This window comes from Micromys minutus, assembly GCF_963924665.1.
Source record: "Micromys minutus genome assembly, chromosome: 9".
NCBI classification, from domain to species: Eukaryota; Metazoa; Chordata; class Mammalia; order Rodentia; family Muridae; genus Micromys; species Micromys minutus.
The window spans coordinates 29,228,387-29,372,565 of record NC_137978.1 but is presented as its reverse complement, the minus strand read 5'-3'; the positions used below and the strand labels follow the sequence as shown (position 1 = coordinate 29,372,565).

Here is a 144,179-nt window from a genome sequence, read left to right as displayed (position 1 = left end):
CCTTTTCTCCCTAAGTTACACACCTCTCATTTTTACCAATTTAGCCAACGAACTTTTATTTGATTGTGTGGTTATGGAGACTTGGAGTAAAAATCAGGTCTACTCTGAATACTAGGAATTATCTATATAGTAATTGTTAGACGCAAGCTTATTGCCTTGAGAAAAGTAGCAAAAGTTAAAATAAAATAGGAGTGGAATCTGAGTATACCAAGAGATCAACAAGAGCTTTGTCTGGAACCTCATGACCTCTATAACCAAACTAGAAAAACAAAGAGTACCAAATGGCCTGTTATTAAAGTGGCTGACTGAGTTCCTCTTCTATGCTTCAGATTGCTTGTTTGCAGAACATGGTCCATAAATGGAAAAGGGTTATGAGGAAGGAATTGCTTTCCACATTAGGGAATTAGTTTGCATCAAGTAGCATTCACATAAATTTATATAAATGCATAGAAGTGTTTGGTACCCAGTAAACAGTCAACAAATGGTACCTATTTATATTAACACTATTAAATCATTTGGAAATTATTTGAAACACCTGTAAAATTTGGGTGTCTTGGTGGTGATGTTGATGATTAATTTTCCTTGCCTTCTGCTCCTCTTTTTCCATTTATAAGCATGAGAAGGCCCTTGAGTGTAGTGATTAAGAATCTAGACTCTATAGTGAGACAGAAATGAGCTGATGTCCTGAAGTGAATGAATAAATGAATAAGCAAGTGGACTAAAGACAAAACCTAATCTTAGCCCAAGCAAGCTTCAGTTTCCTTTTTCCATCACTGTGGCAGAAAAGGCCAGCGGTGAGAGGAAGAACCTGTGGTTTGCACAGGCAAATACTTCTTACACTCTCCCTGTGGATGTGAGCCTCCTTGTGCGTCTTCTGCAGCAGACATGAGCACACTTGCTCCATACAGCCTCTCTGCATGTTCCATCACCTTATGAAACAAAGATGCCCGTCTTTCTTGAAGCCCCTCAAAATCCTTATTATTACTGATTGACAAGTGGCCTGGAAAGGCACATCTGTCTCCGAACCACCTCTTTGTCTCAGTGGTCAGACTGATGTATCTTGAAGGCCCTTCACATCTGAGGCACACCTGTCGACAATGATGGAATTAGTAATATTTTGACAAAAGTTGATTCTTTGCTAAACGCCAAGCATTATGCTCAGTCCTTCCTCAATTCTAGCAGGCCTGGGTACTATGCTTATCTCTACTTTGTAAACAAGGAAACTGAGGGTTTGAGAGAGAATGTTCCCAAAATACCACAGCTAGAGAGTTGAGGAGCTGGGACATTAACTGAAGTCATCTAACTCTAGAGGCGGTGCTACAGTATCCTCACTCTAAATCGTTCTCTTTTTTTGTTGTTGTTTTGTTTGATATTTTATGTGTTTACACTTCAAATGTTATCCCCTTTCCCAGTTTCCCCTCTGGAACATCCCTATCACATTTCCCTCCCCCTGCTTTTATGAGGGTGCTCCCACTCCCACATACCCACTCCCTCCTCACCACCCTGCCATTCCCCTACACTGAGGAATCCAGCCTTCACAGGACCAAGGGCTTCTCCTCCTATTGATGCCAGACAATGCCATCCTCTGATACATATGCGGCTGGAGCACAGGTCTGTCCGTCTAAATTTTTCTATTTCCTCAGCCAGACTCTGACTTCCTTGGGAGGGGAAAAAGTGAGTCTAGCTCACCTTTGTGCAGCTCAATACCTGTTCAGTCAGTGCAGTGATGTCATTTTTAAATCTACCCTGAGTAGTTGGTGCTCTAACCTGTTTCTTGAGTTGTGAGATAAGAAAATGTTTTTACTGGGGCTGGAGAGATGGCTCAGTGGTTAAAAGCAGACTGCTCTTCCAGAGGTCTTGAGTTCAATTCCCAGCAACCACATGGTGACTCACAACCATCTGTAATGGGATCAGACGCCCTCTTATGGTGTGTCTGAAGACAGTGACAGTGTACTCATATACATAAAATGAATCGTTTAAAAATAAAAGAAAATGTTCTTACCTGTGCATTCTGCTTACCTTGTGCCCAGACACACAGTCTCCCATGGGTCTCACAGCACGTCACAATGCCTAACAATGGTATTGAGAACTTACCTTCTGAGTCAGGGACATGCTGCCAGTAGGTAGTCTAATTAGGATATAATTCAGATCTTCAACTAGACTTTTGGCCATTGTTCTTCCTATGTATGTTTAAGCTTAAATATATATATATATATATATATATATATATATATATATATATATATATATATATATATATATATATATATTAGGAGTTAACATTCTCCTTTATTATTAAAAAGGACGCCTTAATTAAGAAGCAAGAGCTATTTTATTCTTTAACATGGCACAAGTGCACTATTGATTTTTTTTAAAAACAAAGTAACAAAAAAAAAATAAAAAACCTCTATGTTCCCCTTTTTGTCAAAAATCATTATCACTGGATGTTGTGGTCTGCAAGATGCTAAATAAGGATTCTACCTAAAATGCTTTGCAGAACCATTTCAGTACGAAGTCAATAATATACATAAAATATTTATAAAAAATAAATTAAGGACAAAGCAACTCCGTTCCTTTCAGTGGCCATATATACATAAAAATACACACATAGAAAACATTAACATGAAATGTTAACTTACAGTCATCCACTAGTTTGAGATCTAGGGACTATGGACCAGGGGTTCCAAGGAATGCAAAGGACCTAGTCTGTTACTGTGAGGAGCATTTCCAAAAGATAAAAGGCATTAAGGTGAGCTCAGTGCTACTTGATCTGTGGGAGATCAAGTGGAATGACTTGAAAACCTTGGAAAAAGAGGAGCATGATGCAACTAACTCTTAAAAATAAAATAGAGATTTTGTGGATAATAACATTGGGGGTGTAGGAAAGTGGATCAGTGTAGGCACAAGAGGCAGCCAAAGCAGAGAGAAAAAGATTCTTCACTGTGCAATGGGTATACAATGAGCACCTCATGTGCTGGGCACTGGGTTGATGAAAGCTAGGGACAGGGCTGGGATTCAATGGTGGCAGCCTGGAAGAAGGGATAAGATCACTTTAATGGTTAAATAAGGTACAGTTAGTGAAATGACAGTGACACCCAGAGAACAGCAAGTTCTGGATGTGCTAAGCTGTTATCATCAAGGAATAACCTTCAAATCAATTTGCACAGCGTTTTACAACTCGTTAGCTCTTCTGTGGCAACAACATGGCAGGCATGATGGTTAATTTACATGTCAACTTTCCTGGGTCGCTGAGTGTCCAGATATATGGTCAAACATTACCTTGTGTACATCTTGGGGAGATGTCTTGGGTAAAAATTACATTTGAATCCAAGAACAAAGTAAAATTAAGGAGACTTGGGAAGGCTGCAGCCAATCATTTGAAAACCTGAGAGTAAAAGTCAACTTTTTTTGCCTACTTGTTTTATGTGAGGGTTTTGGTCCTTTCCTTCCTTCGGGCTCTAACTAAAACATAAGCTCCTACTGGGTGCCAAGTCTGCTAACATTAGAAAAGAAACAAACCACCAGTCCTCCTGGGTCTCCGTCTCACTGACTGTGAGTCTGGGGATTTGTCAGTCTCTATAACCTGTACCCTCAAGGTAACCCTATCCCTTCTTCCAGGTGCTACCATTGAATTCTAGCCCCAACCTAGCTTTCATCAACATAGAAGTGAATTACTGATTCAATTTTTTTGGTATCTAGTCCTCAGTTTCTCCTTCTATGAAATGGAGTTATAACTGCTAAGTACTTAAAACCTTGGGTGACTATAAATGTAATGTCTTAGTTACTTCCTTTTACTATGATATGATACCTTGACCAAGCTGACTTACAGAAGAAAGACTTTTTATTCGGGGCTTATAGTTTCAGAGAGTTAAAGTCCATGACTATCATTCAGGGAACATGAAAGTAGGCAGGTAGGCATGATCCTGGAGCAAAGAGCCTGAGATGCAACCTTGAGAAACAGAGTGCTAATGTAATGGTGAGGACTTTTGAAACCTCGAAGCCTACCGTGAGTGACACATCTCTTTCCAAAGAGTTCCCCAAGCTGGAACCAAATATTCAAACATACGAGCCTATGGAAGCTAGTCTTATTCAGATAACCCACATTGCACTTCCAAGACCCCCAAAGTAATTAGAACACTGACTGACATAATACACATACATATGTATCACATATATAATTTGTATATGTACATATGTCTGTTGGAATGGTGACGGTAGTAGTCATAATAATAATAATTTCACAGACAGCACACACATGTTCTTGAGCACCAGTTACACGTGCAAAACAGCTCTGAATAATAGAGTGGAGTAGCAACATTCTCTTAGTGTCAAGACATTGTAAGCTAGAATTTACAAAGCATTGCTTGGACCACAGAATCGTGTCCGTTTTTTCAACCCCTGAACTGCCATATGCAAAACTATGTAATAGGTATAAGTACTTCTCTTAACAAGCATTCACCATTTATACATGTCAAAGTCTAAGATCTCTTACCGAGTAAGGTCTCCAAGGAGATCTGAGACTGAACAAAGAGGGTAGAGAACTTAACCTACAACCAGGGTACCCCTTTGATCTTTCAAACAGCCTGAAGATTTCTTGGAGAATGTAACTGTCTACCTCAAAGCCCATTCACAACCCCTTGTGGATAAAATTGCTCACTTATCTGTAGTAGAGGTCAAGCGAGGAAAGGGGACAGGTTCTGGTTGTTCCTTGAAGTCTCCAGGAATATCTCCTTCAAGGTCCTCCATATGCAAGTCACACATCCTAGTGGCATCATCATCCCCTCCCTCCTTCCTCTTCATACCTCTCACCTGGACCTCTGAAGGTGACCATCCCAGTTATGGCTTTGTTTCTGTGTCTGTGTTGCTCACTCTAGTGTGAGCACAGACCTCATTTCTTTTTCCATTGCCTGCTACTCGACAATACTAATTTCCACTGAGCAACGTTTTTCAGCTCAGCTCTAGTCATTGATCATCTAACATCAAATAAACAATCCTGGTCGGTTAATTTACTGTTTAAGATGGTTAGTATCCCACCTTCAAAAGTGAGGTAAAGATCAGGAGATGAAGCACAGGGTCAAGCACTTACCTAGCTTGTGCAAGGCTCTGGGTCCAATCATCAACATCAAAAATACAAGTGAGAATGGGGCTGGAGAGATGGCTCAGTGGTTAAGAACACTGGTTGCTCTTCCATTGGTCCCTGGCTTACTTCCCAGTATCCAGAGCTGCTTATAACTCCAGTTCTAGGTGACTGGACACCCTCATATGCACACGTGGTGCAGACAAAACCCTGATGCACATGAAATGAGAAAAATACAGTAATGTCACTGGTTGCATTGCATTTCTTGGTAAGCAGATTCTTTGGTGTAGATCATCAGGAGAAAGAAATGGGCAAAAGAGTTCAAAGAGAAAGAATGAAGCAGAGGCAAAAATGGAGCTGCAGTCCACCCTCAATGAACACTCAGCAGACCCTGAATGCTGAGGCTGCCATACCTTTACAGAATGGTCCTGATTCCGATACTCTGTATTGACTAGTCACTGGATGTGAGGACCTCGCAGGAGCCCAGGACCTTGAAAGAGACCACTCTTTGTCAAAGCAATTCCACAAAGCAGGTTGACTACGGAGGGATAAGTCCTTCAGCTTTGAATGATAACCGGGGAACATTTCAACAGCCACCCCTGAGATGACTTTAGGGTTTCATGTCATAATACACACAAGAGCATAACATTCTATGCCAAACAAGTCTAAGGTTTTCATACATGTTCGTTGTTACTCATATTAGCAGCAGTATCATTAGGCTCAGTAAACATGTCTTCCACTGAGTCCGATCTGTTTGGTGGAGCAACTCCTCGGTGAGAAGCAGGAAGTCAGTATATTCCCTTGTTCTTATTCAGCTCACTCCCCTTCCAGACACCCTCTCTCCTTTGTTATTAATCTCATCTTAAAAGTGCTTATGCCATCCCATTTTAAAACCTCTAGGGTTGGTTTGATTTGATTTCCTTTCCACTGAAATGACTGTTCTGAACTCTGACCTTAATCCGGGCTGGTTAGAGCAGCTGGAAGCACTTTCTTGACTATCTATCTATCTTCACACTTTATATTCTATAGAAGCTCGGAGAAATTCTGAGTCCAAATGCAGTCTTTAAACACTGCTAACATTACCAGCTCCTGTCCATGGGGTTAATGAGATGTAAATGAGTACTGGCCCTAGCATTCCGAACTCTGTAATGACCCTGGGTCAGGGCTGTGAGCTTGCAGAGCACAGACATCAAAATACCTTGGCAAAAGCTGTCAATGGAAAAGATAAATGTCCTAGAGATCAAGAATATTGAGCAAGTCAGAGTCAATTCCAGTAACCAGCTGCTTAAAGACAAGAGTTATGTGTGGGAGTTCAAAGGTATTATATGTTGTTGATTTCACACACACACACAGAGCGGGGAGCGCTAAGCTGGTTCTTTTTTAAATTATGGAGTCATATGATTTATCTCAAATGTATGTATATGTGCATACATATTTCTAACTCATAAATCTTTTTGTGTCACTTCTCTGCAGAGCCAAGAGGCTTAGCGGAGCCCTTCTATGTCCATAAATATTCCAGGAATTGTATGTTCTTGTCTGTTTCCTTTTCAGCATTGGAGATCAAACCCAGGGCTTATGCATGCTAGATAAACACTCTGCCACTGAACCACGTCCCCAGCTGTTCCTGTCTTTGTGCATGCCATTTCTGTTCTCCAGAAAAACTGCCTATTGCTAAAGCATCCTTCACATTTCAGTTCAGATGCCACCTGCTCGAGATAGCCTTCCCTGGCTTACCCACACTTGCTGCTATGAACTGCCTGCTCTTCTCCCAGAAAGTGAACCATGGGTGGGAAATAAATTTGGGGGCCTTATGGAAAAGGTCCAGGTATAGAAGAAAGGGAAAAGTTGTCTATAAAACCTTCATAGTTAAAACTTATGTGTGTATATTTCTGTGTATATGTATGTATGTGTATGTGTGTGTGTGTGTGTGTGTGTGTGTGTGAGAGAGAGAGAGAGAGAGAGAGAGAGAGAGAGAGAGAGAGAGAGAGAGAGAGAGAGAGATTATCTTTGATTTTAGGAACCAAAGGTCATTGTTTGATTCCAGGATTAGAAGCTCCTAAAATAGCATTCTGACAAAAGGAAAATTTCTCCTTAGTGCCCTCTTGTGGAAGTGCTGAGAGAGCTGAAAGATATCATGTATAAAACAAACCTTTGCAGCCTGAGAGTGGTGTTCTGGATTATCCTGTATCTTGGTTGGTTGAGCAGACATATGCAGCAAGACATGACCCAGAGTGAATCTGTAGTTGGTAGATCATATGTTTCTTTAAGAATGCAGAGCGCCCAAAGTGAAGACTATGATAAGCAGGCACATGGAGAAACGGTGTGTATGTAAGAGGTAGAGAAGTGGTGCATGCTCACTAGCTTTTTCTAGCACATCATCAAAGTCGGAAGAACACATTATCAAGCAAGAGTTCTGTAAGTTCTGCTTCTCGTAGGCCATTAGCTCTTGACATGCCCCACACTACCTGCTGAGCTGTGTTAAACTACTGATCTAAGAACCCATGACACTATAATTTAGAAATCGTACCAAGGCGGTTCTAACGGATGGTCTTCATACATCTTGTAGTGGGTTGGGTTTTGTAGAGCCATTTATATACTATCCTACAACTAAGGTAGCCGTGATGGTTCAAACATAAATGGCCCTCATAGGTTTATATAGTTATATTTTGGGTCCACAGTTGGTGAAACTATTTGAGAAAGACAGAGGTGTGGCCTTTTTGGAGAGGGATGTCGCTGGGAGTGAACTTTGAGTTTTCCAAAGTCTATGCCAGACCCAGTCTTGCTCTCATTCTGTTTGTGGATCAGGGGCTAAGCTCTCAGTTACCTCTCCAGCACCACGTCTGCCTGCCTACCCGCTGTCATGCTGCCCACCATGATGGTCATGAACTAACCCTTTAAAACTATAAGGGAGACCAGTTAAATGGTTTCCCCTAAAAGTTACCTTGGTCATGGTGTTTCATCAGAGCAATAGTAACTGTATCTAAGACCATGACTTTTTATAGAAGTCATGACTTCAGATATTATAATTTACTGTCCCCGTGAGAATACCCTTTTAAGACCTCAATCCCTAGTTTTTGTCTAGAAGACATGCTCTTTATCTTCATACATGGAAATGGCTGGCTAGAACTATTTGAACCCTAATTATGGAACAGACTTTTTCTTTCTCCTTTTCTCCAGCCTTTCATGTATTTTTGAATCAGTTAACTTTGTGCTCTATGGATTTCTCTGGAATCCATGGCTTCCTGTGCTTGCCTGTATGCAAACACATGATCTCGTGCCTGTGCAGGGGTGTGTGCACTTTTGTGTACATACATAGCAGACGTTGACATTGTGTGTCTTCCTCAACTACTCCCCACTTAACATTTTTTATTTTTTAGTCAAGGTCTCTCAGTGAACTGGGAGCTTGCCGAGTTGAATGCACTACCTGGCCAATAAGCCTCAGGGAGTGTGTCTGTCTCTGCATCCCCCAGTGCCAGAATTATAGGAACACGCCATTCTGCCTGCATTTTTAAAATTTGAGTGGTAGAGATCTAACTCAGGTACTTCTGCTTGCATGCCAAGTACTTTTCAAGCTGAGCCATCTCCCCAGCCCTTGGGCTATTTTTTGAGAAGGAAAGAAGGATGGCATTAGCCATGAAATAATTCCTGGGGCATAGTACTGACAGTCCTAGAACAAATATCAGACTGCAGGAGGTCTATGGGCTTCTTAGGGACATCTACTAACAGAATACTACAAATACAAAGAGGTGACGAATTGGAGCTTGAAGAGGTTATATGCCATTAATTCATCTCCAAACCTGAACCCAAGTCTGTGTAGCTTCAGTGCTCCTCACTACCTTCCACAAGCTGAGCAAAATTAACTACCTGCTGGTAGGCCCCAGAGCTCATCTAAGTCCCTGAGTCAGTTTTGTTGTCAATAAACAGAACAATTTAGGAGAAAATTCCATGCTTCAGAAAGTAGCAATCAAAAATTTCTACATAGCATTAACTCCTACCTGGGTTCTGGGAAATATGAAACAAATACTGAATGAAATAGGAAGTTTGCTGGGGTTTTTTTGTTTGGTTGGTTGGTTATTGTTTGGTTTTATTTTAGAAGTTCCTGGAAGTTGTTTGAGGACTAAACTGGGTGACCATATAGCTTCCTTTTGGATTTTATAGATAACCTGAAGCATTGTTTATATTCTTTTAAAGTCAGTAACAACTTATTGAGTGTTTCAAGCCAATTGTGAGTCTCTGGGTGTTTGCCTAGTTTCATATCCATTGTTAAAGTTCTCTTAGAAATGTTGTATCACGCCCTGTGTTTGAGGCTACCTCAAATGTCTTGTGTGATAATGGCAGTGTATTTGCCATGATGGAAAGGCAGTCTAAATAAAACAATTCATTTTCTTTTACCCAGGAGAATGTTTTTAAAACAAAGCTTGTTTTTGACTGATTATGAAAGAAACACATGTTCATTGTTAAAATTAGGAAAATTAAAGACAGTATAAATACAATTCATCGTTTATGGTCCTCATCCAAAAATAACAGTCATGATAATAATAAAAAAAAAAACTCTGGAAAGATGGCATGCTTGTGTGTCTGTCACTGTTATCAAATATAATTTTATAGACTTTTTGTAACTAAGGCTTGGGAAGGTCAAATGAAGTCTCGATAGAACATTCTGGGTTTTCCTTGCTCCAAAGCCTGAGGTATCCCATATGATCACTGTTACCAATGAAGTATGTTTCTCCCTGGTATCTTTGGGTGCGTACTTGTACATGGCGGGGATCATGCTGCACACACGATCTCCAGCCTTCTCACTTTACTTCACAGAATGGCTAAGCATATTCTTGTCTACGCTGGCTCTACCTCAGTCACTGCCTCTATACCATACCTTCTTCTAACTGCATGCCACACTCCAGCCACACTAGCCATCTGTCCCTGGAGCAAGCCATGAACTTTCTTGTACTAGACACACCTTTGCACGAGCTGTTTCCTTTCGTTGGACTGCTCTTAGTTCTCAAATGCTAAGAGTTTTCTTTTTTTGTTTTGTTTTTCCTCTCTTATTCTTTAGGTTCCACCTCAAATGTATAGGTTTCCTCTGAACATTCCAAAAATGCCATCCCAGCCTCCTGAGGAATATATGACTATGACGCCAAATAGGTGTGAGGGTGCCAAACTTACTCGATCCTTGCCAGCATGGTCTGATGTAAAAAGCCTTTGCTATTTCAATAAATGATTCAAATGACGTTTCAGCACTACGGGTGATCTGGGATGCATATGCTTGCACAGTGCACAAACTCTCATTTGTTTCATGGAGGAATGATGGCACCAAGTTGATGGCTAACTAGTGTTCCAGTCAAACCCGTGACTTTTCCTAGACTGGCAAAATAATCTAAGATCACAGAGAACCTACAAAATGGCAAAGAGAGGTACAGACTGACTCCATCTATAGCTGTCAGAATCTGGGCTACAGCTTGTGAAGAATTCATTTTGCTGAGCCTCACAAGTAGCAAGAGTCGAGAGAGAGAGAGAGAGAGAGAGAGAGAGAGAGAGAGAGAGAGAGAGAGAGAGAGAGAGAGAGAGAGAGAAGAAGAAGAAGAAGAAGAAGAAGAAGAAGAAGAAGAAGAAGAAGAAGAAGAAGAAGAAGAAGAAGAAGAAGAAGAAGAAGAAGAAGAAAACTAGAATTGTTCCTTAACCCCTCCCCGCTATATCGGCTTGTAAGAATGGGGGAAGACCATTTCAGAACAAAATGAGGTTACTGGGTCATAACTGATGCATGCATGTTGAAAGGCCATTTCAGTATTCTCTCCTAGGTTTGGAGAGATGACGCAGCAGTTAAGAACATTTATTACTCTTGCAGAGGACCCAGACTTGATTCCCAGACCACATGGTAGCTTACAACCATCCAATCACTCCATTTTCAACAAACTCTTAATACCTCTGTGGGTACCAGACAGGCAAATGGTACACAGTCATTCATGTGAGCAAAATACCTATACATGTAAAATAAATCTGTTTTTTAAAAACAATTTCTTTATAGGTAAAGTACCATTTTGTTTACATATCAAGTTAAAAGGTACCTTAAATATAGGTAACATTTAATGCATAGAATGGTAAAACCTTTACCTTTGAGGCTAAGACCCAATAGAAAGCTGTTGGATCTAACCTTACTTAAGAGGTGCAGGCCTCCTCCTGACACAGGTGATGGTGCTCTTTCTTTACCCTTTATTGGCATTATTTAACTAGTTGTGAGAGATGTTTGCATGTGCTTTGTTAAGTAGAGTCTTTTTTGTGGTAAGAATGCATTTTATCTTAGTCAACACATGTTGATGTCTTTTGTAACATATCTATGATAAAAAAGCCCTTTCGATCTTGTTTCCCTTTTTATATGTTACTGTTTTGATCTTACCAGAAACTTCAGTTTACATGTGGTCAATATTTTTCTTTTTTTAACTTGCATTTAAGCTTCTAAAAGTCTACAATTAGATAGTTACTTTTTTGCAAAATTGTTTTATGGTTTATTTTTGAAAAAGGGCCTGCTAATTTCATAAAAGAACATCAAACTCATGAACTTAAATATGTAACTCTCTAGTATCTTATTCAAAATTGGCATGCAGATTTTCCCAATTTGGCTTTGAAAAGCAAGTTTTAAAACAAGGTGTATAGGTTTCTCTTTGTTTAGCTTTCTGAAACCATTCAATCTTTTTCACTTTTCTTTTTTCTTATTCCCACCTTCATTCATACTCCCCCTGCTCTCTTCTGGAAGAATACACTAAGAGGAATACTACCTTTAACATACAAATATAATAAAGATGCTTTTGGTGGCTTCGAGGATCGTGGGAATTCTGGGGAAATGGTTTAGTGACTCTGCAGTGGTTAATGTTTTAAAGTCAGAAGCATGCATCCTACATAAGATGTATTTCTCTGACCACTGCTTCCTGCTATCCTGGGAGTGTCGCATCCCCACCCCCAGATAACTGGAGTGTAGCCATTGTTCCTTTGTTGTTTGCTTTTCAGAGAAGGAAAGCTGAATGTTCTGTGCTGAAAAGGAAGGGGGCTGCTACAGTGTGTGTCCATTGTCTCAGGGGCTCTGCAGATCCAAGGCCAGGCCTTCCTTCACTCTGGGCTTTCAAGCCACTCTTTGGCCTCTGCTGTTTCTCAACAAAAGGGAGAAAAGGAGAGAGCCCTTTCACCCCCCTCATTCCCATTTATTTTTCCAAGAAAGAATGCCAGCATCAAGGAAGAGAATGGGCTTAGAGGGTCAATCAGTTATCTTCTGGGATGAAAATTAAAGAAAAGAAGCCCAGAGTTTAAAGATATTTATCATATATCCTTGCATATTTAATATATATATATATATAACCACACACATATATAACATACATATGTGTGTGTGTATAACTTATGTAAATTCTCTAAGAAGACCCTTCTAGAACAAGTAATTCTCTTCCTAATCACTGTACTGATTTGGATCTTCCAAACAGCCAACCAGAAGTGTAATTCTAAAGCATGGCTTATTTTAAATGAATGTGTTTTCTCATTTAAACCAGCTTAGTGCAATGGAGAAACAGAGATACAGAAATGCTAACACCTTGGCCGGGGTAATGAACTAGTTAGTCAAAGGCACCTCCAGCTCATGCTTTCTACTCTGCGGCTTCACCTCTCCTCCCATGGTCTCCAGCATCATATGTTTTATTGCTTGACCTATAAACAGCAGGTCACACCCCTATTCTAGCTTTTAAATCTTGGCTAAAATAATCCATTGAGAATAAAGATCTTTTTTATTTTTAGAATTCCATCTTACTGGTATGACTTAAAATGTAACCACATGGAGTAGACACTGAACTTTCTTTATAAAAGGTTGATGTGGCTAAAATTGCGCACTCAAAACTCACTGTGTTAAACTTCTAACTCCTAGTGTGACTGTATTTACAACATAGAGCTTCAAAGGGCAAACTTAAATGGGATCATAGGATGGGGTGCTCTCTAATAGGATGTGGCCTTAGAAACAGAGTTGGATTTTTTTTTTTTTCTCTATCCTGTGTGGATACCGGAAGTAGACAGACATCTGCAAACCAGGAAGAGACTCCTCACACAGCATCTGGCCATGCTGAATTCTAGTCTCTACTTCCAGCTTTCACAGTTGCAAGGAAATAAATTTCTCTTGTTTAAACCACCCAGTCTATGGCATTTTTACAGTGGCAACCCAAGTTAACTAACATAAAAGGGTTTTTGGCTTATTAAAGATTTTTTGTCATTTTGTTGTTTTGTTTTTGTTTTTTGTTTGTTTTTTTTAACTAGACAGGCATTGTGGTGCAGTCCAATTATCTCAACATGGGAGGTGGGTGGAAGCAGTCAGATTATGGGTTTGAACCACCCCCCCTCAGCCTTGCTCAAATCAACAAGAAAAAAAAAAAAAAAAAAAGGTTCTTAGACCCAGTAGACATGCAAACTGAAAGTGCCATTGGCTTAAGAGAAACATTGTTGCGGGCAGGTGTGGTGATGCACACCTGCAGTCCTGGTACTTGGAGGCAAAGTCAGGAGCATCAGAGGTCCAAAACCAGCCTCAGCTACATGGCTAGATCCTGTCCTAAAATACCAAATAAAACAAAGAATTACTTGTTATTCCCTTACTACACCTTGCACTTGCTTTCATTGTAAGAAGTACCTTATGCTTGCCTAGAACTCTGACGTATGAACAGACATAATGGATGGGAGCTGACCTGTCACTAGTGAAACAGGAATGAAGGTTATATTAGCATCATGATGTCACTGTGGCCAGAGACTTTGCTGAACTGGGAACTCGTTCCTGAATTCCAGAAATCACTTAATTATACACTCACACACATTAACATTTGTACAAGACATATGAGTCATCCATTAAGAGGTCTTCTAACTCCTGCTTTCTAACCATAAACCAACTCTTCCCCAGGAAATTTACAAAAAACTTCCCAGTCTCTCATCTTCTCCCACCCCGGCCTGCAGCATTGGTGCCCTTGCTCTAATGGATTCAGCTGATGTCAAAATTGGAAACAAATATTTAACAATGCAACCTTGAACCAAGTAAAAGATCTAAAAATGTGCAGCCTCGAGCCTCATAAAATATCTTTTAAAAAGAAAAAGAAAGAACTGCTGACCTGTGGGTCTCAGTAGAGGGGTTATGATACCATAATGTTAGCCACCAAATGCCCTCCACATTCAAGGATGGACCAGTGCCTTCAAACACTCAGGGTACTAGAAATCAAGAAAGAAGAAAGGGCCAGCTCTGTGAACCCCTCACATTTTCCCACAGACCCTACTTCCCCACATCCTAGACAGCAGAATAACTCATTAAACTTTGGCAAGTGGCCACACTCTTCAGATTGTTCTTGTAACTATTAGATTCTACTTGTGGTTAGAAGTTATTCTGTGAAGCAGGCAGAAGACAGCCATAGCTCCATCTCACAACCAATGATGCTGACTCTAAGCAAGTACTGGAATCTCCATGACAAAGAAATTGAGCATCTTCATGAGAATGAACCGCCCTGAAAATGAACGAACTCCTCAAGTAATATCTGGCATAAAGCTAAGTAAGCAGAACTGGACATGGTCTCCAGCTTTGCAGAATTCCCAGTGTACCAGACGGCAAACGCATGCAAACCAGTTATACTGTGAAAGTATTGGTAACATGGGGAAGCAGTGGAACGGGGGAGATGGGGAGCCTAAGTTAGAGTCTTAAGAACTAGAGTTTGGTGGAAGAGATAAAACATTGTTAACTTACAGAGTTTTTGTTTATGATTCCAAGATAATTTTTATAGTTTCAGCAACCTTTATATAATAGTTTTATTAATTCTTAGAGAATTCCAAGCATATATACAGTGTATTCAGATCATAGTTACTCTCTACCATTCCTCCTAACTCATCCAAGATCCATCACCTCCAACCTTTTCTATCCATTGTAAAACTACCAGGGATCACACCCTTAAAGGAAACTGGCTTGCCCTCCCCCAAGAAGCCATTAGCTATTCATAGAACCTCAATTTGGGGTGACTGCCTTGATCCTGTGCATGTGTTTTGCAGGCAATCATGCCTTCATGAGTACAGAGGCCTGTTAGATCTAGAAGACACTGGTTCTCTCTGGTCTTCCCAACCTCTGCCTTTTTCTTCTTCTTCTGTCTGCCCCGTCTTCTTCAATGGTCTCTAAGGATGGGGAGAGAAGAGTGATATAAATATCTCCTCTGTGCTTAAGCACTCCACAGTTACTTATTCTCTACACTTTAACTAGTTGTAAGCATCTGCACAAAGAAACTTCTCTGATAAGGTCTGCAAGGTGTACTGTGGGTATAGAGATATGAATTTAGAAGGCACTTTTGTTCACCCATGGGACTTATAAACTCACCATCCATACGTTCTTGCCAGATTTACAGTACCAAGCATGTGTTCCTTCTATACAGCAGGCTTTAAATTATATGAGAAAATGGATTGTTAGCCCCATAACATTCATGCAACAATGGCATTATTAGCCTCTCTTACCTTGCTGGACTCATTGGACTTTACGTGGTTCCCAAATGGGTAACACTATTGATGACTGGTTCTCCCAGAAGCCTGGATAGCACCTTCTAGCATTATGAACGCTAACCGGCAAGGAGGAAGCTACCTGGTCAGTACCAACTTGTTTTTTTAATGTCCTGTGGGCAAAGTGTGTAGTGTCTTCAGTAATAAGACCTTATTAACAATTTCTCACAGACAACCAAAAGCAATAGCAATAGTCTGTATTGGTTTGGGGGTTTATTATTGTTATTTGGTTTGGTTTGGTTTTCTTGGCATAGTGGATCTCCAGAAAACCTCTGACCAATGACTTAAGAAGAGTTTCTGCACACTTGGCACTGGACTTACTAGTTGACAAACAGTGGCTTCTGAATGAAGCATTGTTCTCCCAATAGAATGGGGTAACAATAATTTGACTCTTTTTATATTAAAAAAAAATTTACTTTTTCCTCCCTACTCCCTCCTCTGCCCTACCCACCCATCCCTTTCCTTACTTAAACCTCTCTCCCAGCCTTACCTTTATCCCCCCACCCCCACCCCCACCCCAACTCTTTCCCTTTACATCACCTGATTTCTACTACCCTCTCCCACTTTACGATCAACCACTCCGTAAATTGTTAGGTACACTTTTTAAACTTCTGTTTAATTTCAGCATTCCCTCAAGTGTTGGCTTTTTAAAAGCATCTCATCTTTTCACTTGTTAGAATGGCTGGGAAAGGGCATTACCTCAAATTATGCTACAAGACCGTCGAGAAGAGAGCCAAGTTCAAGGAGAATGGAGCTGTTTGCTGAAGCCATCTGCAGAGGAGTAGCCTGATGGGAAAACTCAATATTCAAGGGATTTGTATGTGTAGGGGTCACACAGACTCTGGCCTCTGGAATCATGTGAATGACAGCAATCCTAACTTTATGTTAGGGTATGAGAGAGGCAGGTAAGGATTGTGAAAACTCTCCACAAGAGGGAGATAGAAGGGTGTGTCACCAAATGAGTACTGAATGACAAAGGCTAAACAGCTTCAACCAGGGTTATGCACCTCGTTCTGGGTGTGTTGGCTCTTCCTTTTAATAAACATGGCACCGACGTGTCTCTGTTGAAATTGTCATAAGGCTTAAGTGATCTTCTCGAGAATAAGAAGCCTGATCTTTTACAGCCTATGGCCTTCTCTGCCACTCCTCCCTTCCCGTGCCCCCCTCCCTACTTTTCCACACCAGTATATTTTACTTTTCAGGAGCCAGAAGACCATAAAGAAAAGAGTTGTTAAACAAATTTGTGTTCCTATGGCTTCTTCAACACAAGGTGGCAGGGAAACTCCAAATGCATTTAGTGTAGTGTTGCTGTAATTTAATTGGATTAACATCATTAGTCAAGGTGGGCTAATAACTATAACAAATCTTGAGGTGTAGCACAGTCAAGGTCATTTCTCAACATGTGTCCATAGGAGACAATGCTCCACACAGTCTTTCAGGACCCTGGGTCTTTCCCAGCTAATGAATTCCTCGGCATTCTCCCTTATATATTTTCATCTATTCAGGAGGCAGAGAGAAAGAAAAGGTGGCGCGCGTTGTACACATGGTTAGGAACCAGGTTTAAGAACAATGTATCTTACTTCCAGCTCCATTCCATTCTGGTGAGTACTCAGATTTTCTGTAGTCTAGCTGGGTTTCCAGGAAGAAAAGCAAACTGGATTTAGTGGTAGTATCTACTCCATGCTAAGAGCTAGCTCCAAAATGGCCAAACTATTGGAAAGGGGTGATTGAGCTCACTATCAGTGAAAACAGATGTGAGAAGCATTTCCTGGCCCTCTTGTTTGAAAGTCTTTTTGAAGTAGGGTGTGAGGGTAGGAGGGACTCATATTGGAAGAAGGCAATAGCTTTCTTGGTCTCTGAGACGCTCTGATTCAATGAAGTAGCAGAGTCTCGGAGCCGAATTTCTGGTGCCTTAAATTGAGTTCCTGGAGTAGAAATAGAACGTTGAATTTCATTTTTTTTTAAATTGTTCTTCCAGCTTGCTGTATTGAAGATTTTTAGCACGCACGCTCACACCTGGCTGCCCGCCACCTTCTGCCATTGCAGATATGCTTACAGGAAACCGTAAGTGGATCTGCTTCTGATGCTGGCAGCATCTTACTAAAATGCTTTTGCTGGCATCATGGAACAGGAGCAGAATTCAGCTGAGACCAATAATGAGGCTATTTAGAAAGTTCTCCCTTCCACCCCCTGACAAGGCAGATGTGATGGGGATTTTTCCACTCCCATTCTGTCGCTGGTGGCCGAAATTAGTTCAAGGCCATCAAAAATGTTTAGACCTTGAGAACTGAAACCCAAGTCCCATAAAGAAGACAAATCCTCTTTCTCCTATCTAGCAAGAGAGAAAGAAACTCATCCCAGAGGCTCCCAGCACAGTAGTGTGTCACCACCTATTGTTCTATAACAGACCTGGAAAAATCATAGCCCTGAGTCGGTTTCAGATGGGGAAAGAAGTATGGGCCTCCATTAAAAATCTTTCTAGTTACAATGGCCTCTGCTTCCTTTTCTCCCCTGAGATCGTGTTATAGTGAAACATTTTTAAAGACTGTCACACTTCTGCCATCACATTTTAAAGTTCACAGCTATTGTTGTGTGAGCTGGGTATTTCAGGCTATGTCCCTGTTTAGTAGATAAGGCTACTTGAGATCCACAGAGATTAACTGACACACGTGCAAGATTAGCATGTACTAACGTGCCACACAAGATTCTCACTGTACTTCACAAGGTTGTATCAGCAAATGCTTGGTGTGTGGTGGTGGCAGGGTCTCTCTTTTTATGAACTTTATTTATCTATTAATTCATTCACCCAAGAGTCTATCCATAAACTTTGTACCAAACACAGATACAGAAGGGAGTTTGGATTTGCCTTTTAAAAGCTTGTAGCCTTGTAGAGATAGCACATAAAAACAAACAATGAATACAAATAACTGTATGGACCACATATGGCAATTGTATAAATGGGGAAGGGGCAGAATTTGGTACACAATGGATGCATGGTCATTTCTTCCTTAGATGGTCAAGGAAGTCCTGTAAGATTTGCCTGTTATCTTCTTCTTAGGCCCATAGTGACCTAATACAATTCTCTGAATTTAGAGAATTGTTTTAATCTGACCCACATCATCTAGTTAGTTGTGTATTCTTTTATCTTGTTCTGACTTTGCTTCCTGACTAATCCTGAACCCTGAGGTCTAGTTCTAAATATTCATTAATCCTGAATCATATCATATCGTTGTTACATTTCCCGAGCCCCAAGCTGAGAATAAGACATTGTGAGTACCAAGGAACTGCTTGGCAATTTTAAAATATTCAGAAATCAAGTTGTGACCTCAAGGGAATGTTGAGAGAGTATGCTTGGTGAAAGTGTAGGTTAATGTCAAGGTAGTACATAACTGGACATTAGAGAGAGTGTAGAGAGAGTTCTGGTAAGGAGAAAGGAGGTGAAGAAAGGAGGAGATTCTGGAGAAGGCAACATGGAAGCAGATGTGGATATTTCTCTAGGCACATCTCTAGATGGAAAAGGTTGTTATAATTATTTCTAAGGGTTTCTATGGGTCAATTTATCTTTTCAAGATGGGAAGTTTATATCTTGTCCACTGTTTGTAAGCTTATTGTGTAGAAGGTTTGTGGATTGAGAATTTAACATATAAACTTATTTGATAAGTTAATGATTGTGGAGTCATGTTTCTACCAGGCCCATGGAACAAGATGTGTGGGTACCAGGCTTAGGAACTAACCGTTTAGGGGATTGCATTCCTGCTCTGCACCGGAGCATCTCCTACAGCAGCTCCCATAGAGTATCACTCCTCAGGACCAATGGTGACAGAACAGAACCATTTTTTTATATATATTTACCACTACATGAGAGGGAAAGAAATCAGACTCCCATTTACTTAGCCAGCACCATGCCAAACATAGAAGTCATAGATGTTAAATGGAAACCTTAAACTTTCAGATGTTTCTAGATTACACTAATAGATCCCTTTTCTCAAGTGTCAGTGAAGAAAAGTGGTTGATACAGAAAAATGTGCTACTTGAGATTAGGAGCACTAACTCAGCATTCGTGTAATAGGTATTTACTTCATGAATTCTATTCTAGGTGCTCCAAGAACCCTATGGATGAGGATGATCTTTCTTTGGTCTATATTTCAGAGCAATTGCCTTACCTATCCTATCTATCTAGCTGATTACAATAATAATAATACAGTAAGCACTAAATGTTTAAGGATTATAATTAGTCAAAAATTGATATTTCTTCTCAATAGGTCTTTCTTGGGTTTTGTATGCATAAACTTATAACAATAACAGTTGTTATATTATAGAATTATTTGATGTTAAATGAATGAATATGAAAAATCTAATGATAACACTTTGTTAAAGCAAATGCTCAATAGGTAACTGTAGAATGTAAGAACTCTTTACAAATAAAGTAGTGTTGCCTATAGCTTTCTCATAATAAGCATAAGTAAAGCAGCTATTTAGAAGCTTTGTCCCAGGAAATTTGCAGTTATTTAATCATTGCTTATCATAAATTAGATTTAAGTCCCATCTTCCAAGAACTCAAGCCTAATAAAAAAGATGCATGCAAAGTAAGACCATGAATGTACATATGTTTTTTGCCAGAAAGCAATATCCTATAAATGTGCTTGATTGACTAGAGATCTGCTGGCTACATTTTGCAGAGCACTCATTCTGAAAATGTCAAGTTCTGTAACCATTGTTCCCACTGACTGTGTCACCTTGGACACATACATAGCATCAGCGTGCTTCATCTTCATATCAAAATCTATTTTATCTGCTATCTAACTATCTAAGACGATTTTAAACTTTGACAATCTACCTCCCAATCCTTCTTCAATTAAAGAAACATGGAGTACAATAGACAGTGAAGGCTGATAAACCTGGAGATTTATAATCCATGTTTCTTGAGTGCCCCAAGAGAACTTGGAAAACAAACCCTTTATCTTGATCCCATCTTGAATTGTTAGCACCTGCATGTTCTTACCTTCAGTTTTGATGAATTGTCATCCACTAGCCATCGTGACCTTTCTAAAATTCCACTCTAGCCACGCTGTCTCCTTATTCCTCACTGACTCTTGTAGTGTTATCTAGAATGGCCCAAATTGGTTTCTCCACTTATCAATGAGTTAATCAGGGTACCTCGGGAACTGAAAGGCTGATGGTCAACATTAAGTGAGTAAGTCTTACTTTTCCCCTAAGAGATTAGCAGTATTTTATTTATTTTTATATTGGGAATTTTTATAAAATTTTCTTTCAAAGGAAAAAACACTCTTGCAAAAATAAATTGAAAATAAATCTTATAGATTTATAAAGTGGGTATTCTGCAGTGGAGCTATGCCTTTTTTTTTTTTTTTGCCTAAATTTTATGTGTGTGTGTGTGTGTGTGTGTGTGTGTGTGTGTAAAATACATGATAAGTGCATATTCATTAATATGTGGTCATTCCATATTAAATATGTAAAGGCGATATTAACTGTCTTAAGTACTTGCATCACCTAGAGTTCTTTCAAAGTCCTGGTTAGGTTACATAGGCTGTAGGAATATGGGTCAATGATGAATTCTCACACTACAAATCAGCAACTTTTTTATTTTTTGGGTTTTGTGTGTGTGTGTGTGTGTGTGTGTGTGTGTGTGTGTGTGTATGTGTGTGTGTGTACTGTTCAAATCTACTGGAATTGTCTGTAGTTTAAAACTTCTTCAACTATGGAAGCATAAATCTGTGGGCAGATCCTCCATGTTATCTATACCAGACAGGGCTTTACACACACCACTCCTATCTTTAGCAACGAAACATTATCTTTGTTAAAATCCCATGGCTTCAGCTGAGTGCATTTGCCTCACAGAGAAGCTTCTACTTTACAGCTTCTTGTTCTACCCACTTGAATATTTCTAAGACAGAAAAGACACTGCCCTGATTTATCTAAGTTAAATTTTATAACACTGGAAATAGATTCCTTTGGAAGAATGAGTTCAAGTTATCTCTAGCATGCATCTATTTTCATGTATTTCTAAGAGAGGTCATATTTTAGCCTGTTGTGGGAGTGTATTCATGGTACCAAGTACCAACTATGACAGCCACTGTGTCTAACTAGTGGGAAACAAAGACAAGTAACAAGAGTCCTTGCCCTTCATCACCTTGAAAGCAGGTGGAAGAAACAACTGTGGTGATGCTCTAGCCTGACGTCTGCAGAACAGGAAGAACATGCCCTACCGAAGTTCAGATAATGGAAATGCTAATTTTGCTTTCTGATGTCAAGGCTTTGAAGAAGAAATATGATTTTCCTGGAAGAGAAGACATTCCAAGTAGAAGAACCAACAGAAACAGAAGTATGGAGCCAAGTATTATGGGGAAAGTAGATAGCCATGTCTAGAACTGTGTGTTGGAAATCAGTGTCCCAGTAGAGCCACAAGACTTAATGGAGAACCACATGGGAAAGAGCCTTGAATGTCAGACTTGACCTTAGAAATGAGGCTCTTAGGAGAATTTTAATTCAGGAGAGTAAACAGAACTCAGGCAAACTACACAAACTAATAATAAATTATAAAAAATAATTTCAAGTGTTTTAACCTGATACCAAAATACTCAGTGGGATAGAAAAATGGCCCAGTGGTTAAGATCACTGGCTGCTCTTTCAGAGGACCCAAGTTTAGTTACCAGCACACATGTCAGGCAGCTCTTAAGTGCCTGTAAATTCAAACACAAGAAATTTGACAGATTCCTCAAACCTCCACAGACACCCCCACACAAGTGTGCATACACAGCACACTAAGCAAGAAAATAGATCTTTTAAAAATGTGTAACATGTCTCAGTATTTATTTGTGTGCCAAGCCCTTACTTTATTTGGTTGCTCTTTTTACATTCTCATAAAATAATTGTTGTTCTGAATTTAAGTATGTTTTGTCCCTAAAGTTGATAGAGGATCTATGGACTTAGTCAAAGTCCTGGTCCTAACTTCTAAAAGTGGATGGTTTCAATTATTTTAACCAAACAAATCCAGTTCCACATTTTACTAAAATATTTCCGGGAACCAGAATGGATACCAGAATAATACAATAGGAACCTGGTTCTTCATTTGAGGAAGATTTTAAATTTTCATCAAAAGATCCCCCCCCCTTATGCAAAATTCTTAAACTATAAAGTAAGTTGAAAAATCAGAATTTAAAGGCTTGGAAGTTGGCTCAGTAAGTTAAAGTGCTTGTTGTGCAAGTGTAAGGGCCTTAGTTCAATACCCAAGACCCACAGAAAGCTGGGTGTGGTAACACACTCCTGAAATTCCAGAAAATATATGGTGAAAGGGAGGTGGAAACAAGAGCTTATGGTACAAAGCAGAAAAAAATGAAGGAAGGAAGGAAGGAAGGAAGGAAGGAAGGAAGGAAGGAACCCTATCTTAAACAAGGTGGAAGTAAAAGCCTTTTACCTAAGCTTGTCCTCTGTACCCTATTTGCACGTGCATTCCACATGACTAAGCACACCACACACACACACACACACACACACACACACACACACACATGGCAAAGACTGGCCATTCTTGAGGTTTCTTGCCCCTCCCTATATGCTCTCTAGTGTAAATGAAAATGGATCTTCCTCTCATGAAGACAGATAGAGCAGCTTTTGTGCATCAAGCCCGTTGCTCTAGACACATTCTTCTACACATGGAAATGCATGATGTTTGTACTGTGCAGGTGGCTCAACTGGGCTGACTACTGATGCTGCATGAGAGATGTAGGAGAATAGTCCATCTTTTGGTGCCAAGAGTCTTGGAATATAGGTTGCATGGTCTAATTTAATAATAGACCTTTAAAAGTGAAGAGGCCACTGAGACTGTTGTGCTTTGGATGTTTTGTTTTTTTCTGCCTCAAGGTACCCGTGCACTAGCAGACAATAACAAACACATTTCAAACTGGGGTTTGTACTTTATTTGAGTAATACAACCTTAAAAGTTTCAAAAGTCTTAGATGAGCTGGAAGCTTTAATGCTAGACTTAACATATACAGCACACATTTAGACTCATGGGATTTTTGGAGGCTAAGAATGCTTTTTGAAAGCATTCTCACTTCTTTGGCAATGTACAGTCAAATGTGGGGGCGTTGGTCACCTTATACTCCATTTTATTTATAATGAAGCAGACAAGCTAAGTACTAAATCATGAGTCCCAAGTCAGTATGTTTTTGTGTTTTATCTGTATTGTGCATAGAACCTTGAGTTCCATGTAGCATAGTAAATACTTAATGTTGGCTTTAAACTCTGTGAACTTAGCTACTTACTCTTCTCAGGAAAGGTGTTGTGATAGATAGCTAAATACTCGTATCTGATATAGACATGTTACAAGAATATCATATCTTTAAAACGTCACATTTTAAAAGAATTGCATATAACCATAATTTCTGTAGGAACCCAAGGTAAGTAGTGAATCGACTTTTTAATCATGTATTTAAGAATAATTTCAAAATAGGACCAGGGATTTTCCAGGAACTGAATGTTTGCAGGAGGTGAGCATCATTTTGGTTACCTATAATGTCTCATAAAAGGTTTACATGTAGTAGGACTCTGTAACAAACAATACTTAAGTGGGTTGTAATGTTAAAACTTCTTCCCAAAAGCCTTACATAAAAAAATACTCATCTTTATTAAAGATGTTATCCTTTACAAGGAGGTAGTTTGAACTTGAAGCCGCTGTTGCTAAGGAGTTGCTAAGGCAAACGAGCTACTCAGCACTAATGTGCAACTTTACTCCTTTGCTTAGAGATAGAAAATCATTCCCCCAGATTCAGAGCCAGGGAGAAAGAAAAAGTAAGAAAGGTCAAGTGGAGAGTTGTCTCTTTCTGACAGTTGTCTAGTATAACTCTCTTGTATCTCACCTTTCCTTCCCTCTCATGCAGAACAGACGTAACTTCTTTGTGTGTATGAAAGTTGTACATGTAAACTAGGCCACTTAGCAGGGCAGGCTTCTGTGAAACTAGAAGATCCTTGGCTAAGACATAAGGGAAGTACCTGCCCATTGAAGGGAAAGCAGCTATGGTTGCTGATCTGGCATATCTGCTGGTGCCCTACCTCAGCAAAGTTATTTTATTTCTTTAATAACCCAACGGTAAGAGTAAGTCAATACAGGGAACTATACATTAGTGCATAAAGTACCAAATAATTGTTCCCTAAGCATTTTGTTCATAAGTTTGTCTAAAACATTTGGAATCGATAATTTATGTTCTTTTATTGAGTGCCCACCATATCCCAAGTACTGATTTTTCTATGTGCTGGGGTGATAAGGAAATAACATACAATTTCTACCCTACAGTCTCATAGTAAAGCATAAAAATAACAATGGGCTGTAATTCATTAAATACAGTCTATAACAGAATTGTTGGAATATTATCGACACTTGGGATTATGTTCACAGTTGAATTTTTTATTAAGACATTTATAAAATACCTTGAATGGTACATGTCTTCGGGTTTTAGTGAATACCCAAAGATCAGGCACTTTTTAATCTACTTTCAGTGACCAGAAAGCATGCACACAACATAACAGTGGGAATCTGGGAGGCTCTCAATTTGTTATTGGTCAGGGTCTATCATCACCTGGTGGCAGGATATTGAAATTGCAATTCAAGCCTTAAGCATGGGTATTTGGGTTTGTGCCAGGTGTTACTACCATACAAGTCCGCAGATGTCAAAGACATAACTCTTCATGTGAGTTTTTAAGGGTAAAATAGCACAGAAAATAATATTCAAATTTATTTGGACCTACACTTTTAAAAAGGAAGTACTATATCTATAATATAGGAAAAATGCATGGACTAAGCTAGAGCACATATTATTCTATGAAACCGAAAATTGCTTCTTAATGATCTTATGACCCTAAGAAAAACACTTAAATTTCCTGGTAATTTGTTTCTTCATCTGAAGCCTCAGGGTTGTGAGATTGATATTTATAAGCAAAGCATTTTATGTGATTTTTGACACATAATAGGCACTGATTTTTAATTATTGTTTCTTTTACAACAATCTTCTAAATAAAGATTCTTATATGCCTCATCAAATAATAGAGCTCTGTTTATAATTTAAAAATAAGAACAGTTACAATGGAATTTTTTGGAAGGGGTATGGCTAGAATAATCTAGCATGTAATATCATTTTCCAACTCTCATCCACTAGTTTTGTTCTGAAACAGAATATTATAACTTTACTGGCAAACTTACATCATTCTTTAAAACTTAGCTCCAAATGTAGCTTCTCCAGTTTATACTGTCTTTTGACACTCCCTATACTGTTAGGACTCAATACATGCAAATCAAGGTTCATCTCCAGTTGAATTGTAAGTTCCTGGAAGGTGAGGACTGCAATTTGTAATTAATTTGGGGGTCTTACATTAAGAATTTAGCACTAAGCTTTACCCACGGGGCTAAGAAAATGTTTGTCTACAGCAAGCATTAGAACTGAGAGAATCCATTCGAATTTTTGTACGTTATTACTGTGTAAAAAATTACTGTCTCCAATTATTTGAAGTCATTATATCACATATTATTCAACAAGGTTTTCTCTTGAAGCTAGTACTGATTTATTCATTCCTTATATTCTTTGTATTAGTGATAAAAGACTGTAGTGTAGGCTACTATCTGCACCAAGCCTATGTTTGGTTTTTTTTTTTGTTTTGTTTTGTTTTGTTTTTAAGGTGTGTTTATTTATTGTATCTAAGTACACTGTAGCTTTCTTCAGACACACCAGAAGAGGGCATCAGATCTCATTAAAGATGGTTGTGAGCCACCATGTGGTTGTTGGGATTTGAACTCAGGACCTCTGGAAGAGCAGTCAGTGCTCTTAACTGCTGAGCCATCTCTCTACACCCCTCCCCATGTTTGTATTTAACACTGGCAACAAACTTTAAGAAAATTATTTTGCTTGTTTTACAGACAAAGAAGCTAAGAGTAATGAAGCTTAAGTCATCTTTTTACCCCAAAGAACTGTTCAGGGAACCCTAGTTAGGTTGAATGAATTAGGCCCTGGGATAGTATATTTGTGATTATTGATGTTCATTCATATATAGGTACATGTGTGTATATATGTGCATTTTTATTTATACATAAATTAATATATAATGTATTATATATTAATATGTCTTCAAATGAGAACATAGAAGTTAATTCAACCAATCATCATTGAGCTCTTCTAGACATAGAAGAGGAAAATGAGCGTGTGCTTGGGAATCCTGCCATTTGGGCTTTCGGAATCTTTGCCTTCCAGCTTTACTCCTTTGCATGTCCCCCACTCTCAACTTACAGCCTAATCACAATAGATGATCATAAGACAACTGGAGGCTATGCCTGGCTAAAAAACACAACAAACAAATCTGTTGATCTTTTTTCAGTTGAGAAAAACTAAGGACGCCTTCTACCCTCTATTTCCTTTCTCTTCTTGACTGTGCCCATCTTTCTCAGTCATTTGACAAATATTTTCCTCCATGATGGAGGAAAAAGCTTACTCTTGAGTAAGGAAGACACATTTCTGTGTGCTGGGACGTTGCGTGCCAGTGCATGTCAGGTGTCTAGTCCATTGTTCAGTGTGCTTCTGCTACAGGACTGAATGTTTTACTCCCATGTACAAACTCTCCTCCCCTCCTTTCACCACCTTCCAGGATTTCCGCTCTTTCTTTAAAAAACTGGAAACTTCCTTGCCTTTTATAATACATCGATTTTTTTTATTATTATCAGCTTCAAAGTTATATGTGAACCCAGACCCTTTTTATAACACATTGAATTACTTTCAGAACAGAATTAAGCAAATTAAACATTATCTTCTTCCAGAGCCCAACAACTATTCCAGATTTCATTGCTTGCTGTACTTTGTGTTTTAATGTAAATTTAGACAAGGGTTTTGTTGCCTTATTTTTATTTTCCTTTCAGTAGAGCTCTTTTGGACTAATGTTAAAAGGTCTCAAATCCCTTAATGTCTTCTGAAATCCTTGTGGGTTTTCACACTGACCCTGAAGACTGTCATGTACCAGGAAGAAGAATATATCAGAGAAAAGTCCAGACTGTTGATACACCTAAATTAAGTCCCTTTTAGAAAACTTCCTAAATAATGCAGTCTTTTTATTCTTTCCATTTCTATTCCAGAGAGTTATAATAATTTTTGAAGAGTGTAGTCCAAGGCAAATTTGAAAAGGCAAATGTACATTGTCTCTGGAAAGACACATCATTCAGAAGCCACTCAAGCATGAGTTTAGGAGAGTGGGCGATGGTGTGTGAGTCAGCTCCGGTCAGTTTACCTGCACAGGTGAACGCTCAGAATTCAAGTCGACTGGACATCTGTTAGTCCTTCACTCCAGACAGCGGCACTCTCCCACAAACCACAGTGGATATGCCACTCAGGAGGGAGAAAGGCAGCAAACAGTCTGATCATATATCTTTGGGAGAACATTTCACAGTGAATTTCTAATCCTCTTGCAAAGTCCCTGTCAGCCTGGTGCATCTTTCTTGCTTTGGCGATATGTGTCCACTCTCCGATAAAACTGATTTAATGTTTCTACCGGGGAAAGAAAGAAGAAGACCAACACCGTGATTCAACAAAGGAAAATTAAGGTTTAGATTTTACCAAAGCTTTTAAATAATAGTATTCCATTGTCTGGGAAGATTATTTATCATGTCTTTAAAGGAAAAAAAAAACACCAACAATGTATATATTTTGTTTTGAAAGGGGGAAAGGTTAAAAAGAAACTGAACCACAGGAAAATGTCTGGTTGCAGTCACTGATGATGCTATTTAAATGGTGTGCCATAATTCTATTAGGACAGAGCACATGGAATTCCAGATTTCTGCATGACAGTGAAGAGGAACCAGCAAGTGTGTGTGTGTGTGTGTGTGTGTGTGTGTGTGTGTGTGTGTTCTACCTTCGCTCACCATTTTGCTAATTCAATTGAGGAGCAAGAAGAGATAATCCGGACAGCCAGAACAGGAGGCAAGGTCTGCAGCTGTGCTAGAGACTGGTGTAGAGAGAGATGCAGACTGACTTGGAGTTTTGTGTGTTGCACGTGAATGCTCTGGAACTGCCCTAATCGACTGAAAATGAGCCAGCCACAGTCATATGGAACAGGTCTGTTTAGCCACATCTTTCCGTAGCATGGCAGATGGTAGACCGTCAATGGGTGGTATTGATTGGCTGGATTTGCCTTAGGGTAACAAGACTATGGGTCTTTCAAACCCCTGCCTCATCTTGTTTTCCTTTGTGCAGCTCCGTACAGTAGTGGTTTTCTCTCTTCCCTGCCCCAAAGCCCTGACCCTTAAAATTTTCTTTTTCCTTTTTGAAATCTAGTCTTCCTTGGTAATCAAGTTAGAAAGGTTACCTTGAGATAAACACTCTTTAAATTATCACCAAGGCAAGAAAACCCGAGAATATTTTATTTACTAGGCTGATTACATTTTAATGTTTGAAGAAAGTGACATTTTTTAATTAGTGTTTAAGACATATGGTGAGTGTACAAATTAGCTTATTTCATACAACCAGAGTTTGATGAGAGAGCAACTCCTCCTTCTCACTCCCCAGTTAAAAATTGTCACTTGAAACTTAATATATGCAAGGAGGTTAAATGCTATTAAATGATGCAGACCTGACTTAAAGATAAAAGAGGCAGTTGCTATCTTGTGTAGTTAAATGCTGCCTGGATGGACTGGAAAAATACAAGAATTGGCATTTGTGTCTCCAGAGATGTGGAAGTTCAGAGCTTCAATATTGTCCAGCCAAGAAAAACAAAAATGTCAGGTATGCATGTGTGTGTATGTGTGTGTGTGTGTGTGTGTGTGTGCATGTGTATGTGCATGTACATGTGTGTGTGTGTGTGTTTATGTTGGCTTCTGATGTAGATACATGGGAAAGTAATCGACAGGTGCATGCTTTGTTATTAGTAAGATTCATCTTAAGCTATGGCTAAATAACAATGCATCTCTAGATCCTTATATTACCCTCTTCTCCATCTTTTCGAGATTTCAACTTGGGGCTTCTCTTTAGTCTTGGCAGAGGATCAAATTAATTAAAATAGAGTGATATAAAAAAAATGCCAAGTATGGTACACCTCCAAAACAATGTCCAGCAAAAGTGTTCCCCTTCAGGGCAGATCTTAAGGGGAAAGAAGAGCTCTGTGTGGAGACATGTGTCTGGTTTGAGCCTGAGGTTGTTTATAACTGGTCATATAATTGCACTTTTAAAAGACATGCTTAGCTTTGGTTTTGTCTTTTGTTTTTTCAGTGTCTTTGCTTTGAAGCTTCTGGTCATTTAAATCAGTTGAGACAATGTCAAAATAAACTTAGAAGAAAACTTCTACCTTCAACTCTTGTCTCCAGTTTGTGTGCATTTATTCACATAACATACACACATCTGAATTCAGTTTTCATCGCAGTGAATCTTTCATTTTAAAAGAAAACATCTTCACGGACTTTTTAAGTTCTCCCTTTCTTGGGGTTAATTGTATTTTCCTCATTCATCATTTGCAGAATAAAACAAGTCTTGTTTGTGTTTTGTTCTTCAGAGTTCTCATTAGAATCGGTTGGTAGTGTTTTGTTCTGTTCTGTCTCCTTGCTTTAAGTCAGAGGAGAAATTATTTACTTAGGCATAATACAGTAGAGAGAAATTTGCCTGTTAGGATGCTGGTGTTTCTCACATCACATCCTATACCTAAAAGCAATTCTAAGGAAAAAAGCGCACTCGCTCGTGCACACACACACACACACACACACACACACACACACACACACACCTACCTTTTAAGTCGCTCTATTTCTATCTGAGCACTCTACCCACCTGGTGGTTATATAGTGAACTGTTACTTTAAAGAGTAGTTTAAACACCAGCCATGTTTGGGGCAGGCTGCTCTTGCAAAGAGAGCAGTACATATAACAGGAGGCTACTGTGTGAGAGATACGAGGAAAATTCAGCTCACTGACTAGAGGTTTTAATGTGCGAACTCTGGGGAAATAATATATTGACTGTTCCGTGGTGCGCAAGAAAATTGAAGAACCCTTTGCAGACGGAGTGCTTTGCAAAGGATTCTATCTGTTTCTCTTAAAACAAAATCTGTGGCAAGATGTTTGAAATCAGCAGGACGCTTAATGCTGCTTTATTAAATAATGAGGTAATATTTTGTCACTTTTTTTCTGGGCAGCATCTGTTTTTAACTCCCCCCCCCCACTTTCCCCCTATGTTTATGAAGGGTTCTTTTTTTTTTTTTTCTTCTTTTTCCTTTTCTTTTTTCCCTCCCCCGCCCCCCTTCGTAGAAGTCTAGAAAAAATAATTCATGCTTCTCTTTCTGTTCCTTGCTTTCCGGGCTTTTGGAGAATTTGGTTGTCTTTTTTTCCCTTGTTTCCTAGCCCATTGTGCCACGTAAGGCTTCTCCACTGTGCGGAGTAGGTAGTTATTAACGCTGAATTGGCTTCTGGTACAGTCCATCTGGACTCTGTGTGGGAAAGCTGGCTGCCGGCGACTGAGCTGAGATATCTGCAGCCTTTGGGATGTGTGCGTGGTGGCGAGGGGCTGCCTGATATGGGATTACTTCTTTTAAGGGAAATTGTTATTAATGAGTCAAGAAACTGCTCATTTATGGTAAGAGGGACACAGCCGCGTAGCCAGCCCCACATCGCTGGGATACCGTGTTTTGTTGTTGTTTTTTTTTTTTTTTTTTTTTTAAGGTTGCCTTAGCTGCTTGAGTGAGACAAGTTTCTTTCTGTGGTGGTGGATTGTAGCAGGAAAAAAAATCATGCATGACTGGGAGACTCGCCTGCCTGATTCTTAGGATAATATATTGAGAATCTGTTGCTTTACAAATGTCACACCACTGATGTAGCGGTCAGCCCCTCACGCTGTAAGATGAATGGTAACTATTGAAAATTCGATAATAAGGTTGACTTTTCCCAACAATAGGATTCTGCCTTTGTCTTTGGAGACAAGGCCTCTGAGGACATGTGTGTGTTGGTTTGAGGATTCCTTTGAAAGACTTTAGTGGAGGTTTTTGCAGAAGTGATCAATATACAAAGCACATAGATTTTTTTTTTTAACCTAGCAAGACCAGGTCATTGTTTATGGTATAATGTATGGTTACTATTTTGGAAACATGGCCAGAATGTTTTTTAATATACCTAATGTTAATTTAGGGCTCAGTGAGTATACTGTGATTAATATGGCTTAAAAAAATAGAGGTGCTAAAAATTTCACCTTCTGTGACCTGCATTAAAATATCAGGTAAATATCTTGTTCCAAGAGAGCTGTTTTTATTTGCATAATTGTCAGGACTGTGTCAATACGCTCCTCCAATATTTTGATATTGGTGAGATATACTCAGGAGTATACTTAGGACACATAGATAGATCTATCCTGTATGTGAACGTCAAGTTGTCTGGAGCACTGAACTGGGAGCTCATTCTCAGCATACAGTACAGCAAGAGCTAGGGCTCCAGTGTGCCTCACAGGACTCACCACACAGGTGCCAAGGAAATCATTTCAAAGTTCACTTCCTCCACTGTTGTTCTGCCTGAAAGGCCCCTGGGAGCTCCACCTTTCTACTCCTTCTCCATCCACCTTCATTTCTAAAAGCTGGCTTTATTTATATTTAAGCACAGGGATTTACATAATGTACCCAATACATTGTTCCGTGGCATGTCTGTATTTACACAGAATGTGTGTATGTATGTTTATTGCATGTTGTGTTCATGAAGCAATGTTTCGAAAAGAATTGTTTTGACCTTTAGAAATGAAAGGGTTGTATTTTTATTTTCTAGCAATTATTTTTAAAAACTCATTTACTCTTGGACTCTGAAGCCCAGAAATATAAGATATATTGGCCTGCGGCTCTACTATTCCTAGCCCAGTCCACCGGCAACTTGGAGCAAAAATTAAACACTGCCCTGAATATTTGTTACCTTTGTGCATTCATTGGGAAAGAAGTTTATTAAACTGTGAATTAAATACATACGGTGTTGCCCTTGTTCATACACATGAGACAAAGGGTCTCATGTAAGTCACTTAAAAACCCAGGCCCCCCAAAAAATCCTGCATGTAGTTTTGCAAGTGTAGTGATGCAGAGGCTATGAACTGTGTCATCTAAGTTCTGTATCTGTCACCACATACTTGCTAAATGTCCCTCTGTACATCTTTCACAAAGTCAGGGGCTGGAGGAAGTATCGAGGAGAAAGGCAAAATCTGTTCAGTTGAGCAAGACGAAGTGGTCTGCACAGGTAATAAAATTGAGATTGCTTTATTTCAGAATCATATTTTGCCCTCACCACAGTAAGGAAAGCAAAAGGAAGTATGTTTTAGTCAATTAAAAAAAAAAATTCAGAGCATGCCCTTAAGTTGAAAAATAAATTCATTTAAATAAATCATTCATCATTCTCTGTTTTAGAAATCTCATGCAGAAAGGTAGACGCTGGAAGCTGCCCTCCTCCCCAACCTCCCAGCCTTTTCTTTTCTTTTCCTTCTTTCTTAAAAAAAAAAAAAAAAAAAAAAAAAAAAAAAAAAAAAAAAAAAAAAAAACTTTTAGGAAATAGTTTTTATAAGGCAAAGTTAAGTGAACCCAATTCACCCAACAAGCTTAATCCCAAACTTGAATTTGAAACGTTGGTCATGTTAGCTGCAAAGAAGAAGAAGAAGAAGAAAAAAAAAAAAAAAAAACACTACTTAGTAGAAAACCAGCAATACTGGGAAATAATAAAGTTAAAATGTAGAATTATTAGCACATTAAAGTGCTTTTGTTGTATCTTTAAGCCTAGAGGCAGATCATTAAATATGCATTTCGCTAGAAAGCAACTGTCAAGAAAGATAAGGTGGTTGAAAATACTCTCCACAGAAAAAGCCTAGTATCAGAGGGACAGGCTGCTGTATCCCCCAGGACCCAGAAAGGAAGGACACTCCCACTGTGAAGGTTTGCAGTCCTCCAATGACCTGCAGTTGTGACAGGACTTTCTGAGCTGGAAGAAGGTAAAAGGTAAAAAATACAAGCATGGCTGTTGTTGCTTCAGCCGGGCTTTAATTACTAGACACAAGAAGCAGTTCAGAAATCTGGTCTCTGTTGTTGTAGAGGTCACCAGATCATTAACATCGTCAATCTGGCAGTAGCTAATTTAAATAGCACCTGATGTTGCAACGCCTCCCTTCGTTTCCCCGGCCAATCAGAGTCTGGCTTCAGCTGACAGATGGTCCCATAAATGGATGTAAAAAGGGGAAGCTTCGAGCCAATTTCAGCAAGGCTCTGTTCAGTTGTTCTTATCTACATCCTAGAATCAGGGGTTTCAGCTCACTGCGCCTTTTCTTCCTCTCTCTTTTTTTCCTCTTTCTTTCCCACCCCACCCCCTCCCAATAATAGATTTACTTTACAATCATCCACACTGTGTTCTGTGGATCTTTAATATATATATATATATAACAATAGTAGTCATTTTTTAAGTATATCCTGAAACCTTTGCAAATTTTAAGAGAAGAGTCGAAGCGCTGCGAGACCCAATATTTGCCAATAAGAATGGTTATGGTAGGTATGACTAGATATATAATCTGTTGTTCGTGTTGCTGGAGGGAAGGCAAGCGTCTACTCCTTGGCCAGTCTTAATGCTTGCACGAGAGTTTAGTTCTCTGCTGCTCTTTGGTTCCTTCATTTACTATATCTTTTGTGTAGCTTGCGGGTAGGTTCTTTTTTTTTGAAAAGCAGTGGGGAGAGAGATTGTCATTTTTAACAGGTCGTTGTCAGTTTTCCCTTCCACGTAAAAGCAGAGGGTGGGGATGGGCTGAAATAATTGCTGGTTTGTTGAAAGAGATTCTATTACTTGAGCCCATATGAGGGAGTGGGAGGGGGTTTCTTTTTGTAAGAGAGAAGAGGTTTGTCTACATGCCTGGGTTTTGTGGAGCATTGGGTGAATGCAGCAGGGTTAGGAATCTCTCCATTTCTGTGCTGGAAATGTAAACCCCGAGAGGCAGCTCCTGGGTGCTGTACGTTGAGATGGGCAGTTGTGTTTCTGGGGACTGCGCAGTCAAAACGGCAAAGAGAGTGATTTATTTGGGCTTCAGTAAACGCTGCATCTTGTATTTCAAAGAGTTTCCTGTCATGACCTCATAAAAAGAGGAGGCGGCTTGTATGTGTAGCGGTGCCTGGCGTGTTGAGTTGTTGCTTCCTTCTCTGGGCAGCAGCTCTGTAAGAAGGGAATGTCAGCTTTTACATAACGCTCCTTTCTGCTTTTGACACACTGTGTGAGGGTCCATCTTCTGATCACAGATGGAGTGGAATGGCTTGAAGATGGTAAGTGAAAAAAAGAAGGCAGCTTGGAGGTTCCAGCCGCGTGCCTGTGTGTGTGTGTGTGTGTGTGTGTGTGTGTGTGTGTGTGTGTGTAAGGATTGTGAACTGCATCGTAAATCACTATTCTGATGTGTGTGTGTGTGCTAGTATTTCTTTTTCTGAAATTCATAATCTATCTCTAAGTATAATGGCATTGCATGCACACAAGGGATATACTGTCTCTTCCATCAAACACATTTTAGGCAAGCAAGGTTGGTGCCTTTTTTTTTGACAATCACAATGTCACCGTCACTGTTGGCTGGCGTGTCCACCGCCTCTGTGAGCCTTCAGCTGAATTACACGACTGTTAAAGTTAAAGGCACATTTCTTTTTCAGTCTTCATGCTAGGAGTGATGGGGAAGGCTGGGAATGAGGGGTGGAGGAGGTGAGATTCAGTACCAGCCGATGCAATTGTGAAACAGGACTTTCAAATGTGGATAGGGAAGTGGAAAACCTTTCTGCCGAAGTAGTAAATCTATTTTTAGCATCGCCTTTTTCTGGAAAAAGAAACAGGGAAACTCCTTGAGTGCTGTTCCTGTCTCCTGGTGTTGACCCTAAAGATATGGCACAAAATGACACAAATAGATGCCATGAGCATCCACTTTGACTTCGAATTTCACCAGCAATATATTACAGGGGATTTGGGGCTGGGCAGTGGGAAAAGCTATAAATTCTTTTTTATTTCAAACCAGAGAAGCCCAAGGAGGACTTTTCACTCTGCAGAGATGTTATAACAAAGCTGTGGTCTTTTTCGCATTCTTAGAGGATTGCCTTTGTCTGGCTGCTTGTTTTGATGGGTGTAAAACAAATAAGATTAGACCGAGCAGCCCAACTGAAAGCGATAGCTGGGAGGAAAACCCAATGAAAGGTTGCCGGGGAAACGAACAGAGGAGAATCGGAGCAGGGAGCAGGTGGCTATCATGAGAACACACTGCAAACAGTGTAAAAAGGGAGGAGGGGGGACAGGACCTCGATTATCTTTGCTATTCTTTGTGACTAGCCCAACTTTAATTATTCTTCATAAATAATAGGTGTTAATTACATTTCTAACTCTGGTTTACAGTGATTTTTCGAATCTATTTTTAAGCATCTGTTCAGTCTCTCTTTTTCTTTTTGTTTGTTTGTTTTAAAAAAAAGAGAGGAGGGGGAAGGGAGAATAGGGTCTGTCTTTCTCTCTGTCTTCCTCTCTCTCTCTCTCTCTCTCTCTCTCTCTCTCTCTCTCTTTCTCTCTCTCTCCTTCCCCCTTTCCCTGCTGTGAAATTATACGTGCAAAAAATTACAAGAAACCTAGTGAGAGCATTTGGAAAATGTAAATGGTACTGAATGAAGTTGACAGAAACATAATAGCAAATCCTACAGCGACAAGGTCTGCCAATGATTTCCCCGAAATTCCCAGCAATTATTCCTAGGAAAAATATAAGTAGATTAGGTTTATGCTAGCCAGTGTTTTTTTTTTTTTGTGTGTGTGTTAGGTGATACTGGCATTTTTATGACATTGGATGCTAGTACTGGAGTTCCAAAGAGTTCATTATATGTCTCATTTAAGACCCAGAATATTTTTAAAAATGTCTTTAGAACATAATAACTGAAGAGCCAGTTTCTCCACTGCCCATTCCTCTAGCCACAGAATCCATCCATGTCCTCCGATTCCAAATGCATTTGGTCTTGGGTCTGGTCTTTGCATAAGCTGAGTGAAGAGGTGATCTTTTGTAAGTGTCTCTTAATGTCTGATGGTACCCATGCACGCTGGAAGACAGGCATCTCTTACTTGTCTCTCTCACTCTCTCTGAATCCTTGTCTAAGTAGTGTCTTTTCCCAGTTGATAGTGGATATCAACCGAAAGGGACCAACAGAGAGAGTACCTGAACGAATCAGAGTAGCATAACTAAAACCTGAAATAATCCTCAGTTGTGGGTTCTTCCTGGTGACAATAGAGATACATAATTGAGTAGCTAATTTGATGCCCCAAAATGAAAGATTAAGAAACTCAAATGTATTGCAAGGGTGGGAAATATAATTGCCTTTATTGAAAATCCTATTAATTTGTTTTTTCTCCATTACAAATCTCCATCATTGGCCCCACCATTTTTTTTTCCTCTATGAAAATGTTTTGTTTTCTGATTGGGGGAGGTATTGTTTTGGTTTTACTCTGAAGGTAAAACAATAAAAATAAACTTACATTTTTGCCCTATGTTGAACCTTGTTTTTTTATCTTTAGTGCATAAACATATATAATCTATAAAAATAAAATAATTTTTATCATCACTAATAAAGTTTTATTTTCTAAAAAATTTTTGGCAGCTTTTAGTTAGGGAAAATGGTTTTTATAAAAACTGTCACCTTGGCTTGGTTATGAAAAAATAAAGACACATAGCTCTGCTGCTGGTCTTTCTTGCTTCTTTTTTTTTTTTTTTTTTTTTTTTTTTAAATGTTAATACCTACAACCTGCATGGGGAAGGATACTCTGATGGTTGTGCAAGGCCGGATGTGCAGTTATCATGAAGTAAAAATCTGGATGGAAATATTGCTGCAAAAACATTGTCTATATTGCAGTTTCCAATTGCCTCTGTGTTTCATAGTAATGCATTGATTAAATCAGATGATTTTTTTGGAGAAATTAAATGAACAGAGCAAAGGAGTGTAGGAAACATAATACTCTGAGAATCGCTTATTTATACTCAGATTTTAATATCTCATTTTTAAAACTTATACATTTATTTGAGTCTTGGTCCCATTCATTCCCAACCAGCATTTATTCAAGTCATCATCTTGGCTCTACTAAGATGTACTTGCTGATGTCTGATGGTTTGCACAAAGCCTTAAAACTTTTTTTAAATTCTCCTAAAGACCTTTCTTGTTTCTTTTAATATAGGGGTTTTGTTATGAAAGCAAGACCAGGTTATTCAGAATAGTTCTAGCTGAATATTTTTAAAGAACGAGAAATAAAATGATAGTGTGTGTGTATTTTAGTTCCAAATTCAGTATCGCTAAAAGTATTTAAGAAGCATGGTCGACTTCAGATATTTTAAATTTAGGGTTTTTATTAGGAAAATGGATTTGAAATTTTAAATCTAAACAGGAATGGTACTTGTGTGGTTGTGTGTGTGTGGTTGTGTGTGTGTGTGTTCATTGTCTCTAAAAGGATTTATGGATGAACTGAGGTCTTTTCTCAAGTCAGAGTTACTGTGAACAATGAAAGGGTTTCCTCAGGGCAAATCTTTTGCTTTGGTCTCTTCTCTCTGCACTTATCTCTTTATGTGGTTGAATTCTCTTCCTAGACAAAATATTATCCCATCTTTAAAGAGACATTCTGCTTCATTTAGCCTTTGGTACTTTAATACCTGATTTTCACTAAGAACAAAAAAGAAGAAACAAATTATCTGTGAGTGCCATAAGTAAGGGATGGCGAGTTGTCTTGATAGAGGTCATTACAAAGGGACAGAACTACTTCGGTCTTGACAAATTTCTTCTTCTGTACCAGTGATCTGTGGCTACCACACACTTAATTTACATGCCCTGACATTAATACGTACTTTTTTATTTTGGTGAGCTAGTCAGCGATTGCTAGGTATACGATTATGTGCTGGCAAATGCTGCAATGCAGTATTTTTCCCAATGTCATTGGGAGTTTGGGGAGGTAAGAAGGTACATGAATACTCTCAAGCTTCTATCTTACTGTCTTGCAGTTGATGGGCCGTGGACAGAATTAGCAATTCCCCTTTGGAAGGAAGTAATGTCAACCTTTCATTCCTGACTATTCGTTCCTTCACGCATTTGATGGATATGGGGGGAGGGCGGTATCTGTACTTTTACGAATTCTTGCATCTGTCTTAGCTTTTCCTTATTTGGTATTAACCAAATATGTAAACATTTACCTGTACGTGTATATGGATTGTATATGGATCTCTAAATGGAAAGAAAACTGAAGTAGACTGCTTTTCTTTATTAATTCTAAGAGTTTTCCTATTAGAAAAATATGAATTTTCATATATTTATCCAAAAAGATGTTAACCTCTGAGAACTTGAATTAGAAGCCTGACACTTTCTTTACCAGCCACTTGAGGAACTGTAAATGTGCAAATCCTGAACTGTGTTTGTGAGCCAAAAAGTGCCCACTTGATCAAGGGATAGAGTTTAAATTAAAATGGGGGCTTTTGTTCTTTGGGAGCATATTAGTGTAATATCACCACTGGTAATAGTAATAATACGGTGGTAGAATTTCCCTGTTGGCATCCTATACTTTTTTTTTTCAAGTTTTGTGACTGTAGGGTGTTTTGGGGTCACCCTTGGGTTTTAAGCCTCAGTATTTTTTAACTGCAGATCAATGGCTTCAAAGGGTTAAAAGAGGAGGTCAGGGAGAGTGGCCTGGAAGCAAGTGGGTAGGTGGAAGTTTCACAAGCAGTAATTGTCTTAATTTAGCTATCTAGCAATGAAAGGGGGAAAAGACAAGGACAAGGCTGAGAGGCAGAGAACATAGTTGGGCAGGGGGTATCGGACCATGACATACAGGCCATCAACTTGTGGATCTATAGCTTTCTGATGTAGGCGATAATGAGTAATAAGTCTGAACTGTTAAATGCAGGATGCCCTGTGATTTCACAGAACCTTGACTTTGCAGGTTCATTACTTCCTTGTTTGCTTGTTCACACCTTTAATAAGAGCTGGTTTGTGGTGCTAGCTGGGGGTACAGAGATGACCCATCTTGTTTGTTGTTTACTTCATTAAGAATTCAGACAGCATGTCCACAACAGCTTTGGAGCATCAGTGTTAGGAACCAACCAGTTTGGAAATGAAATTGTTACAAAAAGAAGACAATAGGAAAGTGATCAGCCAGCCAACTAGGTATGGACTTAGCTTGGTGGTAATATTTATGTTGTTCATGAATTCATTAAAAAATAAAGTATGCTTTTTTTTTTTTTTTTTTTTGGCGCTCTTATCAGGCTAGTGTCTCGATCTCCCACCCCTCCCACTTCTCTTCTCTCCCTCCTCCAACCCTGAGATTCTGCCTCCACCATTTTTGCTTTGGACTAGTCTTACCAAGATCTTTGTAGCTAACACCTGAGACTGACACACACACACACACACACACACACACACACACACACCTGTAAAGATTGTCTCAAAATTCAAGAAATGCTGAGATTGATTGAAGAATCTTTAAATAGATTTCAGTTAAGAAATTGATAAAAATATTGAAGAAATATTGTTAGTACATTGAGTTTACATCTTTATTATAGATGTTATTGTTATTGTTAAGAAATACTTGTTTTTAACCCCAGAAGTAGTTAAATACAAAACTAACATATATGGTTTTGATAGTGAAAAAAAATCACATGACTTAGGTATTCCCTGAAATAACGTTAGGTGGAATCTTGATTTGAAAAATAACGTTTATTGATTTAAAGTTTTCAAATATTAATTTTAAACTATAAAGACAAAATAAACATTTGTTTTCTATAGGAAATGTAATTACTTTTCAGGATAGAAGAAGGCAAAAAATGAATTCCAGCCAAGATAACACATTCAGAGAACACTACATCTAGGAGGTCTCCTCAGCCTGCACTGTGGGGCATGGGATCCTGTCTGGCTCATGTGCTACTCTGAACCCTCTTTCTCTGTTCCCCCTCTTGTAACAAGAAGTCCTTGGATTTGCTTTGCCACCAGGGCACAGCAAGTTCACGGCCATTTCTTGTTCCATGAAGATTCGTTCATTGAAGACTTCTTGTGTGCATTTCTTTGGAATTCAGGGCTGCCACTTCTTTTATCTTTTTTCAATGATGAGGCTGTGTCTAAGACTCTAGGGATAAAGTTGAGGTGAAGGTTTTAAGGTGGCTGTCACCCAATGTCGCCATGTCAGTGTGTGAGCAGAATTTTATCAGAACCTTCAGGTTGAGCATCAGTGGCTTTTCCTTTGTATGAGTCTCTGGATGATTCCAAAAGACAGAAATTTAAAATTTTCTAGACATTTTTGTCTGAAAGGTTCCATGTATCCAGGTGTTCACCTTTAGGAAGAAGCAGTTTGAACAGTTAGAAGGAGGTGATCTCTCAGCCAGATACCTGTGAAACTTGCCTGGAACGAGTTAATTTTACAGAAATATGAATACCTTTCTTCTGATGGAAACTCATTTTAGTTCTTTCTTGAGACAAGTCCTCAGTGCATACAGTCCAAGCTGGTCTTAAAATACTGGACTTGAGTGATCCCCAGCCAACTCAGCCATCAGGGTATCTGGGACTACAGTTGTATGTCCTTACACCTAGCACAGATGACTTTTTATACCTTTCCTCTGTGACTGTATCTGGGAATACTGTGACCCTCCTGGCCTACTTTTGCACAGACAAGAACTTTGCTAATGGAGTAGAAGGCTTAGTGTTATCCTTTAATTCATATCTAGATACTGTGGACTTTTTATCTATCATCTATCTGTCTATCTGTGTGTGTCTCCTTCTCGTCTCTGTCTCTGACCCTGTGTGTGTGTGTTACAAATGGCTGTGACCTCTACTATGCCATGACTTGTACCAATAATGACTTATCAAGTAGTCTGTGTTTTTCTAACTTATGAACTTAAATTCTTTAGAAGTTTTGCTTTTAAATTTGTCAAAAATAAAAAATTAGTTGAGATAGATTGACAGATAGATAGATGGATAGATGGATGGATGGATGGATGGATGGATGGATGGATGGATAGATAGATAGATAGATAGATAGATAGATAGATAGATAGATAGATAGATAGATGGTTAGAATGCCCCCTTTGAATAAGCCACAGTAGTAAATACAGGTCTAATGATAAACTTTGGCTCTAAGGGTTGCTCAAAAGTGAAAGCCTGACATCTTTGCTAAGGCAACTTGCAATTAAGAAACTGCTCACTTAAAGTGGAATAAACTGACTACATCCCTGCAAATTTGTGATTTGGACCAGATTTGACTCATGTTCTCTTATGTTCCTTTTTTGCAACGTAGCCAACCACACATCTACAATTTAGATATCGTACATGTCTTAAACATTAATTATCTCTGTTGATGTACTGGGTTCAGACAGTCCAATTCCCCCAAGTCCAGATTCTTACTGTAACACCAAAACAAAAGTGATACTTATGAATAATATTGGGAGCGTTGTCCTCATAGTAACTGTTCCCCAAAGGAAGCTTTACATAAATGTACATTTATTATTCAGGATATTAAAAGGCAATCCTTAGCTTTTACTTTTTAATTTGGACTAAAATATGTAAATTGCTTTTATTTTGGAGTTGTTCTGTTTTAGGTGGCTTTGGGGGAGGATAACGTTCCAGCCCGATTATATTTTAATTGCCTCTATAATGGAAGAGGTTCCACTCTTGAAATCAACCTGGTTATTGTGATTAGGACCCAGAGGGCCAGGGTGCAGTTGAAGCTAAAAACATATATATTGGCCTGTCCCCATATAGGAAGATTAGCTTCATTCCCACAGATTCCACAGTAAGCATGTTTGTGTTGGTAAAGTCGGATCTGGGGTTGTGGAGCCCTAAGTGCCTCTGTATGAGGAGGACCTGTACTGGCAAACCTCTAGAAATACTGTTCGTTTATTGTTCCTTCCTTCCTTCCTTCCTTCCTTTCATAATTTCTTACTGTTCTCCTTCCTGTGTGTGTGTGTGTGTGTGTGTGTGTGTGTTTGCATGTATGTTGGGCACATGTATGTCCACATGTGTATGGAGGCTGAATATTGGTATCGGGTATCTTCCATGATCAATTTCCACTGTATTTATTAAGGTAGGATCTCTTGCTGAACTTGGAGCTTGCCAATTTTGGCTAGATTTGGTAGTTGGGAAGCCTCTGCCTCCTGAGTGCTGGGGTTACCAGTGGCTGCCATGCCTGCATGGCTTTTTATATGGGTTCTTAGGATCTGTTTTTGATCCTCACACTTCCTTCCCAAGTGCTTTATCCACAAACCCATCACCCCAGGTATTGTTTTATTTCCTATGAAGCTGAAAATACAAAATTTTTCAGGGATCTAAAATGATGGCTCAGTGTTAAGAGCACCTGCAGCTCTTGCAGGGGTTTACTTCCCAGCAACCATATGGCAGCTCACATCCATTCTGACTCCAATTCTAAAGGATCCTACTCTCTTAGCCTCTGAGGTCCCTGTGCATACATGATGTGTAGACATACATGTGGGCAAAACACCTGACACATAAAAATAAGTAAAACTTTTTAAAAGATTTAAAAAAAAAAAGAGTTTCTCAGAGTCAGATCTATATGAATCAACTTGCTGATTGTGGAGAAGCTATTTCAAATTTTTTAGTTTAATTTCCTCATCTTTAAAATGGGAAGATAATACCTGATTCACAGAGCCTCTGTTAGAATCAAAGGATTAGCAATAATGAACCAAACCTTTCATGTATAGGACCAGAACATTGAAGGTGCTTCAATGATGGGTTTATTTAGTCTGTCAGTCCCCTGTCTCCTGGCAAAAGCCTTCCTTCAGGGAAAAATGGTCCATCAGCCCAGTGTCCTGGGAAACCACATCCCCTGACACCCTCCCAGCCAGCATCTTCTCACATCACTCAAGGGAGTTGAGGTGGTAGGTTTCTCACACAGACAGACCCTCAGTCCTTCCAAGGAATTGTGGGGCTTTACTGTGTTTTCTGTGTCCTCCCAATTTTGAAGGACACATCCTTTGGACTTGAAATTATGGCTGCATTTTGAAATTCTGTTTCTCAAAGAAGAAGCTGAAGCAAAAAGAGTTAATAATGTGGATTTTCTAACTTTCCCTTCAGTTTCTCTCCTCTGTTTAGTGAGGCCGTGGCGGCACTCACAGCTCTAGAAGTGATCTGACTGAGGAGGTGAATGAGATGTGAGAATAATACTGGTCCTCTGTGTATTACCCTCCTATTTGGAGAGAGAGAGAGAGAGAAGCAGTGGTGAAGGGAACCATCACAAAAGCCTTGACGTGGCAGTCACTGGTGGCGCATCCTAAGAGGAGTGAGCAATGGCAGGACAGGTAGTTGTTGGACCAAATCTCGTATTTCTACCTTTATCCCATGGCTCCAAGGAGGTGACTGAAGTGAAACAATTAATAAATCTACACGTTGTCCTAAGCCGATGCCCTCTTGCCTTTGCCAGTGAGGACGGGAGAAAAAAATCAAGAAGTTGCTGAAATGGTTCAAGACTTAAACTAAAAACACAACTCCTCAAAACATTGTTTGAATGTCACAAATTTTTAATTCCACTTCAGGATGGATAGGAGCAGGTTCTTCCAATCTGATCTTTAAAACAAGGGCTTATAAATCAATCTGACCCCCTCCCCAGTCTTTTAATCTTCGTGTTTTCCTTTTTAAAGAGCTATGATTCTGTGAAAGACAGTAAGACGGTTCTCTTTATGTATGAATCCTTTTCAAGTGCTTACCAAGAATGTCCTATGAATTTAACAGGTATGTGTTGCAGGATACTTGATCACACTGTAAATCCTGAGATTGTGTTGTTTAATGGAAAAACCTGTGTCTAAGTCCTTAGCACACACCTTTAGTTCCTGTGCCTGGAATACAGACACACCCTTTAGTGTACACCTTAAATCCCAAACAATGGAGGTGAAGTTAGTTTGTAGAAGTATTTGAAAGTGATGTCTAATTGAGTGGCAAAGTAATAGATTAAAAAGTTTTGACAGAATAGGATACGCCCTACTCTTGAGAAGAGAGGGAAAGGGAAGCTACTTCAAGAGCAGTGTAGAGTGGGGGGAGGGGGAGGAGGAAGCAGTTTTACAGAAACAGGCTGACGAGAGAACAGTCTAGACACAGGTGAAAACAGAATGAGCCAGAGAATGAAAAGGGGCCAGAAGATTAGAGCAGATTACTAGAGTTAGTTTGAGGCCAAGCAGAGTAATTCAGGAGAGGCCTCATGAAAGAAGCCAGATTGAATCAGTCAGCTTGAAGAAGAGTTTGACCCAGAACAGCTGAGCTGATGTCTGCCAAGTCTCAGAAAGAACTAGAAAGGGTAAGCTTATTCAGCAGTAAGTGTCAGAGGCTAAAAACATTGTAGCCTAGATAAGACTGTACAGAGATTAGATGCTTCCTGGACTAGGCCTAGGTTAGCAGATGAAGGCAGAAGGTTCAGAGACATTGATTACTTTAGGAGAATAAAAGTTATACTTACAGGTATGCATCTGTATGCCTTGTGTGATGAATGCAGGTACACTGGGCAAATTTGTGAATTTTTGCACTGTTGTTCTATGGGCATAAATACATCTGCAAAAAGTGAAGGCTGGGACTATAATTCAGTGAGCAAGTCCTTGGTTTTCCTGTGTGAAGCCATGGATTCAAACTTCAGCCTTAAGAGTGTGGGGAGCTTGATTTTAGAAAAGGGTGATGGAGAAGACATTTCTCTGAGCTAAAAGAAAAGTCACCGGTTAATGAAGGACAAAAGATTGATAACTGAAGAAGCAAATGGTAGGGTAGGGAGTAGGAGGTAAATCCATGCTAGACAGATATCTGTGGTGTTTAAAAATTTGAAATTTCATCAATGTGTATAAGAAATTAATTCTTGGTATTTTTTTTTCTGGCTTACAACTTTCTACAAGAAGAAAAATGCTTGAACTCTAAATTGCAATTATAAAGACTTGTTTTGTCTGGTTTGTTTGTTTGTTTGTTGGGGGTTTGTGCTTTCATTTTATTTTGTTTTGCAACAGAGTAGGGTTTCTCTGTATAGCCCAGGTTGACCCTAAGCCCATAATCCTCCTGTCTCAGGCTCCCTCAAGACTGGGATTATGGGAGTTTACATCCAGGCTCTGCAAAAAGAACTTTTATATAGTTCTCCTCTTAATGAATTTTGGAGAGGCAGACTTTTAATTGGTTTAATCTTGGTGCTTTCCCAGCTAGCAAGTTGTCCCAGCGTTCTACGGGCAGAGAAGCAAGTTTGCATTCTAGAACTTCAGCTTCTTCCTGTTCAGTTCTGCTTAGAACATGCTCGTGCCTACAGAGATCACCGCTCACAATCACTTGTCCATATCCCATTTCTGTCCTACGCTGTCAATTTGGTCTCTTTAAATATAATTTAGGCAGATAATGTCAGCCCCCACTTATAAAACATAAAGCTTAGAGACTACCTAAATTTATAAATTCAACATCCGACGTCATCACTCCTAAGTCTCTGGGAACATGTTTGCCTTCCCCAGAAATTAACATTTCTTGGGGGAAACAAAGGTAATTCCTTCTCTAGACTGAAATTTTAATTGTAGAATAAGCAAACAAATATTGCATATCTACTACATGGAAAGCCATGTTGCAGATGTCTCTTAGAATAGCCTAATACAGTGAATAAATGGTATCAGGCTGGGTATAGACCATGAATGGACAGAGGAGCTACACTGCACACAAGAAGGAAACATCTGTTTTTGTTGGGGAAAGGAGACAAGATTTCATGGACTAAATTCCAGGAAACCCCTACAGATGGACAAATGGGAAGAAAAGGGGATTTCTTGTGAACAGAATAGTACATGTAAAAGCATGAAGACAGAAACTTACAGAACTTGCTTTAGTAAGAATGCTCCAGTGAATGCAACAATGTGTAAAGATAAAGCTTTAGAGGCAGAAGCTACCAGCTAAGACGATTTGAGCATTGTGGTGTGGTTTTTAACACTGAATTGGTACCTTGGGTTAGAATATGCTTATTTTCTGGTCATTTTTGCAAGACCAAGATGTCTTTACTCAGCTAGTGTATTTCAGAACTTCACGACTCTCTAAAGATGCTTTCTGGCCCTGCAATTTAATCCCTGTAAACCAAGTCAACAGGAGGAAGAATATGAAGTTTATTTGATATCATAAGGAAATAAGCATTAAAGGAGTTTAGGTACTGTTTACAGATTTGCAAATTGAGAAGCCATGGTCATTTTGTGAGATAAACGGTCAGAGGGAAGATGACAGAGTGTGGGGAGCAAAAGGAAAAGAAGCCACTTAAAGTCTTCCAGGTTGTGCATCATCTCATTTCACTTTTTATCTTTTCAGCTTGGAGACAAAAGATCATGCCAAATGCTCTCTTATTTCAATGTCTGGTATGTAGAAGGTTCTTGATAAGTGTTTATAGAGTTACTTTAAGCTATCATAATTTTTTTCCATAAAGAACCTACCTATAATTAGAAGACTTGAGAGTCTTGACTCTGTTTAAATTTACAGGAGGATGTTTAGCCCAAATCACCTAACTTTTCTGAGTTTCAGTTTCTTAGTATATAAAATAGAATTAATTCAATTTTATCTCTTAGTGATAAAATCCATTGAGGTGTCATTTTTATACAGTGCATCGGCGAGAAACCAGTATTGATAAACCAGGGAGCTGTTTGACTTCATGAAGACATATTGAAATGCCTACTGTGCGTGGACAGTTACTCTACAGAGACAGCTAGCTCAGTTTGTCTCTCCTATTGAGGATTTATGAACTGCCATTAGGAAAGCCATAGAGTGTTTTATTTTGAAAGTATTGAGAGCAAAGTACCTGATAGTAGACGTTCAGAAAGATTCGTTGGATTGCATTGTAGCTGGGCTAATTCTGGCCTAGGAATTGGGAAGAGAATGCTAGTGAACCTTTAAGTCATAGTATCACTACAGATTTTGTGACTGTGCCTCACTGTGTAGATGTCTGTACCTGCCATGTGACCATAGTCATTAGTCCTGAAGCCAGTGTTTCGCAGCTCCTAAAACTGACAGTAAAAGACACCCAATCTGAGTTTGAGAACTCAAATTGTAAGCTTTGAGTTCTATCCAACCAGAAAGTACATTTTTCCTCATAGTGTGAAAATAAAAAACCCTCTGGTAGCACTTAGAAAACATGTCAGGGGTGGAGTTTAAAATAATAATAGTAATAATGACTATGTTGCTAGTTTTTACTGTGTCACTCACCAGCCTTATACCCGCAAGTCATATTAGTCCCCAAGCCTCAGTTTACAGATTTGCAAATTGAGTAAAGGCACATAGTCTTCTGCCTGCAGGGAGTTGTGTGTCCCTATGGCACTAAAAGGTAGGATTCAGGCAGAGAACGCAGCACCCTGTGATTTTCCTTGGGGTATGTGTATTGCCTTCCTCTAGTGCTTCATTTGCATTTTATTTGCATTTCAGGTTTATTGAGGCAACAGTGTTGCACTATCCATCTCTTTTGTCCCCTTTGCCTTTGGGTCTTAGCCCTGTCTATTGGCACATTGCTCTTTATACCATAGTTACTGAATAAATCCAGCCCAACTCAGCAAATATTTACCGGGTTGTTCAGGGTACTGTGCTGGAGAAGGGAAAAGTAACATTTGCTGAGCACAATTTACTTAAAAATGGCTTTGCAGCACAAAGGGGGACCAGCATCATGGGGTAGTGATATGCTGGTGCTGAAAATGCCTCTGCTCTATTCAGGACAAAAATAGAACACAGAAGAGGATTCGGCTGTGATCCTCAAACAAACAAACAAAAAACTGATTCTTTTTCTGAGTGTGCTTTGTTTATACATCGGGGAGAAGCCATTTGTTTGCTATAAGCAGTTGGGATGGTCTCTAGAATGGTTACTTCATGTTTTGTGGTTCAGGGGTAAGTCCTGCTTTCTCAAGCTTGGCCCAGGAGGCTCTCTGTGGCCTGGCACAGCGCTTCTACTAAGTCTCCCATCATGCATCTCTCTCTCTCTCTCTCTCTCTCTCTCTCTCTCTCTCTCTCTCTCTCTCTCTCTCTCTCTCTCTCTCTCTCTCTCTCTCTCTGCCTCCCGCCTGTACTCACTGTGAGAGCGCACCCTGCTGTTTCTTAGCTATGCAGACAGATCTCTCTGCATATGAGTTGCAGTCTCCTTCTGCTCTCTCACCTTTTTTCACAAGGTTTCCTGCTAGCCTGGTAAGGCTTCCAGCACGCACTTTGCCCAGGAGGCACCTCAGTAAATGCCATCCATGACCTTGTTCTTCCACACCACAGAGTCAGTTACTGAGCTGCCTATTTGGACTCAAAGCCGTTCATTCTGAAGTTGAGTTGTGACGCTGCTATTACTCACCAACCACACTTCTTGTAACTTTTGAGAGTACCTATTTATGTGAATCTTTTCCTGATCACCCTGACTCACCTATACTACCTCAGTAATTCTGCTTTCTATTAGACTCCTTCAAGTCACTTGTTCTCTGCGCCACGCCCCTCACGGTGACAAAGAACAATAATGGCGGCCCTTTGCAGTGTGTAGACAAGGATTTAAAGAGGAAAAAAAAGAAATGTTTTTAGGTTATTGTATCCAATCGTATAACAAGTCTCAGAGGTGGGTATTTTCCCCACTTAGAAGAAAGAGCACCATGTATAAGGTCACAGGCTAGGACATGTCAGACTTAGAATTCAAGACGCCTTTGAATTTAGACGCCTCATCCGTGTCTGTTGAATTCCAAAACCCACGTGCTCTTTTCCATTTTGTATTTTTCATCCTTTCAAAGGTAAGAAGTAACACAGGAATTTATCCTAGTGGTTATTAGTAGGGACTTTTGATCTAAAATGCATGAGTTCAAACCCTTACTTTGTCAATTGCAGCCTTAGACAAGCTATTTCCTTATCCATGACTGAGTCATTTATCTGTAAACTAGATTCTTTAACATTTGGTGTGTCAGTGTGTGTTGAGAACTTGAGACAGGGCTTAGCATACAAAATGATAATAGATATCATCATCATTATTATTATCATGCAAGTTAATTTGTAACCCATTCTTCGAATATTTGCTAAACGCCTGCTATATGTGACACTGTTCTCGGTGCTGGAGGCAACGACAGTCATCCAGACCAGTCTCTGCCCTTCTGGAGCTTTTGTTTTAGAGGGAAAGGCAATCATAGAGTAAGAAAATAGGTCTCAGTATCTGTTACTATATATCATGTGATGAAATATATTTCATAATGACATGATACGTTTTTATGAAAGGAAATAACTAATGGGATACACAGTATGTTGTGGCTCCCATACATCAGTTGAGGACACCATAGTTCAGCCAATGCCGTGATCCTACCGGGTAAGTGGGAGTCAGCAATGCCTGTTCTGAAAGACAGAGAGAGCTTCATATGTCCAGTTTCTGATTGGGGTAGGGACCAGCTGTACTAGGGGCAAGGTGCCATCTCTAGACTGTAGAAGGAAAATAAACAACTAGGTTAACATGTCTGGGTTTCAGGGAAACATGACATAGAGAACTCATAAATAGGCCAACTCATAAATATTCCCAGCCAATTGGGAATAGGCTCCTTTTGTTGTCTTTTATTTGGCAGTGAAATGTGATATATACCCCAAAAAAGTCACAGTGTTTTATCTATTCATCCAGCTAAGGACAGCCTCAACCAGGTTATCTTGTCAAGGAAGCCTATGATATCTCCACGGGGTTCCTGTAGTCGGCTGATGATGTAGCATTCTATACAGCACTGAGTCATTGCTATAAGAGCAGTGTACTGAAGAAAGGCATCCCCTTTGGAGCTCTAGGAAACGAGGCTCTTATTCCTTACCCACCTGGTGTGCTGTGCTCCTGTCAAAGTCACTAACTTGTCTGAGCCTTGATTTCCTTATGTCTATAAAATGTGACATAATACACCAGAGGTTTGTTTAAATGACTACTGACTAATTAAATTAGGATTTGTATAAACCCTGATTCAGAGTTTGGCGTTCAGCAAGCAGTTAATAAAGAAAGATTTCAAAACTAGTTCAGTCTCCCCTGGGTGTGCATTTTAGGTATTGGTCATTTACTTCAGGACTCACAAGGAGAGTTTTAAATTGAAATATGAGCGCTATATCCCAACCCACAGCTTTCAAAGAACAGAGTAGGTAATCTCAAAACCAGGGCTATCTCATCTCTGAAAGGATTGTGGATGCCAAAGGAAAATAAGACCAGATTTGCTTCAAATCAGCAGGCTAGAGACTGAAATCACCAGTCTCTACCACAGCTGAAGCTGTGCTATCTCCATCTTCTTGGGGTCACAAGCCCTTGAAAACCTGTATGAAGGCTGTGTGAAGAAAAGTATATGATAGAAGGGTGCTGGACTCTGAAATGTTGTAAGATTTCGGAGTTCTGTTCTTACAGTAAATTCACTATTTCCTTTTAAATGGAGGGGGTCTGGAAAGAAGGGGTGGTTTTATTTTTATAAGTCAAAAGTATGAGCTCCTTATTACTAGGATTACAGATAAGTCTATTTGACATTCCAGTGTGAACAAGCAGAGAACTTTCATTTTAAAGTATAGACATGAGTCTTGCTGACTTTTAAATCACCTTGTCTTGCGTACCCTATTCCATGCGTTGAGTTTCTGAGAGGGAGGAAGGCATGGTTTACTCTCATCTCACAGCCCCGCCCTTCTCATTTAACAGTATGTAAACTTAAAACTACCTTAGGAAAACAGCTCTCCCTCAAACAAAGGCAAGAAAAGCATAATTGCCCGAGCATTTGCCAGCATACTTCTCATGCAGAGCCCTAGATAAAGTCCTAAATACTTCCTCCCTCTAATCATATTAGAACTGTGATTCTCCTGGAATTTATTTTACCTTGTTGGCCACTGGTTCACATTTATTTTGATCTTAATACCTATGTTCATCCCAAATAAACAGATCAGGAAGAATGGAGAAAAGGACTTTAAAATATAGAACCACATGTTCTTCGGCATGCCAGGAGGCTGGTATTTGGGAGGAAAGGGGGACTTCCTCTGTGAACATCTGCCCCTTCCTCTTGAACAGGCCACTGCTTATTTGTTCCTTCAGTGTGTGATGGTTGGATTCTGTGTATCGTATGCAGAGGACAAGAATTTGTCCAAAATTCACACCTTACTTTTAAGAAGCACCTGTCTATCAGTAACTCCACAGGATAAAAAGTAAGGTGGCTCCCTAAATATTTTGGACCTGTGGAGTGGTAGCCACCAGAGAAGCCAGGAGGTACCTGAAGCTGTGTGGGTCAGAGCAGAATCCAGGGAGTTCTAAGAAATGACAATAGTCAGGTAAAACTGAGATTGCAATTCTGCTGGCACTTGTCTAGAGGCATGGAAGGGACATACTGCAGAAAATAGTGACTCTTGCTTCATGGCATTTTGAAACTCTAGTTGCAGACTTTTCTGTTACCCTCTAGACTGAACTCTAGCGGGCATTCAGGAGGGATCAAATGCTGTGGAGCTTGGTTATCCAACAGTAATAATTCACATCATCTCTGCCATACTCATATGAACTATGTCAGCATTATCTTATTAATATGTTTCTTATTGCACTTGAGATAACCAAAGCGGAATGGTTAATTGGCTTGTCCAAATGCACGGAGCATAGTCCAGCTCTAATGTTCATGTTAACTGTTGGGCTCTAGAATAAACAATTCGTAAATATGTGAATAGGTTTTAACTGAAAAGATGTAGAGCTATTGTACAAGTATGTTTTCATTCATGTACTTAAAAATAAACACCATCTCGGCATGCTCAGATCTAATGACTGTGCAGGAAAACGCTAAGTGCTCCCACTAGGTTTTTCTTTGACTTGACTGACTTGTAGAACCTGCAAAGCAGCTATGTTGGAATGTGACTGCAAGACCAGCCTTTTAGGAGACCAAGGCAGGAGGATGAAGAGTTCCAAGTCAACCTAGGATATCAATACCATGATGAAAAACAGCAAAACAATACCTCTTATGAGTGGAAATGCTTCATGGGTTCTTAGCTTCCAGAAGGTACTAGAGGAATTTGGCAGCCAAATTCCAACCAATAATAAAAATGGATTCCCTAAACCATGAGTTTGGGACTGAGACAGAGTAGATCAAAGGTAGAAGGAATACAGGTATGAGTTAAATGGCCTAACCCTGAGAGTGGAAGGCCCACGGACTTAAATGCAGTCTTTTGGGTTCATCTGAAAGCAGTTACTCAGCACATCGGCAAAGGCCAGTATATTTTAAAGGATGAGGTGCTCCTATCTTTAAATTGATCCTAAAGAGGACAGATAAAGGAGGGGTTTACAGCAGAGCAGAGTGGTGGAGAAGAGCAAGGAGAGCAGCTTTGGCTGTGGGAAGCAGATGAGGACCTAACAAGTCTTTCATCTGTGGATGCTACCAACGGAGCCCAGACTCTACAATAGATCTCCACTAGTCTCTGGGGTTGCAAATAAGTCAGTGGCATCGCCACCATCAAGGAGCTCACAGTCTAGTTGTGAAGACGGGAATGTGGTAAGAATGGAGTGTGTATAAGGGATGAAGGTTTGAGCTGTGCAGAGAGCACGGGGGATGTCGTGTCAAGCACGGTGTCAGGGACAGTAGATGGTCTCAGAGTGAACAGTGCAGTGCGGAGCAAACTGTGCCGGTTTCTCATAGCCAGCTACCAGAGGGTGCAGAAGGCTGTCACCTCAACGTGCTCTCCACGGTGTATGGGACATGTAGATAAAGAAGAAAGACGGAATCAGTGATGGGACATCCAACCCCTGCTCTGTACCATCTGAACAGGGTAAAGAGGTTTGCTTTCCACTTGGCCTCAGTAAGGCAGGCTGAACCCAGCTCTAAGGATCATGGCAGATTGAAGGCAGTAACATGCATGAGTGTAATTCAATGAATTCTTTTCTAAGTGGGAGTTCTATGGGGACCAAGCCCATTTCTTCCGGGGGAACTAGCACTTGCTGTGTTCTCTGCTGTCCACACCGTACTTTCCTGGACGCACCCTGGAAGGTCCACTGTCCAAGTGCTCTGTCAGTGTGACTGCTCCCTCGGGGTTCGAGAGCAGTGCTCTTAGAGGACAGGACACCTGCTCATCTCTGTGCAGAAACTTCAGAGACCTTCGGTTTTCAGTGTGCAGAGCACCCTGTGGCAGTGTTCTGAAACTCCCCATGAATGTCTGAGCCTGTCTTTAGAAGAAACCGGAAATAGCAATGACTGGGTTTATTTGTATTTAAAACACCCAAGTCTATCCGCCGCAGAGGCTTTTTTGAAAGGGCAAAAGAGTGCCAGAAATTATGTTGGTAAATATCAAAATGTACTTTCATTATTCATTCTGTGGCTTTCTCTTAACCTCCCACCTTTGCTGTGTATCTTGCTGCCTAACGTTTATCATGAGAACTCAGTGAAGGTTTGCAAAGCGATGTGAGGATGAGGGATGTAGCCGCCAGCTTAGGTGATAGGCAGTGAGGTCTAAAATGCTCTTTTCTGATTCAGGTCCTAAATACCGCAGGCAAATCTTACCAACGTTCAGGTTAGCGCCCTTTGTCACCTGGAGCATGTTCTGTGAGCACACTTTTAGTATGTTATGGTTTGGACAGGGGGAATAAATGACTGTTGAGGGCTTGTTGTGTGCCAAGCTCTGGACCAGGTGCCTTCTAGTTGTTATTTTTAATTTTCACGGGGCTGATAGATTCGTTTGCGTCTTTCAGATGAGTGCATTTAAGGAGCTAAATCAAGGTCAAGGCCGGCTCAGGTTTTCAAACCCAGGTCAAATCAACTCCAACTCCTGCATTTTTCTCATCATACCACGAAGAATTATGATCCCTATCCTTCCCGTAAGATTCATCTTGTCAGCAGTATTCCCAACTAATACTAGACAGCAGATATGCTGGCTAGATTGTCTTACTCACATTAGAGTATTTGGCTTTTCTAACCCTTGGGAACTTTCCTCAGAGGTATAGGAAAGGAGGCAGGATTTTTCAGAACTGGGTTCTAGTTGCAGTGACACTGGGCACTGCAGTAAACTGTGGACATTAACCAGGGTTTCATTTTTCCATCATGTGAAGTGTGACCACACTTCTGTATCTGTAAATGGGGAAAATGTCAATAGCCACTTTGCGACTTTGTGCGAGATTGGAGTGAAGCCATGTGCATAAGGACGGTAGTTACCAGTTCGTCACTTCCCTGAATCCAGTGATGCTCTCACTGGAAGGGCCCATGCGACTAAACATTTCTCCTGGGTGACCCCAAAGAACGTTTGAATCAGCATTACAAGATCTCCATCTATTAAGAATTTTCTGTGTTCTGGGCAAGGACAGTCTCCATCACTCCATCTATGACTTTGTATGCTAATTACTCATTTACATATTTATTTACTTCCTTGCAAGCAGGAACTCTTTTCTCCTTCTCATTCCTAGCATTTAACAGACTAGTTTCTGGCCTCTTGAACGAACTTGTACATGTGACAGCAACTAGGGTGGCTTCTGTTGCTTGGGCTGTTTTTGTTTGTTCTGTTTTTAAGAGCTAACCTTCGTTGTGGGGAAGGGGTATTTGAACACAGTGCTATAATGTAAGCATTCAGTTGTGGTTTATAACTTGCTTTCAAATGCTCCTTTCAGATGTAAAATTTGACAAGAGATTCCACATATTTTGTTAGACTTTGCCTTTTTGTTGTTGTTGTTTGTCTTGCTTTGTTTTATTCTGAGATAAGAAGAACACGTCCAGAGTTGGAAGAATTTATCAAGTAGATTTGCCCTGTGGCTGTGATCTCAAAGGACAAGATACTGTATTCCACAAACTCTGTTCTTCTCAGTACCTATTTCACTTGTGAGAATCATGACAACTATTTTCTAGAGGCATAGTAATTCAGTCCTGAAAAGATCTTATGAATAATGATGCTTTGAGATTTTAATGTGTTTTAAAAGTCTTATTGTTGATGAATTTTTTAAAAAATTCCAATTAGTGCTGATTCAAAGCATATTTTGAAAACAGAAAACAGTTTGCGAAGAGAAAAATATTAAGTTTATTCTCTATTATCAAAAATTCATTTTCATGGGACAAACCATGAAATACATTGCAAGTGAATTAGGCAGAGAGGATAAAAATTCCAAAGGCAAATTCTGAAGCAAGGTTCATGATTTAATTAGTGATGTGTTTATTAGGATTTTGAGACAAGTTCTCACTGTGTGGCCTCACCCTCCTGGGTGCTAGTACTACAGGTGTGCACAGAAGTTCTCAGTGAGGTCCTATGTTCTTTACACTCAAGGGAGTGCAGATTTAGCACTTGTTTTCCTGATAGCATATTTGGAATATCCCCAAAATGACTCTACTTGGTACTTCAAACCAAAAAGAGCCCATCACACTGAGGACTGGGAATATCGGTGACTTTCTGTCAGAATAAAGAATTCACCTCAAAGCAGACAGATATATCTTGATGGCTTTTTTCTTCCCCATTTTGCTTCTTGTCTGTGGACTTTTTAATAAATAATGGACCGAGAAGACCTCTAGTTGGAGGAACAGGCCTTTAAAAGCGTGGTGTAGAGTGCCCCTTGACAGCGTCATACATTCACAAGATGTCCTTGAAGATGGGGCACAAAACAGAGATCAGGGAAATTTTGGCAGCTGCAGTTGGGAAAAATAAATGGCTGTTGTATGATTGGGCAGATCCTAAAGCAGGCTCCTGCTCAAACCATGTAATTAAGAAAAGTGGGGGCTCTTGTCCAAGTGCAGAATGTTCATAATATCAGAGTTTGTCAGCCGAAGCTTTCCAATCCCTGATCCAGGGAGCGGGCTTCTTATCAATCATCTTCTCTCCTGTCTTCTCTCCTCACTGAACTCATGAAGGCTGCTGCCCAGCACAGCACGGAGGCAGGTGTGAGGCTGTGACCTCACTAATTCATGCTGATTTAGGTAAAGGAGAGACTGAGCTATGGCCTCTAGTGTAGGAACAGGGTGAGCCTTCGGCTCTAGAGAGGAGGAACAACTTTTAGCTTTGTGGCTCCAATATTTTTTTATAACTTCCTTTCAGATACAAAAACAAGGCAAATGTTGGAAAATGAAAATACTGATAAGTATAACCATCGCCTGTAATCCTACTTAGTATATTTATTTCTCTCCTAGTCTATGAATGTTTACATCATTGAGACAGACTTTTTTCACTTCTTTTTCTACTCTACACGAATCAAACCTATTTTCTCATGTTACAAAACCCCACTATAAACATAATCTTAACAATTGTAGAATGCTGTTCCTAAAAATATTCAATAAGTTATTTAACCAGCAACCACCTAACTCATCAGGCCCTTGGTTTGCTGTTTTCTTTTGTATGCCTTATGGGGTATACTTTTGACATCCAAAAATAGAAACATAACATACAAAAAGATTGTGGCAGCTTTGACTTCTCATGATGAGGAAGAGCATTTCGTTACACTCAGGCCTGGCTGAGGCAACCCTAGAGCGTGTCTTTACCACTGTGAAGGTGTTGCACACAAAACATTCAAAGGCATGCTTCCTCCAGCCTGGGGCTACAAGCCCACAAGGGACGATTTGATGGGATGGGATTCAGTCCTCCAGCTCAACCTTCCCAGAGAATGTGCAGGGGGATAATGTCCAACCCAGTCCACTTAAGTCAGAAACTCTAAGAGAGGGGAGGGGAGAAGACAGGAGGGGAGCAGAAGGGAGGGTGCATGTGAGCATGGTACCACCTGTTTACCATCTCAGCATCGAAGAGGCTGGAGAGGTCACTAATCTCAGACCAGCCTGTTCCAATACAACTCATCTTCACTAATGAGCATGTAGACAGCAGTGTGAATTGACTATGGATACAGTTTTCCGTAACCACGCACACATACATGAAGATGCTGAGAACCCTTCCTTTCACTTACTGGCTCTGTTCTAGCTCCAGCTGTTCTAAAGTCAGCTGTCTTCTGTCTTTGGAATGGCACACGTGGAAGAGTTGTTGGCATTTTATAGTTTCCCTTGAAAAAGAGAAGCTTATTCTCTGAGATTTTTCTAGAGCCGAACTCCTTCTGTTCCCCTTCGTTCTCCTCCTCATCCTCACACCCACCGTCTGTATTAAGACGATAGCGTTCGTTTTTTAAGATAAAATATAATTTCTACATTGATTTCTGAAATTCTTAATCAGATCACAAACACAAATTTTAAATTTGGAAATAAGGCAGCTGGCTTTTTAAAGCTAAGTCTCGGTGATTTTGTTCACTCTGAGCCACAAGCTAGGTGGTTTATAAATATACAACACTTATGTTTACATGAATTGTGCCATTGGCTATTGCTTATGCATTTAATCAGAAGATAAATCCGACTTAATCAGTCTGTGGGCAGTTTCTCAAATGATTCATTAGCTACCCTTTGTGTGAAAGATGAAAATAACATATTTACTATCACAACCAGTCCCCATCCCAACAGGTACCCATAGCTTATCATTATACATTTGGATTATTTTATCCACATTAAATATCAGGGTTCTAAAGGGCTTAGTGAGTGGGATGGGAAGAGAAGGAAAGACATTTGTTTCCGGTGAAATGTGTGTGTGTATTTCAGCAACATACACACACACACACACATACACACACACACACACACATCCCAGTGGAATCTAATATATACATTAGACCTAATGGTTTTTACAGAAAGCTTGGGCTTCTTCACCAAATTATATTTATATTACAATGAAAATATTTGTTTTTTTTTAAATAAACAAAAAAAGTCTATTAGAGGTTTAAGAAAAAACATTCTTCCTAGTTTTCCAATTTGAGATTTTCTTTGTTTCCTGGCCCTTTTGGAAAGATCGACTGGGGTGGGGTGGGGTGGGGAAGAGCAGGGGTTAAAGAAGTTTCTCTCATCTCTCTGATGACCTTGACAATTGCCCTGCCCCTCAGCTCTGATGAATTGGTCATCAAAGTCTTAAAATCAAACACATACAAGTTTGACCAACATCACCAAGATGGACACCCCGAGAAGTCATTTTAGGCTCTGAGTAAAGATCTGGAGAAAACTGTAAGATAAAAGGAAAACAGGGTTTATTTAGGAGAGAAAAACTGTATGGTGTGTCTGGGGAAGATTAAAAACTTAGATTTCTGTGAATTTAAGGATAATGCCTAAGAGAAATTAAAGTTTGATGATGCTGTTCCTACAACGCTGGCCTTCTGCTTTAAGTATTAATGCTTCTTGTTCTCTCTAGCGATGTCTGCGGGTTTTGGTTTTTCTCCATTGTTTGTTAAGCCCTGCCTACCTCATCTGCTAGGTCTTCTCCAGCAAAGAAGACACACTTTCGAAGGAATGGCGCCCTGAGTTTCCCTCCTCATTACAAACAGTCTTTTGTTTAGGACAAGGCATTTCCAACAGGACTAGGGGGAAGCTGCCGTGTATCAGAACAGCATAGAACTCGTGGAATGTAGTTGCTGTGGTCGAGGATAGGAGTCAGCAGAGAAGCTCTGGGAGGGATTGCTTAAGATAAAGAGATGTCTACGGTTGATTAGAAGTAATTACTTGCCTACCCACTTTTTTCTGCTTGAACTCTGAGTAGACAGACCAGATTAGTTGTTTGTCTGCTGTTTCCTCAAGTCCTAGAACAATGCACTGGCTTGTGGTACCGTTTGGGAAACCTTCAATGAACTGAATACACTTGTTTCAGGAATATGCTGAGAATTTACTGCCCCCTAACCTCCTAGAGTAAATAGGTCTTTCTGGATATTTGTGCATCTACTTGAAGGTATTAGTAAGCTGTCAGACTTTTTCCTGGTTGTAATTAATTTTTTTTCTAGAGCTTTCTGTTTACCTTCCAGCAGACTCTACACACACTTGATATGAATGGTGTGAGGGGACCAGAATGCAGCCTTCAACCAGGTGCCCTGGACCAGGATGGTCTTTGTGTCACCTGGGATTTTACCTGAGAAAATCTGTTCCAGAGTTTTCTTTACCTGAAGGAGTTCAGACCATTTATCTCAGCCCTTCTTGTGCACCAGTAATAGCGTCTGTCCCTTCACCACTGACTCATACCAAGTTGTTGCATTTAAAATACAATTAAATTTAAAAAATATATACTAACCTGAAGGGACTGGAACCAATTAGAGCTGAATGAAAAAATAGTAGAGAGGATGCTGGGGGTGGGGGTGGTGCACCTTTAATCCCAGTACTTGGGAGGCAGAGGCTGGCAGATCTCTGTAAGTGGGAGACCAACCTGGTCTACAGAGCTAGTTCCAGGACAGCCAGGGCTACTTACTCAGAGAAACCCTAACACAGGAGTTGGAGGAAAGACATTTAAAAAGTAAAAAGCAGCAGAGAGCAGGGACTTTGAGTTGAGAAAACCAACCGTAAAGAAAGATGAAATTGGAGAAGCTGTGTGGGTATTTCTAAACAGCTTTAAAGGAGCAGGAGTAAGGACTCGTTCCTAAAATAATGTCTGTCTTCAGGAACACAACACCTGCTATGCAGCTTTCTAACTTTGGAAATTTGTTTTTCAGACATTTGAAAAGCAGGTGAGATGGGACAGTTGAGGCTGTCCCATGAGAGTCTTACATCTGTATGTCAGAGTTTTAAAAGGGTTAAGAGAGAAATGCCTACAAAAAGAATTAGGACTTTTATTTTTGTTCTCATGAATAATTTAAATCTATTTCTTTAATGGTTCGATTCAGTGACTGCCCTTGGTAAACATTATTCTTCATGCTCTTGGGAACGCTTGCTCTGTTACATAAGGGTTAGCTTTTATATATAAATTTTCAAAAAGTCCTTATGCTGTGGTAAAAGAGGACCTTTGGATATTGGTGGTAATATTTAACAAGATCTACGCATATGCCTTGGATGTGTACACTGAGACATGGCTGCAGTTGGAACATTTCTTAAGCATCTTCCTAGTTTCTGGAACTGCTGACATTTAGAGAGGCTCAAAAGGAACATTATAATCTTGTGACCTTCCATGGTTCTTTCCTTTTGATTCTTTTGCATATGTCGAATGGTGAGACCACACCTCCACCTGTAAGCCAGAAGCCAGGGACTGCTGGGCACACACTGATGGCAGACAGGGGCCAGAGCAAGATGAATGATGGTAGTGAGTTCTAAGTCAGGACGGGGTCCTGTAATGTAAATCTGTAACCTTTTACTTGCCTCATGAAGGAAATCGTGAAAGTGTAAACTGAGTTAAAATATAGGAATACAACAGTAATTTATAGTCTGGCTGCCATTTTTATGGACAACATTGGAACGAGGACACAATATGAGACAGCTGGCAAGATTGATGAGGGGACTGTGCACTATCGAAGAGTGACTGTCCTGAACTATGAAAAGAAAGATTTTTTTCCCCAAAGTGAACAATTTAAAGTCATATGAAAGATTGACGATGTAGAAAGAATTCATGAACTCAAGGAAAAGAATATTAAAGGGACCAGAAGTACCTTTAGTTCTTAAGTAATCTTTTAGAATTTTACGGTGACCTTGCCTAATAGGCTTCGGGGACTCCCATGGATAAGAGTACACTTTCTCTTCAGATGTTTTAGTCCTTCAGGGGAAAAGAAAGATGTTTGCTTGGTCAATGAGTGAATTAATTCTAAAAGCAAGAAAATTTATTAAAAGAATGGTTTAGAAAGGAAGAAAACATTTTACCCTGAGATTACATTGCTACTCTTAGTTTTTCTGGTCTAACTCCTAATCTCGCTTCCTAGGTTTTTTTTTTCTTTCTTCCTGTCCACTCTAATAATATTGACATCGCCATTAATTATACCTGAAGAGGAGTTACCAAGCCAGGAATCGGGTGAAAGTTCTGTGAGAGCAGGTTATCCTTTTCATACCAATAAGAGCAAAGGATGTCGGGGAATTTCAGGTTCTCCTTTCTCCCTCATGATTAATTAAGGAAGGTTGGAGCAAGGGTATGAAGGGGACCCAGTTAGGACCATGAGTGCTCCATGATCCCAGTTTTTTAGCCAACTATTCTCACCTGCCTTGGTATATAGGACCAAGGGGTAAGACAATAAATGGAGAAAACAGGACTGGCTTTTAAGCTTGCCTAGTCAGGAAGTTCAGAGAGAAGCATTGGACTGGCAAGGTGCATCAGCCGGTAAAGACACCATGTCACCAGGCTTCATAACTTGAGTCCAATCCCCAGGTCCCATGTGGTTAAGAGAACCAAGTCTCTCCCTCCCTCTGTCCTTCCCACCCTGCCTCTCTCCCTCCCTCCCTCCCTCTTGCTTTCTCTCAAATGCACATATGCACACACACTAAATGTAATAAAAATTTTAAGGGGGTAGGGCGGGAAACGTGCTTTTGCTGCACAGAAGGACCGAGAGATTGTCAGAAGGACTAAATAGGAAGGCTCAATTTGAGAGCTTTCAGCCTAGTGACAAGAATAGATTGGCTTTCTAGGGAGGAAAGACCAGGGCATTCAACAGGTTCTCTGCTATATCCATGTGAAGCAAAAGTTCAATCCTCTGCTTGAATGAATGTAAGATTGAGATAAAAAAGTAGAGTTGTAGTCTCTAGAATAGTGGTTTCCAGGACCTAGAGGTCGGGGATTGTGGAGTTACTGTATAATAAACACAGTTTCAGATTTGCAAGGAAAAAAAATGATTTTGAAGATAGATTGTGATGATAGAACAATATGAATTTACTTGATATAACTTAGTTATATCCCTAAAAATAATAAAGATGATGGATTTCTGGCTATGTATGCTTATAAATATAATTTCAATATTTTATATAAATACTATATATAAATATATATTTACTATAAAAAATAAAACTATAGTAAATATATATGGGCTAGAATAGGAATCTTATTAAGCATTTTATTAAGCATCTATTGTATACTAAGCATACATTTTGCTATTGTTTTAAATGCAGATTATAAAAACAACTTGTGTTAAAATTATATATGTGTGTATACATATATATATATGATATTTAACACGGGTTGCTATGTTTTACAGGTTGTTTGAGGGATCTAGGAAGCGATTGGATACATGAGGACTTTCATTCATTCATTCAACCATCTTTTATGAACAGCCTACCTATTATCAAGCCTTGTTCTGCATATAGCATGTAGATATTGTAATAAGCAAGGGATGCTATCTCTGTTCTGTGGACTGTAGAGTTTCAGTCATCACTGCTCTTTGTGAGCAGTAGATTGCTACACCCAGAGAAGCCTGGAGTTAGCTAAGTCTCTGTTCCTCTATTCAAGTGCATTGCTAGAATATGCCCCTCTCAGTACCGCAGACAAAAAGAAGCAAGTCTTCGTTCAAATGGCTATCCCTTCATTGTCAAAAGAGTAAGCAATTGGATTGATCTGTAGCCAGGGATTCCAGTCCCGTCTCTCACTTTACGTAGGAGCATAACCTTGAGTCAGTCCTTTCCTTTGTCTGGTTCCCAGTCTTTTGACTCTGGCCTTGTGGTCACTAATATTCTCTGCTAGCTGTTGGGTAGCCACCTCATGGACTCAGTGGTGCCTGCTTCTTGACTTTATTTGCATATGCCAGGCCCTACCTCTGAGCCTGGCACGCCAGGCATCAATCTCTGTTCATCCAACATATCCAGATCTAGCCACAATAGAAAGAAACCCTTTTTATATGCATACGATTATGTCATGGTTGGGAAGTAGAACTATAGGCAGATATAAATACTCTGTATGACAGCAACAGGGGTACCATGAAGGGCAGAGACAATATCCATCCTCACTACCACCACCACCAAGTCTGGGAGTATCTCCAGAAAGAGGCTTGTGCAGTCTGCTCCTTCCTTTCCTGGTGATGATCTGACAGCTGCATGGCTGAGGCCTTCCCTGTTGCTTTTGTTATATATTTTGCAGAAGAGAGTAATGGGAGGGGTGAGGTTAATGTGTTGAGTGTAAGCAATTAGTCACTCAAACCATCGACATTTTCAATGGCAGGATTTGAGTGCCTACGTTATTGTGCACTGTTCTGATAGTTTATCCCTGAAAATTTCTGCCTGTATAATGTTTCTTAAAATATATCACAGGAACATAAAAGACTTAATGCGGTGCTTTGTACAACCATTAGAGTTTGAAGTCAACTGAACCACCTCAAAGCTCTATCCTGGGTGCTGACAGTAATTCTGCTCTTAATTGCCATTCAGAAGAGGAAAGGAGGGCACTTTAGGGGTTTGGAGTCTGGTCAGCTTTGAAATTAAAGTACATGTGAGTATTGAGGAAGTGATATATTTATTTGCAATAAAAAAACAGTACTGTTAGAATATCAGAGGTGTTTGCCTATGGAAGCAGGTGTTTTGGTTTCGCCTAGCCAGCTTCTGTGCTCATTTGAGGATGGGCTTCCCACCAAATGTGTTTTCTTTACTTCTGGTCCATTTCCCAAAGTGGAGAACAGTTGTCCTCTCTTTAATAACCTTAAAATGCCACAGCGCCGTAATCATGCTGTTAGCATCCGTCTCGCTTAGCAACCTCTCTTATTTCCAGGGAATGCTTTTAAAATCTTCCTCATTCATTCAGATGCCAGGCTCAATGCTGACATTTTACATTTCTGAATGTTTTTGTTATCCTGTGATGCATCCTGGAATATATCGTTAACACCAGTGAGGGATCTCTTAACATGATCTATTCAACACATCTCCAACAGTTTCTCAGCCTTCTCTCTCTCTCTCTCTCTCTCTCTCTCTCTCTGTGTGTGTGTGTGTGTGTGTGTGTGTTTTCTATGTGCACATGTATTTTCATCGGTTCTTCTGAACACACAAAGAATAACTGTTTAGTGTATCTAGCACACAAAAATGACATGACCTAATTTAAAGCTACATGTTGCCTGTGGAAGTAGCTCAGTGGTGAACTCGCTGCATTTCATGGCACCTTTTCAAAAGTTAGGGTTCAATTGGGGTTGATTGATATATAGAGAGGGCTCAGTTCTGGGAACTGACATAAATCAGGAAGCCTGCATAGGGTGTGAGGAAATGTAGAAGCTGGAGATGGAACTGAATTACTCCGTGTAGACTTGCTGCCTCCTAGACCTCCCTGGAACAGCTTTACCTGCCAGAAGTTCACATGGGCAAATGCTTTCACCACATGTCTGTCTGTGAGATGAGCATTTAGCAAATGAAAGATGAACCTGCTAGATGTCTCTTAGAATGCTTCAGTGTGACTTACATTATATCATTAGCAGCAGAAAAGCTTCTGTGATCCAGGCTGTCTTTTGTTGTCTTTGGTGTTGGTCTAAGAAGGCTAACGTGAGAAAGGTGATTTGCAAGAAAGGGAGGCTGTAGATTGTGTAACAGATTTGGAGAGGGCATTTGAAATGTGGGGTATCGTCTAAAAAAACTCAAAAGCTGGTTAGCCTAAAGTTCTGTGGGATATCATTAAAACAAAATTCAAAAGATGGTGAGCTTGAGGTTCTGTCAGAGAGACCTCCTAAATGGATAAATTCTGGTTTTGAAGTTCATTGCTGACTCGGCAGTGTTTCCTGTGTTTGTTATCTGGGACATAAAGAGGAATAGAAAAACACAGTAAATGGACACACATCACAGACTCACACAGTTCAGGAGAAAGCTACCTCCCAGCCAGGAGTGCTGCTGATGCCCTGAGACTTCATCTCCGTTAGCATGCCCCACCCCCACCCCCAGAAAGCCCTGGCTCTTTTCCTAAACCCTGGTCTCAAGGGCAAAGCCACTTTCTAGGTATTGTTCTCATCACTTGTCCTGAGGACAGCTTCAGTTAAAAGCCTTCTCAGAAGCCTTTTGTGGTCTGGACGAGTTTTCTCAGATCCTATAGTTGATGTGAGACCAAGAAGGAAGTTCTGGTGATGTGAGAAGCACTTAAATTACTTACATGATGATAAAGAAACTTAGATACTCTCTATCTTCTTCAGTCTGCTTTATTTCCTTGGCTCTTTTCAAGACTCCCATGTTCTCCTTTCGGTTTCATTTCCCATATGTAACTATCAAAGGAGGAAATGAAGGAGCACTCACCTGTGCTGGACTTGGGGAGAAGTGATAGTTGTGATGCCTCTAGGCACTGTGTGCTCCAGATACCCATTAACGAGAACTCTCGTTCTAAAGGCAGCAGTGCATGCTGGCCTTCAATCCAGCTCAGCAAGAGCATATGAGGCTCAAAGCGATGAAGTAACCCACCTGAGATCGCATGGCCAATAAGGGACAGAACTAGAATTTTAAGGCACTTTGACAGAAGGAAAACCCTGTGTGGGGAAGATGCCACACCATGTCAAGGCACTCGCCACCAAGCTTAAAAACCTGAATGTAATCCCAGGAACCTAGTAAGGAGAGAACCAACTCCTGTAGGTTATCATCTGACTTCTACATTATGTCATGGTATGCGTGCACATGCATGCCTAAACACACACACACACACACACACACACACACAATAAAATAAAATTTTAAAATTCTAACCAAATATTACATGACTCAAGCCTTTAATCTCTGCATTTGGGAACCTAAATGCCAAAGGATCCTAAACTGAAGGTTATCCTGGGCTTCATATATGTGTATAGATACATCATCATCATCATCAAAATTATCTTAGCAGCAATGTTCAAATTGCTATGATTAAAAACAACAATAAAGGAAAGAATCATTCTTTTTTACCAGACCACTCTGCTTCAGCTGGCAAATTTAATAAAAACGGAACTTTATTTTAAAAACCACCAAATATTAAAATGAATGTGGAACAAAGTATCATTCTCTGCTGACAAGAATGTTAAATTGGTATACGCACCTTAAGAACCCAATGGCAGTATCCATTAAGACTTATCATGCATGTCCCTTATGACCCCAGAATTGGAATCCTAGAAATGTGTATAGATACACCAGAAGACATGTGCCTAATGCTCATTGTCATTAGATCAGAAGTAGAAGCAGCCTAGATTTTCACCCATAGATAAATAGAATGTGTTATCTCCATGCAATAGAATGTTCTGTAACAGTGAAGAATGGTAAGAACACAGATGCCACTTCAGATACGTGACAAGCCACAAAGGAATGCATATGGCACTATTATGTATATGAAGTTTGAAAGGGGATATATACAGTCTATAGACTGGAAGTTAGAATCGTGGTTATTTTGGTGCGGCTGATTTAAATAACAGGCAGGAGAAGAGGATTCTTGTCATTCTAATCATGTTCCATGGTTATCTAGGTCTGTTCATTTAGTAAACACTCGAATTGTAGCCTTAATATTTTTGACATATTTGTTATATTCCATGAAAATGTTTAGCAAAAATGTTTTGTTGGCACTCAAACAGTAATCATTTGAAGGGATGGGTTATCACGTCATCTGTCCCTGGCTTTTCTAAGTGCTGAGGTATAGAACATACTAGAATATGTACCTTGACCTTTAATAAGACTCAGTAAGAGAAGACCCATGAGGTGACAAGCAGAGTGACATTAGTAACTATCAACTAACTGAAGTTGTTTCACCACTGTTCAGCAGCTGTATGAATGCCACCTCTCTTCCCATCACTTCACAAGGCAGGTGTCATTGTTCCCTTTTGCCAGACATCTCAGAGCTTGTGCATGGCAGAGCATGGTCTCCAGTAACTGATGACAATCCCAAAGGTAATAAAACCTATATCACAATGGAAAATTTCTTTGCTAGGTTTCTGTTTCTGTGATAAGACCATGGTCAAAAGCAACGTGGGGAGGAAACGGTTTATTTGCTTTTATATCCTAGATCACAGTCCAGTGAGGGAAGCCAAGACAGGAACTTAAGGCAGAAACCGGGAGGCAGGAACTGAGGCAGAAACTATAGCAGGACACTGCTTTCTGACTTGCTCATCCCATATTGCTTAGTTTACTTTCTTATACACCCCAGGACCTCTTCGAGGGGTGGCACCAATTATAGTGGTCTCCTACATCAATCATTAACCAAGAAATGCCCCCACAGGTTTGTCTACAAGCAATCTCTTAATCTTTTTTTAATTGATGTTCCCTCTTCCCCTATGATTCGGGTTTGTGTCAAGTTGACAAAATCATAATCAACACAGTTAACTAGGGAACAATAATATGGTCAGCTATAAGGAGGATACTGGTGGTCTCTATTTGGGGCCAAAAAACCTGGGTGTAGACCCGGATACTGCCCCACATTCCTACAGCCACTAGATGTAAGCTGGAATGATTAAATATCTGTCACCCTACTAGTAGTCTTTTTTCTGTGGCCTCTGTGCTCCTAAGGATAGGGACTCTTTTTTTTTTTTTTTTTTTTTCTTGCATGCTTCTTGAGATAGTTCACATATCTTTAATTAAATATTTAAACAAATATTTATATTAAGAGAAAATTTTATTTGAGTAATAAGTCAGAGCAATTGGCTATGCTAGATCAAAGATGAAAGTCTAGAAGAGAAACAATTTCGTTTTAAATGTGTTTTTATTTGTATTATTAGGTATCCCAGGAAAAATAGTAACAGAATGGTTTAATTTTTTTTAATTAGATGACTTTGCATCTTTCCCAAATACAGCCATGAAAACAGAAATTTGATCAGTGCTTAAAACACCAGTGAAACTCTTAAGGCCTTCCCATATGGAACAGCCCTGCTTAATTTAATGTCATTTTATTTTCTGAGATAGTTAATAAACAGGTACTGTATTTGATCTTGTGAGTTTAGTCCCCTATATTTAGCTTTTTCAGCTTTAATGAAACTATAATTTTAATCATGATTATTACTTTACATTTTAATTATAATTTGGTGTGGCTTAAGTATACATTTCTGAGAGTGATTGTGTAATGAAAACAGGAATTAGCTTTTCATTAACAAAATAATGGGAGATTTCCCACTGCATTCTAGTCTGTGTTCAAAATCAAAGGGCTGGTCTAAAAATAGCAAGGGGAACTTAACATCCTAGTTAAAACCATGCTTCTAAATTGGCTGTGTTCACAGCCCAGTCTCTCTGCTCCATCTTGCCTCATCTTGTTCTCTTTTTTTTCAGCAAACAAAATCTAGAAACAGACTTTGTGTCTTCTGAGATTTCAAAATACTTATTGTTTTATTTAGATAATTAGCACCATGGAGCCTCAGGTGTCAAATGGACCGACATCCAATACAAGCAATGGACCCTCCAGCAACAACAGAAACTGTCCTTCTCCCATGCAGACAGGCGCTGCCACAGACGACAGCAAAACCAACCTCATCGTCAACTACTTACCCCAGAATATGACCCAAGAGGAATTCAGGAGTCTCTTTGGGAGCATTGGTGAAATCGAATCCTGCAAACTCGTGAGAGACAAAATTACAGGTATGCTCCTGAACATTCAGGCTAGGGATTCACAGCAGACCTCAAACACAGTGTGTGTGTGTGTGTGTGTGTGTGTGCGTGTGTGTGTGTGTGTGTGAGAGAGAGAGAGAGAGAGAGAGAGAGAGAGAGACAGTGCATCTGAGCACCTACGCCACATATCCTGCATGTAAGGATTGTATGCGTGCAGGACATAAATTCACACCATGTATACACATGTACACCACAGGATGCCCCCCCCCCCCAGGCTGAAAAGACTGGGAAGCAGAGGAAGCTTTTTCACCTTTATATGAAATGAGCCTTTGGTTTTATACTCATTTATTCTTGATCAGCAGCCGCTATTTTTTTTTAAGACAGGGTCTCCTGCATTCCAGGCTAACCTCGAACTAACTAGATAGCTGAGTATGTCTCTACGTTCTGACAGCAATTACAGGCATGTACTTCCGTGCCTGGTTTTATGGAAGCTGGGCAAGTGTTCTACCAGCTGAGTCATGTCCCTAGCTCTTCCTTTGCACTTTGGTCCTGAGTTATGCCTTCTGTCTCTCCTCCCCTGTGCTCCACGCTGCTTTTATTCCTTTCTTCTGTTCTCAGACATTTGGTTTGTGCCTAGTTTTCTCCCATATGTCACGACAAGTGTTTTAAAGGGGGCCAAGTAGAAGGATGACATAATTGCTCTTTGTCTCTGAGACGAGCAGGTCCCAAAGATAGCAGATAATTCCAGAATGTAAATACTCTGCAGAAGAAGAGAGATGCTTATTGAAAATATGTATGGGAGATATTTTATCTCATATATTTGTTCATTTTGAAGACGGTCTTTAATTAATCACTTTCTTCTTGACCTTGTACTTAAAAACAAATCAATGCTCTTATCCCCACATGACCTCAATAATTGGGGTTTTAATTTTTTTTTTTTTTTTTGTCAGACAATTACCCTATGCCTGTTAGGGGAGGTTCACTATAATCTTATTGGAAGTGAGAATCTTTGGCTTAAAAAAATGAATGAGCTGCGTAATGAGAGCAGTGAAGCCGCTACAGAGAGAGCGCCCTCCTGCAGCCATGCACATCAACCTCGAGTCCTTGCCAGTCCTGAACGTTGACTGCTGTGTCAGTTTAACTGACAGGCAACTGGCTTGCATAAGGAAAAATGAAGATCTGTGATTTGATCAGGATAAGACACCATTCCCCCTTTTAAATCAGATGCTACAATGTATACATGTACATACAAATAAATACATTCTTTTACTCTTCTGATGCCCACATAAACGTTCCCCCTTGAAATAATCACTATTTGCCACATTGTAAGTCTCGCGTTCCCCCAACACAATTTCTTTAGCTGTAAAATTAAGAAATGATACTTATCTTAAGAGTGTTTTGTAAGGATGAGCTGAGAGACTGGCTGTATCACACCAATAGGATGACTATTGGATACAAGTCTTTAGTCCGTGGAGAGTGCTATTTATGAAGATATAGCTAGTATCCTTAAAGGAGTGTGGTCGAGATGGACAGCTGATACCCAGCCTCCCTAATGAGCCCAGGCTTTCTGGCTCTTACCCACGTGTATCTTCTATACTTTAACAAAAATGCCTGTACTTTCATAAAGCCGATGTTTAGATTCCTTGAATAATCTTTACATAATGGGATGATAATTCAAACCAAATTAAAATCAGTTAACCATATGATTCTTCCTCCCACTCCTATATAGAAAATGTATTTTTGGTTTTGCCTTACATTCTAAATAGGGATTCTGCAGGCTACATTAGTGAGTGGGTATTACTAATCACCTTTGCAGGAGAGTTCCCTCAGAATGGTAGTGAGGTTTTTTTTTTTTTTTTTTTTTTTTTTAAGTACTGATTCATGGTGTTGTTCCTTGTTTTCTGAAGACACATGTTTAAACAAGCAGATTCCTTTACTGAAAGAATGCTAATTCGGTAGTTCACCGAGTGGATTTGAATAGGAGTGACAGCTTCGAAGACAGCCTTTAATTTGGTATACAAAACCAAAATTGTCAACTCTGTGTTGTTTAGCATCCTATCAAGCGCAAGCAATGACATACAGCAGCATCTGGCCTTAAAGACGAGGCTTATGGGTTCGAGGCTGAAATATGATTTGGGCATAAATTTATAATTATGTATTTTTTATTTCAGGGGGAAAAACATATTTGTAGAGAACTTATGGGAAGGAGGCAGGGAAATATAGGAAGACCAGAGTTATTTGCCCTCATTTGGTAGCAGTATTTAATAAAAGTAGAACTTATGGTTGTAAAGAGTGCTTATTAAATTCTTCATTTACACTACCTAATTAATTCTAGCATTTTAAATTAACAGTGAAACTGGTCCCTGCTGTACCATTCCATAGATGCAGCACATTTCCTCCATCCGCCCGTTGTTCAGGTTTAATTGGCTACACTAAAAGTCAGAGAAGGAGGGAGAGATGGGGCTGCAGGGAGGTAGGAAGGATGAGAATCACTCTCAGACCCTCAGAGGGCCTGCTGTGGAGTTCAGCCAGAACACAGGTCAGCAGGAGCGAAGCCTCACACAGGGCAAGTGCAAAGGCTGCAGCAGGTCCAGAAGTCAGGGTAAATGACATCATAGGTATTTTTGTTGCCCTGAATTTTAACATGCCAGTCCCCCCTTTTCCTCCAACACCTCCTACAGATCCCAATGCATCTCGATCCTGTGAAGTTTACAAGAAGTTCTAAATATCCAGTGGGAGGATTGGGGGAGGGGAGTGAAAAAAGATAAGAATTTAAGATTAAGATTTCCCAGCCCCAGGCCACTCCTTAGGAGAGACTAAGTTCAGATCCATAGATTGACTGACTCTTGGTTGTCTGTCCTTACTGATTTCTCATGTTAGAACACGTGGACATAGCTCACATCCTCACCAGAGAGTATGGCTTCCGTTTTCTTAGAAAGAAACCGAAGCTGGGCTAAGTAACTTCTCCAGACAGCATGGCTATCCTCTGTGAGCTCAGGAATCACCTAAAACTTGATTTTATTCTGGAGTATGTGCAAGGAAGACAGCTAATCCCCTCCCCATAACCCAAAGCAACACTATGTTCTTTCAAGGAGAGGCTGCTGGCTGCCCTCTGGAGAGCATACCTAATGCACCGTGCCCTTAAACAAGACTCCTGTGTATGAAGGGAAGCATGGATAACAATATTTGTCATCCACTGGGGACATAATTCAACCTGCATCTTTCTTCAACATTCAGGCAAATTTACTGAGTACCAGATTTCAGAGTCCCTGAAAGTGCTTCTAGACATCATTGCCAACATACTAAGTAATGCCTTCTCAGACACGTTAGATTTTTTTTTATTTTGTGATTGGGAAAAGACACTTCATTTAGGTAGCCAGGAGAGAAAATATATTTTTTGAGTTGTTTCTGGGTATAGCCACAGGCACATGATGTCACAGAAAGCTAAGTCTCCTCTTTTTTTTTTTTCTTCCATTCACCTGCTGCTGGAGAGAAAGGGAAACGTCCTTATGACCCTCAAGGCTCAGTCAAAGAACATGGAGCCTGGGTAAAACTATGTATTTCTCCATGGACTTCTGAGATTTCATTTAGGTTCCTAGATTTTATTTTGTTTGATTGCCTTTGGCTTTTGTTTTGCTTTACTGAATACAGATTTCAGTATGGTTGGCATTTTAGGGAAGAAACATATAGCTTGGCCGGGACCGAATCAGGTGACTCAGGTATATATAAATCTAGCTCAGCTGTGATGCTAAACTTCATTAGTATAAATGTCTATCTTGTTACAGTCCCACCCCAACAGGAATAAAGAATGGGGTAAAAATAACAAAAGAAAGTCCCTAGAGGGAGCCAGGGACAAACTCAGTGTTAGCTTGCCTGCTTAGCATATGTAAGGCCCTGGCAACCACCACCCCCCCACCACCACCACAACAACAAAACAAAGACCTAAATTCCTTTCCTCACATCTGCACAGGAATAGCTCTTAAGAATAATTTTATTGCCATTTCAGCAGGAGTTTTTTTGAGAATAGAGCAGTCCAAAGTAAACATTGCACACTGGTGTGTGGACAGACCCTAAGCACTCTGGTGCTTGAAGAAAGTAGATAAGTTAGCTGGTGCTATTGCAGACTAGAAAGATGGATAGAGGGAGTAAGTGCAAAGAAACAGAGCTGACATTTCAGGTGAGGAGCAAAAGCTTTTTCTCTCCCTCTGTGCTTTGGCCAAAGGAAGTACAGTGCAAAGGTGAAGATGGCTCCTTGGAAGCAGTGGCCAATATAGAGCAGCATGGGAAGATGAACTTAAGGATGCCATGAATAATTATGACTTTCCCTAACACTAGAGTTTTCCCTTTATAACATGTATTTGACTTAGTATCACCAATCAGCAGTTAAAAAAAAAAAAAAAAAAAAAAAAAAAAAAAAAACCAGAACAAGTAGGTAAAAACTCACCAAACACTCTGGGTACCAGGGTAAATTCTTTGTCAGCATCTTTTTACCTGACTTTATCTCTAATTTAAAAGATGAACCAACTCTATTTCGATACAGTGGCACCAGAGTTCTTCCCGGGGTCTGAGAAGGGCTAAGCAGCTTCCATGTCTCTCAGGAGACTGGGGTCGAGCACAGCAGTGGTGAGTCTTTCTATATTAAAGCTTCCAGGCGAGGGGCCTGATCAGCAGCATGACCTTGATGTAGAGGGAACTGAGGCTCCAGGCTTGTTCCGTTTCCCCTCTGCTGTCAGGGAACTGAATTGGTCGGAACACCAATATCTCTGATATCACTCACATCTCTGAGATGACTGTATATTTAAAAAAATCAGAAAAAAAAAAAGCTCTAAATTCTGAAAATACTTTGAATTTACTCCTAGAAGATGAAGTCAGGCATCGCATTGGATGAATTTATTAGAATAATCTCTTAAAGAATCAAGCAAAGACAAAGAAGAGTAGTTTCTGTTTTTGGCGTACCATAATCATCCTAATGTGTTTTCTGGGGGAAGTGTTGTGTAGCGGCTCAAGTACCATCGTCTGATAAGCACCTTCATGCACTAAGCATTGTGCTCAAAAGACAGAGCCCCATCTAATCCTCCACCTCCTCTACAATAGAATTTGAAGCTGGGGGCAAATGAGCAACTTTCATAAGTCACTGCCCAAGTGCAGGAGCTGAAACTGTCTCACTAGCTCTGAGTTACCCAGTGTGCACTCTATATCTAACGGCTTCCTACCAAACACTCAGCTGACTTCTCCCCTTCCCAAACCAAACCTAGGTTGTTTTATAGGCAACAAAAAACTTTAAATAAAGGGAAAATGTAATTAGAGCTCAAAATCTTTTGATTTGGAAAATAGCAGATAAATGTATGCATTTAAAAAGAAAAATTCTGAATTCAACAAGTCGCTGCTTACCTGAAATCAAACCTAGAGTAGTTTTTTTTATATATAGCTTTTTTGAGATTATAATATAATCACATCATTTCCCTTCGTCCCTACAACTCCTCCCATATGTCCCCCTACCTCAAATCCATGGCCACTTTTTCAATTATATTGTTACGTATTTTAACTTCTGGGTTTCTTTTCACTTCTTGAAAAGCCTTTTATCATGTTCTTCCTTATTCTCTAAGCACCGCATTGCAGTTGACACCGCCTTAGGATTCAGTGTGACCAAACCCAGCCACAACTAGGTAGACCCAAGAAAATCCTAAGATTGGTTATCTAAATGAAGTTTTCTTATGTGCACGTGCAAAGGGAACTTGTCAATGAGGAGCCGAGTACAGGAAATCACTTGTGGCACATTTTGCTCTGAACTGAAAAGATGCAGGGCCCTAGGTTCTTTGGTCTGCGTGTACTGTCTCCCTGAAGCCACCTCACATGTGTGCCACCAAGAATAAGAGCTGAGGTGTGTTGACTCGGAAGGCGTTGACCACTGCTGAGGGTGCTAAGGGGAAATTTTTTAGATGTGGAGAAAATCTGGAAGTCTATAGGGATTGCAAACTGGGAGAAAAGGAGTCTACTTTCTGAAGGAGAACAAGACTATTGGAACATTAAGTGTGGACAGCAAACCATGTAATGATTGTGCTTCTTACACACCCACCAAGGGCACTCAGAGACCTTCCATTGCTCCTAATTAGAACTTCACAGTTGAGTGGAGCCGTGAGATTTAGGGTTTGTGTTGGCACATCAGGATTCTTTCAACAGTGTTTTGGTTTTTTTTCCAAAATGGCAGTAGTCAGGATTACAGACCAGCTATGGTTTCTTGTGCCTCCTGGTTATTGTCCCCTTTGTCTCCCCCTACAAATTTGACAGTTCTGCCCTGATTCCAGACTTGGGTAGGGAAAGAGCCTCTCATCTCAGGAGTGATGTCTCAATGGCTTTTACCTGGGATGTGAATCAACTGGGGTGTTTTAAGGAGTTTCTATTTCTGTGCTTGAGCTGACTGGTTCATGAAACTATTTCCCTGTTCACCCAGCCTCCTGTCTTTCTCCTAACACACAAACACACACACACATGTATACTCACACACATAAACACACATATGCACCCCACTCTCTCTCATGCGCACACACTGCATGCACATACATATGCACAAACACATCAACACCTGTATACCACATCCATATATACATACAAAGTCTTTGAAAGAGAGCACGGGAGAATTGATTTGTAACTGTATGAGGTGGCGTGACCAGGTTGATTACAAGTGGGAACTAAGCCATAAGGAAATGTTGGACTGAACTTCCCACCATTATCTGAAAGTATAATTCATCACATTCATGGCAGGAGGAAAGAGCCTTCTGAAACGTGTAAGGGAAATTCATTTTCCTCATCTGAGAGGTGTGGTGGTGATGATTTCCTTTCAGTCTGCCTTTCACTCCCATTCTGCGTCTTCCTTACACTCTTAACTGATGAGCTCTGCACTTGCCTATCCCTCACGAGAACTAAACATCTCTTAAGTTGCCTTTTTTGGATTTTCTACAGTGCCAAAATTCATCTTTGATAGGGGAAGATATTTCTAATTTGGAGAGAAGATAAAATTCAGATAGACGCCATATATCTGTGTAAGGCTTTTTTACATTTGTAAAGCAGCCCAATCAGCCAACAGTATTTATTTAGTGTCTACTCTCTCAGTTCAGAAATATGTTAGTCTCTTTCCTCTCTTAAATTCTATCAAGATTTATGAGGAAGTCCAAAATAAAGGACATGCTGCTTCAGGGACAGTAAGCAAAGATAGGATGGACATTATAGGGTTCTTCATCAGCCCACAACTACAAAAGAGACAAGGGGCCGTCTTATGAAGAATTGCTACCTTTTCTGCTTTCAAGGGTGGTTTGTTGTGGTTTGGTTTTATCAAAGTCCAGTCTTACTTTTCTACCCTGACTGTTGATATTGTTGAAGAGCTGGTTTGACAGGTGAATAAAAGACTTAGTGCATAAGCATGAGGATCTGAGTCTGGATCCCAACACCCGTGTCAAAAGCTTAGAGTGCTGGAGGCACCATGAGGCAACATAGCTCTACTCACGGTGCCAAGGCCACAGAGGCAGGAAGGTCCCTACAGTCTGATGGTGACCCAACTCTAGCCAAACCACTGAGCTCCAGGTTCAACAGCAGACCTTGTCTCAAGTGAAGAGCAATTGAGGAAGATACCTGATATTGACTTCTGTCCTCCATGTGCATGCACACACACGTGCATAAACACAATACCTATATACCACATACATGCATACATTCATACATGCACATATACATACACACACACAATCACACACGCGTCTTTGGAAGGATAACACAAGAGGAAGGATTGATAACAACACAAGGTGGAGACTTGTCAGGATGCTTACTATGTGGTAGCTATGGTAACAGGCATACAGTGATTTCACTGATACTTTATATTTCCCAGGATCAGTGGTTCTTACCCCATTTTGCAGATGAGGATGCCGAGTCTAGAGAATTATCTAATGAGTCTGCCCAATGTAAAATCTATAATTTTCCTATTATCCTACCATTCTGTTTCTACCAAGTGAGGGTGAAGACAACATTCATTTGAATATTCAAAGTAAAGGATGACAGTGGACTGAGATGCTGAGAACAATGGTCAAAAAGAAGTATCCCTTAAACATAGCAAAACAGATTGTAGGAAATCAGTATATGGTAAGGAGGCAATTGATCGAAGCTTCAGAGGTGTTGTCAAAGACTAAATGTTTATGCCTCCTCACCCACCAGCCTCATATACTGAATTACGAGTCCACAAAGCAACTGGAAATAGGACCTATGCCCAAGTAATTAAGGTTAAGTGAGGTCATGTGGATGGGATCCAATAATATTAGTATCCTAATGAGAAAGAACAGAGAAAGCAGGCTCTCTGTGTATCTGATGTCAGATGAGACAGTCCTCTGCATGCCAGAAAGAGGACCCTAGCCAGGACTCAAACATACAGGTACCCTGATCTTGGGTTTCCAGCCTCCAGACCGATAAAATTAATTAATTAATTCTTTTCATCTATCTGAATAAGAATATTCTGTTATTAGCAGCTCAAGCAGAGTAATAGGAACATTATCAAAGAATAGTGAATAGAGCAGTTAGGGTCACTTCACAAGGTAAGTTTTGCACGCCCTCTTTGTCAATAAAGGAACTACAGCTCAGAGAGAATAAGTGCTTCATTCAAGGTTACAGCTAATAAAAGAAGCTGAGATTTCCACCCAAGCCTGCTAATGCCTTTTACTTTGCTCATAAATGACCCTACCCAACATAGGAGATGATGTCTGTCTTCCTTCTGAGATCAGGTGCATGTTTGCTCACTGACTATTTTCCCATGCCAATTTCTTGCCGATTTATGTCTGAATTTTCTAATCAGCTCTATGTTTCATACTTAAAAGTCTGGTGAGATGCCAAGCCCAGTGACAAAGCGTGGATGCCCGAGTTAGAATGGCAACTCTTGCTACTGCAGCTGCCTGGGATTTCTCAGAACTTTCATCTTGGATAAGATTAAGTAATTCTCATCCATGTATAAGCAAGGTCTTTGCTCACGTTTGTTGACAGAGGCTTTTCTTTTCAGTGCCTCCTTTAACCTGCAGAAGCATCCAGCATAGGCAATTGTCTAATCTTACTTTATAGGTGAGCCCAGGGAAACCCAAGGAAGAATCAGTCATGTGGCCATCTATGTTCCTTTCTCTCTCCTCCTGCTTCTTCTCTTGCTGCCTCTTCTCCTCTTCCTCCTCATCTCCTTTTCCCTTTTTGTTCAGTTTCTCCTCTCTCTCTCTCTCTCTCTCTCTCTCTCTCTCTCTCTCTCTCTCTCTCTCTCACACACACACACACACACACACACAAAATCTCCTATCTTCCTTTCTCTTTCTGCCTTCTTATTTATACATATACCACTTTCATCTGAAAGGACTTGAGTTGGCTTATACAACAAAGAGTTACTATTAAAATGTCTCATAGGCAGAGAGCAATAGATACCGAAGCGTAAAAAAAGACACCAGCAGAAAGTTAGTAAATTAAACGTGGCGTGTCTGAGAACGAACAGACAAGCTAGCCAGAGTTCTCTTGTATAGGGAGGAAAAACAGATATGACAACCTTTGTTGCCTTTTCAAGTGTCAACCAGGAGCTCTTTCCTGTGTCTACAGCTTCTCTATAGACCTTTCTCTGGATTTCCAGGTGTCTGGTTGTGATGTCAGCTGCCAGCTATATAACACAAGATGGGCTGTGAATCCTGCAATCATATACTCGGAGCCTTCTTTTGCTCTTATCTGTTTTCTGGACCCAATTTGGAAAGATTTTGGTTTTTCTATGGCAAAGGCAGACAGTAACATTGATAAGCTGCCTGAATGGAGTCCTTGTTTGTATATGAGATACAGACAAGATGCTGGAGCAGCTCCAAAGCAAGGTGTCCTTGCCTGCGGCCCTTCCTTGAGTCTCTGCAGTCTTCTCCCTCCTTTAGGTCTCAAAGTTGGGCACACAGGACTTTGTTAAGCCCATGACCTCTATCTTTTTGGTGAGGGTTTCCATGGTTCCTGCCAGAATCCCATTCTGGACAACAAACAGGAATCTGGAATGTCATTCTCATGCTTGATACTGGCCATGAAATGGGCACCAATTCTTATTTACCTTTCCTCTTTCCAGCATCCTTCCTAATAGGTGCGGATGAGACAGCCACCATGAGTACATAGGGAAGGGCCCCTACCTGAGCACCACTCTCCAAACATAGCCACATCCGCCAAACACTGTCTGCTCCAAATAACAACAGCACATCAAACCACCGCTGCCACACACACATGGGATAAATGAGTGATGTCCAAGCATTGCATTACCCTCTGCAAACCACTCTTTCTTCAATATCCAGGAAAGAGGAAAACTCCTTCCCCTTCTTTACGTCATAGCCCTGTGGGCTCAAACGTGGTTACATGTGTGAAAGATTCTTGTTGCACTGGTGACAAACGGGTTTGGTGGGTTTGCAAGACTGTGAGTGGAAGTCTTTAGTTCAGTATTTGAAAACATCAAGATGAGCTGCAAGATGATTTTAAGAAGTAAACCATTTTAAGGGCTGGATAAATAGCTCAGTCAGTTAAGTAGGTGTAAGGACTTGAGTTAGCCCCACAAAACGAATGATTCAACAACAGCTATTACTACAACAACAAAAAGAACAGTCATGGTATCATGTTCTTATAATCCTAGTGCTGAGGAGGCAGAGGCAGGCAGATCTTTGGGGCTCAGTAGCCACTGGCCCTGCCTACTGGTCAAGTTACCAGCCAGTGAAAGAATCTACTTCAAAAACAAACAACAATAAAAAAAAACAAAGAAAAAAAAAGATGGTGCATGAGAAATGACACCAAGATTATTCTTATACCCATACATACATGAATATATACATACATGTGCATACTTACATACTATATATACATATGTTAATATAATTAGGTCAGTACAATAAAGATAGAAAGATCTACCAGGTTCTTAGTCTAGTGTTGGCTGAAGGACTTTTTGTGTATTGGGACATTCTGTGCCTTAGGTACTTTCATAAATGAGGTTCATAGTGCTTCTTGCCTTCCTAAATGTTGTGACATTGGAGGAGATGCTAACATGCTGGTGAGTTTTTCAAGTGCTATTGCTGTGGTCACTCAGAAGGTAGGATGCTGCAAGTAGGGGATTTATAAAGGAAATGCAATAGTCAACACCCTGTGATAAGCCAGCTTTGCTTTCTGGTCTGCCTTCCAGATGTTTTGTTAGTTGTCTACGTACATCTCAGCAGAAGCTGATTAACTCTCTCAGACATCAGTGTCTAACTGTTATTAATGCCAGAGCTGATCAAATTACATTGCCGCAGATCCAACTTGTGCTGTTAATATTAGATTTTGGATTCCGGTCCATAATGAATGATTTTTCCTCCATGCATTGGAAAAATTGGTTAGCCGAGTTCATAAGAAAGTTTAATTAGCAAGCTGTTTGTGAACATGGCGGTGGTGAATCATCACTCAAAATGAACTAACGTTTCTCAGGGTTGAGTTTGTTCTTCTCTTCCCGGAGCAGCCACACAGGATCCTTTTGTTTGTCAAGCTGGCACATGCTGCCCACTTGAACTGAACCATGTAATAAACTAATAACAAAACCAGCAGATTCTTAAAGCCAGAAGGCAGGGGAGGTGTCGGGTGTCTGTATTTGTGCATATGTGTCTGTGTCTTCCAGAGGAATATCACAGACTTCCTGGAATCTAGCACTGTGCTAGGCAGAAACCTAGTGATTAAAAGCTAGACTGCCCCCAATACACCAGGCCTTCAAAGCTGTTCAAGAGGTATTCTCACCCTCTTCTCCTCAGTTTCCTCACTTCTAAAACAGTAACGTTCATAGGGTTGTTGTGTAGGTTTTAGCATGGGTAAAATACACCAGGCATCACCTGGCATGTAGTCACACCATTCTTATTCCAGATCTATGAGGTCTACATATTATTATTCCTATTTTCCATTTGAGAAAATATGTTCAAAAAAAGGCTAGTTAACCGATTCAAGGTCACGCATCTTCAAGGTAGCATGGCAAGGTTGAACCATGTGTGTTTGACTTCAACGCCTCTATTTTTATCTTCTACACCAATAACCTCTCAGAGTCAGATGTCAGTATAGACACATTCTCTCCCTCATCCCCTCCCCTGTGCGTGCATGTGTGTGTACCTCATTCCATTAGAACCAAGTGATACCAACATGAAAACCTATCTTCAGCTTTCTGATCCCCTCTCCACTACAGCTCTACACTGTATCTAGATGATCTTAGAAGCATGACTGTATGATGTCTTCTGAGAAGCAGACTCACAGACAGTGGCAAGGGGAAAGAAACCTTGGAAGTATGTATCTCAGGCGTGCTTCCTTCATTTACCTCTGGCATTCTGTTAACTCATAAAAAGTATCTCAGTGTTGAGAACCACCTTATGGTAATAAGATTGTGATGAAACACTGATCAGTCCTGTTTCAGAGAATAATGTTCCCTTCCCTTAGGAATCCTATTGGTCTTTTTCAAAACTGTTTAATCGGCAGTAAGGTTTTTCTGTTGTTGTTGGTTTGGTTTGGTTTTTGGGGTTTTTGTTTTGTTTTTATTTTTATTATTTTTTTGTCTTGTTTTGTTGTTGCTTTGAAAAGGGAAAGGGGGTTCTGTGAGAAAATGAGTTTAAGAAACTGAAGTGAACCAAGAAAAGAGCATTTCTTTTAAAACCCCTCTTCTGTGCATTAGGGACTTGGAGGGAATGGCAGTTCGTGGGATTGTCCTGGGTGTGATTGGCAGTTCGTGGGATTGTCCTAGGTGTGATAGATGGGTAAGAGGTTTTGTTCCTAGGAGGAACCAAAAGTGATACCCGATGGTTCCTTCTCAATAGGGCCGGTGCAGTCCCTGCACAAACTCTGCATTCTGGAAAGGTGTCAAGCATTGGGCATGCCCTAGGCGTGACTCAGCCATGCCCCTCTGGCCACCGAATAATCAGAATGGCACTTCATTTTCCACTGTGTGAAGATCTGTGCCATTGGGTGTTTGTAGCTTACCATTCTTGCATGATCCTGGGCACTCCTTTTCATGCTTGGTGTCATGGGGATGCTCATTCTTTGTTTGGATTGGTCATTCTCTGACATTCGTTTCAGAGAGCCAAAGGTGGCGTTTGGCTTCCGTTCCTACCCGTACTGACCTATTTCTACATAAGTGCTTCTGTTCTTGGGTGTCCTCTTACCTCAGTCCCTTACCCACACAAGCTAAATGTTGTTGTGGTTGTCATAAAGACAGATATACTAGTGCTTCTTTGAAGAATTTAAAGAGTTTCTTTCTTTTAAAAGATTAATTGGAATCAAACTTAGCTGTCAGACTATAAAGGTGGGCATCCTTCCTGACAATGAACTCTTCCATGGTGGAACTAGGAGAGCTTGTCTTCACATTAACAAGGCTGTTACTGGTAGATCCAAGGCCAGAGAAGCCCAAACCCCCCTATTGCAGAAAGGACACACTGATAGACTTCCAAAATCCTGCTTCGGCTAACATTTGACATTCTGATTTATCTCTGGACAAGCCTCTATCTCCTCCCTGGTAGAGAGAACAAAAGTCTTTCTGCGGTCTGTTTCAGTAGGTTTCTATTCAGCTAATATTTATGGAGCACTGCTTTGTGCCAAGCCCTCTCACATAACCTATCTCACTTAATCTACATTTCAACAAGACTTCAGCAGCTTCCACATACCCTTTATAAGGATGGTGTCTGGTGGGGGAGTTGCCTTAGTATTGGATTCAGCGTTTCTGTTCACCCACAGACACCGCACACACGAAGTTTCATTTTGCCCAAAGGCTAATTACAGAGCACACAATTAGTATTAATGTGATAGTTTCTTCTGCCTCTTCTTCTTTTTTGTTGCCAAGCCATTGTCTTTAACATCTGCAGCATTTCTGGAATCACCTGTTGGTTTGCATCCACTCTAAGTGGAAAGTCTTGTCTATCTGTCACCCAGACCTTTGTTTCCTGTGAGAATAACCCAACCAAGAATTAAGAATTCCAGATCATTTCTATGGCTAGCTGGGAGTTTGCCAAAATCTCCTTCTTTTTGTTTCAAGCCTGTTAAAAATATTTTTAAATGTAGGACTATTCGTTTCTGTCTTGTAAGAATATTCTGAGCATAATTTAATTTAACGTGGCTTTGATTAAGAATCTTTCATTGCCCCAGGGTCATCCGTCTGAACACTCCTCCTTTTCAGCACAATAAATTCTGAAGGTGAGATAGTTGTCACTGAGGCTCCCATTGTCCTCAATACATTACCCAGAATATTTTTCTCTTTCAGCCCTTTTTTAACCAAGCACTTGATACTAGCTTTTTATCTTATGAATTTCTATTCTTTCTTGCACAACAGAAGAAAAATAGGACTCAGATTGGTTCGGTTTTTCATTTGTAGAAGTTTATTATTGAAATTTATATTTGAAGAGCTGTCAGTTGGAGCCAGTTATTTTATAGGACAAACCAAAAGAAATGAAAAAAAAAAAAAGATCTCTTTTGAGAAATGAATTGCTGGGCTTTTCTTATTGTATAATGTACATTTCTGTCTGGGGAGATGCATGAACTGGGTATGTACATGCTGTGGGTCCCCTTGTGCCTTATCCAAACAGTGAGGGCATTACACTTCACATCTGCATGACACAATCTCTGCAAGCAGGAAGCTCTAGGAGAAGCCTGTGGGGGGTTGGCATTGAGTGGACTCATCTGAGGATCTGAACCTGGATATGGGAGCCTCAATTTTAAATGGCAGTGATTATTCATGCATTGTGGGGCTATTTTAAGGAGCTGGCAAGGTCATAAAAACAGTCAGTATAATGAGTGGCGGTCAAAATAATAAAATTTTGGTACTATTCATTCACTTATTGAATTCATTTATTTAGTTTAATACATTAAACAGAAATTTACTAATAGTCTACTATATATGCCAGGCATTAGTCTTCCTAACACTAACTTTCCCCATGTCCTCACCCTTAAGGAGGCTTCCAGTCTATAGAGCAACACATTTGGTTCAACGAGCATATTTTAAATACTGACTGTGGGCCAAGCACTTCGCTTATTGTCTTGATGCCACATAATTATAGAAATGGAAAGAGACACCTACTTATGAATCCAGAATGTAGCCTCTGGAAATAACCACAGACTGGCTTAAGGCTGGATTAAATACTTTGGGAATTCAGAATAAGGATGGTTGGTTCTTACACTTTCAGCATTGCTTACTGAAAACAAACCCTCTCCAGACTTCATATTCCTTAATGACCCTTGACTTTCTGCCAAAGGTCTAGGAAGACCCTGTATCCACCTCTGAGGATGAATTCAACTTAGAAACAGTAGTGACCGTGCATAGCAACACCAACAACCAGCACCCTTGGAGATGCGATGGCTGAAAACTTAGTGAAGGGTCTTTCCCCTGAGGGCTTAGGTGTGTGTCCTGTCCCTTCCAGTGTCCTCCTCTGCCTATAACCTGGGTACTTCTAATCAATCTTTACAAATTAGTCTTATCTCAAGTATCACATCCTCAAAACAAAGAAACGAAACAAAACTCGATCCTTCACAATGTTAGAGCACTAAGCCATACTCAGCTGCCATTGTTAGTTCACTGGCCTGACACTCCTCTAGACCACCAGCCCTGGCTTCTTCATTGGCCCTCATTTCCCACATCTGTAGACTTTAAGATTATGGGTCTGACAGTCTTTTCCCAAAATGGCAATCTATAATCCAGTTTGATCCCATTTGACATACACTGCCAAGCTGGGAGATGTCAGCTCCAGGAAGGGTGAAATCTTGGAGACAGTGCTATAAATCCCAGGTTTCTCAGGCACGTGGTCGTAACACAGGGCTTAGTGTACAAGTCAGCATGTGCTCAAGAACCTACATGCAGCAAGAGTTTACTAGCCCTAGAGTCGGGCGTGCGGGGGAGGGGGGAATCAGCTGCTATTCTGTAATCACATAGCCAGGCTTAAAAATGCCTGCTTCAGAGAATTGCAAAGCTTTGAGTAACAAAGTGATTAGAGTATCGGGTACCATAGTAAATGCTCAATAAATGTCTCCTATTTTCTCCCTTAAAACTCAGGGCAAACTGAAACTGTTGTAAGCACTAAGTTGGGACTAAGATAAATAAAACATAGAATCATTGAGTCCTTCTAATAAAAGCGTTCTTATGGGTCAATCTTGCTGACTTGTTTCCCTGAGTAAGGAAGGGGTAGCTGTGTCTTCTGTATATACAGTTCTTTTTTACACTTCACAAGGCACCCTACCTCCTTATAAAATCAATCTTTGAAAGCTCTTTATCAGGCTAAAACAATCAGCCCCCTAACTTACTTTTTCTGCATGATCCTTTTCTCTCCTCTCTCTGGTCACAGCAAGTGCACCCATGGCTATTTCCATGACAACCTTTCGAATATGAGGTAATGGAATATCTCTGGAGTCTTCTCTCCTGTGGGCTAACCATCCACAGGTCTTCTGAGGCTTCTTTCAGGCATGGGTGAGGCTCTGCTCTTCCTCCTGATCCCTTTCTCCTTGGTATGTGAGAAACTGAGAGAGGTTAAGAGGAAGTAAATACACATGAAGAGAGAAAACACTGTCATACATCCACTCAACAAATGCCCCCTGGCTAGCCAGCAATGCCTGGACTCTTTGAGGGCCGAAGGACAGAGATAAATGAGACATCATCAACTTGGTCTCAAGTTGCTCCCAGTCTAGTGGGATGGAGAGGAACTCATTGAGTGGTAGTTTGAAGGGCTCGGGGGACAGCTCAAGTAACAAAGTGCTTCCTTTGCAGGCACGAGGCCCTGAATTTGATCCCCAGATCGATGTGTTTAAAAATCCCACAGCCAAGTATGGTAGCCTGCACTTGTAACACCCCCGTGGCTGGGGAGGAGGAGACATGTGGATCCCTGGGGTTTGCTACCCAGCCAGTCTACCTACTCATGAGTTTCAAGCCAGTGAGAGGCAGTGTCTAAGATATGCAGATAAAGAAACAATGAGTGGCACCTGAGGAGCGACACGAAGGATTTCCTGAGCATGCTCACAAGCGCATGCACCCACCCACACACAAACGTGTACACACAGAAGAGGTTGGTTTGAAAGGGTTTGTTAGTCAGAGGGAAGGCCAGTGTGGTTTCACAATGTCTTCCTCCTTTCAGTCATTTGACAAGAGTGATGCGGACTGCCTTCACTCCTGCTGTGTCTCTAACACAGATTATATCCCTGCTTCTGAGCTTTGACCGTGAGCTACCTTCTGCTTAGAATGTCCTGCCCCCAGATAGGGCTGTCTACATCTCTTCTCTCCAGTCTCTATCTCTATGTCGCTTGAGCGGTGAGGCCTTCCCTGACCTCCAAATAAAAATTTGCAGACATGTTCCAGCACTGCTGTTCCCCCTTGTCTCTGTCTTATTTCCTCCCTAGGATTTACCGTCCTCTGACAACCTTTATGGTCTGTTTAGATGTCTTGGCTGTCTCCCGTCCTCTCAGTCAGAATAGCAAGTCAGTGAAGACAGAGATGAGAATGTGCTGTTTGTTCTTCTCTTCTGTGTTTCCAGGGAACGTAACTGTGACACACAGTGGGTGCCCCGTGAATGCCTCTGGGATAAGGGTAGGTTTGAGATTCAGTCCTCAGACTGGGATGTCATCACTTTGGTGGGTAAACCCTCTCAAATGCTGTCCATTATACAAAGCTCCTCTGTGTGCCTCTTCCTTCAGGAATCTTTGCCTCTCTTCTTAGTGAAAATTGGTGTCTAGTATACAGCTCTGTTTATTCTGTGCTCTCTTGCATTTCTTTTCACATAAAGAGCATCCTAAGGTCAGGAACATCTCAAAGTCCACCCATAGTGTCCAGCTTCTAGCAAGTATCTGTTCTGTGCGAATTTGTGTGCTTATATAAAAGACAATCATTCTCCTTTGGGGAGGTTAGGGCCTCATGGCCCTAATATCACCTAGATAGCGTGAAAACTAACACTTATCAGGGTGTAAGGGAAGAACGAGACAGCAATTCCTACTGAGGCTCTGTTAAAGACCACACACTTTATGTGAATTGTTCATATAAATCTCCTACTAGCTTCTTGAAAAAAAAAAATGGTGCTATCTTCTAAATCAGAATACCAAAACAGAATCAAAACGGGAATGTAACATTTGGAGACCAAAAGAAATAGCATATATTAAGAAAACTTGATAACTCTCTTGTGGGAGTTCGCCTTCCTCATCCCCATTCATTAGATGTGTGGTTTCCCAGAGAGCAAAGCACAGGGAGGTTAATTACACATAGCCAGGGATACAGAACAGTATTCAGAACTGAGACTAAGGCCCACATTTAATCCAGCTTGCCAGTTCATCTCATTCTTCAGTAAGCATTTGAAGCCTGCAAGGATCACATTAAGAAGCAGGTGCTGATTCAGGAGATCTGGGGAGGGAGGGACCTGGGATCTGCATTCCCTGTAGATGGTGCCCAGGAGGACACTACAGGGACTGTTCATGAAGTAGCAACAATGCTTAGTCTAGGGCAACTCTGTCAACTACCAAAAGAAAAGAAGTCCCTGACTTGCTGGTTGCAATGACACTGGGTTTTTGATAGAAAAGCCAAGTCTCAGGCTGATCAATATTGTTAAGTCCCCAAAGAATGGTGGAGCCAACACAACCATGGTTTCAGGATTTCATGTCCTGTCCTGGTGAGAGCAAAGGTGTCCCATCAAGACTTACCAGATATCAGACTCTTTTAGGCACTTGAGCTGAGGGCGGCCACTTTGGAGAGAAAGCCTGATGTGGAGTGTCACTAAAAGGGTTTGTACAAGTCCTAGCCCTGGAGCCTAGCAGCTCCTTAACTTGGAACAGGTCATGTCACCACTTCTTCAACCTCATTTTTCCATGTGTGCACCATGGGCCCAATGGTGCCCATTTCATGTTGGATTAAATGAGGTAACATGAATAAGCCACTTAGCACAGTGCCTGGCACAAAGTGTCATTGAATAAATTATGACAGCTATTAGTCCCCCTGTCCCTATAATCCTCACAGTGATCCTTTGATTATGAGGATTAAAGGATTAGCTCTTTTTTTTTTTCCAGACAAGGGAACAAGCTGAAGGAGCTTAAATGACTTAACCAAGGTTATACAGCAAGTGTGGTGTGAGCCACACACAGGTTTATACATGCAATAGCGGGCACACTCTCCCTGCCTCTCCGCTTGTTCGGACTCCTGGAGAGACATCTCAGAACTGGCAGCCAAGGCATCCTGAGATTTGAAGTTGAATGCTGTTAACCTGATGTGCGAATTATCGCCAAGCAGGTGATCTTGAGGTGACTGGGGACTTTATCATGTGCTTTGAAAACAGGATTTCAGCTTGAGCTAGGGGATCTGATGACCGCAAAAATCCCTTACTCAACTCAGAAGTTTTCATCAACAGCAACTGCCCATCTGGCTGCCCCCCCCAGGGGCTCTGCAGATGAGATGAGTCGGTGTGAGGTTTCTGGAGAAAGGTGATTCTCACAGGGAAAGAGCAAAGTGTGCAACTTGGCAGTGCAGAAATGCTGAGGCCCCTTCCGGCCAGCTTTTCTGCTGCTGTTGTCAGCCGTGAGGTCAGAATAATCCTAGCACCCTGAAAACCTGGCAAAGTCCTGAGAAAACAAGAGTTTTAAGGGGCTGTGATTGGACAGTTTCTGGAGCTTGAATGCGGTAAAATGCTTAACAGAAACTACATAAAACAATTTACATTTTCTTACATGAGTCCAAAAAACCCTCAGTTGTTAGTAACATCTTACTGTGAGGAGGAACTGTGACAGTGGCGAACAGGAGGTAGAGCCAAAACATCAGCAGTCTGTGGTCCAAGAGCTAAGTCTAGCCACTGTCTGATTTTTCTAGATAAAGTTGTATTGGACCACAGCTGTTTTGTTGTTGTTGTTGTTGTTGTTGTTGTTGTTGTTGTTGTTCAGATAGTGTCTCTGGCTGACACGAAATGGCACAGCTGTGACAGGGGCTGTGACCCACCAAGCCTAAATCATTTACCAGCTTACCCTCCACATTAAGCAGACAATGCCTATTCAAATCCTGATTGATCAAAAATCAAGTTTTGTGATGTTGGGAAAAATTAGTTTTCTCTGACTTTCGGCTCCCTTGTTTCTGTAAGATGATACTTTCCTCTCTTCCCACTGTGTTGCTGTGAAAATCAAACGTGATATGGAATAGTAGGAGAACACTTCGTACTCAGAATCGCTGTGGCTCTGGGCTGGGGTAACTGTCATTTACTTGATCTGCATTTCAGGAGAACCCAGAACACAAAAAGGGATGGTGCATGAGAAATTACACCATGATTATCCTCATACCTACACACACACACACACACACACACACACACACACACACACACACAACCTGGCATGGGTATTGTCAGGGTCTTTCCTTCCTCACGAATGCAAACTTGATCCCCCAGTTACTTCCTCTTTGTCTCTTCTTCCAAATATGCAAACTATGCTCTGCTTAAAGGATTGCCAAGGGCCTACTGTGCTCAGGGATATAATCTTCCATAAGCTATTTCTTATGAAAATGAATGTTTGGTTCCTAAATGGAGAGGTTTGACATGTAACCTATAGCCAAATAGAAATGTTTTCCTGTCATAGTAGAAGGGCCTAGCAAGAGGGAAAATCTCCCCGTATGTACAAGTGCCCGTGCTATATCAAAACATAAATATTCAGGTTCATATTTAGGAGAACAGTTTTCAAAACAAGAACCTGTTTAAGCCAAAATATTTGGATGTGCTTTAAGCTGTGGCTATTATGCATACAGTTTTCTCTTGGAAACTACATTCTGAATTCTAAGTTTCTATCCCAGACTACCTAAAATGCTTCCTACCAGTGCACAGTAAGTGGAGATGCTCCACCCTTGCCAGCTGGACAGGACTATTAGAGGCTGATCAGATGTGGGCGTCAGGTAGTCAGATACTGTAGCCTCAGATTTTAGAGACAGTCTTTATTCCCTACTGTCTAATTTCTTAAATAAAGATAAATCAGTAAGCAGATCCTGGATGACTGCTCAACCTGCAATCAAAGTAAACATCAATTTAGAAGAAAATATAGTTTAATGTTCAGTTCTTAAAATATTGTTTCCATAACTGTATGCTTATATTTTGTTCCCATTGATAGACGGAGAAGATATCACTATTTAGAAAAAAAAAAGGAGAAAATAGAAAATCACTTTTATCTGTAGACTGCACATACACACACAGGCTCTAGGCCCCAGCCTGTGTCCCCTGAGCCCTCTGAGCATGGCAACTCTTTCTGTCCCCATGAAAAATGTGTTGGCATTCTTTATGGATGTATTCCATCTATAGTTTTCTGTGGATGCTTACACACAGGACTGCTTAGCCACAACCCACCACCAGTTCACGGCCATCAAAATTCAAACACAAAATCCTTGCTCATTTTACTCTCCCCAAGTATTAAAACAGTTCCTTTAAAAAAAAAAAAAAATGTAGCTTGGGTTCTTATACTTTTTGCTCTGAAACTTAATCTTCTCCGGGTCATTTTTTAAAAAGAGAATGCTTAGGTCCTTGAAGCATTTTTATTAGACATAGCTGGACTCCTGTGATGCTCGGAGGCATATGTGAAGAAAGCCTGCTCACGAACTAGGCTAACTGCAGGTAGTTTTATTGTGCTGCCAAGGTACCTCCTATCTTCCCATTCACAGGCAAGCTCCTCCGTCTCTGGCCTCTTCCATGCAGGGTTCTGTTCTAGAATTTGCAGTTTATTTTATACTGAGAAAAATTTTTTCTTTGTGAAATTACATTCTTCTGGGTTTTGATTTTCCCTGAAGCATTTTTTTTTTTAATCCTTGATGCTAAATGAAGTTTCTCTGAACCTGAGACAGGTGATGATAGCACAGGAGAGCTAATTACAGTGGGAGCCAGGGTGACACTGGGGATGACACAGGCTGGTGGGTTGATGTCATGAATCTTGCTGGACTGGAGACCTTTCCCTCACTTGACCTTCAGAACCTTTTGATACCTAAGCCTGAGTTTTCCTTCCTCCAGAAGCAAAAATCTAAGACTAAATTTAGAGTACAAAACCTAAACTCACAATACATATTTTGATAGCCATTAATTTACAAAGAAAGACAGTATAGTGGGAACATACACCATACCTGTATTTCAGGATCATAAAGAATACAGAATTTTTTTTTCAGGATAATCGGGTCTACTATTAGCAGTTAACCAGTGAAGGTCTTATTTGTTTGTTTTATTTTAATTTTATGCAAAATTATATTAGGCTAGAAAGTGACCCATTCAACTGGTTTCCTAGAACTCTTATGGCAGGTTGGCCATAGACATAATTCCTTTAAAATGTTCTTTAGAAGCAGTTTAACTTAATACATGACTAGGTTTTTAAAGTGATTATAGGAATATTACATATGCAAGATAAATATGACAGAAATTTGCATGATGAAATGGATTTAATTAGGTGAATTTAGTTAGGCTTGATGAGGTGGAGACAAATTTAGGATAGATTATATTTTTAAACCAATGAAATTAGTCTCTTGTGTTTTTGTATTTGCAAAATGGCGTTTCTGAGAACATGTGGCATGGTCTTGTAATAAAACTCTCTCACACAGACACACACAGAGAGGGAGACAGAGAGACAGAGACATACACACCAAACTTACAGAATAAAACAAAGGGTCACAGGGTCAGGACAGCTGGAGTGGGCTCCAAGCCTCACAGTCTCTCCTCGTTCATAGGTCAGCATCTCTGGCTGGAGATGAGCCTATCTAGCAAAGTATGCCTCTGTGCTCCTGTTCAACAGAAGACGTTGGCGTTGGGGTTGGGGTTTTCATTTGATGAGCAAATGTCATTGAGTTCCCTCTCTGTCCTCTTTGCTTCTGTCCTATAACAATAAAAAAGATACCCATTTGCTGATCCAGAACCCAACTTGTTTTCCCAGGTTCCCTCCCACAACCAACACAAACACAGACATTTACCAGCAAAACAGAAGCTGTTGGAAACAGTTTTTTGGCTGCCAAAATGGGCTCCTGTCACCGGGACGTGGCAGGCTTTTTGCTGTATTATCTCCCAGCCCTGGCCCCAGTACGCTAAAGAGAGCTTTATGTAATCAGTCTTCCCTGACGTATGACATCCTGTCATTTCCCTCCCCTTCGGCTCTGCTGCCACCCACAAATCAATAACATCGCCTGAGAAGTTCAAGCTGGTTTTGCAGCCACCACAAGCACCGTGTTTCTTAAAGAGTATGTCATGAAATGTAAAGTTTCCTAATGATATTTCTGGCTGATGACACATGGCAGAGCTGATGGACTATTTATAATCAGTGGCACGGTCACAAGTACATTATTTTTATTTCACTTAGGGGGGAGCCCTGTCACTTGCTACCTCTTTGTAGACAAGTTGATATCATCTCTGCCCAAAGTAGCTAAACCCTCTTTGCGGAATGCATTTGCGCTTTCCACTGTGTGCGTTAGGAGCTTCTCCGTTCTTTCCCGAAGAAACCCTTGCCCTTCCTTCTCTTCATCGTTCTCTGGCTCCCGGGATGATGAGGGCAAAGAATGATTTGTAGCAACTGCTTTAAATTCTGGCCATGCCTGCGTCCCTCACTAAAATGGTCTCAGGTCCTCTCTGCTCAGATCCTGCTATACCCTGAGTGTGGGTGTGGCTGGCATGACCAAGACAATAGTCACCGCTACTGAGTCTAGTGCTTGTCCCACTTTTACAGGCTTGAGCACCTATGGTTTAGGCACTATACTTGGTAGGCATGTTATATGCATTGTCTCACTAAACTCTCTGAGTCTGCCAGAGGTAAGTGCTGTCATCCCCAGAGAAGAGATCTGGGAGAAATGGATGGTAAATGACTTCCATCCAAAATGACCCAAATGACCAAGACTCTACACAAGTCTCGTAACAAACTGTCTCCCTCCTCCCTGGTACTGGATATATATATATATATATATATATATATATATATATATATCTCGAGTGTGACTATTCAAGGCCACTTATTAGTGTTAGTTTGGATGATGAGAGCTCCTATGAGTTCAAAGCCAGAATGAGAATTGTTGGAGTTGGAAACCTCTCATCCTAGGGTGAACCCCAATGGAAAGAAATCCTAGACCAGAGGAGGGTTTTTAACACAGGGCAGTGGGAAGTGTGGCTTCTACAGAGATACTGAGCTCTCTTTCTCTTTCCCTCCCTCCCTCCTCTCTCTCTCTCTCTCTCTCTCTCTCTCTCTCTCTCTCTCTCTCTCTCTCTCTCTCCACCTCCCTCCCTCTCTGTCTTCCTGTCTCTCTTTTTTTAATATTTCCACAGGACAGAGTTTAGGGTATGGATTTGTTAACTATATTGATCCAAAGGATGCAGAGAAAGCCATCAACACTTTAAATGGACTCAGACTCCAGACCAAAACCATAAAGGTAAGAGGCGACACACCGACTTCCGGTTCAGGGGGCCCTGGTAGCATTTTAGTGTGTGGGTTTAATAAGCCTATGCTTATGGGATCCAGAAATGATATTCTTTTATGTACTCAAAGAACAGTCACTGTCCACCCTGTTAAGTAAGGGACTTGAGCCATTACAAAATAGTAAAATTCAGGTGAGGAGGAAAGGGAGCGGCCAAGAGCCTTGACATCTCTAATCTAAGTCAGTAACGGGGGCTGGGTTTTGAGGCCCTACAAAGAAGGCCTGACTCTGCACAAACGGCCAGAAGCAAGCAGAAGGAAGAAACTGAGGCAGGAAAGCTGTTCCAAGTATGAAGTGTGGCCCTAAGTTGGGGTGGTGGGTCATGAGGAGGATGGGGAGTAGATAGATCCGAGTTAGGAGACCTCGCGCTCGGACTGAGCAGCTGAACTTTCCTTAAGGATTATGAAGGAACCTTCTGTTGGAGAAGGGGAGGAGAGCTTCAACTGTAAACAAATGCAATGCCAAAAGAAGGGCCGCTCCAGTTAAACGGATGTGAATATAGTAAAGGAACAACAGAAATAGTAATCTAACAGTCTAAAAATAATTAGGTGTCCAGGAAACATCGCAAGAATCATCGCTGTAAGTCAGAAATCAGTAACCCAGAGGATACTCCTCCAGGAAGGTAGCTTTCTGGGGCTGGACAGACACTCTCCCTTTAGACTTCAGGTATGAAGGACGAAGGACACTGCCGCCTTGGGCATCCGGTGATCGCCTCCTGAATGAAGTTGCCTGCTCCTCACCTCCCTTCCTGTCTTCCCCCACCTCCAGGCAGCATCCTGTTTAGGGGCAGCTGCCAGGCGATTAATGAGACCCATCCTTCATAGCCTATTAAACCGCAGGGAAGTGTCTCCTGGGCGCTCTTATCCTCATGACAGCAGGTCTGACGCAAAGTAGGACAAAAGAGAAACCTCTCCCAGAATGGAAATCTATAGATGGCACCAGCTCTCCACATCGGAAAACACAAAACCAGAACTTTTTAGTTCAGCAAAACTACTTTTCTGACATCCAGGCTAACAAAGGAGATGAGCAATGTAAGATAATCTTCACTGGCAGGAAATAAAAACAACAACAGAACCTTTCTCTTTTTGGAACACGTTACATGATTATTTTTTTTTTAAAGCAGATTTACTTTTGCAATTGTGTTTAGATTATTTCTTTTAAAAAATGCTTTTTTTTTATGATCTACTGTCTGCGAAGTAAACAAAGACCCCGAAATAAGTCTGATTAAGGCTGCCTCCGACAAGGCTTAGATCAGTTCCTAGGAATTCTCTAAGGGGGAAATAAAAGTTGTTTAATTATGGCATAGTCCTCAGAGAGGCAGAAAAATTAATTTCTTTCTAAAGAAAAACCTCATATTTTCATACTTTAAGTCAAGAAAGGTTTTCTTTCTCGTCTCCTGACTCCGGCAAGGCCTTGTCGAACTGAGCTGTTTGAGGGGTTGATTGATGTGTGTGTGTGTGTGTGTGTGTGTGTGTGTGTGTGTGTGTGTGTTATCCAGTCTAGCATTCGAATGTCAAATGTTTGGGTTTTTTCCCCTGGGAAGACATGCTGACCTTGAACTGAGAAAGGTACTTTTCTATCCTCTGCAGCTTTTTAAAATCCAAACCCTTTTCCCACGATCAAATCACCAGCCACCAATTCCCGTTTTATTTGTAAAGTCTTCTGTAAGATCCCTGTGGTTTCCCCCAAAGATTGATTGGGCCCAGCTTTTCTAGTACCAGAATGATCCCAGTAGCCCATCACACAGTCAGATGCTTTATCTAAACGGGTCTCTGAGACAAGGACCGTTGATTATTTTCTCTCTGTGAAGCACTGCTCAGCTTCCTTCCCTGCTCTGGGTCCTTCTCTGTGGCCTCCCACGTAGCCTGGGTTCCCACTGCATCAAATGCTGCTGACACATTTGCACCCAGTGGAAGTGTGGGCTCCTAAGTCACTGCAGGATTCAGAATACATGATACCACTGCTGAATCAATAATTTCTATCCTCTACTACAAATGAAAATTTAATGTGCAAACCTAGGGATTTGAGCCCTTTCATTAAAGCAGTTTATTTGCCATACAAAAAATTAAGTTTGACTGATAGGTTCCTTTATTAACTTTTCTTCCCTTTCCTAAAGGGACACAGTGTTTAAGGTAAAAATCATATTAAATGGAAGGGGGAAAGAAGGAAAACTCTCTATGTGTGCTGTTAATAGTCTCATCATTTATTAATTTCTTTAAATTGCTTTTTTTATGCCTTTCAGGCCACTGTTTACGTCTGCTTCAGTTTGCTTTGTAAGTGGAGTGAGGTTTATCTCTTTACTCTTGACTCCCAGGAAAGAGTAGATAGCTTGTCGGTCTGGAAACAAAGACAATGACACAAAAAACAAACCTCGTGCATCATCTCTGGAAGCATGCATTGCAGAGATCTGGGGACCAAGTTGACAGACTTGGTCAAGTGTATGCTCGCTGTCATATCTCTGATAACCCAGAAACCATAGCACTTTATTTAGGTGTGATATACAAAAATATTAGTGCCAAAAGTCAAGAATTAACCCCTAAACAGTAAGGTTAATGACTAACTGCCAGACTCAGGGGTATTTTAGTGATGAGAGATAACACAGGGTAAAGAGGGCAGTATCTCCTGATGGTGGTGGTGATGGTGGTGGGGGTGATGGTGGTGGGGTGATGGTGGTGGGGGTGATGGTGGTAGGGGTGGTGGTGATGGTGGTGGGGGTGGGGTGGTGAGGTTGATGATGATGTTGGTGATAACAATGATGGTGATGATAATAATGATGGTGGTGATGATGGTGATGACAATGATGATGGCAATGACGATGATAGCGATGACAATGATGATGGTGATGACAATGATGATGGCAATGACAATGATGATGGTGATGACAATGATGATGGTGACGATGATGATGGTGATGACAGTGATGATGGTGACGATGATGATGGTGATGACAATGATGATGGTGATGACAATGATGATGGTGATGACAATGATGGTGGTGACAATGATGATGGTGATGACAGTAATGGTGGTGATGACAATGATGGTGGTGATGCTAATGATGACAGTGGTGACAATGATGATGGTATGACAACAGTGATTCTGAAGGTGTTTAATTCAGGTCTACAGTTTTACAATAGGAGCAGAAATCTAAATACCCTTTATATCAGACCTACCAATTTTTACAGGCCAGAAACAAAACCAAAGAACAACTTCTGAAGGGAAAATCAAGCAGAACATAATCATTTACCTTAGGGTATCAGTTTTTTACCTCTGTCCCTGAGATTTAAAAATGCTATCAATGCTTTTGGCAGATACCAGTGAATTCACCCATTACATGGTTACTAGTGGGAGGTGTCCACAAAGACACTTTCCTGTCAAAAAAAAAAAGCCATTTTCCTTTTATTAAAGAGGCTGTGTGTAAAGAGACCACACAGACACTGAGAGCATGCAAAGACCTTGGACAGGCCTCTGGCAGAGAAAGGTGTGTGTGTGTGTGTGTGTGTGTGTGTGTGTGTGTGTGTGTGTGTGTGAATTACCCCTGCAGTGAGTAGCTATGAATGGGAACTCCAGAGAGATTAGACTTCTTTCAGGGGGTGGGGAGAGGGGTAAGGAATCTACCGGGAGACCCAGGTAGGTGAGACCAGAAAGGTGAAGTATCCTGCCTAGAACCACCACGCAGCTGTCAGTTTAGCATGTGCAAAGAGGAGCCAGAGAGAAAATGGCTGCAAACAACAAAAACACTAGCTTACTTTGAGTGTTTACATTGTGCCCAATAGGATTCTGATCTTTCTAAAATGCTTGTTACCTTCTAATCTTTGAACTGTCCCGGGAGTTGTGTACTTTGTGCACATCAGCTCTGTTTCTAAAATTAACCCGTTATCTTCTTTATGAGGAAACTGAGGCCCGAAGAAGTGCACGAGACAGACCTAGGATCACACAGTGGGTAAATGACAGTTGGAGTATTTTTAAAAGGCTTTAAAAATAATTCTCTGGCAGTGGGTCCTTAGTGTTGGAATTTCAAGCTGCCTGTTTGCCTAGCAGCCTGTGAGCCTCATGAGCATGTGTGGGTGGATAGTTTGGCTCCGCACATACAAGGGTTAATTCCCTGGTGTGGTAAGAAGATATAAAAAGCAAATAAATGAACTGTGTGTTTCTCCCAGGTTCTTCATAGACGGACTTATGGTTCAGAACATTTGCCATTAACTTGGGGACACACTGGACTTTAAATAACAATTTCTTCAGTCCTTGCTTTCCAGGCTTAAGGCCTCCCATTTAAGTGAACCACAGACGACAATGTCCTGGGATTCTCCATCCAAGTGTTTCATGGGCCATGGGGCAGTGTGGACCTCAGGCTGGCCACAGGGCCGACAGTTTGCCTCACTTAGCGCCTGGGGCGCTTTTGTTCTTTTTTCTATTTTTTCCCTTGTGTCTCCAACAAGACTGAGAATAATATCCCAAGACTAAGATAACAGACTGTGGGCCCTTAAAAATGATTCTCTGATACTCCTTGACAAGTGATGCCCATTCCAGCCGACTCTGAAAGAGCACCTTCTGAATTTACCCTGTCCCTTCAGCCTCTTACTGATAAATGCTCAATTGAATCCTGTTACCTTTGTTCAGCTCCTTGTCACGTTAATGTTAATTAAGAACAAACAGAACTGGGGGTTGAGTGTGATGTTGATCTAGCTCTGAGGAGACTAAGGCAGAGAGATTATTATGAGTTCAAGGTTTCATAGCCAAATGGGAGGGTACAAGGAGAAGTGGGGGGAGGACAAGGAAGAAAAAAAAGGGTCTTTAAGACAGTTCTCCAAACAGGTGTTGGATGGATATTCAATTTTCCCCGAGAATCTTGCAGGCTACTGTGATAAGTTTATTAGTCTTCTGCATAATATAGAATGTGTGTGTGTGCGTGTGTGTGTGGTGTGTGTGTGTGTGTGTGTGTGTGTGTGTGTGGTGTGTGTGTATGTGTGTGTGTGGTGTGTGTGTGTGTGTGTGTGTGTGTGGTGTGTATATCTGTTCTTGGGGTTTTTTCTTCATAGAATTATATGTTTATAAATGACTTTATGTCTTATATAATTTCACGGACCTTTATTCAAATGATAAAAGTATAAATTGATATATTAAAAACATTTCTAGAGCACAGCTCTTGTGCAAACTAGGGTGTGATCCATCTCAGTGCCAGGTCTCAGCTTAAGGGGTTGCTGAGTGAGCCCCTGAGAGCTGTAGTTGTAGGAAGTAAGAAAGGGCCTTATCACTAGGCAGCAGCCCCAGTCTTCAGAAAGATGCTGGGACAGAGGCTGCTGGGGGAGGGCACTCTTCAGAAGGACCCTCCCAGTTCTTCTGCCTCTCCTGTAATGATGCTGCTTAATAATGTCAACATTTTCTCTTTTCCCTCCTCACCGCACTAGCACTGCCTCTGGGGATCCCTCCACATTGGAGCTTTGCAGGTTCCCATTCATTTCTCCAGCTCCTGTGGCTTGCCAGGGCTCTTGGGCAGCAGTGCCTCCTCCCTCCCTGCTTCTTCAGCTATCCACCTGCCTTGCTAACGGCCTCCGTTCCGCTGAGGCATCTATTCTTTGCACTCGGTATAAGCAATTATTTCTCCTATCACCGCTCTTAATGCTTCCCAGAGAGTTAGTGGATCATTTTTTTGCTGACAGATATCACCCCACCCAGAAATAATAGCCTGCCTCCCACTATCTTGTTAATAACAAAAAAGGGCACTACTACCCCCATCAAAGCTGTATCTCTGAGAGTGCAGGAGCCCTTGGCTGCCAAGGTCAGCCAAGGTGCTGGGTCACTGAAGCCCCAACAAAGACCAGAGATACTCCATTGAAACTAGAGATGCCTCGTCAGACTGACCAACTCCCCCACCTCTGCTGCTCTTTAGTGGGAGAATGCATTGGACTGCTTTGATTTCAGGTGCCCCGTTAACTTTCTTTATTGTGAATACATGCAGATATAGGATATAGGGGATTGGAAATAGAAATGCTTCTGCCTTCTCAGCCCACTGAACTTGGTACCATCCCAGCATCTTAAAGGTCATTCTTTGGGTCCTGGATCCAAATTACAAAAGAAAACTTGTCCGTTATAGCTTAGAAGCACATTCAAGTTTTCAGAAAGGCTTGGGTAGGGTTTGAGGGCATTTGTAAGTGTAAAAGAAGAAAATGCTGTCAAGTGAGCACCTCAACCCCCCCCAAAAAAACCAAACAAAAAATCAACCCACACATATACACCCCTGTGGTGGGGGTTGGGATAATATCTCCACATCAGAAGAGAGGGTGGACCACCTCGCCCCAAGTCTTCCTGGTGTTGTGTGTTCCATTTCCAACCCCCCCCCCCATTTTAAAGAGTTCTGACATTTGAATGTTGTCCAAAGGTGAATAACAAAGATGGATATTGGGCTGTGCACCCACATATCTACCCTGAAAGGCTACTGTTCCATTCTCCTGGGGGAAAACAGTTGCAGTGAGGCTAAGGTATTATTTCAACCTTTTATTTAAAATAGCTCGGGAGAAAACCTGCATTGCTATCAGTACAGCACAGGAAATACAGAGTAGGAAAGAGCCCATCATCAGAGCCACTCAAATGGAAACTTTCTGGATGATCCCAGCATGAATTCTCACTAGATGAGCCTGTATGCCCACCCTACTAGCTCTGAGATGCTACAACTTAGCTTCATTTCTGGGCCCGAAGCTGCTCAATTCAATGTAGTAGTCACTAGCTCCACATGAAGTTAATTAAGTAGTTTAGTCTCTTAGTCACAGTCGGACTGTTGGACATACTCAGTAACTGTGTGGCAGTAATAACTATCATCGGACATTATGGGTATCAAATGTCTTCCTGGTCCCAGAAAGTTCTGTGAAATGATGTTGACCTAGGACATCTCTGGCCCTGAGGATAAAAGAAACAGTTCTACACAGTACTCATAACACTGGGGTAATGTGACTTGTCTGTAAAGGACTGTAGAACACCCAGCCCTCATTGAACACCTAGTCTCCCCTTTTTCTCCATTCAGAAGAACTCTTGAGTTAGGATAGTCAAGCCCCAGCTCTGCTATAAAACTATATGGGATGACCTTGGGCAGGACCTTCCTTCTCCAAATCTATGTCTTCTCCGGAAGATGGTTCTTTCCAGATCTAATAGTCTAATAAAATATTACAGCATGGCCATTCCAACTTGGTACCTTCCCAAGAACAGTGACGGTTTGTGCCAAGAATGTAGCTTTTATTTCACTGTCCGGATTGGTGTGGCCCAGTGGAAAGATCCCAGAACTTTGAGTCATATTCAAGTTTGTCTTCGATCAGCTGCATGACCTTGGCAAAGTACTTAATCTCACTGCACCAGAATCTATCATCTGGAAGACAGAAATAATGATTTTTCATGTGTAGGCAATCGTGGCTTACAGCAAGTGCTCAATAAATGCTCCCAGGAGTAAAGATGAATAGGTTTACCCCTAAAGTTAGTGGCAAAGACCCAGAGCAGGAGTGGGCAGATCCCTTTCTCTATCCACCTGTTCTGGAGGTGCACTAAGGCACAGACAGCAGAGTCAGAAGTCCTGTGTGGTAGGAAGTAGTGTGAAGTTTCCAGATGGTTGCAACACTCCTACCAGTCTTTCATGAAGCAGGAGGCAGGAGCTGCAATTCAATGGAGAGGAAGCTGTAGCTCCACGTCTGGCATGTGTTCTTCCCCTAATCATGACAAGAAACCTTTCACATCTTGCCCAGTTAGAGGACACAGTCAAACATAAAGAGCCTCATACTAAGTATGCACCACTGAGAATCTAATACTTTTTTTTTTTTCTGGTTGTGAGCCTATCCTTTAGTGGCTTACCCAGTTTGATAGATACTTCTTTTTTCAAAAAGAAGTTTCAAAGTTTCAAAAAATTCATATTCAAAAACATGAATATATCTTCACAACTTTCCTAAAAAAGACATTCTGGGTCTCTTGTGTATCAGATACTACAGGCCTGCTGTGTCTCAGATACACTAATGATACCCTTAGACACACCCCCCACTCTACGGTTCTTTCTATTTGCGTCAGCTCCTGGGAAAACATTTGAAATCCACTCACTAAAGTGAATTATACATTTAGTTTCAATTGAGCTGAAAGTAGGTGAAAAGTGAGTGTGCCGGTATCATTGTGATGTGCAACCTGATGGAGGAGGTGAGGTGTTAGGGACCGATGACTGTGGTGGGGGATAGGACACGATCTGTGACCATGGAGACAGACACTTCTGTAGCAGTCATGGAAAGAATCTCCTAGTATACCTGGACCTTGTGGAGGACATGGCTAGGCCCAGAAGGGGATCAGGAATTCATTTTTGCCATGAGGCTAATCAAGCACAAAGAACAAAGGTGTGGAGGTAGAAACGTTCAATACATATCCAGCAGCCTGAGACTGGGTCTTTGTCTGAACTGAAGCATAAGGGTGCATGTGGAGGTCAGCAGGAGATGAGGCTGGGCCAGCTGCCAGGGCCAGCTGCTCCGAATGCCTAGGTAAAGTACTCAGGCTTCTATCACAAGGTGTTTAAGATGCACTGGAGAGTTCTGAGCAGGGGGAAATACTCCCCAGTATTTTCTTTAGAATGGTCTGTATCTGGTGACAGGTGCAGAGAGGAGCATAAAGGATGGAGTCACAAAAGCAGGCACCTGGCCTGTTTGTGAGGAGGGCTAAACAAGTCCTCACCGTCAAAACTGTGGTTTGCAGGGGCCAGCTGGCTGCTTTCTGTTCTCCCTGCTCCTACAGGTGGGATTACGGGTCCCTGGGAGGGCTGGCTCATAGAAGCCCCGGCAGCCCCAGAGTCTGCTCTCTGCTGCAGTTCTCCTGGTTTCTTTAGAATGAATGATCCCTGGGGACCTGCCTGCTCTGGGAAGTTTATATTCACTCGGAGAATAGGGTGTTACGACAGGCTGGGGGAAAATCTGTAGCTTGATCTTCAAATAATGAAGGAAGCTGTGCGTGTCTCCTCTGCTAGACTAGCAGCCCTGCATGTCAGAGACTGTTGTATATGTTTCTGCTCCCCAGTGTCTAGAATAAGGCCTGTTTACATACCAACCATGTCAAAGTCACGATTTATTGAGCACTTACTTTGTGCCAGTCTTTGTGCCAAGGAATCTTACATGCAAGTGGCTCTTTTAGGAAACTTCTGAACTATGTTACTCAAGAGATGCCTCTCAGGTATAAAGTCACACATCTGGAAAGGGAACAGAACTCATCTCTAAAGCTCTCCAGCACCAAAGTTGTTCTTAACCTCTACATCTTTTTTCTACTCTCTACTGGGATCTCAATTTCAGTTAAAGTAACAAAAGTATACACTTTGGAGGAACATTTCAAAATGCAGTTACCTAACACTCTCAATTAGCACCTGTCGATGGTGAAGGCTCATAGGGACAGGAAAAATGTTCCTGAGAACTCAAAGAAGAGCTTTGTAGCAACCAGTGATGACTAGAGGTAGTGTAGGATCTTCCTGTAGATGTGAACTTCCTATTCTCTCTGTGGGAGATGAACCTATCTTGCACCCCCACCCCTAGATTTTCAAGACCACTTCTAGCACCTAGGCTCCTAAGTTTGTTGTTGTTCTGTCCTTTTGTAGTGGGTGAGGGGACTACAAACTCACAGGAAGAGAGATCTGGGGCATGTGGAAATGCTGAAAACCTGTCGAGATTGTATGTGAAGTCTGCAGTTCAGTCACCTGCCTTGGGGCCACCCTCGTACAAAGAGGAGTGGCTTCTTCACTCACAGCTTTGTCTAGAACAAGAGCTGTGCTGACCTAGAAATGCCAGTCTTCTCATCAGAGATCTTAGATGAATGAAATGAGCAAGATCCTGATGGTTCAAGGCAAGTGGAATTCTCCCAGGGCACTGTCTATAGCTGGGAGCCCTGAGATCTAAGCTGCCGGCTCAGGAGGGGAAGTCTTTCTGCAGGGCTAGAGGTCAACATTTGCTGGACGTGTTTCAGGTTAGCAGAGGGCCTGACATCTGCACTCTTTCTGCTAGAGTTTAACAAATGTTTGGGGGAAGTTGAACTTTTTAGGTCTGAGGATGAGCATTTAGACACAAGATTGAGCAAATCATTCCCTACCACTCTTGCCTGGTCCTTCCCTCAGAGGTCCCTTGCACAAAGGGCTAAAAGAACAAAAAGTTGTGGCTCTGAATAGAGGAGAAAAACTAAATGGGCTAGAATGGGGAGAGAGCATCTCAGATGCTGCTCTCCTTCAGACCTCCCATTGCCCTGTATCTGAGTCAGTCGCTGGGGTTCTGGGACTGTAATTCTCTCCAGCCCAGCTGAGATTCTGCCTCAAGATCATCTTTGAGAGAAATAGTTTTGACTGTCACATAAACTTTCCAGTACCAACTCCCTTTGTCCAGCTTCCACATGCTGCTTTCTGGGCCCCAGCTGTAGCTTCCCGGACCAGCAGATAAGATCTTGGTTATGTGCTGTGCAGCTATTGGATAGCAGAGACTGTACATTGTCAGCCATTGTACAGCCCTCAGCCTTCCTCAGCTCATCTGTCCTCACAGCAGAAGGCCACCATTTTCCAGCAATCTCATTACAGCTCCATCATCTTCCTGGTCCTTCCAGCCATTAACTTACCCCTCTTCTGTGTTTAAGTCACACTAAGTAAGATATAACCTTGCCACGGCATACATCTTGTGACTTTATGACAGTGGGTCACTCTGTTTGCTCATTTGTTCTCCCACTCACCTCATGTTTATTTAGAAAACCCTGATGTACCTGCTATCTGTTGAAAGTGAACAAGATGTCGGGTCTATGCTGTGTTCCCACCACAGAGAGTTGATCTTCCAGAAGTGATTGCTGAGTGAGACGATATCTCATTTAGAAGCAAACTCCTCTTGGTCCTTCTAACCTCAGTCACTAGAGAGTAGGGAACCTTTCCCCTAGTTCTTTACTTGGTGAGGACACAGAGCTATGATTCTGGGTGCTTGGCTTAGTGATTTTTTTGGTGGAGGAACCAAGCTATAGTTAACCTGGAAGAACCACAGACACAGGCATCCTTATGATGAGCTCTGTGTATTCATTCATCTTTGTCAGTATGCTCTGCGCCCTCTTCAGGTTTCAGGCTCTGCTCTGAGAGGTGGAGCCATAGATAAAAAAAGATACATATTCACACCCCTCAAGAAAACCATAAGACTGGATGGGGAGTTAAGGTCAGAACAAGCACACCACTAAAGAGGATTTCAGGATGAGGCAATTGCAGACAGAGAAGGATCTCCAAGGATCTAGCTGATGCTCAGTCCCACAAGGCAAGCAGGCAAAGAGAAGGAAGTCTTCCTTCTTCCAATGTCCTTATGTAGGCCTCCAACAGGAGGTGTGTCCCAGATTAATGGTGTGTACCACCACGCCTGGATCTGGGACTTGCTTTGTCCCAGGTGACCTTGAACTCAGAGATCTCCTTGCCTTAGTATCCCATAGAAAGTGGCATTGAACTAAGCCCTTATAAGAGTGAGATTTGGCCTCTTTCCCCCTGACTTTAAAAAGGCATGCAGTGGGAGGAACGTTGCACTTTGATGAAATACAAATCTATTCAGATAACATCAGTAATTGGGAAGGTAAGACTGGTAAGCCTTATTACTGTGGACAGATTTCTTCCTTCCTACCATAATTCCTCCTGAATGAAAAACAGTTCTGCTATATTGAAACTGTTCTAGCCCTAAGAAAACATGGGGTAGGAACACTTTCTGTGGAGTCCTGCCCAGTTAGCAGGGAGCGGTTGATCCTTCAGCTCCCTGACCTCACGTGCACACAGACCCCACTATGCTTCTTTGCTATGTGCTGGGAAGACGTGGCATGTGCAGAGGCCACCCAGGATTTTCTAGAAGATGTAGAGACTAAAGACAGCTGCCTGGATCCATCAGTGAGAGGAGGCTAGCGAGGCAGAATTAGTCATTCACATCTTTTTCTGTTGAGTCAACATCTATATTTAGGTATAGAACGCATAAAGGGACCTAGTGTCCCTGTCATAGGAAAGGAGAACTGCACCATGAGTAAGGGGTCTGCCCATCCTTCATCCTCTCTCTGCACTTATTTATTTATTTATTTATTTATTTATTTATTTATTGCCTGAAGATGTCACAAACAAGGCCAGTTCTTCATGTCAAAATTGTGCACCCATACGTTTATGTGCACACATCATCACGAATGCATGGCCATGCCGGCTTTCTCACCCTAATGGATTTAGCAGGTCTTCTGAATCTGCTGTATAGATTAAATGAAACTGCCAGATGAACAATGCTAAGGCATCTAGGTCCCTTCCTGCCCACCGTTGTCAGACGTACTCAGAAATGACCGCTTTCATTATCCGTTCTGAGCCATAACCGCCCCAGAAATAGCTTTAGCAGGAAAGTGCTTTTGTTAGACTAGCTGTAAATTATATTTCAAATGTCTGATGTTGTTTTCTTAAAAAAATAAATAAATAAGTAAATGAAAGTCTAAAATTAATGACTGCTGGGGTTTGCTTTGCTTATGTGTACTGCTGAAGATTTGGCTTCTTGCAGATGGAATCTCAGATCTGTTTACAACTCTGTGTTAGCTTTTTGGGGAGGAAAAAAACAGCAGTTGGGAGATCTGGGAGGACAAATTTACAAAGTCAAGCTTATTATAAGCGCCGTGGAGGCTCTCTTTTCTCTCCCACTGTCCTTCCCCTCCTCCTTGTCTGCCGTGCCCCCGTTCTGTTTGTTGTGGTTCCGTCTGCCCTGCCTCAAAGTTAGAGGCAACTGTTTTTTTGCAGATGTGACAACAAGGTCACATATTAAGTTTAACAAGCAGATGTTCGTTCAACCCCATCTCACCAGCACGTTGTCATTCAGCGAGAGCAGCACAAAGGATGGGACATTAAAAAAATCTTACAGAGAACCTGATTGCTTTTATGCTTTGGATAGGGAATGGGGGTGGGGAGGATGGCACAGAGAGAAATGTGCAGAGCAGAATTTCAGGGGCTTTTTTTTTTTTTTTTTTTTTTGGTTTATTCAAAGATTATTATGTGTTGGATACAGTAAATCATCTATACTCCCACATCCAGGAGGTAAATCTTCAGAACTTCATGCGTGGGTAGTTCTGCATTTAACAGCTGCCATACAGTAACTATTTTGTTCTGCACTTAGAGACCCTTATCTGTGCGTTTGTTTTAAGTTCTGTCGACAACTCGCCTTTGTTCATCTCTTGTTGTTTCCTGTTCTTATTCTTATACAAGAACCACCGGTCCTAAGGACAGACAGGGGACTATCTTCTTGGTTGTTATCTCAGTCTGATATGTGCGCCTGTCATGCATTTAGCAACTGTTGCCTTCTCCTAGGTGTCGTATGCCCGTCCAAGCTCGGCCTCAATCAGGGATGCTAACCTGTACGTTAGTGGCCTTCCCAAGACCATGACCCAGAAGGAGCTGGAGCAGCTTTTCTCTCAATACGGTCGCATCATCACCTCACGCATCCTGGTTGATCAAGTCACAGGTTAAGTGTTTCCTTGTTGTTGATGTCCCTGCACATCTATGCCGCCTTACCTACAGGAGTAGATTCATGGCTGTTGAGGCTGGGTTTCTAACTGGAACAGAGAGGTTTCTGATGCTTGTCCTGAATGAGCCATCTTGAGAAGCCGCAATCTCCACAGCTGCTTGGCAGAGTTGTAAAGGAAAATGTGGGTGTGGGATTCTGTGGCCTTCAGAGTTTCTCTCAGCCTCCAACCTCTGTGAAACTAACTGTATGGACCGTTCTAGCTCCAGACCACAGCAAGATAGAGCTAGAAGGGACTTCAAGCTGCCTTATTCTACACATAGAGTAATCATCTGAATTAGGAAGTCAGATTTTCCACTAGCTAGTCTACAGTAAAGAGGTATGGACCAAGTTTCTAGTGCTATGATTCTTTGTCCATAAGAAAGAAACCCAACCAGCCTCTCGGAAGAGATGTAAGGTGGCTACACTGTTCATTACACAGTCTTTTGTCTATGCCTGATTTGATGCCAATTTGAGAGCTTACTATTTGGTTCATGCTGCCATCTTCCCTTGGCATTGACTGTACAGAGAGACACCCCAAACCAAGGATAAAGGAGACAGAGACCCTGCTTTCACATGACTCCAACATGACAGATACTTGCTAGGGACTGTCCAGTGCCCCATAAGAGCTCAGAGAAAAAGGTGTAGTGTTGTTGGAAAGGCTTCATGGCAGAGGCAATTTAGTGGTTATTTACAATAACTAAAAGTGGATGGGGACTGGGCAGGGCAGCTGTAAAGGCCTGGAGGGAAACACCTCTGTGCTCTCCGCATTGGAGACATCTGCCCAGAGCTATGTATAAATGCATGCCTGCATTTTAGTGAGTAACAAAGATTCAGGGAGCTGACCTCACAGGTGGCATGAGTCGCTGTCCACAGGGCACTTCCCAGTGACTGATTCGTTCACTCTTTACAAATGTTCTTTTTCTTCCCCCAGGGGTCTCTAGAGGGGTGGGATTCATCCGCTTTGATAAGAGGATTGAGGCAGAAGAAGCCATCAAAGGGCTGAATGGCCAGAAGCCCAGCGGTGCTACAGAACCGATTACTGTGAAGTTTGCCAACAACCCCAGCCAGAAGTCCAGCCAGGCCCTGCTCTCCCAGCTGTACCAGTCCCCCAACAGGCGATACCCTGGCCCTCTCCACCACCAGGCTCAAAGATTCAGGTAAGCATGCCCACAGAGGAAAGAGCCCACTACCCACTACAGACACCAGTATAGAATGACGCATGGGCCAGAGAGCCCATAGCTCTGAAGGACAGAACAAGGCCCAATACCTCTGCCCAGCCCAAGCTATCACTATGTGAGGCTTCCCCGAGCATCATTTTCCACTTCTGTAAAATCAAACAATCAGAATAAATGCACTTCCTAGCCCTCTACCAGCCTGTCACGGTGACTGTGTGTTAAATTTGAGGTTCACTAGTATACTCAGAATCTCTGTATTTAGCCAGACACGAAGAGTCTATTCCAGAGGAGCTAATCATCAAGATGTAGCCATATGCAGGAGCTGAGACTTACAGCAGGGTAGACCCAAAGGAGTGGCTTGTTCTCAACTCTTTTCCTAAGTAATTCCGTTGGAATCCAGGGGAGGAGAGACTCTCTTTAATATTAACTTTACTCTCTTAAGTCACGCACCCTGGGAAGAAGAAAAGGAAGATTCATCTATACCTTACTAGTGTTTCTTTGGAGACTCAACACTCCAAATGAACAAGTTCCTTGTGGGACATTTCTGAAAGGCAGGTTTTTCTCAGGCCAGCAGTCAGCCTCTAAACAGCCTCTGCTGTGCAGGGGAGAGACACATGGTCTTGGCCTCCCCATAGTAAATTCTAAGCGATTACTTTATTCTGCCCACGTAGCAACTTCCCTTCCCTTAATGAAAGGCTTTTCTCGTTGTCAAACTCACATGAGAAAATAGTTCTCACTGTAATAGTAATAATTCATCTGGCTACAGTGAGAGAAGGAATTGGCCCCTTCGTCTGTCCTCCTATGCCCCATGACTCTGAAATGGTTAATGATTTGATGAAGGGCCCAAGCCATGTAATTTCTAATTTGTGTGAAAACGCATGTAGTATTTATGTTAAAAAAGAAAAAAAAAAGCCTTTCCAGCAGGCTCCTGATGGTGGAAACTATGGTTTCTGCTGCCCCATAGCGTGAATAGCTTGTCCCCAAGTAAGGAAGTGCATTTGAGGAAGATTACCACATAATGACATTTTGCTGGGAGGTGCTTTGGGGCTGTAAATAGTAAGCTGTTTGGGAGGGGGTTGTTTGTTTCTTGTTTTCCTTTCTTTTTTTTTTTTTTAATCTTAGCTTGCAAAATCTCCATGCCTTCCAAACTCTGTGTGTGTGTGTGCACGAGTGTGTGTGTGTGTGCACACGTGTGTGTGTGTGTGTGTGTGTGTGTGTGTGTGTGTGGCCAGATTTAGTTAAAGCATCTAGACTAACAGAAAAAAATCAAAAATCTGTTTCGTATGTGTAGTCTGTGATGATGTGCTATTAACCTGGAACAGAGACCTTTGCTCACAAGCTTAGTTGTTATAAAAGGTAAACAATATAAGAACAGCAGCAGCTTTAACAGTTCCACAAGTAACATAAAGGGAAATTCAAACAAATTTCCTGGGGTAGAGGGATGCTGAATTAATTCAGACCTTGAAAGAAAACAGGGTTCATTAGACACCTGCTTCAGACTCCAGAGTTGACCTGGACATGAATTACTTGCCTTTGGAAACTGGAAGAGAGAACTGCCCTGGAGAGTCCTGAGCAGTGGGGAAAGTTGTGGAGCTTTTCTTCTTTGAAAATGGAGCATTCTTATTAATAGTTCCATTGAGTGATCTTGCCATCTGCGAGGCATTAACCCAGAGACCCTCCTTCTCTTTGCAGGCTGGACAATTTGCTTAATATGGCCTATGGCGTAAAGAGGTAATTAAAACTCCACAGATTGCCAGATGTCCGTGTTGGCACAGACTGGGGCTAGAATTTTTTTTTTTTTAATTCACTAACTTTACTTATTTTTTTAATTCTTCCTTTTTATTCCACCAGCATGTCAAATCCTTAATTTTAATTTTGGACTTCCGTTGATTTTGTTTCTTTTGGGGCACACAAAAATGTTTTTTTTTTTTTTTTTTTTTTTTGCAGGTGGGCTTTCCCTATGGTTCAGGTGCCACAGCTACCAAGTCCTGGGTGATCTGATCTAGTCTGTGTGCCTTTCCTTCAGGAGAAAGCCTTGACTTTTCTGGCTGATTTTACAAAGTTCTCATGCACCTGTCTTACGTTTCTTACCGGGATTCAGTTGAAGAGGGCAGATCCCAGCAAATCAAAATTAGAACAGCTTGCTAATCATGGCTGACAATCTCATGATTTTCAGTAGGAAAAATAAATGTTTTGTTTTGTTTTCTTTTCTTTTTTGGACTATAAGCCCTGGCCAAATCATGAATGAAAACATGAATGGCCTCTTTGCCTCTCATCCCACCTCTGTGCATTTCAAGGCACATCTTGAGAATGGAGTGTATCTGTGTGCACCTCAACCAAGGGCTTCTTTTATTATAGGTTTCAGCTGTTGTTATAAGTATTCTCTCAGTTACATGTGTTGGGGGGGGGTCTTACATTTGAGGTTTCTTTCATTTAAAGAGCATTAAAGATTATTAAATAATTTTAAAAAAAATAAACCCTATTTATGGGACTGGAGACTGAAAAAGGCCCAAGGGTTCTGAATGTAATCAAAAGGCTTTCCAGGCCCAAACTGAAGTCAGAGTCTTAGAAGTGAGCTGGGTTGTGCCATTATATCCTGAGAAGCTCCACTGTACTGCAGGGACATAGGCAGCATCCTCATCATCTTCCTCAGTAGAGATGTGCTCCTTAATACCCCTCCATCATCTGAGGGGAAGGGATGTGGTCTTAAGTAGCCAGCAGCATAGTCCCCACTTTATCCAGGTCCTTCAGCACTTGGCTGTGCATAGTAAGTACCCTGACTCCAGGAACTAGCACACGGTGAAGGGAGTAAGTTGACTGCAGCTTCACTATCAAAGAGAGCAGCAGCCTCTTAAATCTCAGTCCCAGCACTGGTGCTGCTGACTGTGACTTACCTCCACGTGGCTAACACACTGCTTGCCTGTTCCCAGGCACAGCACATCTTTCGAGCTCTATTCCAAACCTTGGCCGCTCTTTAACTTTGGTGAATTAGCACCAAATGCTATGTGGAAAAGGCTGTAACATACATAAAACTAGGAACAAGTGGTCTATGTGTTGCCACATCATCCAGTGTTCAATCTAGCCCAGCCCAGCACAGCCCAGCACAGCCCAGCACAGCCCAGCCCAGCACAGCCCAGCATAGCCCAGTATAGCCCAGCCCAATGGAACATAGCCAGCACTTGTTGATAACAAGATTCTTTTTATTAAAATAAGATTTGGATGTGGCTTTCATCCTACCTTGGTGTTCCATGTAATTAACACTAACTTGAGTGACAGTCCTACTTAAAACCCCTTTACTGGCTCTGATCTTGGCCTTATAATAAATAGTTGCTTTTTGCTCACAAATGAAAAGATGTCAGGCTGAAGGAGAAACAGTTTACAAATCAGTCTTTAAAAAATAATACAAATAACAATTAAATCATTTTACCCCTTTAAGGATCTGTACCATGAATAGTTTTGGTTTTGTTTTATTGTTAGTTTTTAAGCAAAAGGGAAACTTGGTTTGTTGAATAGTAGCACGCCCCCCCCCCAAAAAAAACCTACTGAGTTGTTCTGCTTAGCTTATCTTTAGATTAATATTCTAAATTCTAGTTAAATGTAAAATTGTAATGACTTCTAAGCGTCCAAGAGTGTCTGTTTACTTTTTAAAATAATCATAATTTGCACTTTGTCCCACACCTCCATCTATTTTGGACTTCCTCTTCTCCCATTTCCTCCCCTCACCCCTCAAAAAATTCCACCAAATGGAAAGCAATCTGGTCAGCAGTGAATAGGTCAAAGTTCGGGTGAAAGAAAATATTGCCAGACTGGTCTGCCATAGTTCTGCCTAACTGTTTCTTCCATCACAAATGCCACATGGGTTTATTTTATCAGACAGTGAATAAAACCGGAAGTTTTCTTTTCAATTCTAAACAAACAAACAAAATGACATTTGTAATGCTAATGCAATGGTCTTGACAAAGCAAAGAGTATTTTTTTTCTTTTCTAATGTATAGCAATTCAAAAATTATAACTGCGCCAACCACTTGAGGTCTTGTTGCAGTGGTGCTCAGAAATGGATTTGAGACGATATCGTATCAAGGAGTAATACATCTATTATCACTGCCCCAGGTCTATGGGAGAACCCTCACGAATAAATGCTAAATGGAACACGAGCCACTCATCTGCTTAATAACAAGATACCTCCTCATGCATTTACAACCTCAGTAACACCAAGAGGTCTCTGACAGATGCAAGTGGAGGGGCTCTGCTGATGGTCCAACTGAGCACTTCTAGGGCCATCTTTTCATTTCCTAAAAAGTAACAGAGTAACATTTTCCAAGCACTGACATCAAACTTGTCATTCACTCAGTCAATAAACATGTATTTTTTTTATGGGCCACTGTGTCTGTGAGAGCCTGTATGCACTCTAGTGAGCGAATAAACCCAGCATTAGAATGGATGAACCAGGTCCCTTCCCCGAGAACTGTCAGTCTATGGCCGGGTAGGTTCAGGGTGGGACAATGTATGAACATAGACTGTGTTAGAACTGTGTAAAGCCTTGATCTGGGGGCCTCTTGTGGCTTTTAGGAAATGACTTGGTCATTCTCTTGGCATGTACATACCTTAGTTGTCTACCTCGTCGCAAGAAATATCAGATGTTAGCTTTTGCATTTTGGTTTTGAAACCCTGAAGACTCTCCTGCAAACACTCACTCAGCCCTTTGCCCCGTGTCTGTGTCTGTGCATCTGTGTGTCATCCATGGTCAGACTGATGTCTGGACCAGTCCCCCCTTCTGCTTGTCCCCCCAGGTTCTCCCCAATCACCATTGACGGGATGACAAGTCTTGTGGGAATGAACATCCCTGGTCACACAGGGACAGGCTGGTGCATCTTCGTCTATAACCTGTCCCCTGACTCTGATGAGAGTGTCCTCTGGCAGCTCTTTGGCCCTTTTGGCGCAGTGAACAACGTCAAGGTCATCCGTGACTTCAACACCAACAAGTGCAAGGGATTCGGCTTTGTCACCATGACCAACTACGACGAGGCAGCGATGGCCATCGCCAGCCTCAATGGTTATCGCCTGGGAGACAGAGTGTTGCAAGTTTCCTTTAAAACCAACAAAGCCCACAAGTCCTGAATTTCTCACCCTTACTTATTAAAAAATATATATATAAATATATACGAACAAAACATGCGCGCGCACACATACACAAAAGAGAGAGAGAAAAACTTTCCAAGGCTTATATTCAACCATGGACTTTATAAGCCCGCGTTGCCTAAGTATTAAAACATTGGATTATCCTGAGGTGTACCAGGAAAGGATTTTATAATGCTTAGAAAAAAAAAGAAAAAAAAAAACAAAAAAAAAATACCTTTGATGCATTGAATGTTCTTTCATAGCCGTCGTTGTTGAGTATAATACACATAGATAGCAATGTGCAGGGATTTTTACCCAGCCAGCTAACTTTACCACCTTCCTTGAAGGTGGGTCTTTTTAAGATGACCATTCGCTCATTTGAAGAAGAAAAACAAAAAAAAAAAACACAAAAAAATAAACAAACAATTTTTACAAAGTAATGGAATTCAAAGGAAGAAAAAAAAAAGATTTTTCTTTTTTTGTCAAAATGTTGATCCAATCAGATTGGTTTAAAAAAAAATACCCCCCACACAAATTAAAGAGGAATAATAAAAATTGCAAAAATTAAAAAAAAAAACTTTTGCAAATTTTTTTATTTTTCCTTTTTTCTTTTATATCATGTGAACTAAAACAGTCTTCTGTTAGGGGACGGGGAAAGGGGGTACCTGATGACATTAACAATTTAATAACATTAACATTGTTGCCAAAGAGGTGGTCTCTTTGCTGAAAATGGGTTTCAAGAAAAATCTATTTTTATAAAATATAAAGAATTTTTACAAGAGAATCTGGATTTGAGAAAAAATATTTTGACTGGCTAATTTAGGGGAAATTGACAACTTTGTCGCGTTCATACTGCACTGGTAACTTTTTAGAGATCAAGATGTGTGTTTTAAACTGGATTCGTAGACTGTTTTTTGAAGGATGGGCTATAAACAGATGATCTTCATATCTTTTCATAGCATGTAATAATAATAAAAAAATATTAATTGCTAGGGGAAAGGAGTGTTCGTTCTACCCAGGGTACCACAGTTCCCCACAGTCAAAACCCAAAAGCAAGGAGATGAGTTGAAAGACAGTTTTTCTTTAAGTCATCAGTATGGGATGTCAGCAGAACAAAACTAAAAAGATTCATTTTCCTTTTAATCTAAAACTTCCTTAGTTTGAGCAGTAGGTGCTACAAAATTATTTACATATCTTAGTATCATAGTTAAATGTAAACGTGTTTAGGAGAGGAAAAAAAGATACATTTGCTTTACATTCATTAAGCAATTTTCTAATTCACTTTGTAGCCCATGCTGATAAAATTGGGCTGTGTGGGTACATTTGAAACACTGTTTATGTTGCTTGAAACACTTATTTATTTAATTGCGGATGTGATGATGCCTATGGCCAAGATCAAATATAGCTAGATTGGCTAGACTACTTGTTTGTTTACTTAAACTTTGGGAAGAAGCATATTATTGTGTCCTTCTGTTGTGTGTGTATGTGTATATATAATATAAATATATATATAAAGTTATTTTTTCTTTGGTTAATTTATTATAAGTTGTAACACTTGGCTAGTTTTGTTTGTATATGTCTTAAAATGTTTTCTTATGATATTTAAGTGACAGTTAAAGAGGTATCAAGGTAACTTGTGTAGAACTATTGTTTGATATATTGTCATGTTTATTGTGAATATTTTTTCTTACTGCACAGTAGAAAAATTAAAAAAAAATCTGGGTCTTTATTTTAATGTAATTCAGATTGGGGAAAACTAAACAGAGCTAAGGGAACAAAAGGACTGTGGGAGCAAACTCCCACGTCTAGTGCACTGATCATTTTAGTACGTCTGTGCTTTGTACGGTTATATATTTAAAACAAAAATGAATCAAAAAAAAATCCAAGAGTTCATGCTCTTCCCTGGGTAATAGAAACAGTTACTCGCTATGCATAATCTAGTTGATAGTAAAATTTGCTATTGCTTTTCTTGTCTTGTTACATAAAAATCTTTTCAATACAAGTTTAGTCTTAATGGTAATAAAAAGTTATGGTTATTTATAACTTGTGCTTATTTTGTGCATTTTTTCCCATGCTGAACCCACTAAGTGCATGTAGACAAGACTGTTGTTTGCACACTGAAGAGGCAAACTTTGTGGTAGTCGTTGTAGTGGTAGACAGGTAACGAAAACCGAGGCTGCACCATAGACTACTCCTTCACATTTTTTTTCTATTTTTTTTCCTCTTTTCGGTTTTTGGAGAAAAATAAAAACACCAGATTTCAGTTCAGAGAACACTCGTTCAACATTCAGGGAAACCTTTATATGTCACCTGCTATGAATGAATGCAGTTTGCTGGCAAAGTTCTGATGCATTTGCTAAGCATTCATGGGAAAGGCATGCCGAAATCTCTTCTCTATGATGTGTTCAATCTGGGGGAAAAAAAAGGAAAAAAAATCTTAGGACCAGGCAGTTGTATACCTTAGTTATAAATGAATGACTTCATGTTAATCTTGCTAGTTTAGATGATTTCTGAGGGAAAGTATTGTAAATGTTTTTTTTTCATAATCTTGTTGTGTTTGAATTATTTGTACTTTATCTGTCCAGACAATAAATGAAAGTGTGTAGAATGAATTTGAGCTTCCCAAATTTTTAAATGTGTTTATTCAAACTTTTTTCTATAGTAGATGCAGACTTCCCTGATGTCTTCTCATTATATAAATAAAGGAATAGAGTAATGTTCTGTTTTGCAACTTAGCCGGGTCTGTCAACGTTTCCTCAGTATTTAGAAGACATTGCCCTAACTCCATGCTACTTAAAAGTATGGTCCCCAAAAAACAGTGTCCTTGTCATCTGAGAGCCTTTTAGAAATGTAGAATCTCAGGCTGAAGGCAAATATATAGAGGACCAGATAACAGGTCCTTTAAAGTTTGAGGCACACTGTCTACTTGGTAAGCCAGAAAATTTGGTATTTCCTGTGGCATTCTGACATGTTCCTCCTGTATTTATAAGAATGCCTGTGGCTTGTTAGGAGGGCAAAAGGCCACCATTTACAAAGCACCCAAAATACATCAGCCAGGCCACGTGGGGACTACTATATTCGGTCACTTTACCCTCTGAGTAGTCTGTGAAGAGCAGACAGCATCATCCTCATTTCACAGTGATGCAAGCAAAGGCTCCATGAGATTGAGTAACCTGTAAAAAAAAAGAAAGCCTTCAGTAGCTTTGGTTGGAGCAGATGTCTGTTTCTCCGGCCCTGTCTTCCACTGAGGTCAGTTTGAGTAGTGTATAGAGGAAGCAGACTCTTTGTTCCGAAAAGTGACAGCCAACAGGAAAGATCATCTTTTACCATTGAGCTCACTTTTATTTAGAAGGAGCAAAGACATGACTTTCTATTTGAGAAGGAACCGTATGCGCAGTGTAAAATGAACATGATTTATCCACAGCCTATGAAGGTCAAAGGTGTCTACCTTATCATGGAGTAACATTAAAATCTGCCCTGAACTTTACAGAATGCACGTTTTACCTATTTCTGAGTGTGATCACTCCTTGATGATCTACTGTCTGTCTTTCATTTCCATTTTCTCACTAATTGAAAATTCATAATGCCCAATAAAACATCACCATCCATAAACTGACACTTCAGGAAAAAAATGCACCCACTGATCCAAATGAATGAATAGCCCAATTCTCTTCCTTTTCTCATTAACCCCTTTTTATTATTATATTAAATTACCACATCAGTTGGGATAATTAAATTCAGGGCATAGAATGGGATTTAATTAACCAAGCTAAATATTAAACCTGTAAGTCAGCCTGCACCTCAACAGTTGAACTCAAAAGGTCCCTCTACTTTTCTCTACTGTTTAGCCCTGTGTTTCGGAAAATGAACATTTAAACAAATCACTGCCCCAGAAAATAACACAGCTCCACAAATGTGTTTGTAGGGTCTAAAAGCTTTGCAATTAACCCTGTGATAGTTGCCACTCAGCAAGGGTCACGTTGGTGCTGAGCTTTGGAAAGATGCTATAAGGTTTCTCATTCATGTAGTTCATTCCTGAACCCCAATAATAGATCTATGCAAAAAGTTTCACAAATAGATGGCGGTTTTAAAATAGGTTCTGAAGACGTCCTTAGAAGGACATTCCACACACACACTCTCTCTCTCTTCCCAACATAGGCACAATGTGTCTGCTTAATGTGGAATAAAAAAAAAGTTCCTCTTGTTGCAGCTGTCTGTCCATTACCTTAAATCTCCAGGCAAATATAGTTTCCGTGGGTGTTTGTAGGGAGCTCTAGCAAATCACAAGAATGTGGAGAGATTATTAAATTTCTTTGAGGTCCAGGGTACATTACATTTTGCTTGGATGAAAAATCGCATGTCACAGAAGGCTGACAGCATTTAGTTAGTGTTATTTCTATCCAAGAGACAGGAAGAGTGTAATGTGCTCGCTCTCCTCTCTCTCTCTCTCTCTCTCTCTCTCTCTCTCTCTGTGTGTGTGTGTGTGTGTGTGTGTGTGTGTGTGTGTGTACATGTGCGCTGTCTATAACTGTACTATATAAGCAAATCAAATCATTATTTACCTTCATCATCCAAGATCACACACTGACCAGATGATGATTTCAGCCAGAAATTTTTATTCAAGTCTTGTTTAAATTTCTTTCAGAACCAATTGTTTATTTATTTGTAAATAAGATATTCAACTCCCCAAAGGAACAGCATTTCAAAGTCTTGTGGGGCTAATACTTCTTAGATAACTTAAATATCCTAATTTGGCACAGTCACCTTTGCAATAGATAACTCAAGACCCCACCCCGCTCCAAGCAGCACTATAGGTACACGGTGCAGCCATTTCTTAATGGGGGCACACATGCGAACACAGAGATGATGTATATTTGCTTCTTAGTGTTTGCACACATGCAAGCAGGTAGAGGCAAGTTTTGTACAACTAAGTAAGAAGCTTCATTTTTCACTTTTGAATGTGAATTCAAAAACTATGCCTGGCAGACAGAACAAATGTTTTCTTTCAACGGAAGTCATTAAAAATCTTAATTCAAGGCCCTCCTGCCTGAATTTCTCCCCCAGCCTTAAAGAGAGCTCAGGAACACTGCTGTATAATAAATACCCTCAACCCTCCACTGCCTTTGTTCTACCTGATGAGAGGGATAATAAAAGGAAATTACATTTTATTTCCATGAGCTAAAAGCAAGTTTAATATTGTCCAAAAACGACTCGTACCATTTCCTTTATCTTATTAGCTTTTTGGTGTATTAGGTAATGAGATAATTTCTCCTGGTGCAGTATTTATGTAAGAATCGTATTTCTCTGTGTGCGGATCACTTACAGAAGTGTCTGTTAACGGGAGAGAATGATGCATAATCGGCACTTAAGATTAAAATAGATCTGAGAACACGAGAAAGTGTTCCTTCAATTAAAGGAACAGCATTGCTCCAGACTCATCATTTTTGTCTCTGCCACAGAATGAAAACTGGCTTAAAATCGCCCAACCCCAGGTTAATTACCAGAAGGTTTTCTATGTAAGTTCAGCCTAATCTACTAATGGTTGAAATTTGAAGTAGACTCACATGACTCTCCAGGATGCCTTACAATTAGTTCAGACATTCTCCCCCAAAGGCCCCGAGATAGAAATAAATGTTTCTAGGGACAGGACCAGTATGCTGAAAGCCTTTGCTGTTCTAACTACCAACATGTATGTTCTCGGGAAGGGCATCATTGCCCCATTTACACTGAACAAAAAAGACTCAGAGAGATTAGGTATCTTGTGCAAGTAGGTGGCGAGACAAAACTTTAAACCTGGGTCTGTCTAGTCCCTGATACCCCATTATATCACCCCAGCTCTAAACCAATTTCTTCATAGGAGTCAAAACAATTACCAAATGGTCTTCCCTTCAGTAAAAGGTAGAGATGAGCCCAGTTATGTAAAACGACAAGGGAAATTCCACTAATGAATGCAGTCTGCCTGGACTAAACCCCTCCTCCTCGGATCTTTAACAGAAGAATGGATCTCATAATATGTCTTCCAGACAAATGGAAAAAGAAAACCTGGCAGTGATACTTTTAAAGCCCTACTGTTCAATGGTGATTTAAAAATAAAACTGGACTATTGACAGGTTTGTACTAATTGCCAAAAGTTATTGAGATAAAAAGCAGCTGAGAACGGAGGTGGGATGTAGGACTATTGCTGTGTCCCCTGGTGTAAACGTCATGACTCACAGAAGAGAAAGAACCACCTCCTTTGAGCTCTTTTGTTAGAGCCTGAATCCCACTCACAAGTCTCCTTCCTCAGGGTTTAGTCATCCCTAAAGACCTGTCAGCAGCAGCCTCATTCTAGAATTAAGTTTCAGCGCTTGACTTTTGAGGTGCATTCAGACCATAGCAATGGTGAAATGAAGGTAAACAGAGACAGTAAGTATAACACCTCCCCCATAACTGCAGACAAGATAGAAAGAATAAAAAGAACACTAAGTCCTTCTAGCTGCCCTTCAGAGTGGCCCCCACTTGTCTCCATGGGAGGCATTGTGTGAGCCAACAGCATGTGGTGAACTCTCCTTTCTTTAACACTACTGCCTCTGAATTCACAGAGCACTACTAAAAGATGCATAGCAGACTCTCCATTAACTATCCGACAAAAACAGGCTCAAAGAAATATGGTTTCAATCCAGTTTCTTTCCACTGAAACGTATTAGTGACATTTACCTAGGAATGAAGTTCACCTGGGTACATTGTTGAAGAGAAATCTGCTGAGGCCTAGTCAAGTCCATGCTAGAACCCTTATTCTAAACACCAAGTCCATGCTAGAACCCTTATTCTAAACACCCTTATTCTAAACCCTTATTCTAAACACTGCAACAGTGGCCTGGTCTTGTTTCTATTTTGAGAGTGACACTTCATCAGATTATGAGAGAAAACAATACAAAATGTAAACTTGAAGTGTGATACAGAAATACCTGGGACAATGGTGTACATGCTGTCTGTGTGAGGAGGACTTCAAGACATCTTGAAGATTTAGGAGGAAGAGGAAGAGGAGGAGGAATACTCTGGAATCCAGGAAGGACAACATAAGTCACATGGTTGTCCTACTTAGCTAGGGTAAAGCCCTAAAAAGTCAGTTCAACCTCTGCATTTGAATCTGTGGGGGTAAAAAAGAGGATTTTACATTGCCCAAAGTTTTCCCCAAATGACTAGCTAATGTCTCATTCCATAGCCACCAAGTTTCCTCTCCTTAAAATGCCATTCCTCAACACAGTCACCATTTCACTCAAAGTACACACAATATACTTTTTGAGACACCTTCCATGACCCTAAGTTGTTAGTGATTCCTTGGTGATTCTGTATATCACAGCACTCTCTGGGTAGCATATTGGAACTGAGGGCATGTGTCCCTGAGAGCAGAGCAGTCAGTCAGTGGCTACCTTATAAGAACTCAAGTGTAACCAGAGTGTATAGGTACCATATCAAAGATGCGGGGTATTTGGGGAGCACAGAGGAAACATGGTCAATTCAGCTATGATGGGGTGGGGCAAAGTCAATGTGTAGCAGGAAAAGGCATGCTAGAGGTGTTTAAGAATCAATCATCCACTGAAAGATTTATCAGACCGAAAGAAGCATTGGGTGAATTGAGAGGAAGGATGGAAGTGACCTAAGACAAGAGTGAGGGGCTGCAGCTCTTCCAGGGACTTGCTACATAACACGGCTGCTGTCTGGAGACTGGGAGAATAATGACATGTGGCATAAGACAAGAGTGGAGTGGAAAATGAGACACAGCAAGATGCTGGAAGCAGCCCTTGGACTCCACAGCAGACAGAGGGCACGAGGCTGGGGTGAAAGTGGTCACAGGCACCAAACCACCAAGCCAGAGAGAAGATGCTGACTTTCACCATAATCCAGAGTAATGAGAACAAGGCAGAGTGGCACGTGTATGTGATCTCAACTCTGGGAAGGCCGAATCAGGATAGTGAACCCAAAGGCACGCAGACTATACAGTGAGCTGTGGAACCATCCAGGGTCTGGGAGTCAGCTCCATCTGTGATGTGCTGGCCTTGCAAGCCTCATGACCTTAGTTAAATTACCCAGACCCATTTTTAAGTCGGGTATTATAGTGACCACACACTGGGGAGGCAGAGATAGAAAGATCCCTGGCACAGTGTCTAATGAGTCTAATGGTAAATTTCAGGGCAGTGAAGGGCCTTGTCTTTAAAAAGTGACTAGAACCTGAGGGACAAACATGAAAGGCACACACACACACACACACACACACACACACACACACGCATGCACGTGCACATGCATATATCTAACAAGCATACACAAAATAAAATGGTACGTGAAGAAAGGCCCGTGTCACAGCTATGAATATTCTCGGCCTCCAATTATTAACTATGATGGTTGATTTGTTTCATTTATTTATTTATTTACTTACTTTATATCCCGATCACATCCCTCATCCCCATTCCTCCTCTCCTCCCAGTCCCACCCTTGCAAAGCTCTTTCCCCATTACCCCCTCCCCTGCTCCTCCCCTTGGGTTCCATCCTGTCCTGGAACATCCAGTCACGGTAGGTCTAAGCTCATCTCCTCCCACTGAAGCCAAACTAAGAAGTCCAGTTAGGGAAAGAGGATCGATCCAGTAACAGGGAATAGAATCAGAGACACTCTCCACTTAAATTGTCAAGGGATCCACATGAAGACCAAGGTGCAAATTTGGTGTGTGTGTGTGTGTGTGTGTGTGTGTGTGTGTGTGTGTGTGTGTATGTGTAGGGGGCCTAGCTCCAGCCCTTGCATGTTTTATTATTGGTTGGTGGTTCAGTCTCTGTGAGCCCCCATGGGCCCAGGTTAGTTGACTCTGTAGGTCTTCTTGTGGTGTCCTTGACCCCTCCAGCTCACTCAATTTTGTCCCCCTACTCTTCCAAAAGACTTCCCCGAGCTCCTCCTGATGGTTTTGGCTGTGAGTCTCTGCATTGCTTCTATTTACTGCTGGGTGGAGCCTCTCAGAAGACAGCTATGCTAGGCCCCTGTCTGCAAGCATAGCTGCAGATTAGTAACAATGTGAGAGATTGGCTGTCTTACATGGGATGTCTCAATTTGGGCCAGACATTGGCTGGCCATTCCCCCCCCTCTGCTCCATCTTTATCCCTGCACATAATTCTAGCTAATGGCTGTCCAAAGGACTGATTGCTGTTTATATCTTAATTGTTCCTGAAAAGCCATGTTTTGAAAGCTTTTTACTGGGATGGGGGGATGCTACTAGATAGTGGCAGAACTTTAAAGAGATAGAACCTGGGGTCATTGGAGGCAGCCCTTCAAGAAGGTGATAGAATTTGAGCCTCCTCTTCTTTCTCTCTCCCTTTTTGCTTCCCAGAAATTAGACAAACAGTTGGGGTTTTTGTTTGTTTGTTTTTGGTGTTTAGTTTAGTTTAGTTTAGTTTAGTTTAGTTTAGTTTAGTTTAGTTTAGTTTAGTTTAATTTAGTTTAGTTTTGTCTTGTTCTGTTTTTCCTCCACTATTTACTTCTACCATGACCGGCTTCCATGCCACAGGCCTAAAAGCAATGGAGTCAACTAATGGATTGAACACCTCTGAAACTGTGAGCCAGAATGAACCTTTCTTCTTTATAAGCTGGTTGTCTTGGGTATCAGTTACAGCAACGGAGAGCTGACTGACCTACTGGCAGCATGCTATTTCTTGGTATGGTTGAAGGAAACTGGCATTTGAATCAGTTAGAATTCATAAGAATCAGTAAGTAATTAGTAAGCAAGATTACCCTTCCGTATGTGGGTGAGCACAGCTCAATTTTTGTTGAAAAACCACGTTTTTTTATAAAAAGGCAAAAGAGAGCTAAGACACTCTGTTCTACAAAATATAGATGATACTAGTGCCCACTTTACTTAGGATTGAGAGGATCAAAGACACTAATAAGTGTTAGAGCTTAAGCACTACCTGATAAGTAGCAATAAGTACCTAAATGTTTATTTCATTATTATTTATTTGTCTAATTCATGCCTATCTCAAAATCTAACACAGTCTCTCTTAAAAGTTCCTATTCTAGCCACTCAAGCCCAGGATATATATCACTCTTCTGGGTTTCCCTTTGATGCTGTGGAATTAACTATGTATTGCTCTGCCTTCTTCCCTAAGATATAAGGCTTTCTAAGAGCACAGACTGTGCCTTATCTGTAAGCAGAAGACCAAGCACATGTCAGTGAACATATGTAGCTCCAATAGGCAGAATAAGGCCCAGGCCTCAAATTTTCACAACCTAAACCCAAGTGTTAACAGTCTGTTAGACTTCTAAAAAAACATTAGACTGTGTAATTTATAAACATTAGCGATGTATCAATCATAGTTTCGAGAATAATAGAAGGCCTAATGTTAGTATTTTTATAGATTTGGGGTCTGTTGAGGGTTTGTCCCCTGCCTGGTAGATGGTACCTTCTTGTCACAACTTCACATGATGAAAAGGTGAATAAGCTCCCTTCTATAGGTACACCAATCCCACGCTTATAAATGAGTCCCCTGTGGCCTAGTTCCAAGCCCTTAATATCACCATGTTAGGTATTGGTTTGACTTTATGAATGTGGGGATATCACAATCATTCAAACTTTGGCATTGCTCTAAATGGTTAAAGGAACTAGCACTGCAGGAGCCCCAACCCAGTACCTGCCAGAATAGGAAGCTCTACCTGTAAGCAGAGTAACACCACCTCCACGAATTATGGCTTCTCCACCTAGTATGAGACCACCCATGGGCCCACCAGTTGACCTTGCCCCTGCTTAGAAGACACCTATAGGCTTGCCCCCTCCAAGAATGACCCCCTCTGCCAGGAATTAGAGTCCCACCTCCCTCAGGGTTGCATCCACCAAGACCCTAAGATACAGTTGATAAATCTCAGCCCTTCTCTTTCCCTACAATGCTTCTTGTGAAATTGTGTAGCCTGCAAGCTTTTAGACCCTTCTTACTGCATTAACTATAGATAATAAATACAAAGAGCAATTGAATTGAGAAAAAAAGAAAATATATGTCAACCTCAGGCTTTTACATTCATGCACGAATATCCACCCACAGACATATACTCACAAACATGAAAACATGTACATATTGACACATACTACACAGAGACAAATGAAAAATTATGATTATGCATAATGAAATAAGTTTGAGATTTATAATTGGGACCAAGGCAGATCAAACCAAGAAGAGCTATACACGATGTCTATGACTTATGTTCATGTGTGTGTGTGTGTGTGTGTGTGTATAACAACTAATTTTTTTCAAATTCAAACATTTAATCAATATAATATTTTTTTCATTTATTGTTAAACTCAGGAACCTTTTCTTCTGCTTCGTAATCTGGTTTTAATACTCCATACCCTGTAACCCTTGTAACTTTAAATTTAGATATGTTTGACCCTCAGATATGAACAATCCAAGTTCTTAGTCACATGGTCTACACCAATTTAGATCGTATCTACACAAGATGCATATAGTGGTTTGAAGGAGAATAGCCCCTAATATATTCATATATTTGAATACAGAGTCACAGTTGGTGAAACTTTAGGAGAAGGTGTGGTAAAAAGGAATTGAAAAACAGAAGTTGGTACCAGAGACTGAAGTATTGCTATGACAGGCCTGACCATGCTTTTGTTTGGAAGAATGTGGATTTGGGAACTTTGGATTTGGAAAGCAGTGGAATACTTTAAGTGGGGCTTAAAGGGCCATCCTAGTAGTAATATTAAAGATTTTGTTGCTGAGAGTGATTTGAACTATGCAGACCTGGCCCAGGTGGTTTCAGTGGAGAAGAATTTTAGCATGTGGCCTTGAGACTGCTTTTGTGGTATTTTGGTGAAGAATGTGGCTGCTTTTTGCCCTTTTCTGAAACATACCTAGGCTAAGGTAAAGAGATTTATATAAATTCCAATGACAAAGAAGTCTCAAAAAAGCCCAACAGAGACTTTGTACTCTGGTTTAGACTTATTAAGACTATTTTAATGCAAAGAAGCAAGCTGAGAAAAGGAAAATACAAAATGTATGATTCAAGTAAAATAAAGTGGAACCAGTAAGTGAAATGAGGCTGAATCCTAAGTTCAAGGAGATAAACAGACTAAGGGAATGATGACTTTGGGGTAAAATCCCACCCAATTAAGTTTAGGTTCAAGGCTGATGGTACAAACCTTTAATCCCAAGAGACAGAGGCAAACAGATTTCTTAGTTCAAGGCCAGCCTGGTATTGAGCAAGTTTCAAGTAGAGAAAAGCTTTAATCCAGGCATGGCATGGTGGTACATGCCTTTGATCCCAGCTTTCAGGAAACAGAGCCATGCAAATCTCTAAATTCAAGGTCAATCTATAGAGCAAGTTACAGGACAGCCAGGGTTAAGAAAATTAAAGAATTGGAAAATAGAACAAGGGGGCTATGTTCCAGCTCCAGCAAGCAGAAGAACTCATCAGCTTCTGCCATGTGACTTTGGCTTTAGAGTCAAACATATAAGGGTCTAATGGGACATTCATGCTGGTTAGCTAGAGATAAGACATTAGCAGTGACTAAGAAGAGACCGGCATCACTGAGGTGAAATCTGGAAAGTGTTTTTTGAGAGCACAAAGAAGCTGTGTTTCAGGGATAACCAAGGCTGTACCTTGTGAAATAGCTGGACTTGGTAATGTGTAAGAATTATCCAGGTAGTATTGGTTTTGAAGGCGTGATGGCATCATGAAGAACAGCTGAGTCTTGGCATTATGAGAGGCCAGTAAAGGCCAATGGTGAATGTATAGCCTCAGTTACAGTTGAAAGTCCAGCACTGAAGGGGTCATGCAAAGAAGTTGAGGCTTGTCACCATGAATAGAACCTGTGAGAGGCTATTGATGAAGTCTAGTTACAGTGGAAGACTCTACTGTATTGGCGATATCAGTACCATAGAATGATCACCAAGAACAGTAGCAGCAGTGAAGCAGGGTCAACCAGGCTAAGAGTACGATAGAAGACAGAGCTGGAGCTGTGACCCAAGCCCTTTGAAGAAACCCAGGAGATCAAGTGTGGATCCCAGACATTGGAACAAGAAGCTGTAAGTTGCCTTGGAGAGCCCAAGATGATTAAGATGTTACAGCCATGGGATATCTGCTAAGGAAAGCTGCTAACAGAGTAGAGGAAACCCAGGAAAATGAAGTTTGCTGCAGTCAACAAAGATAAAAAAGAAGTTGTAAGACCACCTTGACATCAGACATGGAGATGCAGAGTTTGGAGTTTGCCCAGCTGGTTTGCTGCCTTGGTTTGGGGATTATAATTAAGTAACAGGATGAATCTCAGAAGAGACTCTAAACTTCAGGCTTTTAACATTGTTGAGACTGCTATAGATATGGAAGTTGGACAAAATGTACTTTTTATTTTGCTATGATTAGGCATGGTCCCTACAAACTCATGTGTTTTAACAAGCCTATGGGAAATAGGGAGTGGAATGTGGTGATTTGAATATGGCCTTGTTGGAGTAGGTGTGACTTTGTTTGAGGAAGTGTGTCATTGTGAGGGTAGGCTTTGAGACCCTCCTCCTAGCTGCCTGGGAGTCAGTCATCTATCTGCCTTCAGATGAAAATGTAAAACTCTCAGCTCCTTCTGCACCGTGCCTGCCTGAATGCTTCTATGTTCCCACCTTGATGCTAACCAACTGAACTCTAAACCTGTAAGCCCCAATTAAATGTTGTCCTTATAAGAGTTGTCTTGGTCATGGTGTCTGTTCACAGCAGTGAGACCCTAAGACAAAGGCAGATGCATACAATGAAAAAAAATAATAAAGGTCTTCAACAGATGGTGCTGGTCTAACTGGATGTCTGAATGTAGAAGAATGCAAATAGATCAATGATCCATATTTATCACCCTGCACAAAACTCAAGTCCAAGATCAAAGTCCTCAACATAAAGCCAGATACACTAAATTTGATAGAACAGGAAGTAGTAATAGCTTTAAACTCATTGATACAGGAGACAACTTCCTGAACAAAACATCAATGGCTCTGGCTCTAAGATCAACAATTGACAAATAGAACCTCATAAAACTAAAAAGTTTCTGTCAGGCAAAGAACAATGTAAATAAGACAAATTGGCAACCTACAGATGGGGAAAGAATCATCATCAACCCTATATCTGATAGGTCTAATATCCAAAATTTATTTTAAAAAGTTAGAGAGCAGGAATTTAAATAACCCAATTGGAAAAACAAATTCTCAACAAAGAAATCTCAAATGGCCAAGAAGTACTTAAAGAAATGTTCAATGTCTTTAGTCATTACAAAAATGCAAATCAAAATGAACCTGAGATTCCACCTTACATCAATCAGAAAGGCTAAGATCAAAAATTCAAGTAATAGCATATGCTGGTGAGGATGTGGAACAAAAGAAACACTTGAATCTCACTTAAAAGGAGGAATAAAATAGTCATAGGAGGCAGATGGAGGGAGGGACTGGGTGGGAAAAGGGATGGGATGGGGAATGGTGGGTTCAGGATTAAGTGTGTGGAGAGACAGAAGAGAGGGTCAGAGAGCTAAGAGAAGGAATGAAAATTGGCAGCTGTCCAGGGTCTGGTTTGGAGGACATCAGACACCTGGAATAGAGGAGGCTCTTAGGAGTCAATGGGGGGGGGGGGTTGACATTAGCTGAGACTCACAGCAGTGGGATTATGGAACCTGAAGAGTTTACCTCCGGTAGCCAGGCAAGAACCACAGTGGAGGGAATAAGAACACCAAGCCACCCATAAAACTTTTGATCCAAAATTTATTTCATTTACAAGAAATTCAGGGACAAAGATGGAGCCGAGACCGAGGGAATGACCAGTCAATAACTGGCCCAACTTGAAGCCCATCCATAAAGAATCACCAGTCCCTGACACTATTAATGATACTCTGTTATGCTTGCATAACTGTCCTCTGAGAGGCTCTACCCAGCAGCTGACTGAAGCAGGTACAGATACCCACAGCCAAACATTGGACAGAGCTTGGGAGAAGGATTGAGGGCCCTGAAGGGGATAGAAACTCCACAGAAAGACCAACAGAGTCAACTAACCCTTGGGGACTCCCAGCGACTGAACTACCAACTGAAGGTCATTCATGGGTTGGACCTAGCCCCTCCCCCCACATATATAGCAGATATTCATCTCAGTCTTTATGTGGGTTTCCCAACACCTGGATTTGGAGCTGTCCCTAAAGCTATTGCTTGTCTATGGATTTTGTTCCTCTAACCTTGTCTGCCCTCAGTGGGATTTCTGTTTAGTTCCCTCACCTCTGCCTTCCCCAACTGGGGTGCTCAGGGGAGCCCTGGCAACTCCTATGAAATCCCTATTTATGAAACTTTTGTGGAATTCCCACTCGTCCAGTTTGCCTAGGACGTAATACATCAGTGTCTGTGGCATAAACTGTGTTGGTCACAGTCTCAGCAGCAAACCCAGTCTGACCATCAACAACGTTCATGGACCCAGTGGTAGAGAGATTTTGCTGGAGTACTTACTGATCAAGCAGAGTCAGGGACTGGAGAAGTAGCCATAGGGAGATGCAGTATCCCCACTGCCTTTGTTTCTACTTGTTCCAATGTAGATGCTAGTTCAGCATCTTACCTAGAGAGTCTCAGAGGGTAAGTTTCAGCCCTCACCATACTCATCTTGTGGCAGGATTTCACTGAGCCAATCATTTTCTTCTTCAAAGGTGTCCTTCCATTGCCTCTCAGGATTCCCTCCTACCTTTCTGAGCTGCCCTGTCTCTTTCCCTCTACATGATGGAGGCAAAGGTGTGACTCTCTTATTCTGACTACATCATTCTCCAGGGTCACATATTTAACGTCACAGGAAAATGTTTGAGTTATTCCTGACCACTTTCTGGTGACGCATACGCTGTGTCTCAACTATAGAGAGATTTGTGTCCACCTGTTACCACTCTGACTCCAGTTCCTGGAGGAGTGTCTGCCCCTGAGTGGGCATTCAAGACATGTTTTCTAAATAGAGGAAATGCTTGATTAAATTAATTAAACGGTTGGGATATCAAGTCCTTCAACACGTAAAATAACTATAAATTTTTAAAAAGGCTAAGAAGTAGGCTGCTATTGGAGAAAATAACAGAATTCCACTTAGGCGTGGCAGAAATGTCTTTCCTAAAAAGGTTGACTTTGAAATCATACCTGAAGGATCCCAAGAAACCATCATGACATGGTGATTGTATATCAGATATTCTGCATATCAGATACTTACATTATAATTCATTATAGTAGAAAATACAGTTATAAAGACAATTTTATGTTCAGGAGTCACCATAACATGAGGAGCTCTATTAAAGGGCCACAGCATTAGAAAGGTTGAAAACCACTGCTCTAGTAAATATAACAGAAACAGTGGGGAAGAAACCTGTTCCTATTTACAAATTAATGGAGCAGCTGGAACATGCACCTAGACCTGTTCAGTGTTAGATGTTTGGGAGGCGAATGCCAAGGTAATGACTGATGGGGAACTCCCAGAGATAAAGGATATCAGTAATTTAGAGGTATAAGCCATAACTAGTGAGAAATGTCAGGAAATCTTCAATAGAGCTTGACCATATGGGAGTACTGGCAACTGGAAACAGGACTCTAGGACTTAGGCTAATGGTTAGAGTGGGTCTCTGGAAGGAGTTATCCAAGAACAATACAGGGCCCAACACTGGGAAGAAAGTAGTGTATCAAGCGGGTCACCAACAAGATGAAGCATGTGAGAGCCCAGGCTAAAGCCTGATTTCCAAAGGCGAGCATTCATTCCAAGCCACTCCTCTTAACAAGGGAAGTCTAGTGCTCATCTAGATAATGTGGGTCCCAGCAGCCATTGCTTACCACATAAAGGAACTTGTTCAGGCCCTGTCCTCCGAGCTCTAAGCTTCGTGAAGGTAAGAGCCTTCCCTTCTTTGTCACTAAAGCCCAACGTACTAAACACAAAGGAAATACTTTTAAAAACACTTGACAAATTGATCAATGAGTATCTTTATGAGTATCAATGAGATGAACATATGAAAAATGTATTTCAGAATTATTCCTAGGAATTGGGCACAAATCTACAAAAGGAAAAGCAATTAACTAAGATTAGTGAGCGACAACTTTTTTTTTTTTAAGATTTATTCATTTAATGCATTTGAGTACACTGTAGCCATCATCAGACACTCCAGAAGAGGGCACCAGATTCCATTACAGATGGTTGTGAGCCACATCTCACAATTGCTGGGAATTGAACTCAGGACCTCTGGAAGAGCAATCAGTGCTCTTAACCACCAAGCCATCTCTCCAGCCCGAGCGACAACTTCTGACTGAAACTGTGTCCAGCACTGGCAATAAAGAATAAAAGAATGTGTGCATACATGTGTGTGCACGTGCACACACACACACACACAGAGAGAGAGAGAGAGAGAGAGAGAGAGAGAAAGAGAGAGAGAGAGAGAGAGAGCAGAGGTGGGCACAGGTACCCTCCTCCATTGCTTTCCACCTTGTGTTTTGAGAGTCTCTCAATGAACCAGGAACTTAACATTTGGGCCAACAGCCCCCAAGATCTGCTGGTCTCCTCCCACTTAGCACTTGACTTGTAAATACACATCAATGCACCTGGCCTTTCTGTAGATGCTAAGTCATGTGAACTGGGGCCCTCGTTCTTATATAGCAATGTAACAAACACTTTCCTCACTGAGCAATCTCCCCACCCCCAGAAGCATGTTCTTTAAATCACTTGACTAAGAAAGATCTAATGTACCAGAGGCTGGAAAGCCCAGAGACCTAAGATAGAAAAAAATCAATAAAATGATCCTAATGATATTCTGTTATACTCATAGATGGATGCCTAGCCTAATCATCAGATTGGCTTTCTCTGGCAGATAAAGATACCCGTAGCCAAACATTAGGTCGATGGCCCTAATTGGAAATCCCCATCAGGTTCCTCCCCTTGGAGCTCAGAGAACCCATAGAAAAGAGAAAAGAACTGTAGAAGCCAGGGGGTCAAGGACACCAGGAGAACACGGCCAATAGAATCAGCTAAGCGGAACTCACAGAGTGGTACTCAGAGAAACTGAATTGGCAGTCATGGAGCCTACATGGATATGTGCTAGGTCCTCTGCACATGTGTTATGGATGTTAACTTGGTGGTTTTGTGGGACTTCTAACAGTGGGAGTAGGATCTCTGACTCTTTTTTCATGCCTTTAGGACCCTTCTCCTCCTACTAGGTTACCTCAGCCAGCCCTGATATGAGGGTTTGTGCCTAGAATTATTGTAACTTGTTAAGTTGTATTCAGTAGCTATCCCTGGGAGGCCTGTTCTTTTCTAAAGAGAAACAGAGAAGTGGATCTGTGTATAAGGAATTAAAAACTCTAGCTATCCCATATAAAAGACACACAATCCAGATATTTTAATCTAGGTATTTTACTAACAAGGTACAAGCTTAGATTGGGCAGGTTGTGGAGAAATTCTAACTTATATCCCAACCATATGTCTCTTGTTACTGGCTGTTTCTCCTGGCCATACACTCATGGTCCATCTCCTCTCATGGAGGCCTCCTTCCTCTCTCCCTTTTTCTCCCCACTTTTTCTCCTCTCTACCTGCAACCTCCGGCCAGGTAACTGAAAACCCGCTTACTTCTATCTACAGACCAATCACAGGCTTTAGCCCTAGTTACATAGCATCATTTGGTGTACATGTGAGGATTTCCTTATGAGAGGGAACCAGATCTTGGGCCAGTATTTAGCATTAGAATACAAGCAGCATCAGACTGACCACTTATATAGATCTGGGGGAGATGGAGGAGAGACTGGGAAGGATGGAAGGAAGGAAGGGGAAACTGCAGTTGGGATGAATTGTATGAGAGAATTATAAAGAATTATAAAAGCTTGAGATGTTCTTCTACATTGTACTGAGGCTATTGGCAATGCCCCCCAAACTCATGTCTAATTCCTTTTGTGGGCCACCATTTTTCTATCTAAAGACAAACCTGAACCATGAGAAAAGGCCCTGTATGATGGCAGCATTGCTGAGAGGCTCCGAATTTTCAGGGGTCTAGAAGAGAAACTGAATGAAGTGCCTAGGTAGGAAGTACAGAGCACAAGGGGACGTGCACCATAAAGATCAGAAAAGGACAAGTGACCGGCTGTCCCAGATGCTGATCAAAAACAAACAAACAAACTACCCATTACCCTCTTATAATGAATAGTTTTGCCATAAAGTTTTGAAGTCAGGTGACATGAAGATTTCCACAAAGGGCCCGTTTTCAAGTAGACATTCACTATCTATGAAGTTCAGCAAACTAGACAAGAGTGGCCAGAAGGAGGTTCATATTAGGAGTAAGAAAACCTCTAAATGCCATTGTTATACATCTTGCTATAGAGAAAACCAAAAACCAAAGTGGATTACTCTCTTGATCTAACCAAGGGACTTTACACTGAATTAGATAAAACAAACAAATAAAGGTATGTTAGCTAATAACCACTTGTATTTTGTCTCGTGTTAAATAATGTAACTGTCTCTATTAGTGCTCCAGAGGGCATCTACTTGCTGTCTGTGGTCAGGTCATACCAGGACCCTTTATATCCAGACCTAACAAGACGTGCTACTGGAAACCAGGTCCTTGGAACAGCCTCAGAAGCAGCTGCTCACCGACAGCTCCGGATTCTGATATAGAACCCAAAGCGTAATGGACCCCACTCCCATTCTAGCTTTAGGGCAGGGTCTTGAGGCCATCCCAGGGCACTCATTGGGTGCTCAAAAATGTCTGTTTAATAAAAAGAAGTAATAAATATTAACAATTAGAAGTTGATAAATAACTGGTTACATGGACAAATAAAATCCTTAGCTTCTTTCTTCCCTTTGTCTTTCCTACTGTAACTTGCTCTGGCCTCTTCCATCTCATGAGCAAAAGACCACTTCCTATAGTCTTTTATGTTTCCTTAAAGACAAGCACTTTGACAAACTTCATGCTCCTATCTTTTTGTCTATTTCCTTGGTTATTTGTTCTCAGCCTAGGCTAGCATGGAACTCATTATCAGATAAGGCTGACCCTGAACTCCTGATCCTCCTGCCTCTACTTCCTGGGTGCTGGGATCATGTGTGTATAATCCACACCTGGCTCCAATCTCATGCCCTTAAATACAAATGGTACTCTGATAGACAAGACCGCAGTTCCCAATGGGTCACCAGGTGTTTACTAGATCTCTTCCACTGGATGACACCTGGTACATTTCAAATTCAGAAGTTCCTAAGCAGAGTGCCTACCCTCTAAAATCTTCACTTTCTTTTCTATCATCATTCCAGCACCTGACACCTTTGATTACTGCCCTTTGAGTATTGCCCTTGACAGTTTGTTTTCTTTACTACACACACATTTGACTAAACAGGGAGACTCTCTCTATGGCCAGGAGTGTTGGTGTGCACCTGTAGTCCCACATGGACCAATTAGATCTGGAAATTCAAGATCACCTGGGAAACTGAGTAAGACTGTCTAAAAGGGAAGAAAAGACTCTCAAGACTCTAAAGCTAGGCTGTGGAATAAGCTATCCTTTTTAAATTCTCTCTGTGGGAGAGAATCCTACATGGTGATCTTGAATTTTATAAGAGAGTAAACAAGTCAGCCAGAAGCTTCTGAGAACCTGTGGAACTTGGCTCTTGTTGGGAACCTCCTTAGGAACTTCTTCTAGGGCAGTAACTGGTGGGAGCACCTGCACAGTCCCTCTCCACAGCCATTGGTATGAGCTCTACTCAGAAACCCAAATGCACTGGTGGAAAAAGTCTACAAAAACCAAAAAAGTGGCAAAGATAGACATGAACCCATCCCACGTGCAGACACAAAACCCAGATACTATTGATGATGCCAAGAAATACATGCTGACAGAGCCTAATACAGCTGTCTCCTGAGAGACTCTGCAAGATGCTCACCAATACAGATTCGGATGCTCAAAGCCAACCATCAAACTGAGCATAGGATCCGCAATGGAGAAGTTAGGGGAAGAACTGAAAAAGCTGAAGGGGCATTATCTGGCATCAATGGGAGGGGACGCTCTTAGTCCTGTGAAGGCTTGATGCCCCAGTGTAGAGGAATGCCAGGAAGCAGGAGTGGGTGGGTGGGGGAGCACCCTCACAGAAGTAGAGTAAGTATGGGGGGGGGAAGAGGGGGGCTGCAGAGAGGAAACCAGAAAGGGGGATAACATTTGAAATGTAAATAAATAAAATATCCAATTTAATTTAATTTTTTTAAGAGACTGGTTAGGTCTCTATCTCCTCAGAGCCACAGGCAGAGCAGGCACACTGCCATCAGGACTACTGGTCTGCCCTCAAAGAACTGAGCACCCAGAGCAGACTCTCTCTACTGAGCCCACTGGCGAGCCCACACTCTCTCTCCACTGACTATCTGAGGAGAGACCTCTGGGAACTCTCAGGGTGCAGGTATCACGCTACCCAGAACTAGAGCCGGCACATGGCCATCAGAACTCACAGCCTGCCCATAGAGATCTGAACACCCAGGACTGATCTCCCTCTGGAGCCCATGGCCCACAGACACACAGGAAAGACAAGCTTCATTCAGAGACAACAAGATCAACTAACATCAAAGATAAGAAGATGGAAAGACAAAAGCGAAAGAATCTAAGCAACAGAAACCAAGACAAGCTGGCAACATCAAAACCAAAATCTCCTACCACAGCAAGTGGTATATATCCCAACACACCAGAAAAACAATATTTGGACCTAAAATTGTGCTTCATACTGATAATAGAGGGTCTTGAAAAGCACATGAATAACTACCTTAAAGAAATACAGGAGAACACAGATAAACAAATACAAGCCCTTAGAGAAACACAGGAAAATACAAGCAAAGAGATAAAGGAACTGAACAAAACCATCCAGGATCTAAAAATGGAAATGGAAACAATAAAGAAAACACATAGAGAGACAACCCTGGAGATAGAAAACATGGGAAAGAGATCAGAAGTCATAGACACAAGCATCACAAACAGAATACAAGAGATGGAAGTGAGAATCTCAGGGGCAGAAGATAACATAGAAAGCATTGACACAACAGTCAGAGAAATGTAAAAATTAAAAAGCTCCTAACCCAAAACATCCAGGAAATCCAGGACACAATGAGAAGACCAAACCTAAGGATAATAGGTATAGAAGAGAGCGAAGACTCCCAACTGAAAGGCCCAGTTTATCTTTAACAAAATTATTTAAAAAAAAAAAAAAAAAAAAAACCTTCCCTATCCTAAAGAAACAGATAATCATGAACGTACAAGAAGCCTACAGAAATTCAAATGGATTAAACCAGAAAAGAAATTCCTCCCAACACATAATAGTCAAAGCACCAAATGTTCAGAACAAAGAAAGTATACTAAAAGCAGTAAGGAAAAAAGGACAAGTAACATATAAAGGCAGACCAATCAGAATCACACCAGACTTCTCAACAGAAACTATGAAAGCTCGATCCTGGACAGACGTCATACAGATTCTAAGAGAACACAAATGTCAATCCAAGTTACTATATCCAGCAAAACTCTCAGTTATTATAGATGGAGAAACCAAGTTATTCCAGGAGAAGACAAAATTTACACAATATCTGTCCACAAACCCAGCCCTACAAAGGATAATAGATGGAAAACTCCAACACAAGGAGAAAAACTACACCCAAGTAAAAGCAAGAAAATAATCCTCTTGCAACAAAACCAAAAGAAGAAAGAAACACAAACATAATTCTAACAACAAAAATAACGGGGAACAACAATCATTATTCCTTGATATCTCTTAACAACAATGAACTCAATCCCCAATAAAAGACATAGACCATTAGACTGGATACATAAAGAGGACCCAGCATTTTGTTGCATACAGGAAACTCATTTCAGCAACAAAGACAGGCACTACCTTAGAGTAAAAGATTAGGAAAAATCTTTCCAAGCAAATGGTCACAAGAAACAAGTTGGAATAGCCATCCTACTATCAAATAAAATAGATTTTCAACCAAAAGTCATAAAAAAAGTTTAAAAAAAACTTTTTACTCATCAAAGAAAAAAGTCTATCAATAGGAACTCTCAACCCAGAAGATCTATGCTACAAATGCAAGGGCACCCACAATCATAAAAGAAATCTACTAAAGCTCAAAGCATATATTGCACCACACACAATAATAATGGGAGACTTCAACACCCCACTCTCATCAATGGACAGATCATAGAAGCATAAACTGAACAAAAACACTGTGAAACTAACAGAAGTTAAGAAACAAATGGATTTAACAGACATCTATAGAATATTTCATCCTAAAACAAATGAATATACCCTCAGCAAGTCACAGCACCTTATCCAAAATTAAACATACAGTCAGCCACATAACAGGCCTCAACAGATACAAGAACATCGAAATAATCCCATGCATGCTGTGAGATCACCGTGGACTAAGGCTGGTCTTCAGTAACAACTGAAACAACGAAAAGCCCACATGCACATGGTAGCTGAACAATGCTCTACTCATCGATAACATGGTCAAGGAAGAAAGAAATTAAGAAATTTTTAGATTTAATGAAAATGAAAGCACAACATGCCCAAACCTATGGGATGCAATGAAAGCAGTGCTAAGAAGAAAACTCATGGCTCTGAGCATGTCCAAAAAGAAACTGGAGAGAGCATACACTAGCAGCTTGACAGTAGAGTTGAAAACTCTAGAACAGAAAGAAGCAGATACACCCAAGAGGAGTAGATGGTAGGAAATAATCAAACTCAGAGCTGAAATCAACCAAATAGAAATAAAAAGAACAATACAAAGGATCAACAAAACCAGAAAGTGGTTGTTTGAAAAAAATCAGCAAGATTAATAAACCCTTATCTGTACCAGAGGATACAGAGAGAGTATCCAAATTAACAAAATCAGAAATGAAAGAGGAGACATAACAACAGAAACTAAGGAAATTCAAAAAGTCGTCATATCCTACTACAAAAGCTTATACTCAACAAAACTGGAAAAATCTAGAGGAAATGGGAAAATTTCTAGACAGATATAAGGTACCAAAGTTAAATCAGGATCAGATAAACCATCTAAATAGCCCCATTACCCCTAAAGAAATAGAAGCAGTCACCAATAGCCTCACAACCAAAAAAAAAAAAAAAAAAAAAAAAAAAAACCAGGACCAGATGGGTTTAGTGCAAAATTCTATCAGACCTTAATAGAAGACCTAATACCGATACTCTTCAAACAATCCCACAAAATAAAAACAGTTAAAACACTACCAAACTCATTCTTCAAAGCCACAATTATGCTCATTCATAAACCACATAAAGACTCTACAAAAAAAGAACGTCATACAAATTTCCCTCATGTAAAAATACCTAATAAAATTTATCAAACCAAATCCAAAAACACACCAAAACGATCATTCACCATCATCAAGTAGGCTTTATTCCAGGGATGCAAGGATGGTTCAATATACAGAAATCTATCAACATAATTCACTATATAAACAAACTCCAAGAAAAAAAACCACATGATCATCCATTTAGATGCTGAGAAAGCATTTGACAAAATTCAACACCACTTCATGTTAAAACTATTAGAAAGACAAGGAATTCAAGGTTCATAATTAGATAGTAAAAGCAATATACAGCAAACCAGTAGCCAACATCAAACTAAATGAAGAAAAACTTGAAGCAATCCCACTAAAATCAGGGACTACACAAGGCTGCCCTCTCTCTCTCCCTACCTATTCAACATAGTACTGGAAGTACTAACCAGACCAATCAGACAGCAAAAAGAGGTCAAAGGGATACAAATTGGAAAGGAAGAAGTGAAAATATCACTATTTGCAGATAATATGATAGTATACTTAAGTGATCCCATAAATTCCACCAGAGAGCTTCTACAGCTGATAAATAACTTCAGCAAAGTGGTTGGATATAAAATTAACTCAAACAAAGCAATATCTTTCCCCTACTCAAAGGATAAATGAGCTGAGAAAAAAATTAGAGAATTCACACCCTTCATAATATTCACAAAGAATATAAAATACCTTTGTGTGACCCTAACCAAGCAAGTGAAGGACACATGTTCCACCATGTTCATAGCAGCCTTATTTATAATAGCCAGAAGCTGGAAAGAACCCAGACGTCCTTCAACAGAAGAATGGATACAGAAATTGTGGTACATTTACACAATGGAGTACTAATACTCAGCTATTAAAAACAATGAGTTCATGAAATTCCTAGGCAATTGGATGAAACTTGAAGCTATCATCCTGAGTGAGGTAACCCAGTCACAAAAGAACACTCGTGGTATGTACTCACTGATAAGTGGATACTAGCCCAAAAATCTAAAAATACCCAAGAAACAATTCACAGAAATTATGAAGCTCAAAGAAAAGAAAGACCAGAAGGTGGATGCCTTAGTCCTTCTTAGACGAAGAACAAAACGCTCATGAGAGGAAATAATGGGACAAATAGAGGAAAAGAAATTGGAGCAAAGATCATCCAAAGACTGCATCACCTGGAGATCCATTCCATATGCAGCCACCAAATCTAAGCACTATGCCAAGTAGGGCTTACTGGCAGGAACCTTATATGGATGCCTCCTTAGAGGCTTTGCCAGAGCCATACTTATACAGAGGAGAATGATTGCAGCTGACCATGGGACTGAAGATGGGGACCCCAATAAAGGAGCTATAGAAAGGACTGAAGGAGCTGAAATGATCTGCAACCCCATAGAAAGAACAAAATTATTAACTAACTATACTCACCATAGCTCCTAGGGACTAAAACACCAACCAATGAGTTTGCATGGAGAGACCCATGGCTCCAGGTGCATATGCAGCAGAGGACAGCATTCTCTGGCATCAATGAGAGGAGAGGACTTTGGTCCAGCAAAGGCTTGTTTTCCCTGTGTATGGAAATACCAAGGCACTGAGGTGGGAGAAGGAGGTTGGTAGAGGGAGTACCTTTATGGAGGCAATGGGAAGACAATGGGAGTGGGAGAGGGGGAAGGGGCTAACATCTGAAATGTAAATACAGAGAATATCCAATTTTTAAAAGGGGGGAAATTTTTTAAATTAAATAAAATAAGACGCAAACACAAAAATAAACAATATACATGAACCACCACGAAACCATTGAATCAAGGTGATCAGAGAAAATGATCTGGTGGTACAACACTCCTTGAATTATGCAAGAGGAAGGGTGAGTAGCCTTCAGGTTTCTGGGGTATCATACAAATTGTCTGGGTGTCGACATCAAAGTGATTGATGTGGTTCCAGGGCAAGTAACAGGATCTTTCATGTCCAGCCATCAATCAACAAGCTACCTTCCAAACCAACCCATACCGAATGACTTCTCACCTCCTCGCCTACTACTTACCATAGATCCAGATATATTATAGATGTAGATGATAGATAGATGCAGAGAGATTCAGATAGATCTTTCATTATCTGTTATCATGAGATGCAGAGTTTCTGCTTGTTGTGCTGGAAAGTAACTATATTAGGAAAAGTCATCGATCATGAACACTGATATATTTCCTTCTGTAGCTAGGCCAAGAAAGAAAAAAGAAAAAGAAAGAAAAGGCTATTATACAGCAGACACCCATAAGTGGATAGGCTGATAGACTGGTGACTGAATGAATCAGACAGTCTGGGTGTGAATTTGTCTTTAACTTGCAGTCTGCATTAGTCACTATTAGGTCAGTTGTGTTACAATAACAACTCCAAAGAATCCATGAGTTGGCATGAACATTTATTTCTCATTAGGTATCTGCTGTAAATCACCAGAAAGGCCTTACTCGTTGTCACTGAGGACCCCAGAAGGACAGTGGTTGTATTTTACCACTGGCCTTTGTCATGACAGAGAAAAAAATGTTGAATCGTGCACTGGCTCTCACAACTTCTTCCTTCTGTGTGGTATTTACATCCTCATAACTAAGGAAAGTCGTACGCTCATACCCATATAGAGGAGCAAGAACGTGCTAGAAAGGAGAATGTGGATAAAATCGGTAGATAACCCTGTTGTCACCACAGATGATTTGGATACACAGAGGAGAGATTTGGGTGTGACGCACTGTTGGTTGGGTAGAATGCTCTCAGAAAACCCATGGTACTCAGTGAGGGCTTTGACATCTAAATCAGTCGTTTATATTCTCTCCCTGTTTCACCTTATCCTAACATCTGGCTTAGTTCCCCAAGGCTTCAGATCAATAGAATTTACTGAACTCTCTGCTGAAATAGATAAGCTAAAGCCCCCACTTCACCTCAGCATCAAGCTCTGCTCTCTTCATAGAACCTTGAGAGCACTGAGCTTAGCTCCCATTACAATAAATGCTCTAAGGACCAGAGGAATGGATTCATGGTTAAGAGTACTTTACTGCTCTTGCAGAAGGCCTGGGTTAAGTTCCCAGCACCAACATGGCTGTTTACAACCTTCCTTAGCCAGTTACAGAGGATGTGGTGCCATCTGCTGGTATCTATGGGCACAAGGCACGCAGACACATACAGTGCACTTACATAGATGTTGGTCAAACACTCATACAAATAAAGTAATTATATTTCTTAAAGTAGATATGAAAATGGAGTCTATGGACTTTTGTTATTTGATTTGCCTGCCTTTAATAGCAGACCAGTGATTCCACTCTCTTCATTTCCCCATTCCCATCTCAGCTAGTTTTCATTTTCCATTTACTCCTCTATCGTTTTTAAGAACTCCCAATACCTACAGCTGCCTTCTCCTAGTCCTGTTTCTCACATCCACCCTGGCTCTTCTCTAAAGAAAGACAGGTGGTGTGGAAAGTGCAGAGGAGTGGGGTCATATCTACATGCAAATCTTCACTGTACCATTTACTGGCCACAGAACAACAGCTTCCCTTGTCTCATAAAACAGGAACAAAATACCAAACTCAGCAGATTGTTGTGAGGGGTCAATGAGAAAATACGAATCCCATCTAGTAGCTAGAACAACTGTTCTCGTAGGGATCATATGGTCATGTGTTGTTCTCCCTGAGTAACTGAAAACTCCTTGAGGATAAGGAACTGGATTGTAAACACTGGTTCCTTGGACTCTTGCCTAGGGCAATATTTGGACCCTAATATGTTCTAAATCAATATTTACTAATGAATAGAAAGTATTTGTTAATAATACATGCATGTATATAGACCCTGTCGTGGGCAGACAAACCAAACCACAGCTGAGCCCATCGCCTCTGAGTCTGGCATCTGGATGTCATCATATTTATACATATCAAGAGTTGGACACATTATTAAAATATCTCAAAGTGACTTCCTTTCCAGCTCCCTTCAGGCTGTTCTGAAATGACAAAACTCTGACATCTTTATCACACAATTCCTAAAGTATTCTTTCTGAGTTATTATGCTTAAATATTTGCCTAATTTAGCTTGAGTTTGGGTTTAATTACAAGGGATGTGGGTCTGAGTTGAGCTGGATTTAGATAAGGGAAGAACAGATAGCATGGTACATTTTACTTACTGAATGACATTTTCCAGACAGAGAACTCCTAAGGAATCAGTCTGGACTTGCAAGAACAGACAGGCAGACAGACAGATGAAGGGAGGGAGGGAGAGAAAGCTCTATGAAAAAGAAATTATGTAACAGGCCTTACTACAGCTTAAAACTCTCAGGGTTGTTCCAGGGCCCTAGGAGATGTGACAAAATGCCTTGCCTAATACTGAAGACCTCTAAAATCTGGCCACCTCTCCAGTCTCTGCAACCTTGTTTCTTAGCTCCTATGAGTTTCCACTACTACTGGACCTTGTGGCTCTTGTAACTTCTCTCTTGGCTGGGGTCCAACTGTATTTCCTCTATTTCATGGTCTAGATTGGGTTTGTCTAGTCCCTCAACCACAAAAACTATGAGACTTACTATGTACCTTTGTAAATGAGAAGAATAAAGTAATTAACAAAACAAAATTAAATCTTGACCTAAGTAGAAAGAAGACAATAAAATTAATTTCATAAGTGGGTCTTTTAGAGTCTGACAATTACTTGCTGTATTTGTTTTGTTTTGTATTTTAGGACTGGCAGGAGAAGATGACAAAATACAATTGGTTCTTGAGTCAGGGTTTGGTTTTGTGCATGTATATGGATAATGGTACCATGTGCATGTCACTGTATGAATATGTGGAGGAAAGAGGACAACCTTGGGTTTCAGTTCACACCTTCCACCTTGCTTAAGACAAGGTCTCTGTTGTTTTTTCATTGTATGTGCCAGACTAGCTGTCCTGCAAGCTTTCTAGAGATTCTCCTGTCTTCATCTCCCGTCTTCCCAGGAGAGCTCTGGTTTACAGACGTACACTACTGCACCTGTATTTAATCAGATCTGACAATGCAAATGCACATCTTCAAGTTTATATGGCGTGAGCTTTGCTCACTAGCCCATCTCCCCAGACCCAGTATATATGCTTTTTAAAAGCATCTGCCTTTAACCTCCTAAAGAGTCAAGAAAACATCCTGTTTCTCTATACATTGCATGGCACATAATTTATCTGACATTTATGGTACATGTCCACCAACTAGATAAAGATCTGCCTGAGGACTGAGACAGAGGTGGGGGTTTGAGTCTCAAGAAGACACGAGAGATGATCCAGAGAATGAATGAGAAGTGCGGGGTGGTGCCAACTCTGGGCAGTTCTTCTGTTACTTCCTAGTTAGAAACATTTCCTGCTACTTTAGGTACTTCCCCTCCTGCAGTGACCTGTATTGAGGATACAACCTCTTTGGGTTGAGATCCACAATGACATTACAACATCCTATCTATAAATGTGGCTATTTTCTAACTAAACTCTGTGACCATAATTACTGCAAAAGTCATTTCACAGTGAGGACCTTCTACGGACAGGAACCATGCCGAGCCCTTTTCACACAGTATCTTTTCAGACAGTTAAAATTTCTGCTTGGTAATCCTCACAGCACCAGGGACTATGTGAAGTACATGGAAATTGCTAGCTGCTATCAATATTACTGCATCTAAAACTACCGTTTTCCCCCTGCATTAGAACAATCTGAACATTGTTAGGCAAAGACATCTAAGCAATTTTAAAATTATTTGAGTCATGACAGAGAGACTCACAACTGAAATATTTACCTTTCAATTTCAGGTGAGGACGTTCCAGGAGATGGGAGATGTGACAAGTTCTCGAGTCTTGTGAACATCAGCAAAAGGTTCCCCTGACAAGTCACGTGCGGAGACAGGAATCACTGATTAAGAAAAGGCTTAATTTTATCTACTGAGTAGCTCTGCCAGGAAAATTCTCTGTGCTTGTAGGATGTTGGGGCTGGGAGGGTACTTTCAAGTCTCTTTTGCTTATATATAGGGAAACAGAGGCCCTAAGATAAGCTGTCCTTGCTAACTGTTCAGTCTGCCTCCTCACGTGCCCTCCCCCTACCCACCCCCCTACACTAAAAACGCTGCTGGATGAACAATGTAAATGCCAATCCCTAAGGAAACAGCTGCAGACAAAGAGCTTGAAAAGCACGGTGCTCTTAGAACTCACTCGAGAGAGAGGAATGAGGCCTAGTGCACAGACCATTGAATTGCCATCGTGTTAAAGAGGAAAACAAGACAGGAAGGAGGCCCGTGGTGAAGAAGCGTGGACAATGGTGAGTGGGGAGATCATAGAAGTTTTCAAAAGATCTGGAGCAGGGAGAAGCATCACAAGGCTACTTGGTAGATGAACATCAGACAGAACTAGCAAGCGTAATGCCTTCAGAGGTCAAAAAGCACTCAGGAAGACTCTGGGGCTGGGGCCATGTGAGTCTGAGATGCTGTAATCAGTCAAGAGAGGTGACAGGGGACAGGAAAGAGAGGGTCATATTCTGAAGTTTCTCGGCCACCAATGAGTTGGGTCCTCTCACACCAATGCTCCCTCTTTCTATGCCATCTAGCTTCTAACTAGGTTTGAGCAATGGATGTGTTGGCTGAAGATAGGAGGGAGGGAAGGTAATATCTCCTTGTTTCTTTTCTTTTCTTTTTGTTCTTGGTTTAATGATTTAGCAATTGATGTTTTGCAGGAATGTATGTCTGTGTGAGAGTGTCAGAGTTTCAGACAGTTGTGAGCTGCCATGTGGGGAATTGAACCTGTGTCCTCTGGAAGATCATCTAGTGCTCTTACCCACTGAGCTAACTCTCCAGTCCCAACTCTCCTTGGTTCTAATAATAGCTTTTCCAGGGGTCACAGCTTCTGGTGCTCCAGCTTCTACCAGACAGGCCCAAGCCTGATGGAAACAAGCTCTAGCTTGTGGCCTTTACTAGTC

General features: G+C 40.9%; 1 protein-coding gene across 9 annotated transcripts; it reads left to right on the top strand.

Annotated features, from left to right (window-relative positions):
- Positions 1-29,331: 29,331 nt before the first annotated feature.
- ELAVL4 (ELAV like RNA binding protein 4) lies at positions 29,332-112,940 on the top strand (the record flags this gene model as incomplete). 9 transcript variants are annotated; one of them, XM_080921696.1, is made up of 8 exons in its annotated part: positions 33,746-33,869; positions 34,084-34,135; positions 68,502-68,742; positions 92,988-93,091; positions 106,452-106,605; positions 107,579-107,804; positions 109,515-109,553; positions 112,613-112,940. In XM_080921696.1, the coding sequence occupies 7 exons, from the start codon at positions 34,127-34,129 to the stop codon at positions 112,938-112,940; spliced, it is 1,101 nt and encodes a 366-aa protein (XP_080777822.1). The 9 variants fall into 9 exon arrangements, with proteins under 9 accessions (XP_080777824.1, XP_080777825.1, XP_080777823.1 ...); XM_080921699.1 differs by lacking the exons at positions 33,746-33,869; positions 34,084-34,135 and adding an exon at positions 30,704-30,751; XM_080921697.1 differs by lacking the exons at positions 33,746-33,869; positions 34,084-34,135 and adding an exon at positions 30,704-30,751 and having other exon boundaries at positions 112,571-112,940.
- Positions 112,941-144,179: the final 31,239 nt, after the last annotated feature.